Raw genomic sequence first — 131,590 nt, forward strand, 5'->3', positions numbered from 1 at the left:
TGCGGCAAAGTCGGCCTGTACCGATATAGGAGAGGTTAGCAGAGAAACAGCCCCAAAGCATAATGTTTCCACCTCCGGGCTTCATTGTAGGGATGGTGTTCTTAGGATCATAGTCAGCATTTTTTTCCCTCTAAACATGGCGAGTCGAGTTAATGCCAAAGAGCTCAATTTTGGTCTCATCTGACCACAGCACTTTCTTCTAATCCTTCTCTGAATCATTTAGATGTTCATTGGCAAACTTCAGATGGGCCTGTCCATGTGTCTTCCTGAGGAGGGGAACCTTTCGGGTATTCGCACTCTTCTTATAGCCTAGACCATCTTTATGTAGAGCAACATTTCTTTTTTTCAGATCCTCAGAGAGTTCTTTGCCATGAGGTGCCATGTTGTACTTCCAGTGACCAGTATGAGAGAGTGAGAGCGATAACATCAAATTTAACACACCTGCTCCCCATTCACACCTGAGACCTTGTAACACTAATGAGTCACATGACACCGGGGAGGGAAAACAGCCAGTTGGGCCCAATTTGGAGATTTTCACTTAGGTGTGTACTCACTTTTGTTGCCAGCGGTTTAGACATTAATGGCTGTGTGTTGAGTTATTTTGAGGGGACAGCAAATTTACACTGTTATACAAGCTGTACACTCACTACTTTACATTGTAGACAAGTGTCATTTCTTCAGTGTTGTCACATGAAAAGATAGATTTACACACATGTGAGCGAGGGGTGTACTTACTTTTTTGAGATACTGTACATATACAGTATGTGATGACAGGTCCACTTTAATCCCATGAACATTTTGTGTCCCTTTTCCCCATTACAGGAAGTGTGCGGTCTGGGTATTGGGTTGGGGACAAAGTTGTGTGTTATTAATGAGACGGCGGTGGGGCGGTGGAGTGACACCCTGGGATCTCCTGGGAAGGGGTCACAGATGTTCAGGCTCAGTGTGTGTCAGGAGCAGCTGACTGGCCGCAGGCGCAGCACACGCCAAACACAGCACCAACCTGATGAATAATAGACCATGGCGGCTTCTTATTCTGAGGCTGGAAATTTGTGGGATTTCACAGACCGGGCCCAAATTGGGGGAGGGGGGGGATTTAACCTCTTCATCACCATGACTCTGAAGGACCTAGTAATAAAAGGTTACAGGTGATATTACATGGTTACATTGTATAGGAAATGGGGACTGTAGCCCTCTGACATTTATGAAGCTTCTCTGAGTGTTCTCTCACCTTCCTCGTCTCATTGGCTGCACATTTCAGGATAAACACAGAGATCTGGAGCAGAGAAAAGTTCACCAAGAAAAGATGAGGAGAGCTGCGGACGGCCATGACACTTCAGTGAGGAGGGACATGGGGATCCAGCCATAGTCCCTGTACTCACTGAATGATACGGACTACCAGCACCCCCACCTTCTACACAGACTGTACAGAGGGTGCTTCTCCGCTGATAATGGAGTCCAGGGGTCCCCAAACCACAAGAGCCACATTGAATATTTTACTATTAATCATGGGCCAAACAAAATCCCCATATGGGTCCTTCTTACATCATGGTCCCCATTAGAATCCCCCTTACATCAAGGTCCCCATTAGAATCCCCCTTACATCAGGGTCCCCATTAGAATCCCCCTTACATCAGGGTCCCCATTAGAAACCCCCTTACATCAGGGTCCCCATTAGAAACCCCCTTACATCAGGGTCCCCATTAGAATCCCCCCTTACATCAGGGTCCCCATTAGAAACCCCCTTACATCAGGGTCCCCATTAGAATCCCCTCTTACATCAGGGTGCCCATTAGAATCCCCCCTTACATCAGGGTCCCCATTAGAATCCCCCTTACATCAGGGTCCCCATTAGAATCCCCCTTACATCAGGGTCCCCATTAGAATCCCCCTTACATCATGGTCCCCATTAGAATCCCCCTTACATCAGGGTCCCCATTAGAATCCCCCTTACATCAGGGTCCCCATTAGAAACCCCCTTACATCAGGGTCCCCATTAGAAACCCCCTTACATCAGGGTCCCCATTAGAATCCCCCCTTACATCAGGGTCCCCATTAGAAACCCCCTTACATCAGGGTCCCCATTAGAATCCCCTCTTACATCAGGGTGCCCATTAGAATCCCCCCTTACATCAGGGTCCCCATTAGAATCCCCCCTTACATCAGGGTCCCCATTAGAATCCCCCCTTACATCAGGGTCCCCATTAGAATCCCTTCTTAGAGTCTCCCCTTACATCAGGGTCCCCCATCTGAATCCCCCCTTACATCAGGGTCCCCATTAAAATCCCCTCTTACATCAGGGTGCCCATTAGAATCCCCCCTTACATCATGGTCGCCATTAGAATCCCCCCTTACATCAGGGTCCCCATTAAAACCCCCTTACATCAGGGTCCCCATTAGAATCCCCTCTTACATCAGGGTGCCCATTAGAATCCCCCCTTACATCAGGGTCCCCATTAGAATCCCCCCTTACATCAGGGTCCCCATTAGAATCCCTCCTTAGAGTCTCCCCTTACATCAGGGTCCCCCATCTGAATCCCCCCTTACATCAGGGTCCCCATTAAAATCCCCTCTTACATCAGGGTGCCCATTAGAATCCCCCCTTACATCATGGTCGCCATTAGAATCCCCCCTTACATCAGGGTCCCCATTAGAATCCCCCCTTACATCAGGGTCCCCTTTAGAATCCCCCCTTACATCAGGGTCCCCATTAGAATCCCTCCTTAGAGTCTCCCCTTACATCAGGGTCCCCCATCAGAATCCACTCTTACATCAGGATTTCCATTAGAATCCCCCTTACATCAGGGTCCCCATTAGAATCCCCCCTTAGAGTCTCCCCTTACATCAGGGTCCCCATTACAGTCACCCCTTATCAGGGTCTCAATTACAGTCACCCCTTATCAGGGTCCCCAGCAGAGTCTCCCCTTACATTAGGGTGCTCAGAGTCCCCCTTACATCAAAATCTGCATTACTAGTTCCCTCTTACATCAGAGTCTTCCTTAGGAGTCCCCCCCTTACCTCAGGGTCCCCATTAGAGTCCCGCTTACATCAGGGTCCCCATTAGAGTCTCCCATACATCAGAGGCTGCCTTAGGCATCGCCCCTTACATCAGGGTCCCTATTACAGTCACCCCTTATCAGGGTCCCCATCAGTGTCTCCTCTTACATCAGAGGCTGCCTTAAGCGTCTTCCCTTACATCAGGGTCCCCATTACAGTAACCCCTAATCAGGGTCCCCAGCAGAGTCTCCCCTTACATTAGTGTCCCCAGCAGAGTCCAGCTTACATTAGGGTCCCTATCAGAGTCCCCCTTTACATCAAAATCTGCCTTAGTAGCCCCCTCTTACAGCAGAGTCTGCCTTACGAGTCCCCTCTTACGTTGGGGTCACTATTACAGTCACCCCTTATCAGGGTCCCCATAAGAGTCTCCCCTAACATCAGGGTCCCCATTAGAGGACCTCTTACATCAGGGTCCCCATCAGAGTTCCCCCTCCTTCAGGGTCCCAATCAGAGTCTCCCCTTACATCAGAGTCTGCCTTAAGAGTCCCCCCTTACATCAGGGTCCCCATTACAGTAACCCCTAATCAGGGTCCCCAGCAGAGTCTCCCCTTACATCAGGGTCCCCATAAGAGTCTACCTTACATCAGGGTCCCCCTTAAATCAAAATCTGCCTTAGGAGTGCCCCGTCACATCAGGGTCCCCATCAGAGTCATTTTTAGATAAGGGTCCCCATGTGGCCCGCAGGTCGTAGTTTGGGGACCCCTGGTGTAGACCAATAAAATCTCCTCATTAACATTTTTTTAATCTGTAGCTTTCATTGAACTATTCCCTGGTGCCATGAAGGTCCTTGTTCAGGCACTTCCTGTTGTAGGGTGACAACGCTCTGTCCCTGTCTCCCAATTGCACTCTTCTGTTGTCACCCTGTGCCGTTTCAGCACACATTACACAGACACAATCCACTGTTGTCACCATCAGGGAAACCGCCTTGAGAAAAGCAATGCAGCCATCCTATGTGTGCCACAGGAAGTGACTGCAAAGAGGATGCATAAGATGCAGCACTGAGATGTAATAAATTGTGAAAAAAAAAGTATTTCATGAAGAACAAAACAAGTTTGGAACACTTTAAAGGGGAACTTCCAAAAGGGTTAGTGGAATATGCTGTCCAGTTCTGGTCAGCAGTCCTCAGGAGGGATATGCTGGAACTGGAGAGAGTCCAGAGAAGGGCAAAAAAAAATTGGATAAGAGGGGGGGGTTCAGTTATAGGGATGGAGAAGCTCGGTTATGGGGGATGGAGGAGCTCAGTTATGGGGGATGGAGGAGCTCAGTAATGGGAGATGGAGGAGCTCAGTAATGGGAGATGGAGAAGCTCAGTTATGGGGATGGAGGAGCTCAGTTATGGGGGATGGAGGAGCTCAGTTATGGGGGATGGAGGAGCTCAGTAATGGGAGATGGAGGAGCTCAGTTATGGAGGAGCTCGGTTATGGGGGATGGAGGAGCTTGGTTATGGGGAATGGAGGAGCTTGGTTATGGAGGATGGAGGAGCTCAGTTATGGGGGATGGAGGAGCTCAGTTATGGGGGATGGAGGAGCTCAGTTATGGGGGATGGAGGAGCTCCGTTATGGGGGATAGAGGAGCTCAGTTATGGGGGATGGAGGAGCTCAGTTATGGGGGATGGGGGAGCTCAGTTATGGGGGATGGAGGAGCTCAGTAATGGGAGATGGAGGAGCTCAGTTATGGGGGATGGAGGAGCTCAGTAATGAGGGATGGAGGAGCTTGGTTATGGGGGATGGTGGAGTTCAGTTATGGGGGATGGAGGAGCTCAGTTATGAGGGATGGAGGAGCTCAGTTATGGGGGATGGAGGAGCTCAGTTATGGGGGATGGAGGAGCTCAGTTATGAGGGATGGAGGAGCTCAGTAATGAGGGATGGAGGAGCTTGGTTATGGGGGATGGTGGAGCTCAGTAATTGGGGATGGAAGAGCTCAGTTATGGGGGATGGAGGAGCTCAGTAATGGGGGATGGAGAAGCTCAGTAATAGGGAATGAAGAAGCTTAGTCATGGGGGATGGAGGAGCTCAGTTATGGGGGATGGAGGAGCTCAGTTATGGGGGATGGAGGAGCTCAGTAATGGGGGAAAGAGGACCTCAGTTATGGGGAGGAGCTCAGTTATGGGGGGTGGAGGAGCTCAGTAACTGGGGTTGGAGGAGCTTATTAATGGAGATGGAGAAGCTCAGTTATGGGAGATGGAGGAGCTCAGTTATAGGGATGGAGGAGCTCGGTTATGGGGGATGGAGGAGCTCAGTTATGAGGGATGGAGGGGGATGGAGGAGCTCAGTTATGGGGGATGGAGGAGCTCAGTTATGGGGGATGGAGAAGCTCAGTTATGGGGGATGAAGAAGCTCAGTAATGGAGAATGGAGGAGCTCAGTTATAGGGGTTGGAAGAGCTCAGTTATGGGGGATGGAGAAGCTCGGTTATGGGGGATGGAGGAGCTCAGTTATGGGGGATGGAGGAGCTCAGTAATGGGAGATGGAGAAGCTCAGTTATGGGGGATGGAGGAGCTCAGTTATGGGGGATGGAGGAGCTCAGTTATGGGGGATGGAGGAGCTCCGTTATGGGGGATGGAGGAGCTCAGTTATGGGGGATGGAGGAGCTCAGTTATGGGGGATGGGGGAGCTCAGTTATGGGGGATGGAGGAGCTCAGTTATGGGGGATGGAGGAGCTCAGTAATGGGAGATGGAGGAGCTCAGTTATGGGGGATGGAGGAGCTCAGTAATGAGGGATGGAGGAGCTTGGTTATGGGGGATGGTGGAGTTCAGTTATGGGGGATGGAGGAGCTCAGTTATGAGGGATGGAGGAGCTCAGTTATGGGGGATGGAGGAGCTCAGTTATGGGGGATGGAGGAGCTCAGTTATGAGGGATGGAGGAGCTCAGTAATGAGGGATGGAGGAGCTTGGTTATGGGGGATGGTGGAGCTCAGTAATTGGGGATGGAAGAGCTCAGTTATGGGGGATGGAGAAGCTCAGTAATAGGGAATGAAGAAGCTTAGTCATGGGGGATGGAGGAGCTCAGTTATGGGGGATGGAGGAGCTCAGTTATGGGGGATGGAGGAGCTCAGTAATGGGGGAAAGAGGACCTCAGTTATGGGGAGGAGCTCAGTTATGGGGGGTGGAGGAGCTCAGTAACTGGGGTTGGAGGAGCTTATTAATGGAGATGGAGAAGCTCAGTTATGGGAGATGGAGGAGCTCAGTTATAGGGATGGAGGAGCTCGGTTATGGGGGATGGAGGAGCTCAGTTATGAGGGATGGAGGGGGATGGAGGAGCTCAGTTATGGGGGATGGAGGAGCTCAGTTATGGGGGATGGAGGAGCTCAGTTATAGGGGATGGAGAAGCTCAGTTATGGGGGATGAAGAAGCTCAGTAATGGAGAATGGAGGAGCTCAGTTATAGGGGTTGGAAGAGCTCAGTTATGGGGGATGGAGGAGCTCAGTTATGGGGGATGGAGGAGCTCGGTTATGGGGGAACGAGGAGCTCGGTTATGGGGGATGGAGGAGCTTGGTTATGGGGGATGGAGGAGCTCGGTTATGGGGGATGGAGGAGCTCGGTTATGGGAGATGGAGAAGCTCGGTTATGGGGGATGGAGGAGCTCGGTTATGGGGGATGGAGGAGCTTGGTTATGGGGGATGGAGGAGCTCAGTTATGGGGGATGTAGGAGCTCAGTTATGGGGGATGGAGGAGCTCAGTTATGGGGGATGGAGGAGCTCAGTTATGGGGGATGATGGGGGATGGAGAAGCTCAGTTATGGGGGATGGATGAGCTCAGTTATGGAGGAAGGAGGAGCTCAGTTATGGAGGAGCTCAGTTATGGGGGATGGAGGAGCTCAGTTATGGGGGATGGAGGAGCTCAGTAATGGGAGATGGAGAAGCTCAGTTATGAGGGATGGAGGAGCTCAGTTATGGAGGAAGGAGGAGCTCAGTTATGGAGGAGCTCGGTTATGGGGGATGGAGGAGCTTGGTTATGGGGAATGGAGGAGCTTGGTTATGGAGGATGGAGGAGCTCAGTTATGGGGGATGGAGGAGCTCAGTTATGGGGGATGGAGGAGCTCAGTAATGGGAGATGGAGAAGCTCAGTTATGGGGGATGGAGGAGCTCAGTTATGGGGGATGGAGGAGCTCAGTTATGGGGCATGGAGGAGCTCCGTTATGGGGGATGGAGGAGCTCCGTTATGGGGGATGGAGGAGCTCAGTAATGGGAGATGGAGGAGCTCAGTTATGAGGGATGGAGGAGCTCAGTTATGGGGGATGGAGGAGCTCAGTTATGGGGGATGGAGGAGCTCAGTAATGAGGGATGGAGGAGCTTGGTTATGGGGGATGGTGGAGTTCAGTTATGGGGGATGGAGGAGCTCAGTTATGAGGGATGGAGGAGCTCAGTTATGGGGGATGGAGGAGCTCAGTTATGGGGGATGGAGGAGCTCAGTTATGAGGGATGGAGGAGCTCAGTAATGAGGGATGGAGGAGCTCAGTAATGAGGGATGGAGGAGCTTGGTTATGGGGGATGGTGGAGTTCAGTTATGGGGGATGGAGGAGCTCAGTTATGAGGGATGGAGGAGCTCAGTTATGGGGGATGGAGGAGCTCAGTTATGGGGGATGGAGGAGCTCAGTTATGAGGGATGGAGGAGCTCAGTAATGAGGGATGGAGGAGCTTGGTTATGGGGGATGGTGGAGCTCAGTAATTGGGGATGGAAGAGCTCAGTTATGGGGGATGGAGGAGCTCAGTAATGGGGGATGGAGAAGCTCAGTAATAGGGAATGAAGAAGCTTAGTCATGGGGGATGGAGGAGATCAGTTATGGGGGATGGAGGAGCTCAGTTATGGGGGATGGAGGAGCTCAGTAATGGGGGAAAGAGGACCTCAGTTATGGGGAGGAGCTCAGTTATGGGGGGTGGAGGAGCTCAGTAACTGGGGTTGGAGGAGCTTATTAATGGAGATGGAGAAGCTCAGTTATGGGAGATGGAGGAGCTCAGTTATAGGGATGGAGGAGCTCGGTTATGGGGGATGGAGGAGCTCAGTTATGAGGGATGGAGGGGGATGGAGGAGCTCAGTTATGGGGGATGGAGGAGCTCAGTTATGGGGGATGGAGGAGCTCAGTTATAGGGGATGGAGAAGCTCAGTAATGGAGAATGGAGGAGCTCAGTTATAGGGGTTGGAAGAGCTCAGTTATGGGGGATGGAGGAGCTCAGTTATGGGGGATGGAGGAGCTCGGTTATGGGGGAACGAGGAGCTCGGTTATGGGGGATGGAGGAGCTCCGTTATGGGGGATGGAGGAGCTTGGTTATGGGGGATGGAGGAGCTCCGTTATGGGGGATGGAGGAGCTTGGTTATGGGGGATGGAGGAGCTCAGTTATGGGGGATGGAGGAGCTCAGTTATGGGGGATGGAGGAGCTCAGTTATGGGGGATGGAGGAGGTCAGTTATGGGGGATGATGGGGGATGGAGAAGCTCAGTTATGGGGGATGGATGAGCTCAGTTATGGAGGATGGAGGAGCTCAGTTATGGAGGAGCTCGGTTATGGGGGATGGAGGAGCTTGGTTATGGGGAATGGAGGAGCTTGGTTATGGAGGATGGAGGAGCTCAGTTATGGGGGATTGAGGAGCTTGGTTATGGGGGATGGAGGAGCTTGGTTATGGAAAATGGAGGAGCTCAGTTATGGGGGATGGAGGAGCTCGGTTATGGGGGATGGAGGAGCTCAGCTATGGGGAATGGAGGAGCTCAGTTATGGGGAACAACTACAAACATTAAACTTATTCTCCCTGGAGAAGAGACGTTTGAGAGGAGAAATGATAGCAATATACAAATATCTCAATGGTGATTCCAGTATAGGGAGGAAACTGTGTAGTCTCAGGGAGTTTAACAGGACACACAGCCAGTGAAGCTGGAGTAGAAGCGGTTTAACTGAAAACTCTATAAGTGGTTCATTACTGTCACAACGGTGAGGATGCGGAACTCCCTTGCACATTTGGTGGTGTCAATGGGACGCAATCCCAACTTCCCATATCCCTGTGTATTGCGTTCTCTAGGATGCCCACCAGCACTACAGGTAAGAGGGAAAGAAAATGGATTGGGGGTGAAAAGTGAGCAACGCTTTCAGGGCTCCATTTGAAACTGTATAAAGATTGGCTAAAATACTTTTCTGCATCTCCCCGACACATATAAATTCTTTTCTACATTTTACTTGGAATTGCCCCGATCAATGTCTGATACAAGAAGACTGGTAAAGGCAAATGCCATAATAATAAAAAAAAAAATAAACCGCACTGAGGGAAACGCCTTCCCCAATGTCCTTCTATTGGAAACACCTTCCCCAACGTCCTTCTATTGGAAACACCTTCTCCAATGTCCTTCTATTGGAAACATGTTTCCCAATGTCCTTCTATTGGAAACACCTTCCCCAATGTCCTATTGGAAACACCTTCCCCAATGTCCTTCTATTGGAAACACCTTCCCCAATGTCCTTCTATTGGAAACGCCTTCCCCAGTGTCCTATTGGAAACTCCTTCCCCAATGTCCTTCTATTGGAAGCACCTTCTCCAATGTCCCTCTATTGGAAACACCTTCCCCTTTGCAGTCCCACCCTTGCCTCCCTCACCTCCCATGACTCCTGGTACCGAGTCGGTCAGTGAAGGTGAACCCATGCACTTGGGCTTCACGCGTCTCTCTGCGGATGAGAGAGCCCTTAGGAGGAAAGAGAGATTGTGCCTTTATTGTGGTTAGGCAGGTCATTTTTACTTAGAGCCCCCAAACATTATATATATTTTTTTTCAGGCACCCTAGAGAAAAAAATGGCGGTCGTTGCAATACTTTATGTCACACCACATTTGCGCAGCGGTCTTACAATCACAATGTTTTGGGAAAAAATACACTTTTTTTAATTAAAAAATAAAAGACAACAGTAAAGTTAGCCCAACTTTTTTTTATATTGTGAAAGATAATGGTACACCGAGTAAATTGATATGTCACGCTTCAAAATTGCGCCCGCTCGTGGAATGGCGATAAACTTTGACCCTTAAAAATCTCCATAGGTGACGTTTAAAAATTTCTACAGGTTACCAGTTTTGAGTTACAGAGGAGGTCTAGTGCTAGAATTATTGCTCTCATTCTAATGATCACGATGATACCTCACATGTGTGGTTTGAACACGGTTATCATATGCGGGCGAGATTAACATATGTGTTCACTTCTCTGCCCGAGCTTGGCGGGACAGGGAGCTTTATATATATTTTTTTCCTTATTTATTTTACTTTTTATTTTTACACTGTCCTTTTACAAAAATGTTTTTGGGTCACTTTTATTCCTATTACAAGGAATGTAAAAGCATGACAGGACCTCTTAAATGTGAGATCTGGGGGTCAAAAAGACCTCAGAGCTCACATTTACACTTAAATGCATTAAAAAAATTAAAATAAATTAATGTCTTTAAAAAAAAAAAAAATCCCCTTTAAGACTATTGGGCAGAAGTGACGTTTGACGTTGCTTCTGTCATCCAATGTTATGGAGCCGAGTGGGGGGGGGGGCATCTTTCCCTCACTCGGCTCCATGTCTCAGAGGGGTGAGGAACTGACCGGCTCTGCCGCTACCGACGGCTCCGGTAAGCGGCGGAGATGACCGGAGCGCAGCAGGAGGGGGTGGGGGGCCCTCTCCCGCCCTCGATAAAAGTGATCTCGTGGCAAATCCACCGCGGAGACCACTTTTATCAGAAAGAGGACCGTCCGCCGTTTAAGAATATACCGGGGTTATGGCAGCTAACTGCATCTATCTGCTGCCACTACCCCGGTATTCTACATCAAAGTACCGATGTACACCGCCGGCAGGCGGTCCGCAAGTAGTTAAGAGCTGCAATTCCTAAACCCTTCCTCCGATTTTGATGGACATACCCTCAAATTAAACGTGAGAGTGTGACCTTTCAGCCCATATCCATTATATGACTATAGCTTGAAAATGTTTTGGTAAATACTTGAAAAAATCTAAAATTGTGCCTGTGTCCAAATATATATCTGGACCTAACTGTATAAGTGAATATGTTCCATTGGGGTTTACAAGTGTAGAAAAGTTTCCACTTTGTATCCATCTTCTCCTGCAACCTTTACAGAGAACCAGAAGGGATGTGTGAAACAACGGTTGGTGGGGAAAAAAAAAAGGTTTTCCTTTAAGGGGCCGATGCTGCGGTTGAATTGTGTAGCGCGGGATGTTGGCGCCCTAACATGGAAGATTTGTTTTATGCCCCAGAGTTCTGCCAGGAAATGTGTGATCTGCACCAGATGAAGGAACGTCTGATCATTAATATTTCACCAACTGAGAATACTGGAAAAAAGCATTGGGGAGCCGAGGGGGGTGTAGTGCTGCGGTTTGGGGGGGGGGGGGGGTGCAGCGCTCCAGTTTGGCAGGGGGGGTGTGGCGCTCCAGTTTGGGGGGGGGGGGGTGCAGCGCTCCAGTTTGGAGGGGGGTTCAAGATGTTACCACTTCTTCCAGGGTCTAAAAAAATATCAGATCTCACGCTGCTTATAAATTCTTCTTCTGTAACACATTTGTGATTTTTCTCACTCTTAAAAAGGGATACAGACATTTCTCTCAGTTTCGTGAATGTCATAAAAAATTGATACAAATATATATAAAAAAAAAGAGAGAAAGCGTCAGAAGATCTGACATTTATAAAATAAGTCCGGGTGAATTCACACACATACACGCATGATTGCATTGTAATGCGTGTCTTCATGGCGGTGCACATGTGCGACGTGCGTATTTCATGCAGTGGACCTTCCATGCACATTTATGCATCAAAAGTAAACATTAGTAAAGGTCCAGAATACGTCCTACAGCTCTCCCCCCCACCTGATGTAATGGGGGTCTTGGAGAAACCTCTAATACAACTCATGAGTAAGGCTTTGGCTGAAATGCGTTAGGACGTTACTACTATATCCTGCCATGTGGTCAATAAAGATATTGTTGAAATGAATGTTACCAAGTAGTCGGCTTCATTGTATTAGAGCAGGGGTCTCTGAACTTTCTGAACAAAGGGCAAGTTTACTGTCCTTCCGACTTTGGTGGGGCCAGACTGTGACCAGTGGGAGTAGAAAATGTCCTATCACTGGTGTCAGTGGGAAGGACAGTGACCCATCATTGGTGTCAGTGAAAGGAATAGTGCCCCATCATTGGTGTCAGTGGGGAGAACAGTGCCCCATCATTGGTGTCAGTGGGGAGAATAGTGGTCCATCATTGGTGTCAGTGAGATATCAGTGGGAGGAATAGTGCCCCATCATTGATGTCAGTGAGAGGAATAGTGCCCCATCATTGGTGTCAGTGGGAGGAATAGTGCCCCATCATTGGTGTCAGTGGGAGGAATAGTGCCCCATCATTGGTGTCAGTGAGATATCAGTGGGAGGAATAGTGCCCTATCATTGGTGTCAGTGAGATATCAGTGGGAGGAATAGTGCCCCATCATTGGTATCAGTGGGAGGAATAGTGTCCCATCATTGGTATCAGTGGGAGGAATAGTGCCCCATCATTGGTATCAGTGGGAGGAATAGTGCCCCATCATTGGTGTCAGTGAGAGGAATAGTGCCCCATCATTGGTATCAGTGGGAGGAATAGTGCCCCATCATTGGTGTCAGTGAGAGGAATAGTGCCCCATCATTGGTATCAGTGGGAAGAATAGTGTCCCATCATTGGTGTTAGTGGGAGGAATAATGTCCCATCATTGGTGTCAGTGGGAGGAATAAGGTCCCATCATTGGTGTCAGTGGGAGGAATAGTGCCCCACCCATCATTGGAGCACAGGTGTGTCAGGAGGAAGGTCTCTCTGAAGCTGCTCCAGGTGATCCGTGTGAGAGGGGAGTGGTGGGGAAATCTCTCCCAGCCCTCCTGGCCCCTTTCTGGGGAAGCTATGGAGGCCAGCGGGGCCTCTCCTGCTGGAAGTTCGCAGCCATCTCCTGGGCCGTCGGGTGACATGCCTTCCTCTGTACAAAACATGGCTGGTGATCTCTCTGCCCCTGTACAAGACATGGCTTGTTATCTCTCTGCCCCTGGTGAGGATGAAGTTTAGGAGGCCATTCGGGAGCGAGTGGTGGCCAGGATTAAGGTCCTGAATAGGGAGAGAGACAAACTCTACAAACTGAGAGCGGAGCTGAAGCGTTTGCGAAGGCAGCTTGCACAGCCGGAACCGCGGATCGATGGATTTGGAAATCCAACTGGCTAAAGTCCGGGTAGAACATCAGGAGACCATTGTGTCCATGATGGAAGGAAGAGATGGGCCCTTCAAAGAGAAGTTTGGCAATGATCAAAGGTTTGCAAGAATGGCAAAGGTGAAGGTGGAGGAGGAGACCCCCAGTTCAGACCCCCTGCCCCCTCAGGGAGAGGTAAGCAGCCCCATGCCTTCCCAGGACTCAGGAGGCATGCTGAGGGCCATCCAGGCAATGGAGTCTCCTATGCGGGGGGGATCAGCTGGCATTTGGTGATGAGGATATAACTAATGTGCCTGATAATGTCAAGCTCCAAGCAGGGGATAAAACTGTTTTTGTACCATTTAACGCCATGAGTAATACTGAAAGTGTGCCCAGTGACAATCAAGTTGCTAATCCCATGTGCAGCAATGCTGTACCTGCTGATGCTGCAGTGCAGCAAAATTTACATTTAAAAAGTGTCATTTCTGTAGAGGAACTACAAGTCTCAGCCCAACCAATTAACCCTCCTTTAGCTGAGTCCAAAGATGTTTGCCCCACAGCTGCTGAAGACTCTACAGCACAGCTTCAGGAGACAGCTGGTATTGCAGCAGAAACGGTGACTATTCCTGATGGGAGATTGAATGTGTGTGTGACTGATACCAATCGTCTCAGTTCAAGTGTGATGGACAATCGTCCCAGCTCAGTCCAAGCAATTAATAATATACAGACTACTGTGACATCAGTGTGGGGCCTTGGCCCTGATAAGCCTACATTTGCTCAGGTAGTACGCTGTGCTCCTGGTAACTCCACTTCCAAGTGGGTTTTCCCCCTACAAGCTACCACTTTGAGCACCCTGGGATCTGGTCTTGGATCTCTGGCTTCTGCTGGGGGTCCGAGACGATATGTAGTCTTTCCTAAATGGTGCAATCCCTCCAGCACGGCGTGCGGTGGTGGACATGATTTTGGAGATGGCTTTTGGGGCAAACGACCTGTATGCCCTAATACATGTTGCTGGGAGCCGGGAATATACTATTACCTAAATTCAGCCACTAAAAGATCTTTGGTTTTCAAATATCTACAGAGGTGTAATCCACACATTTGTGTCTTCCAAGAAACCTACTTGATTGGTAATAGAATCCTTGGCCTTGAGAGGGCATGGGTGGGAGCTCACTATTACTCTACCTTCTCTAATTATGCTAGAGGGGTAAGCATATTGTTCCATAAATCCCTCCCACACCAAATAATGAATATTCGAACTGACCCTGGGGGTAGGTTTGTGATTATACATGCGGTAGTGTATACTAAGCAAATGGTACCGGTGGGCCTGTATATTCCTCCTCCTGCAACTGTGCAACTTCTATATGACATTATGCAAATTGTTATGGGTTTTAATATGCAGGAGGTCTTTATACCTGGTGATTTTAACATGGTGCCCTCACAGGACATGGATAGACTGCACGCAGGAAACCGCCCTTCCTCAGAATTGCAGAATTGGGCAGATACCTTTGCTCTTACTGATGTATGGCGGCACTTCCACCCCAGGGACAGGGAGTATACATGCCATTCCACCTCCTACCGGGCACTATCCTGTATAGATCTGGCATACGCCTCTACTGGGGCTCTAGGCTGGACAAGAGAGGCAAAACACCTTCCCCCGGGGAATCACGGATCATGCCCCTATCCATATTACCATCTCTCTAGCCAAACCCCCTGGGTTGAAACTGTGGCGTCTGTCCAGGTTCTGGGCAATAGACGATTGGATACAAGAATCCATGATGGAGGCCATCTGTATGACACCAATCCCCTAATGACACCAATTACTACACATGGCAGAGGGTTCTCCGGGATCTTTCCCTACATAATACAGAGCAAACCCAAAAATCTATGCTATACTCTAAACAGAAAATTTTTGAATATGGTAATAAAAATGGAAGACTGTTAGCCTGGTTGGCAAGGGGTCAGATGACATAGTAAGTATTCGGGATGCCCGTGGGCAGCTGGTGTCCTCTTCTGAGGACATCAACAGCAGATTTTATGAATTTTTTAAGGAAGTATACACGTCTAGGACCCACTTTGCTCCATCTGAACTGCAGGACTACCTGGGAACTATTCCCTTTCCCACATTGACAGAGGAGCATAGGACTCAACTTGATGGGGATATTTCCTTGGAGGAGGTCCAAGCGGCAATTGGGAGTCTACAGAGCGGGTGCTGATGGCCTGCCCGCAGAGTTCTACTCCCAGCATACAGATCTCCTCGCGCCTAGATTAACAACCCTCCTCTCTGGGCAAATGTGCTTCTGGAGTCTATGGAGGAGGTTATTATCGTCCTAATCCCTAAGTCCGGTAGAGACTTGCAGGAATGTGCGTCTTACAGGCCCATATCACTGCTCAATGTGGATGCAAAAATTTTGGCAAAGATACTGGCCACCTGATTATCCTCGTTAATATCAACGTTAATACATGTTCACCAGACCAGGTTCATGCCAGGCAAAGGCACAGACATAAACATTAGGCGCCTCTTCCTAAGCTTATCCCTGACTCAAGACAATGGTGGATCTCGGGTTATTGCCTCCCTTGATGCCGAAAAGGCATTTGATTCAGTGGAGTGGGGATACCACTCCACTGAACAATTTGGCTTTGGCCCAAGGTTTATACACTGGGTACAACTGCTCTATAGAGCACCAAAGGCCAGGGTGCGCACTTCTGATTGTATCTCTGAGTCCTTCCTATTGCAGAGGGGTACCCGCCAGGGGTGTCCCCTATCCCCATCTCTATTTGCCCTGGCCTTAGAGCCCCTGGCGATTTTAGTCAGGAAGTTGTTGGAGGTCCGGGGATGCAGATTGGTAATCTGAAGGAAAAGATATCCCTCTATGCGGACGACGCCCTACTGTATCTAAATGAAGCAGGAACATCCCTGTCTGCTGCCCTAGAGATATTTGACAAATTCGGTTCCCTATCAGGTATACGGATCAATTGGACCAAATCAGTCCTGTTCCCTTTAGACACTCAGGCCATAGCTGCGGCTAGGCCCTCATCACTACAATGGGTCACAGAATTTAAATATCTCGGTGTGAGGGTGACCAGAGACACTGCCCAGTACTATGCTCTTAATATTTTCCCCCTTCTCCGCCTCCTGAGGGAGAGATGTCAAGCCTGGTCAGGGCTCCCATTGAACCTCATAGGCCATATAAACATCTTAAAGATGATTATTTTATCAAAGTTCACCTATCTTTTTCGGAACAGCCCGGTGTGGATATCGGCATCTTTTTTCGGGAGGTGGATAGGTGTGTCAATTCCTTTATATGGAATGGATCCATCCCAAGACCGGCAAAAACTACGTTGTGCCTACCGTCCCATCTGGGGGGCTTGGCCCTTCCCAACTTTCGGGTATATTGTTGGGCAGCAATGCTTGTTACAGTGTACTGGTGGTTTGAAGCAAAACGCTCGAACACTGCGGTGTGTGTGTGGAGGTGGCCTGGCTGGGCTCACTGGAAGCACTACAAAATTTGGCCTATAGGGGGGCTAAGGGCGTATGAGGATCTCCCTGCACCAACTAAAGCGGCGATAAAAGTGTGGAATATGGCTCGACGCAGGTTCTTCCGCCCAGAACATTGGTCTCCGGTCCAGCCACTATGGGGTAACCCTAATCTGCCTCACTTTAGGTCAGTGCCAGATCCTCAGGTCTGGGCACGATTTGGTATAAAAACATTAAGAGATATCATGTCTGCAGGCACCTTACTGACCCTACCCCAATTACCTAGGACTTATGACCTCCCTGGCTGGATGTATTTCTGGTATGCACAACTTCGCCACGTGGCTAGGGCCAAGTTTCTCACACCTCCAACTCTTCAGTTAGACCCGGTGGAAGAACTCCGTTTCAGCGATGTCCTGATGAAGCCTCTCTCTGCACTGTATGGTACCCTGCTCCCTATTGATACACAAAAATTGGATAGACTTTGGGAAGTGTGGAGGGCGGATATCCCGACCCTGGAGAGGGAGGACTGGGAAGGTTGCTTGGAAGATGGTCCCAAACTGGTCAGCTCTGCAGGTGATAAGCTCATACAAACTAAATTTTTTGCACAGGGTGTACTTTACCCCAGTGCATATGTCCAGAATATATCCTGACAGAGATCCCCAATGCCCCAGGTGTAGGATACATCCGGGTACATATATGCACATGTTCTGGGCTTGTCCTGCTCTGGTGGCATTTTGGTTCGTGGTATTCGAACAATTAAATGTTAGACTTGAGCTCTCAGTCCCTATGACACCTGAACTTGCGTTACTTGGTATTCATGATGATGAACAAAGATCCCATCATAATAAACTGCTAATCTCATATTTACTTTTCTATGCCAAAAAGGAAATCCTATGTAAATGGACCTCTTTAACCCCCCCCCCCTGCTCTATCCACCTGGGAAGAGAAAATTAATGCTGCCCTACCATTATATAAACTGACATATCAGTCGTGGTTGCCCCTGGAAATTTGATAAAGTTTGGTTGCCATGGACAACTTTTTTAATTACCTGGCTACAGCTGTACATGGCCCCCCCCTCGCTTTCCTCCTCCCCCTTCCCTATCCTCCCCCATCCCCCTATCTGACTCTATCCCTCCCTTTCCCTTTTTATCCCCCCCCTCCTTTCTTATTTAATGGGACCTGATTCCTAAGCACAACTTTCTTGATGCGAACTCACACATATTGATCTAATATGTACTATACTGATTGAAATTGAACATGTGGCATATGTAATAACAAATTATTGTAATGTAGGTCTTCTACTCCACAAAAGTATGTATTTTTATACTGTATTACTGCTCTCAATAAAGCACTCCTGATTGTTAATAAAAAAAAAAATGGTGGAATCTCCACCTCTAAGACAGAAGGAAGGGAGGGGAGAAATATGGTGGACACTGTGGACTCCTTCTGGTGAGTTGGGACGACTGACTGAAAAGATCTTTACCAAATTTTATTGACAATGACAAATAGTTAAAATAAAAAGATAAATTAAGATTAAAATTATATAAAAACTATTTTAAATTGAGGGCTCCCCCAAAGGCTGAACAAGGCCATGAGCGGTACATTGGGGGGCCCTCGTCCACCTTGTTGTTGTCTCTAAAGATTGAACAGAATGTAATCAATGGACACGGTGAAATTAACTGATGTATGGGATTGCGTTAGAGAAGTTGCATTAGTGACATGCGTGGCCTTTGTCTGCTTTCATGGTTATTCGAGGTGAGTCTTCTGTATTAATGATATTCAATAGATTAGCTTAGGAGGACTCTAGGAAGCGGCACCATGTGCCCCATGCCTCGGTGATCCTGCACATGGCACCCAGCTGGATTTTTGGTTTTCTCTGCCTCGTCTCTCCGAATCTCTGCCCCACATCTTCCTCCGTCATGTTTATCTTTATTAAACACGGTGCCAGCTTGTCTGATTTCACACCCCACAGGACTTCAGCTGCCACAGAGCCAAATAATTCCCTTCAGGTGTGTGGGAAACGGAGGACGCGACGAACGGCGGATGAACGCACAAAGCCAGTATTTGGAAAGGCTGCGCCCGTTACAGGCTCTGGTGCCGTGTAGAGGAAGCCAAGGACGGGGGATTCAGAGTAGAGCCGGGCCAATATTAAACACTACCCAATTATGTCTTCATTAGAAATTCCTTAAGTTCATTTTAGAATGCTGTTATAACCGGTGGCGTATCGTTATATGGCGTAGCGTAAGTTGTCAGCACCCGGGGCATGGCAAGTAATTTGAGCCTCCCAACCCGTGAACCTTTAGATATCGGCACCCTGATCACACCCCCAGTTACCCCCATCCCCACACCCCCAGATACCCCCACTCTGATCACACCCCCAGATACCCTTCTCCCCCAGATTCAGATTCCTCCACTCTGATCACATCTCCAGATACCCCAACACATTCCTCCACTATGATCACACCTCCGGACCCCCCCCCCCCCCCTCCGACTCACATTCCTCCACTCTAATCACACCACCAGGTTATCCACCAAATTCCTCCACTCTGATCACACCTCCAGATCCTCAACCATCCCTCCACTCTGATCACACCTCCAGATCCTCACCCATCCCTCCACTCTGATCACACCTCCAGATCCTCCCCCATCCCTCCACTCTGATCTCACCTCCAGATCCTCCCCCATCCTTCCACTCTGATCACACCTCAAAACGCTCACCCATCCCTCCACTCTGATCACATCTCCAGATCCTCACCCATCCCTCCACTCTGATCACACCTCCAGATCCTTCCCCATCTCTCCACTCTGATCACACCTCCAGATCCTCACCCATCCCTCCACTCTGATCACACCTCCAGATCCTCCACCAAATCCCTCCACTCTGATCACACCTCCAGATCCTTCCCCATCTCTCCACTCTGGTCACATCTCCAGATCCTCACCCATCCCTCCACTCTGATCACACCTCCAGATCCTTCCCCATCTCTCCACTCTGATCACACCTCCAGATCCTCACCCATCCCTCCACTCTGATCACACCTCCAGATCCTCCCCCATCCCTCCACTCTGATCTCACCTCCAGATCCTCCCCCATCCTTCCACTCTGATCACACCTCAAAATGCTCACCCATCCCTCCACTCTGATCACATCTCCAGATCCTCACCCATCCCTCCACTCTGATCACACCTCCAGATCCTTCCCCATCTCTCCACTCTGATCACACCTCCAGATCCTCACCCATCCCTCCACTCTGATCACACCTCCAGATCCTCCACCAAATCCCTCCACTCTGATCACACCTCCAGATCCTTCCCCATCTCTCCACTCTGGTCACATCTCCAGATCCTCACCCATCCCTCCACTCTGATCACACCTCCAGATCCTTCCCCATCTCTCCACTCTGATCACACCTCCAGATCCTCAACCATCCCTCCACTCTGATCACACCTCCAGATCCTCCCCCATCCCTCCACTCTGATCTCACCTCCAGATCCTCCCCCATCCTTCCACTCTGATCACACCTCAAAATGCTCACCCATCCCTCCACTCTGATCACATCTCCAGATCCTCACCCATCCCTCCACTCTGATCACACCTCCAGATCCTTCCCCATCTCTCCACTCTGATCACACCTCCAGATCCTCACCCATCCCTCCACTCTGATCACACCTCCAGATCCTCCACCAAATCCCTCCACTCTGATCACACCTCCAGATCCTTCCCCATCTCTCCACTCTGGTCACATCTCCAGATCCTCACCCATCCCTCCACTCTGATCACACCTCCAGATCCTTCCCTCTCCACTCTGATCACACCTCCAGATCCTCACCCATCCTTCCACTCTGATCACACCTCCAGATCCTTCCCCATCTCTCCACTCTGATCACACCTCCAGATCCTCCACCAAATCCCTCCACTCTGATCACACCTCCAGATCCTTCCCCATCTCTCCACTCTGATCACACCTCCAGATCCTCCACCAAATCCCTCCACTCTGATCACACCTCCAGATCCTCACCCATCCCTCCACTCTGATCACACCTCCAGATCCTCGCCCATCCCTCCACTCAGATCAAACCTCCAGATCCCCCCCATCCCTCCACTCTGATCACACCCCTAGATCCTCACCCATCCCTCCACTCTGATCACACCCCCAGAACCTCACCCATCCCTCCACTCTGATCACATCTCCAGATCCTCACCCATCCCTCCACTCTGATCACACCTCCAGATCCTTCCCTCTCCACTCTGATCTCACCTCCAGATCCTCACCCATCCCTCCACTCTGATGACACCTCCAGATCACTTACCAAATCTCTCCACTCTGATCACACCTCTAGATCACTCACCAAATCCCTCCACTCTGATAACACCTCCATATCCTCACCCATCCCTTCACTCTGATCACACCTCTATATCCTCACCCATCCCTCCACTCTGATCACACCTCCAGATCCTCCCCATCCCTCCACTCTGATCACACCTCCAGATCCTCGCCCATCCCTCCACTCTGATCACACCTCCAGATCCTCACCCATCCTTCCACTCTGATCACACCTCCAGATCCTCGCCCATACCTCTACTCTGATCACACCTCCAGATCCTCACCCATCCCTCCACTCTGATCATACCTCCAGATCCTCCCCATCCCTCCACTCTGATCACGCCCCTAGATCTTCACCCATCCCTCCACTCTGATCACACCCTACAGAACCTCACCTATCCCTCCACTCTGATCACACCTCCAGATCCTCGCCCATCCCTCCACTCTGATCACACCTCCAGATCCTCGCCCATCCCTCCACTCTGATCACACCTCCAGATCCTCCCCCATCCCTCCACTCTGATCACACCTCCAGATCCTCACCCATCCCTCCACTCTGATCACACCTCCAGATCCTCACCCATCCCTCCACTCTGATCAAACCTCCAGATCCCCCCCATCCCTCCACTCTGATCACACCCCTAGATCCTCACCCATCCCTCCACTCTGATCACACCCCCAGAACCTCACCCATCCCTCCACTCTGATCACATCTCCAGATCCTCACCCATCCCTCCACTCTGATGACACCTCCAGATCCTCACCCATCCCTCCACTCTGATGACACCTCCAGATCACTTACCAAATCTCTCCACTCTGACCACACCTCTAGATCACTCACCAAATCCCTCCACTCTGATAACACCTCCATATCCTCACCCATCCCTTCACTCTGATCACACCTCTATATCCTCACCCATCCCTCCACTCTGATCACACCTCCAGATCCTCCCCATCCCTCCACTCTGATCACACCTCCAGATCCTCGCCCATCCCTCCACTCTGATCACACCTCCAGATCCTCACCCATCCTTCCACTCTGATCACACCTCCAGATCCTCGCCCATACCTCTACTCTGATCACACCTCCAGATCCTCACCCATCCCTCCACTCTGATCATACCTCCAGATCCTCCCCATCCCTCCACTCTGATCACGCCCCTAGATCTTCACCCATCCCTCCACTCTGATCACACCCTACAGAACCTCACCTATCCCTCCACTCTGATCACACCTCCAGATCCTCGCCCATACCTCTACTCTGATCACATCTCCAGATCCTCACCCATCCCTCCACTCTGATCACACCTCCAGATCCTTCCCCATCTCTCCACTCTGATCACACCTCCAGATCCTCAACCATCCCTCCACTCTGATCACACCTCCAGATCCTCCCCCATCCCTCCACTCTGATCTCACCTCCAGATCCTCCCCCATCCTTCCACTCTGATCACACCTCAAAATGCTCACCCATCCCTCCACTTTGATCACATCTCCAGATCCTCACCCATCCCTCCACTCTGATCACACCTCCAGATCCTTCCCCATCTCTCCACTCTGATCACACCTCCAGATCCTCACCCATCCCTCCACTCTGATCACACCTCCAGATCCTCCACCAAATCCCTCCACTCTGATCACACCTCCAGATCCTTCCCCATCTCTCCACTCTGGTCACATCTCCAGATCCTCACCCATCCCTCCACTCTGATCACACCTCCAGATCCTTCCCTCTCCACTCTGATCACACCTCCAGATCCTCACCCATCCTTCCACTCTGATCACACCTCCAGATCCTTCCCCATCTCTCCACTCTGATCACACCTCCAGATCCTCACCCATCCCTCCACTCTGATCACACCTCCAGATCCTCCACCAAATCCCTCCACTCTGATCACACCTCCAGATCCTTCCCCATCTCTCCACTCTGATCACACCTCCAGATCCTCCACCAAATCCCTCCACTCTGATCACACCTCCAGATCCTCACCCATCCCTCCACTCTGATCACACCTCCAGATCCTCGCCCATCCCTCCACTCAGATCAAACCTCCAGATCCCCCCCATCCCTCCACTCTGATCACACCCCTAGATCCTCACCCATCCCTCCACTCTGATCACACCCCCAGAACCTCACCCATCCCTCCACTCTGATCACATCTCCAGATCCTCACCCATCCCTCCACTCTGATGACACCTCCAGATCCTCACCCATCCCTCCACTCTGATGACACCTCCAGATCACTTACCAAATCTCTCCACTCTGACCACACCTCTAGATCACTCACCAAATCCCTCCACTCTGATAACACCTCCATATCCTCACCCATCCCTTCACTCTGATCACACCTCTATATCCTCACCCATCCCTCCACTCTGATCACACCTCCAGATCCTCCCCATCCCTCCACTCTGATCACACCTCCAGATCCTCGCCCATCCCTCCACTCTGATCACACCTCCAGATCCTCACCCATCCTTCCACTCTGATCACACCTCCAGATCCTCGCCCATACCTCTACTCTGATCACATCTCCAGATCCTCACCCATCCCTCCACTCTGATCATACCTCCAGATCCTCCCCATCCCTCCACTCTGATCACGCCCCTAGATCTTCACCCATCCCTCCACTCTGATCACACCCTACAGAACCTCACCTATCCCTCCACTCTGATCACACCTCCAGATCCTCGCCCATCCCTCCACTCTGATCACACCTCCAGATCCTCGCCCATCCCTCCACTCTGATCACACCTCCAGATCCTCGCCCATCCCTCCACTCTGATCACACCTCCAGATCCTCCCCCATCCCTCCACTCTGATCACACCTCCAGATCCTCACCCATCCCTCCACTCTGATCACACCTCCAGATCCTCACCCATCCCTCCACTCTGATCAAACCTCCAGATCCCCCCCATCCCTCCACTCTGATCACACCCCTAGATCCTCACCCATCCCTCCACTCTGATCACACCCCCAGAACCTCACCCATCCCTCCACTCTGATCACATCTCCAGATCCTCACCCATCCCTCCACTCTGATGACACCTCCAGATCCTCACCCATCCCTCCACTCTGATGACACCTCCAGATCACTTACCAAATCTCTCCACTCTGACCACACCTCTAGATCACTCACCAAATCCCTCCACTCTGATAACACCTCCATATCCTCACCCATCCCTTCACTCTGATCACACCTCTATATCCTCCCCCATCCCTCCACTCTGATCACACCTCCAGATCCTCCCCATCCCTCCACTCTGATCACACCTCCAGATCCTCGCCCATCCCTCCACTCTGATCACACCTCCAGATCCTCACCCATCCTTCCACTCTGATCACACCTCCAGATCCTTGCCCATACCTCTACTCTGATCACACCTCCAGATCCTCACCCATCCCTCCACTCTGATCATACCTCCAGATCCTCCCCATCCCTCCACTCTGATCACGCCCCTAGATCTTCACCCATCCCTCCACTCTGATCACACCCTACAGAACCTCACCTATCCCTCCACTCTGATCACACCTCCAGATCCTCGCCCATACCTCTACTCTGATCACACCTCCAGATCCTCACCCATCCCTTCACTCTGATCACACCTCCAGATCCTCGCCCATACCTCTACTCTGATCACACCTCCAGATCCTCCCCCATCCCTCCACTCTGATCACAACTCCAGATCCTCACCCATCCCTCAACCTTGATCACAACCCCTCCGATACCCCCCTTCCCCATCACATAAAATCCCCCAAAATTGGGATTCGCCCACCCTCCTTTGCATACTTTGATCCGTTCTCCCTGTTTTCTCTGTGACAGCAGCTAAACAGCAGGTAAACGAAATCCTCCACGGTGCCCCCTCTCTTAAACCAAGTGCAGCGTGCAGGTTTTAGTTAGCCTGCTGCCTGGGCTCTCTTATGGAGGGTGTCTCTCTAAATGTTACACCCGGGGCAACTGCACCCATATGCTACACCACAGGCTATAACAACCTAAAACCTAAAAACCAAGCACACACACACCACATCAAACAGAAAATTAGGAGGTTCTGCATTTTTTAGCCACAACTTTGTAAAGTTAGAAAAAAAATGACACCTCCCCATTAAGTTTAATGAAATTCAAAGTCAATCAAGTTCCACTGTGTTGCATACTGTATGGATAAGTTTAACATGTTTCAGGCACTAGGGGCAGACAAACCATTTGATCACAGGCTGTGTGCTGGAGCTCCCTGCCCTGTCACCTTTTTAGCTCTTGGTGTCATGAAAACTTGTCAGAAGTTACTCATACAGATAGCAGAGGAAGGAGGCAGCAGACAGAAATGATACTTAGTGCCCTCGACTGAGACAAGCACACACTATAGAGGGATATGCTTTGTTCAGATTTAATGTCTGAGGTTTACAACCACCAACTGGGAGGGGAAATAAAAGTTGAGTGACAAATTAACAACAATGCTAAACAATTCCCAGCACTCGTGCCTTAAGGCCTCATTCACATGGGGTGTATCAATGAGTACCAGACACCAGGGCCAGGTTGACTTGCATGGGGATGTACAGATGTTCCATGCATCCCTGAGCAGACAGTCGCCCTGGACGCAGCGCCTGCACAGACATGGCTGCTGCTCCCCATATGACATACATGTGGGTGCGTGTACCTGTCTGTGTTTGGGGTCATGCACCCCCATGGATGTCATATTGGGAGCCGCGACTGTGTCCATGCATACGCCGTGTCATCAATGGGACTGTCTGTAATGATATGCATGGAACACCTGTGCGGGTCAACACGGCCCTTGCATGGGATAGGCATTGATATTACTTGTGTGAATGAGGCCCAATACTGTATCCAGATGTTTATTTATGGGAGAGAAGAGTAAAGCTGAGCTTACATCCAATGACTGGGCTGCCAATATTTGGCCATACTCATATAAGGGTAATAGAACTAAACATTGCCCTGGTTAAGCGCCATTGGCAAGCTTCTGGATGATTTGGTGGACAACAGAAAACCTTTTCAGAAATCTCGCTGGCAATTCCCATTTCACCGAAAAAATCATCTCAATGATAATTATTAGGGGAGGGGGCGAAGGAGATTTCCAGCTCCAAATGAAGTCTAAACTAGAATTCTTGGAGGATAAACTCTGTAGGCACCTGGACATGAAGGACCCAGTCGGACCGATCCCAGTTCACACCATCATCAAATCAGCTCCCTGTATGACTTGTGAATTGGTTGATGAAGCCTATTATTATGAGATGAAGCATCTGTATGTAGCACCTCTGTGTACAGTGTAGGAAAATGTCGCTGGGCCCCTTTTTGTGGTCAGAGGAGCCGGAGGCTAATTTGTTTATAGATAGTTGGCGGAGCTCCAAGGGCAGAGCCTCTGTTGCCTCCCTCTGGCTTCTGGCACTGCTGGAGGGTTAGAGAACTTAAAGGGCAGAGAAGCAAAAGACGAGGCCCGGATATTTATGGAGTCTCCTCCAATCCCTGGGTGGGGATGGCACCAGAAGGTGGAGAGACATGCCATAAATATTCTGGAACCTGACCATGTGGGAGTAAAGTCGCTTGGAGAGGACCCCAGTGCTGGGGGGCTCAGCCCCTGGGCAGGCGTAAGGAGCCAGAGGAAGAGAGATTGAGACCAGAAGCAGCCACAGTCTCATACCCTTTCAGCCTCAGCTAGGCTTAGCTGAAGCCATCCTGGGAGCCATTGGGACCTGTCCAGCTGTCCCAATGACTTGACTTGACATGTGCTTCAGGATTCACCAAAGGGACTGAGTGAATAACTTCAAGCATTACACACACCCCAGAGCCTGGTGCAATACCCAGCTAGCTTTCTACCAAGGGACAGCTTAGAGACATCCAAAGCCAGTACAGCTACCCTACACCTCTTGCTTGGGGAATCTAAGGAGCAGCCAAGTGCCCCCGAATTTTCTACAGAGATAGAGCACCTGCATTCAGTGATTTCTCTACCAGTTGAGTTGATCCGTTTATCGCATGGGAGGATAGCCCTGTGATTTTTGGTAGCCAGAGACCGTTTCAAGTCTTCAAGTTGCATTCAAGTTACCGTTCTGGGCATCCCATACCTTCCCATCCCTATCCAAGTTTGTCCCTTAATAAAACAAAACACAGGGGACCGGTTCTTGACATCTGAGCAAGTGTTGGAAAATACCTGTTGCCTGGCTGTGCATGTGAGGGAACATCAAAAAATCCAGCAGCTCCTAATGGAGTAGCTCTTTATGTAAATAAAATGGCTAAAAGAGAACCTGTCTATTTGATAAATCTGATGGTTCCTTTGTAGGTATTTGGTGGAACTACAACTGGAGTGGATTATTTCAGCTCATATTAAGTAGATGTTGATGCCGGGAGTAAATCATTTCCATAGTATGCCACCTGTACAGACATAAAGGCACAGCCTCAATCCCAAGTAACAAATAATTACACCACATGTGTGACCCATTCTCCTGCAAAACAATGCTAGCTCTATATTTCTACACTAAACATACATTTTATAGGGAATAGTTCATCACCTACATCTGTAAATGCATTTCCAGACTTATATAAAATGTTCACCAGAGGAGAGGAGACCCCTCATGGTGTTTCTGTACACTTTAAAAGACTCCCCTTGGGGGATATAGCAAGGAGGTGACACCATAAATCCATGGTAAGAGCCCACCTAGAGCAAACAAAGAATGACCCACTCAGACTTGGGGTTCCAGAACAATGACACACTGATACTTGGGGGTCCCAGAACAATGACACACTGATACTTGGGGGTCCCAGAACAATGACACACTGATACTTGGGGGTCCCAGAACAATGACACCCTGACACTTGGGGGTCCAGAACAATGACACCCTGACACTTGGGGGTCCAGAACAATGACACACTGACACTTGGGGGTCCCAGGACAATGACACACTGACACTTGGGGGTCCAGAACAATGACACACTGACACTTGGGGATCCAGAACAATGACACACTGACACTTGGGGATCCAGAACAATGACACACTGACACTTGGGGGTCCCAGGACAATGACACCCTGACACTTGGGGGTCCCAGGACAATGACACACTGACACTTGGGGGTCCCAGGACAATGACACCCTGACACTTGGGGGTCCCAGGACAATGACACACTGACACTTGGGGGTCCAGAACAATGACACACTGACACTTGGGGGTCCCAGAACAATGACACACTGACACTTGGGGGTCCAGAACAATGACACACTGACACTTGGGGATCCAGAACAATGACACCCTGACACTTGGGGGTCCCAGGACAATGACACCCTGACACTTGGGGATCCAGAACAATGACACCCTGACACTTGGGGGTCCCAGGACAATGACACACTGACACTTGGGGGTCCAGAACAATGACACACTGACACTTGGGGGTCCCAGAACAATGACACACTGACACTTGGGGGTCCAGAACAATGACACACTGACACTTGGGGGTCCAGAACAATGACACACTGACACTTGGGGATCCAGAACAATGACACACTGACACTTGGGGATCCAGAACAATGACACACTGATACTTGGGGATCCAGAACAATGACACACTGACACTTGGGGATCCAGAACAATGACACACTGACACTTGGGGGTCCCAGAACAATGACACACTGACACTTGGGGATCCAGAACAATGACACCCTGACACTTGGAGGCTCAGAACAATGACACCCTGACACTTGGGGATCCAGAACAATGACACCCTGACACTTGGGGATCCAGAACAATGACACACTGACACTTGGGGGATCCAGAACAATGACACATTGACACTTGGAGGTTCAGAACAATGACACCCTGACACTTGGGGATCCAGAACAATGACACCCTGACACTTGGAGGCTCAGAACAATGACACCCTGACACTTGGGGATCCAGAACAATGACACACTGACACTTGGGGGATCCAGAACAATGACACACTGACACTTGGGGGATCCAGAACAATGACACACTGACACTTGGAGGTTCAGAACAATGACACACTGACACTTGGGGATCCAGAACAATGACACACTGACACTTGGAGGCTCAGAACAATGACACCCTGACACTTGGGGATCCAGAACAATGACACCCTGACACTTGGAGGCTCAGAACAATGACACACTGACACTTGGGGATCCAGAACAATGACACCCTGACACTTGGAGGCTCAGAACAATGACACACTGACACTTGGGGATCCAGAACAATGACACTCTGACACTTGGGGGTCCCAGGACAATGACACCCTGACACTTGGGGATCCAGAACAATGACACCCTGACACTTGGGGGTCCCAGGACAATGACACACTGACACTTGGGGGTCCAGAACAATGACACACTGACACTTGGGGGTCCCAGAACAATGACACACTGACACTTGGGGGTCCAGAACAATGACACACTGACACTTGGGGATCCAGAACAATGACACACTGACACTTGGGGATCCAGAACAATGACACACTGATACTTGGGGATCCAGAACAATGACACACTGACACTTGGGGGTCCCAGAACAATGACACACTGACACTTGGGGGTCCAGAACAATGACACACTGACACTTGGGGATCCAGAACAATGACACACTGACACTTGGGGATCCAGAACAATGACACACTGACACTTGGGGGTCCCAGAACAATGACACACTGACACTTGGGGATCCAGAACAATGACACCCTGACACTTGGAGGCTCAGAACAATGACACCCTGACACTTGGGGATCCAGAACAATGACACCCTGACACTTGGGGATCCAGAACAATGACACACTGACACTTGGGGGATCCAGAACAATGACACATTGACACTTGGAGGTTCAGAACAATGACACCCTGACACTTGGGGATCCAGAACAATGACACCCTGACACTTGGAGGCTCAGAACAATGACACCCTGACACTTGGGGATCCAGAACAATGACACACTGACACTTGGGGGATCCAGAACAATGACACACTGACACTTGGGGGATCCAGAACAATGACACACTGACACTTGGAGGTTCAGAACAATGACACCCTGACACTTGGGGATCCAGAACAATGACACCCTGACACTTGGAGGCTCAGAACAATGACACACTGACACTTGGGGATCCAGAACAATGACACCCTGACACTTGGAGGCTCAGAACAATGACACACTGACACTTGGGGATCCAGAACAATGACACACTGACACTTGGAGGTTCAGAACAATGACACATTGACAGTTTGTGGTCCTAGAACATCATGTACTCCATTTCTATTACTGAACAGTATATGATGAGGAATCTGGAGTGAAGAATAATGAAGGGAAATGTCTTTTAGAAGATCTCACACAAAGTGAAGGAGAAATGATTAGAAGAAGGAATAATCGGCAGTGACGGAGCTCCTCGGTGAGCGGACTCTGACTCACTCTAGCTGCGGGGTACACTCCAATGTTGCGGCACATTCTTCAAAACTCCAGAATCTGTCAGATCAACCGACGGCTTGGAGAACTCTGTAAAGACCGAGCAGTAAGAAGACATGACAGTTTGGGGGCTCGGGCCCCTCCATCACTGCATCAGAATCCTTCCCCACCCCCATCAGCTCCACATACTGGGGATGAATACAGTCACTGCTGTATACAAGTCTGTTGGAGGAGCAATGGAAGGAGGTTGTAGCCTCTGATGATGGTGGAGATCACAGGGCTGTGCTCAGGTCGTACCTTCTGGTGGCAAGTCAGAAGGTGAGAGGCTGCCGCAGGGGCTGATCTGTGTCAGACATTTGTAAACACGGCCAAGAGCATACCAAAGTCCCTGACGGGTTTATATAAATTAAAGAGGACCTGTCCACAGACCTGTACACCGATATTTTACAGAATTCAGTCTAATAAAGTGTTAGTACGTAGAAGGCTTTCTTCTCAGGGAATAGGTGCAGGTAACCTCCCGCCCAACCCCTTGTCTCTGCCCCCTATCCACCTCTGAGCACCAGCCCTTGGTTCCCCACCTCCCAGTACCGCCCTATTTAGAGAATACAGTACAAAGTATCATTTTGTGGTGTTAAGTAATTTGTATGGAATTTGTTAAGAAAAGCAGTAAAATAAATACCCTCCAGCATCAATAGACCACCCCCAGCAACAAGAGACCCCCAGGTACAAAATACCCTCCAGCAACAATAGACCACCCCCAGCAACAATAGACCCCCCCAGCTACAAGAGACCACCCCCCCAGCAACAATAGACCCCCCAGCAACAATAGACCACCCCAGCAACAAGAGACCCTCAGCTACAAAATACCCTCCAGCAACAATAGACCACCCCCAGCAACAATAGACCACCCCCAGCAACAATAGACCCCCCCAGCAACAACAGACCCCCCCCAGTGACAAGAGACCCCCCCCAGCAACAAAAGACCCACCAGCAACAAGAGACCCCCCAGCAACAAAAGACCCCTACCCCAGCAACAAAATACCCACCAGCAACAAGAGACACCAATCAGCAACAAAAGACCCCTCCCCCAGCAACAAGAGACCCCACCCCAGCAACAAGAGACCCCCCAGCAACAAGAGACCCCTACCCCAGCAACAAAATACCCCCAGCAACAAGAGACCCCTCCCCCAGCAACAAGAGACCCCACAAGCAACAAGAGACCCCCAGCAACAAGAGACCTCTCCCCAAACAACAGATCCTCCCAGAGACAAATCACCCCCAGCAACAAAGGAGCACACAGCAAAAGATTCCCCAGCAGCAAGCATTAATAAATCCTCCAACACTTCTCAGCAGATGGCAAACACCCCCCCCCCAAAAAAAAAAGAATGAGCATTATGTGCCAGCAACCCCCCCAAAAAAAAAAAACAATATGAGCACTCATCTTCACACCTATCCGCTAAGCATACTTTCCCTTTGCAAGCTAACATTTTTCCCAAACAAAAGTTCCCTCTTCCAGTACAAATTCCGTCCTCCCAGCTCAAATCTCCTCCTTCCCTAAATCCCCCCCTTCCCAAATCTCCTCCCTTCCCAAATCCCCTCTTCCCCAAATCCCCCCTTCCCAAATCTCCTCCCTCCCCAAATCCCCCCCTTCCCAAATCTCCTCCCTCCCCAAATCCCCCCCCTTCCCAAATCTCCTCCCTCCCCAAATCTCCTCCCTCCCCAAATCTCCTCCCTCCCCAAATCCCCCCCTTCCCAAATCTCCTCCCTCCTCAAATCGCCCCTTCCCCAATCCCCCCTTTCCCAAATCTCCTCCCTTCCCAAATCTCCTCCCTCCCCAAATCCCCTCTTCCCTAAACCCCCCCTTCCCAAATCTCCTCCCTCCCCAAATCCCCCCCTTCCCAAATCCCCCTTCCTCAAATCCCCCCTTCCCAAATCTCCTCCCTCCCAAATCCCCCCCTTCCCAAATCTCCTCCCTCCCCAAATCCCCCCTTCCCTAAACCCCCCCTTCCCAAATCTCCTCACTCCCCAAATCCCCCCCCTTCCCAAATCTCCTCCCTTCCCAAACCCCCCCTTCCAAATCTCCTCCCTCCCAAACCCCCCCTTCCAAATCCCCCTTCCTCAAATCCCCCCTTCCCAAATCTCCTCCCTCCCCAAATCCCCCCTTCCCAAATCTCCTCCCTCCCCAAATCCCCCCCTTCCCAAATCCCCCCTTCCCAAATCTCCTCCCTCCCCAAATCCCCCCCTTCCCAAATCTCCTCCCTCCCCAAATCGCCCCTTCCCCAATCCCCCCTTCCCAAATCCCCTCCTTCCCAAATCCCCTCCCTTCCCAAATCTCCTCCCTCCCCAAATCCCCCCTTCCCCAAATCCCCCCCTTCCCAAATCTCCTCCCTCCCCAAATCCCCCCCTTCCCAAATCTCCTCCCTCCCCAAATCCCCCCTTCCCTAAACCCCCCCTTCCCAAATCTCCTCCCTCCCCAAATCCCCCCCCTTCCCAAATCTCCTCCCTTCCCAAACCCCCCCTTCCCAATCTCCTCCCTCCCCAAATCCCCCCCTTCCCAAATGCCCCTTCCTCAAATCCCCCCTTCCCAAATCTCCTCCCTCCACAAATCCCCCCCTTCCCAAACCCCCCCTTCCCAAATCTCCTCCCTCCCCAAATCCCCCCCTTCCCAAATCCCCCCCTTCCCAAATCTCCTCCCTCCCCAAATCCCCCATTCCCAAACCCCCCTTCCCAAATCTCCTCCCTTCCCAAATCCCCCCTTCCCAAATCTCCTCCCTCCCCAAATCCCCCCCTTCCCAATCTCCTCCCTCCCCAAATCCCCCCCTTCCCAAATCTCCTCCCTCCCCAAATCCCCCCCTTCCCAAATCTCCTCCCTCCCCAAATCCCCCCCTTCCCCAAATCCCCCCTTCCCAAATCCCCCCTTCCCAAATCTCCTCCCTTCCCAAATCCCCCCCTTCCCAAATCTCCTCCCTCCCCAAACCCCCCCTTCCCCAAATCCCCCCCCTTCCCAAATCTCCTCCCTCCCTAAATCCCCCCCTTCCCAAATCTCCTCCCTCCCCAAATCCCCCCTTCCCCAAATCCCCCCTTCCCAAATCCCCCCTCCCCAAATCCCCCCCTTCCCAAATCTCCTCCCTCCCCAAATCCCCCCCTTCCCAAATCCCCCCTTCCCAAATCTCCTCCCTCCCCAAATCCCCCCCCTTCCCAAATCTCCTCCCTCCCCAAATCTCCTCCCTCCCCAAATCCCCCCCTTCCCAAATCTCCTCCCTCCTCAAATCGCCCCTTCCCCAATCCCCCCTTTCCCAAATCTCCTCCCTTCCCAAATCTCCTCCCTCCCCAAATCTCCTCTTCCCTAAACCCCCCCTTCCCAAATCTCCTCACTCCCCAAATCCCCCCCTTCCCAAATCTCCTCCCTTCCCAAACCCCCCCTTCCCAAATCTCCTCCCTCCCCAAATCCCCCCCTTCCAAATCCCCCTTCCTCAAATCCCCCCTTCCCAAATCTCCTCCCTCCCCAAATCCCCCCTTCCCAAATCTCCTCCCTCCCCAAATCCCCCCTTCCCTAAACCCCCCTTCCCAAATCTCCTCACTCCCCAAATCCCCCCCCTTCCCAAATCTCCTCCCTTCCCAAACCCCCCTTCCCAAATCTCCTCCCTCCCCAAATCCCCCCCTTCCCAAATCCCCCTTCCTCAAATCCCCCCTTCCCAAATCTCCTCCCTCCCCAAATCCCCCCCTTCCCAAATCTCCTCCCTCCCCAAATCCCCCCCTTCCCAAATCCCCCCCTTCCCAAATCTCCTCCCTCCCCAAATCCCCCCCCTTCCCAAATCTCCTCCCTCCCCAAATCGCCCCTTCCCCAATCCCCCCCTTCCCAAATCCCCCCTTCCCAAATCCCCTCCTTCCCAAATCCCCTCCCTTCCCAAATCTCCTCCCTCCCCAAATCCCCCCTTCCCCAAATCCCCCCCTTCCCAAATCTCCTCCCTCCCCAAATCCCCCCCTTCCCAAATCTCCTCCCTCCCCAAATCCCCCCTTCCCTAAACCCCCCCTTCCCAAATCTCCTCCCTCCCCAAATCCCCCCCTTCCCAAATCTCCTCCCTTCCCAAACCCCCCCTTCCCAAATCTCCTCCCTCCCCAAATCCCCCCTTCCCAAATGCCCCTTCCTCAAATCCCCCCTTCCCAAATCTCCTCCCTCCACAAATCCCCCCCTTCCCAAACCCCCCCTTCCCAAATCTCCTCCCTCCCCAAATCCCCCCCTTCCCAAATCCCCCCCTTCCCAAATCTCCTCCCTCCCCAAATCCCCCCCTTCCCAAATCCCCCCCTTCCCAAATCTCCTCCCTCCCCAAATCCCCCATTCCCAACCCCCCCTTCCCAAATCTCCTCCCTTCCAAATCCCCCCTTCCAAATCTCCTCCCTCCCCAAATCCCCCCCTTCCCAAATCTCCTCCCTCCCCAAATCCCCCCCTTCCCAAATCTCCTCCCTCCCCAAATCCCCCCCTTCCCAAATCTCCTCCCTCCCCAAATCCCCCCCTTCCCCAAATCCCCCCTTCCCAAATCCCCCCCTTCCCAAATCTCCTCCCTTCCCAAATCCCCCCTTCCCAAATCTCCTCCCTCCCCAAACCCCCCCTTCCCCAAATCCCCCCCTTCCCAAATCTCCTCCCTCCCTAAATCCCCCCCTTCCCAAATCTCCTCCCTCCCCAAATCCCCCCCTTCCCAAATCCCCCCCTTCCCAAATCCCCCCTCCCCAAATCCCCCCTTCCCAAATCTCCTCCCTCCCCAAATCCCCCCTTCCCAAATCCCCCCCTTCCAAATCTCCTCCCTCCCCAAATCCCCCCCCTTCCCAAATCTCCTCCCTCCCCAAATCGCCCCTTCCCCAATCCCCCCTTCCCAAATCCCCCCCTTCCCAAATCCCCTCCTTCCCAAATCTCCTCCCTCCCCAAATCCCCCCTTCCCCAAATCCCCCCCTTCCCAAATCTCCTCCCTCCCCAAATCCCCCCCTTCCCAAATCTCCTCCCTCCCCAAATCCCCCCTTCCCTAAACCCCCCCTTCCCAAATCTCCTCCCTCCCCAAATCCCCCCCCCTTCCCAAATCTCCTCCCTTCCCAAACCCCCCCTTCCCAAATCTCCTCCCTCCCCAAATCCCCCCCCTTCCCAAATGCCCCTTCCTCAAATCCCCCCTTCCCAAATCTCCTCCCTCCACAAATCCCCCCCTTCCCAAACCCCCCCTTCCCAAATCTCCTCCCTCCCCAAATCCCCCCTTCCCAAATCCCCCCCTTCCCAAATCTCCTCCCTCCCCAAATCCCCCATTCCCAAACCCCCCTTCCCAAATCTCCTCCCTTCCCAAATCCCCCCTTCCCAAATCTCCTCCCTCCCCAAATCCCCCCTTCCCAAATCTCCTCCCTCCCCAAATCCCCCCCTTCCCAAATCTCCTCCCTCCCCAAATCCCCCCCTTCCCAAATCTCCTCCCTCTCCAAATCCCCCCCTTCCCCAAATCCCCCCTTCCCAAATCCCCCCTTCCCAAATCTCCTCCCTTCCCAAATCCCCCCCTTCCCAAATCTCCTCCCTCCCCAAACCCCCCCTTCCCCAAATCCCCCCCCTTCCCAAATCTCCTCCCTCCCTAAATCCCCCCCTTCCCAAATCTCCTCCCTCCCCAAATCCCCCCTTCCCCAAATCCCCCCCTTCCCAAATCCCCCCTTCCCAAATCCCCCCTTCCCAAATCTCCTCCCTCCCCAAATCCCCCCCTTCCCAAATCTCCTCCTTCTCCAAATCCCCCCTTCCCCAAACCCCCCCTTCCCAAATCTCTTCCCTCCACAATTTCCCCCCTTCCCAAATCTCTTCCCTCTACAAATCCCCCCTTCCTAGTACAAATCCTCTACCACTCAAATTTCCCAGCCCACATATTGTATGTAAACGGTGTTCGCACCACACTTGTGAGGTATCACCACAGACTTCCTCTGTCACTCTAAACTGGTAACCTGTAAAGGCTTTTAAAGCGTTGCTAATAAAGATTTTTAGGTACCGTAGTTTGTCTCCATTCCTCGGGTGTACGGAATTTTAAAGCGTGACATGTTTGGTATCTATTTACTTGGCATAACATCATGTTTTATATTTTAGTAAAAAGTTAGTTATATAGTGTTTGTGTGCAATAAAATTAATTAGAGTGTATCCCCCCCCCCCCCTCCAAAAAAAATTGTGCTTGAAAAAACGCTGCGAAAATCGAGAGACATAAAAATTTGCAACACCCACCATTTTATTCTCTAGGGTGATGGTGAACCTTGGCAGCCCAGATGTTTTGGAACTACATTTCCCATGAGGCTCATACACTCTGCAGTGTAGTTGAGCATCATGGGAAATGTAATTTTCCATCACTGTTTGAGGGTCTCTGCTAAAATATATATACAGTGCCATGAAAAAAGTATTCACACCCCTTGAAATTTCCCACATCTTGTCATGTTACAACAAAAACGTAAATGTATTTTATTGGGATTTTATGTGATAGACCAACACAAAGTGGCTCATAATTGTGAAGTGGAAGGAAAATGATAAATGATACAAATAAGGCTGTGAAAAGTGTGTGTGTGTGTGTGGGGGGGGGGGGGGTATTTGTATTCATCCCCCTTTACTCTGATACCCCTAACTAAAATCTAGATGAACCAATTGCCTTCAGAAGTCACCTAATTAGTAAATAGAGTCCACCTGTGTGTCATTTAATCTCAGTATAAATACAGCTGTTCTGTGAAGCCCTCAGAGGTTTGTTAGAGAACCTTAGTGAACAAACAGCATCATGAAGGCCAAGGAACACACCAGACAGGTCAGGGATAAAGTTGTGGAGACGTATAAAGCAGAGTTAGGTTATAAAAAAATCTCCCAAGCTTTGAACATCTCACGGAGCTCTGTTCAATCCATCATCGGATCAATGGAAAGAGTATGGCACAACTGCCAACCTACCAAGACATGGCCGTCCACCTAAACTGACCGGCCGGGCAAGGAGAGCATTCATCAGAGAAGAGCCAAGAGGTCCATGGTAACTCTGGAGGAGCTGCAGAGATCCACAACTCAGGTGGGAGAATCTGTCCACAGGACAACTATTAGTCGTGTTCTCCACAAATCTGCCCTTTATGGAAGAGTGACAAGAAGAAAGACATTGGTGAAAGAAAGTCATAAGAAGTCCTGTTTGTAGTTTGTGAGAAGCCATGTGGAGGACACAGCAAACATGTGGAAGAAGGTGATCTGGTCAGAGGAGACCAAAATTCAACTTTATGGCCTAAAACAAAATGCTATGTGTGGGGAAAACTAACACTGCACATCACCCTGAACACACCATCCACACCGTGAAACATGGTGGTGGCAGCATCATGTGGTGGGGATGGTTTTCTTCAGCAGGGACAGGGAAGCTGGTCAGAGTTGATGGGAAGATGGATGGAGACAAATACAGGACAATCTTAGAAGAAAACCTGTTAGAGTCTGCAAAAGACTTGAGACTGGGATGGAGGTTCACCTTCCAGCAGGACAACGACCCGAAACATCCAGCCAGAGCTACAATGGAATGGTTTAGATCAAAGCATTTTCATGTGTTAGAATGGCCCAGTCACAGTCCAGACCTAAATCACATTGAGAATCTGTGGGCAAGCAGTCTCCGCTGTAATTCATCTCAAAGGAGGTCTATCGGGTTGAGGTCTGGACTCTGTACAGGCCAGTCAAGTTCCTCCACCCCATTGGCCATTGGCTCCCGCTGCTGTCAATCAAATCCAATGATGAAGGAGACGGGGGGGGGGGTCAATGGATGCAGCAGCAGGACACGGGAGCGCGCCCGCACGGGTGCCCCGAAGGAGAGCGCATCTCCAATGGGGCACTCGAGAAGAGGAGGAGCCAGGAGAGCGCCGCTGAGGGACTTCAGAAGAGGAGGATTGGGACCACTCTGTGCAAAACAAACTGCACAGAGGAGGTAAGTATGACGTGTTTGTTTAAAAAAAAATAAAACTGAACCTTTAGTTATCCTTTAAAACAGTGGTCTCCAAACTGCAGCCCGGGGGCCGGATGCGGCTCTTTGCTTGCTTTTATATGGCCCATGGCCATATTTCACCAACGAAGGGCCCAGTTCCTCCCAAGAACATCGATCATGAGGCACAATTCCTACCAATGACACCAACGATGGGACAAATTTCCTCCCAATGACACCAACAATGAGGCCCAATGTCACCAATGATGGGGCACAATGTCACCAATGATGGGGCACAATTCCTCACAATAACACCAACGATAGGGCCCAATGTCACCAATGATGGGGCTTAGTTCCTCCCAATGACAACAACAATGAGGCCCAAATGACACCAAGGATGTGACACGATTCCTCCCAATGACACCAACGATAGGGCCCAATGTCACCAATGATGGGGCATAGTTCCTCCCAAAGACACTAACAATGAGGCCCAAATGACACCAAAAATGGGGCACGATTCCTCCCAATGACACCAACGATAGGGCCCAATGTCACCAATGATGGGGCATAGTTCCTCCCAATGACAACAACAATGAGGCCCAAATGACACCAAGGATGGGGCACGATTCCTCCCAATGACACCAACAATGAAGCCCAAATGACACCAAGGATGGGGCACGATTCCTCCCAATGACACCAACGATAGGGCCCAATGTCACTAATGATGGGGCATAGTTCCTCCCAATGACACTAACAATGAGGCCCAAATGACACCAAGCATGGGGCACAATTCCTCCCAATGACACCAACGATAGGGCCCAATGTCACCAATGATGGGGCATAGTTCCTCCCAATGACACCAACAAGGAGGCCCAAATGACACCAAGGATGGGGCACGATTCCTCCCAATGACACCAACGATGGGGCCAAATGACACCAAGGATGGGGCACGATTCCTCCCAACGACACCAACGATGGGGCCAAATGACACCAAGGATGGGGCACGATTCCTCCCAACGACACCAACGATGGGGCCAAATGACACCAAGGATGGGGCACAATTCCCCCCCCAATGACACCAACGATGGGGTGCAATTCTTCTCATTGACAACAAAGATGGGGCATGGTTTACTCCAACTGATGCTGGGACATTTTCTACTCCCGATGGCCATAGTCCGGCCCCTCTAAAACCTGAAGGACAGTAAACTGGCCCTTTGCTTAGAAAGTTTGGAGACCCCTGCTTTAAAAAAAGAAGTGATGTGTAGACTGGCTTTGCTCTGATGAAGAAGGTTCGTCCCTGGAAACACTTTAGCTGGTGAGTTTCGGTGTCACTAGGTTTGTGTTGATACATCACCATACGAGGGTTCCCCTGTCACTCAGGTCTGGTCTATAATGCTGTATTAGCCTATGGCTACTGGGAATATGCACTCCTTACTGGTCCTATTCCAGTAAAGTTTGATCTAGTGATGCACTAGGGGTCTTTGCACCCCTTCTTTATTTTTTATATCTTTGCAATCACAGAAAGGTTGAAGGATTGCCCCATCTAGACGACAATCGTCCTGGTCATCAGATGAAGAGATCAGTGTCCTCATATCTTTTCATAAAAACGCTAAACATTAAAGCCCGGCTGCTAAATCTCAGCCATTTCCAGCGGCAGCCGCGGTTGGCAGGACTCAGACATCACGTTTTATTACTGGTACAATTGACAGTGATTGGTGACAAGGCGTTTTCCATGTCGCTCACAATAGCTATTCAGATCTGAGCGGTACGATGAGGTGGGGGGTTGGGGGGGGGGGGAAATCTGCGCCTGAGAGATTGTTTAGATCTTTACTCCTCGGGGGACTCTTTTAAAGAAAAGCGAATTGGGCCTTTCGCCTTCCCTGCGGTAAGCGGAGATGGCAATATTGTCTCTTAATTGATAAGAGGAAAGCGTCACCCCGCAGTGTTTAAATGTCAGCCGGAGGGATTTGTCTTCTGCATCTCGCAGGCACAATGAAGGAGACGTACGGCTTTCTCCGGGAACAATTCTCAGATGAAGGCTGAGCCAAGGCTTCATTAAAAAGACGATGACTTCATGAACGCCGCCAAAAGCCCATCCACAAAAAAGGAACGCCTAAGAAATGCACAAAGACATCGGAAACCTCGTACCGGCCAATCGTGTTTACAAAAATAATAGTCATGGCGTCAATTATGTTCATCAAAACCTTTCATTGATGTCATTCCAACAAATTGTGTGATTCACATTTACGGCAGACATAATCGGTGGGGGGGGGGGGGGGGGGGGGGGGGGGTGGACAGACCAGTGGTTGTCAACTTATGAACTAAAGGAAGCCCCTGACAACACCAAATGTTCAATATACCAGTCGTATTGGGACGCGGGCCTTTACACGCACATGAACTTTAATGACATCCCAGTCTTATAGGGCGTACACACGGTCGGACTTTGTTCGGACATTCCGACAACAAAATCCTAGGATTTTTTCCGAGGGATGTTGGCTCAAACTTGTCTTGCATACACACGGTCACACAAAGTTGTCGGAAAATCCGATCGTTCTAAACGCGGTGACGTAAAACACGTACGTCGGGACTATAAACGGGGCAGTGGCCAATAGCTTTCACCTCTTTATTTATTCTGAGCATGCGTGGCACTTTGTCCGTCGGATTTGTGTACACACAATCGGAATTTCCAACAACGGATTTTGTTGTCGGAAAATTTTATCTCCTGCTCTCCAACTTTGTGTGTCGGAAAATCCGATGGAAAATGTCCGATGGAGCCCACACACGGTCGGAAATTCCGACAACACGCTCCGATCGGACATTTTCCATCGGAAAATCCGACCGTGTGTACGGGGCATTAGTCCGTAGGGTTCAATATTGAGTTGGCCCACCCTTTGCAGCAATAACAGCTTCAACTCTTCTGGGAAGGCCGTCCACAAGGTTTAGGAGGGTGTCTATGGGAATGTTTGACCATTCTTCCAGAAGCGCATTTGTGAGGTCAGGCACTGATGTTGGATGGGAAGGCCTGGCTCGCAGTCTCCGCTCTAATTCATCCCAAAGGTGTTCTATCGGGTTGAGGCCAGTCAAGTTCCTCCACCCCAAACTCGCTCATCCATGTCTTTATGGACCTTGCTTTGTGCACTGGTCCAAATCATTTGGTGGAGGGGGGGATTATGGTGTGGGGGTTGTTTCTCAGGGGTTGGGCTTGGACCCTAATGCCCTGTATACAGGACCGGTTTTGCCGTCGGAATAAACTCTGAAGGTTTTTCCAACGAAGTTCCGACAGAATTCCACTCAAGCAGTCTTGCATACACACGGTCACACCAAAGTCCGTCCGTCCAGAACGAGGTAACATACAACAGGTAAGACGGGACTAGAAAAAGGAAATCAATAGCCAGCAGCCAATAGCTTTCGTCTCGTACATGCTTTGGGGCATGCGTCGTTTTTGGTACGTTTGAACAGCATACAGATGAGCGGGTTTCCCGATAGGGATTACAGTAGTTCCGTCGGAAACATTTAGAACATGTTCTCTATCTAAGTCCGTCTGAATTTTCAATGGAAAAAGTCCGATGGGGCATACACACGGTCGGAATATACGATGAAAAGCTCCCATCAGACTTTTTCTGACATCAGCATACCAAGACATTTTGAGAAATTTCATGCTCCCAACTTTGTGGGAACAGTTTGAGGACGGCCCCTTCTTCTTCCAACATGACTGAGCACCAGTGCACAAAGCAAGGTCCATAAAGACATGGATGAGCGAGTTTGGGGTGGGGGAACTTGACTGGCCTGCACAGAGTCCTGACCCGATAGAACACCTTTGGGATGAATTAGAGCGGAGATTGCAAGCCAGGCCTTCTCGTCCAACATCAGTGCCTGACCTCACAAATGCGCTTCTGAAAGAATGGTCAAACATTCCCATAGACACCCTCCTAAACCTTGTGGACGGCCTTCCCAGAACAGTTGAAGCTGTTATAGCTGCAAAGGGCGGAGCCAACTCAATATTGAACCCTACGGACTAAGACTGGGATGTCATTAAAGTTCATGTGTGTGTAAAGGCAGGCGTCCCAATACTTTTGGTAACATCGTGTATGTCTGGGGGTTCTAATTCTGAAGAAATGATTGCGTGTAAGCAGGGGTTAGTATCCCTTTTGGGGAAATCCCTCCTCTGGGTGGACATGGCGAGTTGTGACTAGCTCATAGATGGGGTGCAGCGTGGTGTGGTAGCAATAATACACTCAGTCCAAGTGCGATGTAAAGAACTTGTATTGAAGTATGCAAGAAGTGTAAAGACAGTTCACAATAAACCTTTTGGGAAGACATCCCAACCGGGAGCACTCACAGGTCCCAACAGCGTGTAGAGAGCAGGTTTCAGCCAAACTGACAGCGTCTGTTAGAAGGGGCAGAATGCAGCCTGGTTGTCTTGTGCCCAAGCGGGAAGATGTCCAGAGAAGCTGGAAACCCTACGCTTTCCCTCCTAGTCAAAAACCTTTCCCTGTCGCTAGATCTGTCCCTAACAGATGGGGAACCTGTCCCTACTCTACCCACTCGCAAAAATGCAAGCCAAGTCTAAAATATGCTCTGCCAGACCCAAGATGGACATCAGAGTCACATGGGCAGCAGCATCCAATCGAATAGCTTCCCCAGTGACCCAGGAAACCACTGATGGGAAGAGACTACCCCTAGTATAGTGGTATGTAAGCTTGTAGCCTCAGGAAGTGAGCCCCCTGGGTTTAGGCCACATTAAGGCTGGGTTGCAGAGCCCATTTCTGGGGACATACTATGAGGAAACTGGAAGAGCTGGGTGGCAATCCTATCTTGAAGGGAAACGTGAACAGTATTGCTGATGTCGGTTGTAAAGAGGCAGACGCGAAGAACCGTACTTTATGTTCCTGCTACAGTAAAATGTTAGAAGGCTGAAGATGTGGACATGCCTTATTTCTGCAGGTGGGCCTCGGGCCAGGAGAACGTGAGTGACCAAAGATAGCGGACATCTCTCCATATTTCAGGTTCCTGTGCAGAAAAATGATGGGAGGGACCCCAGACCAGCACGACCGTAGCTGCTGGCGAATCAGCGGCCCTGCTTACATACAGGGCCATCTTTAATATTGATTGTACCCCTGGCAAACATTTTCTCGAGCCCCCTGAATCCACTTATCAACTATTTGCAGGCAGCGTGGACTCAAGGGGCAGCTGCTTTGGGCCCCACAACAATGACCGGGCCCAGGGCAGCTGCCCCTTTTGCCCCGTGTTAAAGATGGCCCTGCTTACATATATAACAATTTAGAAAAGATCTGATCTGAAAGATATGGAGCGTAAGCTCTTTGGTCCAAGGATTAAAGGTGGCTTTCCTACACCTATGAATAATGCCTCAACCCAGGTTTAGGGAGGTGGAAATCCTTGGTGATAAAACAAGTGACAACCTTCACGAACTGGTGAAATATGGGAAGAGATTCATCTCTGCAGGATCACGTTCACCTTGGCTGAGATAACATGAAAATAAATATATTTATTATTAGAACTTATACTTCCCATAACAAGTACAGCAAAGTATCAATTCAAACTGTTATAGGACAATATGTTGGTTACATAGTTATTTGTTGATTGATTGACCAGGGTGGAGGGGGGTTCCCTGTACTGGTATCAGGTGATTTCTGGTTGGTTGTGGTGGTGACCTCCCATCACTTTCTTTTGGAATAAGCCATCCATTTGTAGCGCTGGTAGATTTTTAATCTACTGCTGATAGGTAAATTTAGTGGGTTATCTGTTCATACATAGTCAGATTTGCCTCTGTTCCAGCTCGGCTGAGTTGTATGTAATTTCACACTGTGCCTGTGGGTGTCGTTACTATGGGCGAGTGTTGGAAAGGCAACGTGTTGAAGCGTATGGGTGCTCCTCTGTCCCGGATATAACTCGGTGGAGGTGGTCCTCCAAGTTGCATTCTGGGAGAGGATATTTATGGGACAGACGCCATGTTTCAGGGTTCTTTTCCGTCCACCTGCTAGCCCTCCTGGCCGACAGATATGCGCTAGGAGTACTACCTCGTGGTCCTCCGATCGGGAGGCTCACGGCGCTGCGGCATGTGGGTGGGCCCAGAGGTTTGTCTGGGGCCTACCACAGCGGCAGAGGAATGGTCCTGAGCTGTCTATCCTATGTGAAGAAGCTGGACAACCGAGAAGATCCCAGGGGAGGACCCGTCATGGAAGGATCATGCAGAGTGCTGGTCTGGAGAGGGGCCTGGTGACTCGGTTGGAGGACGTATCCTGAAGTAATCCTACCGCATAGCACTGCCGGGTTGGCTTAAAGGTCCTGGTGCTGTGTTCGTTGTTCACCAAGAACCAATACATCCTGTGGCAGAGGATTGACGGGTTTTATCTCAATCAAGTCTGTGGCAGAGACTTTTTTTTCGTGCTGCGTACTGGCTGCTAGGTTGGTGAGAGATCCAGACAGGCAAAGATTTCACTATGCAGAGAGAGAGTATATTCAGCTACAAGTTTTAATCCCTAATGCTACATAAAGATCACTAAGAAAAGGTATTTGAGCTTCCCTGCAACTTTCCTTCCACCTCTTTCCTGCTACTTCCTTTAATTTACGTTTAATAAAGCATTGGAAAAGATACTCAAGTGTCCGGTGCCTACAGTGTATATGGTAAACTCAACGGGACCCTAGACCCAGTTCCAGTGAAATGGAGGTAGCGAAGGTGACAGCAACAGCCCGCTTAAACCAGCAGCTCCACCGTAAGTAAGTGCTATATGTGGGGGTGTCGTCCGGGATTTGTTGGCGGTTAACCTCCCGCAGCCCTGAGAAGTATTTCATTGGGAGTTTACGCTGGAATAGATTGCTGGACTTTGTCATTTTTCAGGAGAAGAAGGGGTTAAAGTTGCAGGACTTTATTTCTGACTGCGTAGGCTGTGGGTGAGAGGTGAAAGCCCGGGAGCTACGTGATCAGAAGAACAATTGGGAGAGCCTAGCTACTTGTTACCGCGTGGGACGCGTGTGTGTGTTGGCGCCAGAGAAGAAGAGAGGCCTCGTGATCGTGTTGAGAAGATCAAAGTGCGGCCATGTCTTTTTCGTTGATACAGCCAACTGTGGGACCTAGAATGCTCCCTACGAGTGCCGCTGCGGGTGCTATGCTGACCGGAACCTTGCTGACAGATACCGGTATTCGTCTGAAACCGCAGGGGAGGTTTGTTTTCTATACAGTCGGAGATATTGAAGGGCTGGGCATGCTTTGCCACAAGTGTGAAGGATTGGCTATACATCTCTGTCCATTTGGTCCTTGTTTGCAGTGCGGAGAATATTTTTCGTAGTGGAGCAACCTACTATGTCGCCCCGTGCTTATCGGGCGGACTGGGCTACAGGTATTGCCACAGTAGAAGCTGCTACTTTTGCTTCTGGAGAACGACAGGTCGTGATTTCGTCTGTTGCCACCGAGAGTGTTCCCGAAGGAGATACCGCTGTCACTACTTCATCAGCGGACATTACTTTGATTTCTGCATCCACTACACCTATCCCCGTTGCACCTGTCCAGAGGAAGGTGGGATATGTGAAGGCTTCCCGCGGCCATGGTCGAGGCCTACCCCAGAGACTACCCGAACTGGATCCGGAGAAGTCCACGTCAGGAACAGGTGAGAGATTAGAGGGGAAATATCTGGGACTCCGTGTAAATACTTGCCAGCAGAGGAGTTGAGAGATTCGGAGATAGATTCCATGTCGGATGTCTCCAGTGATGATGACTTATTTGAGACAATGTCACAGGAACTGTTATGGGCTCAGGGCGAAGATGTTGCTTCTGCCTTGACTTTCTCGAAGTGGACAGCCATGGATTCTGGGAAGACATCACCTTGTGTGGAGCCACATCGTACTATCAAGGAGACATTGCCTAAAGTTACTGCTTTGCCTCCGACACCCGTTGGGTCTATGGTGAGTAAATCACCGAACTCTTGTGTGCCTCCTAGTTTGGGGAAAAATAGATCTTTGCCTAAACTTGCACATTTGCAGAGAGTGGTTAACAAACGTGTTGCTATGGAATATGGTCTGGAGTTTCCCTATGTTACTCAGGACATTATGCAAGAATTTGAGGCCAACCGGGAGCTCTGGTACTGTGAAGCTGTTTGGGAATATTTGTGCCTAAGCCTTTCCGGAAAACTGGATGTTCTGTTGCCATGGGCGAACGCTTCAGTGGATGTTTCCTACACTGGAACTATGGTCGGCACATCTATGCTGACAAAGTGGTTATTTGCAGGCCTGGAAAAGATGACATTGTGTACTTTATCACTACAGTAGATAAACTGGGAAAGAAACTGACATTGCCAGATCCCCGGTTTTATTGGTGATTATGAACAAAGAACTTTGGGGTGTATAGTTAGATAGTATTAGTATCTAAAGATCTTCGTGGTCAAGAGATAATGTTTATCCCAATGCTTCTAAATGCAAAGACTCTTTGCAAGCTGGATTTTCTTTATTGAAAGGAGGTGACTTGCCTAAAAACAGGGATGGACTTCTAAAGTTACTTTAGGTTATTTCATTAAGAGATATACCGGAAGAGAGTGTCATTCTTCTTTTGGAATGAGACTTTGCTCCTAAACTGTTTAATTTAGTGTGTGTCTAACTTTGGTTTTTTTTTCAGGAGCAATTGGATCCCTTATCAAGCAGTTAGGCTTTTCAGCTAGATAGATAGTGGAGGTTGTGATAATTGTAATGTGATTTTGTTTGTGGATGTGAACACATTGTTATATAAATGTTAAAACTGTAATATCTCTATACTGTCTTTCCTTCTTCTTTGCCTTTGTCCAAGTTTTTAAGTTCAAATACCTACTCTCAAGCTTGGGAGTTATTTTGACAGATGTTGGGGACAACGTCTATTGTAGTGGGGGGAGTATGCAGCGCTGGTAGATTTTTAATCTACTGCTGATAGGTAAATTTAGTGGGTTATCTGTTCATACATAGTCAGATTTGCCTCTGTTCCAGCTCGGCTGAGTTGTATGTAATTTCACACTGTGCCTGTGGATGTCGTTGTTATTATGGGCCAGTGTTGGAAAGGCAACACGTTGAAGTGTATAAGTGCTCCTCTGTCCCGGGGATAACTCGGTGGAGGTGGTCCTCCGAGTTGCATTCTGGGAGAGGGTATTTATGGGACAGATGCCATGTTTCAGGGTTCTTTTCCGTCCACCTGCTAGCCCTCCTGGCTGACAGGTATGCGCTAGGAGTACTACCTCGTGGTCCTCCGATCGGGAGGCTCACGGCGCTGCGGCGTGTGGGTGGGCCCAGAGGCTTGTCTGGGGCCTACCACAGCGGCAGAGGAATGGTCCTGAGCTGTCTATCCTGTGTGAAGAAGCTGGACAACTGAGAAGATCCCAGGGGAGGACCCGTCATGGAAGGATCATGCAGAGTGCTGGTCTGGAGAGGGGCCTGGTGACTCGGATGGAGGACGTATCCTGAAGTAATCCTACCGCATAGCACTGCCGGGTTGGCTTAAAGGTCCTGATGCTGTGTTCGTTGTTCACCAAGAACCAATACATCCTGTGGCAGAGGATCGTACGGGTTGTATCTCAATCAAGTCTGTGGCAGAGACTTTTGTTCGTGCTGCGTACTGGCTGCTAGGTTGGTGAGAGAGACCTGTCCAGACGGGCAAAGATTCAACTATACAGAAAGAAAGTATATTCAGCTACAAGTTTTAATCCCTAATGCTACATAAAGAACACTAAGAAAAGGTATTTGAGCTTCCCTGCAACTTTCCTTCTATCTCTTTCCTGCCACTTCCTTTAATTTACGTTTAAGAAAGCATTGGAAAAGATACTCAAGTGTCCGGTGCCTACAGTGTATATGGTAAACTCAACGGGACCCTAGACCCGGTTCTGGTGAAATGGAGGTAGCAAAGGTGACGGCAACAGCCCGCTTAAACCAGCAGCTCCACCGTGAGTAAGTGCTACACATTTATGATATCATCGGTCCTCGGCGAGCTCTGCCCAGACTTCAGAGAACTGCTTACTAATGCAAGCTAACAGTTAACCCTTCCACAGCCAGCAATCCATTGCTGAGCAGTCTTCAAAGTAATTAGACAAATTCGCAGCATACCTCTAAATCAGCCCCCCCCCCCCTTTATGGTATCTGTAAATGCCCCTCCCCCCACCCGGGCAAACAAAGAAACAGGATCAGCTTCTCTGTCACCTTACTGAGTGAAAAGGAGGATAATAAAGGGGTGAGGATTTAACTCTTAACAAGAGATGGGAAGTGATGGTGCTGGGCTCATATGTGACATGTATGTGAAGTGATGGTGCTGCTGGGCTCACATGTGACATGTATGTGAAGTGATGGTGCTGCTGGGCTCACATGTGACATGTATGTGAAGTGATGGTGCTGGGCTCACATGTGACATGTATGTGAAGTGATGGTGCTGGGCTTACATGTGACATGTATGGGAAGTGATGGTGCTGGGCTTACATGTGACATGTATGGGAAGTGATGGTGCTGGGCTTACATGTGACATGTAAAGGAAGCGATGGTGCTGGGCTTACATGTGACATGTATGAGAAGTGATAGTGCTGGGTTTATATGTGAGATGTATGTGAAGTGATGCTGCTGGGCTTACATGTGTCATGAGATGTGCAGAGATGGTGCTGGGCTTACATGTGACGTGTATGTGAAGAGAGGTTGCTGGGCTTACATGTGTCATGAGATGTGAAGAGATGGTGCTGGGCTTACATGTGACATGTATGTGAAGTGATGGTGCTGGGCTTACATGTGACATGTATGTGAAGTGATAGTGCTGGGCTTACATGTGACATGTATGTGAAGTGATGGTGCTGGGCTTACATGTGACATGTATGGGAAGTGATGGTGCTGGGCTTACATGTGACATGTATGGGAAGTGATGGTGCTGGGCTTACATGTGACATGTATGTGAAGTGATGGTGCTGGGCTTACATGTGACATGTATGTGAAGTGATGGTGCTGGGCTTACATGTGAGATGTATGTGAAGTGATAGTGCTGGGCTTACATGTGACATGTATGTGAAGTGATGGTGCTGGGCTTACATGTGGCATGTAAGACATGTGTGCAGGCTCTTCACATTGCTCTCTCCTGATACTGGAAGAAAGGGGGCTGTGTTGTTTTCCTCTATGTAGACTTCCCTGGGGGTCTCATCCAGCCAGAACCCCACATGCCTATTTGCATATCTCTTGTCTGATTGGAGCAGAGGGAAGAAGGGGAGTGTCTGAGGTGGAGGGCTTCTACCCCAATGAGTTAACATTAGGAGAGGCTCTGATTAGCAGATACTTTTTTTGTCAGTGATAAGACTCCCTTTGTGTTCCCCATAGAGGAAGGGTAGCTGTTAACCCTTTCCTGAGAGGAGGAGAGGAAGGGGCACCCATGCCCAGCTGCTTTCCTTTGTCTGAGGCTGCTGTGGATGGAAGCATTGTCTGTGGCTGGGCTCCCAGGGGACTCGCAGCGCTCCGCTCCTGTTGCTCAGTCTCGCTCCACCTCCAGCCTGGGCTTCTGGAATATGAGGCACCATGGGCTGGTGTGATCGTGGGGTCCAGATGCTGCTGACCACCGTAGGGGCTTTTGCAGCCTTCAGCCTGATGACCATAGCCATTGGCACCGACTACTGGCTCTACTCCCGGGCTCACATCTGCAACGGGACCAACTTCACCATGGATGACCCCCAGAGCCAACCTAAGAAGACCAAGGGGGACCTCACCCACTCAGGACTCTGGAGGATCTGTTGTATTGAGGGTGAGTGAGGGGCTCTGCCTCTTTGAAATGATATCATTGCAGCTCTCTGAGGGCCCCCTGTTGGCTCTAAGCTGATCTTGACCAGGTGGTACCTCAGTCTTTTTTATTGTGTTTTTGATGTGGTTGCTTAGTAACCAGCATCTGGAGATCCAGCAGCATCCCTGTGATAGATAGCAAGACATTATCAGGATCTTTACACATCTTTGTGTGCCCTGCTGTGAGAATCCTCCCTTCAACCCTGTACTTAGCTATAGAAAGTAATACATCAGTGTGCCTTACATTGTGATAGAGTAAAATGTTTAACTACCCCCTGTATAATAATACTCTGCAGAACTATGGTGGTATCAGTTCTTCAGGTCTGTTCATGGCTCAGAGAAATATTCTGCAATATAATAGGATGTTTTATCCAATATACAATAAGTTTATACAGACTCTGAGAGGGAAAGACTTTCACATGGTAATGGAAATGATGGAAAGGGTTCATTTAGCTTCTATCCTGACAACACAGACGGTGTCACAGTGTGCATGGATGGGAGGGGAAGGAATGTCATGAAATCTTGATGGGAAGCTTGTTTAGGTGAGTTTGGATGGAGGAGCTGTCCAACGGCTCTGGTGCTGAAAAAGCCCAGCTGTTACGGGATGGAGATGCAAATTGACCGTGGTGCTGAAGCTGACCAGCTGTTAGGTGATGGAATTGTCCACTGACTGTGGTGCTGAAGCTGACGAGCTGTTAGGTGATGTAAAAGTCCATTGACTGTGATGCTGAAGTTGACCAGGGATGGAGATGTCCATTGGCTGTGGTGCTGAAGCTGACCAGCTGTTAGGTGATGGAGCTGTTCACTGATTGTTGTGCTGATGCTCCCCAGATATTAGGTGATAGAGATTGCCCATCGGCTCTGGCACTGTTAGGTGATGGAGCTGTCCATCAGGTCTGGTGCTAAAACTGTCCAGTTGTTAGGCAATGGAGCTGTCCACTGACTGCGGTGCTGAAGTTGACCAGCTCTTAGGTGATGGAGATGTCATTGACTGTGGTGCTGAAACAGCCAAGCTGTTAGGTGATGGAGATGTCCATTGGCTGTGGTGCTGAAATGGCCCAGCTGTTAGGTAATGAAGATGTCCATTGGCTGTGGTGGTGAAGCTGACCAGCTGTTAGGTAATGAAGATGTCCATTGACTTTGGTGCTAAAGCTGACCAGCTGTTAGGCAATGGAGCTGTCCACTGACTGTGGTGCTGATGCTGCCCAGATATTAGGTGATAGAGATTGTCCATCAGCTCTGGTGCTGAAGCTGACCAGCAGTAAGGCGATGGAGCTGTCCATCAGGTCTGGTGCTGAACCTGTCAATTTCCTCTGGCGCTGAAGGTGACTGAGCTATCTATCAGTTCTGGTGTTGAAGCTAAATAGCTATGAAGTGATTGAGCTGTCCATTGGGTCTGCTGCTAAAAAACTGTCCAGCTGTTAGGTGATGGAGATGTTCACTGACTGTGGTGCTGAAGCTGACCAGTTCTTAGGTGATGGAGACGTCCATTGACTGTGGTGCTGAAACGGCCCAGCTGATAGGTGATGGAGATGTCCATTGACTGTAGTGCTGAAGCTGGCCAGCTGTTAGGTGACTGAGCCATCTATTGGCTATGGTGTTCAAGCTAAACAGCTGTGAAGTGATGGAGCCATCCATTGGGTTTGGTGCTAAAGCTGCCCAGCTGTTAGGTGATTGTCCATTGGGTCTGATGCCGAAGCGTCCATTGGGTCTGGCGCTGGGCTCATCGTGTCTGATGCTTAAAGTGGTATTAAAGGGGCTGTAAACCCTCAAGGTTTTTCACCTTCATGCATTCTATGCATGAAGGTGAAAAACCTTCTGTAGTGCAGCAGCCCCCCAGAGCCCCCCTTTTACTTAACTGAACCCGATCTTTCCAGCAATGAGAACGAGCTCAGCAGCTCCAGCCGCTGTCTCGGGTCCTCATTGGACAGATTCAAAGCAGCAGGAGCCATTGGCTCCTGCTGCTGTCAATCAAATCCAGTGACAGGTGAGCCGGGGGGTGGGGCCGAGTCCTGCTGTCTGTGTCAATGGACGCAGCAGCAGGACTCGGGAGCGCGCCTGTACGAATGCCCCCATGGAATGCGTCTCTCCGTGGGGGCACTTGATGCGGGGAGGGGCCAGGAGCGCCGGTGGGGGACCCCAGGAAGAGGAGGATCGGGGTCACTCTGTGCAAAACCCTTGCACAGAGGAGGTAAGTATGACATGTTTGTTATTAAAAAAAAAAAAATAAATAAAAAAAAACTTTACAACCCCTTTAAGCTCAAAAACAAAAATGTTATACATTACAGTTTAACAATCATTAGATGTGGCGGCTGCATTCATTTTCTTTTTTTAGGTTCTTTCCCTCTGTTTTCACCTGGTTATCTGGTCAGTAACACACCTCCTCTATTAGAGTGCCCCCACTCTGGATGAAGGAGCACAGGGGGCACCTTTGGAAAGCAGCATTCTTAGTCTGGGGGGAGGGGAGTGTTCAATGGACTAGCAGATTTAAATACACTAACAAATTGAAGCCGCACTCCAGCTCACACTTTATAATCAGATTTTTTTTTTTTTTCTTTTGGGTGTGGTGGTGAAGCTGGCCAGTGGTTGTGGTGCTAATGCTGATCTGCGGTTGTGCTGAATAGAGGGATACAGCAAGAAAGGAAGGCGAGGATTATTGATAGTTACCCCCAATGCTGCCCCCTCTCTCCATCCACCGAGTCGGCGGAAGCCCTATGAACAGGAGTGGGGAGTAGACAGGGAGGAGGCTTGGATGGATTTCTACTTCTTATCCATAGATTTCCCTTTACTTTCCTAATTAGCAGCCAAGCTGTGGCATTAATGATCTCCTCCAGGGCTGATGTTCTGAGCGGCTGAATTGTACTTGTTAGAGAGTTGCAGCTCAGGTTGGACAGCTTGGTGGTCTTGCTGGTGGCACAGTGACTGGAATGAGAAGGTTTTATGTCGGGGACGGATCTAGCCAACCTGATCTGGGGGTGCAGGAAAAAAATCAAGGGGCATGGGGGTCAATGCTGTGTGTGTGTCACTGACAGTCTGTCACACAGTGTGGTAGAGAACCCCCATTCCCTGTTCACCCATCGCACTTCTCTACCACCAGTCACCACCTGGACGTAGACCTGTGCAATTCGTTTCCTTCCGAATTAATATTGAGACACATTTTTCGTAATTCGGAGATTCGGATATATCTGAATACCCAAATTACAATATAAACAAATTTTACCAAAAGAACAGAATAATGTAACGAAATTCGGACTGAAATTCGAATAGAATTTTACATTGAACTCCAGTCGAATTCTAACTACACATATTGCTGAAATCAAATATGATGTTATTAGAGTACCATGTCGAAACAATGCTGCTTTTGTTCATCCAAAGGTGATTTAAAGAGTCATTGTAATCACTTGATGAAGATTTTTCTTTTGTTTGTTTACTTTGCTGCATTCAAATCGAAAACAATATAACATTTTCGTTTTGACCGATTCGAAAATGCATCGATTTGAATGTTTCGAATGGAAAAAAAAAATCGGTCAATTCGTAGAAAATTTGAAAATTTCCGAATACGAATTGAACGAATTCTACCGAATTGAACTTAACGAAATAACTAGATTAACTAATCGAAACTAAACAAATTTTTTTCGTCATGCACATGTACCCTGGAAGTAAAGTCTGACAGGTAGTGCAGAGGGGGGTGCAGGCATGCACAGGGAACAATAGTATGTATTATCAGAGTCCTCTTTATATCAGGTGTGCCTATCAGAGACCCCCCCATATCAGGGTCCCCATCAGGGTCCCACCTTACGTCAGGGTCCCCATCAGAGTTCCCACTTACATCAGGTGTCCCTATCAGAGACAACCCCCCCCCCATATCAGGGTCCCCATCAAAGACTCACCTTATATCAATGTCCCCATCAGAGTTCCTACTTTTATCAGATGTCCCTATCAGAGTTCCCCCCATATCAGTGTGCCCCTCAAAGTCAGCCCTTTACATCAGGTGTCCCTATCAGAGACCCCCCCCCCCCATATCAGGATCCTCATAAAAGACTCACCTTATATCCCCATCAGAGTTCCTACTTTTATTAGATGTACCTATCAGAGTTATCCGCCTATCAGGATCCCCATCAAAGTCCCACCCTTACATCAGGTGTCCCTATCAGAGTCCCACCCCACATCAGGGTCCACATCGCTATGACCCCTTAATTCACAGTTCTCCTCAGAATCCTACCCCACATCAGGGCCCCCATCAGAGCCCCCCCCCCTCTCCTTACATCAAGGTCTCTATGAGAGTCCCTCTTACATCAGGTGTCCCCATCAGAGCCCCCCCCCTTACATCAAGTTCCCTAATGAGAGTCCCCCTTACATCAGGTGGCCCTAATCAGGCTGGCTCATGGATCAGTGGATGTGCTCTCAGAGACCTGGGGGGGGGGCACAACTAAAATCTGGGAGGGGCTCAGCCCACCCCAGCTCCCCCCTAGATCTGGGCCTGTTTTACGTATGGACTGTATATGGTCTGGAGTGGAGATGAAGGCTGTACTTTTATCCTTCACCTGCGGTGAGAGATTGACCTGGATTCTGTAACTTAACGCCCCCCCCCCCCCCCTCATCTGGAACACCACAGATACAATACTGATCAAACCGCAATGTAAAAATTAAATGAATACAATGTAAGAGTCTGAAATCACAACTGTCTGCCATCACACTCCTTCCATCCTCCTCTACTGTAGATTGGGGAACCTAAATATCAATATCGATATGACTGAGGCCCATCATAGCTGGAAGCAGGAAATGTCTGGTGCTACATTGTATCATTCTGCTCATGAGATCATTAATGAAGGTAATAACACCATAGTGAGACACAAACTAGACTCTCTCTCTTCTCTTCTTTATCTCTATCTTTTCTCTTGCTCTTTATCTCTCCTCTTCTTCTACTCCTTTGTTTCTTTTTCCTTCTATTTTTTCATTTTTCCTCTCTTCTCTTTTTCCTCATCTTTTCTTTCTCTAGCTCTCTCTTTTTCTCATTTCTCCCCCCGCCTCTTTTTCTCTTCTCTCTCTCCTCCAGTTTACTCCTCCCTTTCTCTTTCTCTATTACCCCTCCTCTCTCCATGTTCCCCTCTCTATTTCCTTTATCTCTCGTCCCCTTTCTCTTTATTTCTGCTCCCTCTCTTTCTTTTTTTCCTCTCTTACTCTGTTCTTCTCCGGCTCACTTCTCCATTTCTCTAACTTTATTAACACCCCCCCCCCAAAACCCTCTCACTCTCTCTCTCATCTTCTCCATCTCACTCCTCTTCTTTTCTTTCTATTAACCCCCCCCCAAACCCAGTGCCATCTTAAGAGCATTATAGGCCCCCGGGCAATACAGTGCACTGGGGCCCTGTCTACACAATTACGCACGATTGTCCATCAAATGCAGCTTTACTGTGCCCGTGAATGCAGAATCACTTTGCCGACCATTGCAGCCTCACTGTGCCCATCAAATGCAGCCTCACTGTGCCCATGAATGCAGCCTCACTGTGCCCATGAATGCAGCCTCACTGTGCCCACCATTGCAGCCTCACTGTGCCCATCAAATGCAGCCTCACTGTTCCCATAAATGCAGCCTCACTGTGCCAACATTGCAGCCTCACTGTGCCCGTGAATGCAGCCTCACTGTGCCCACCATTGCAGCCTCATTGTGCCCATGAATGCAGCCTCACTGTGCCCACCATTGCAGCCTCATTATGCCCACCATTGCAGCCTCACTGTACCCACCATTGCAGCCTCATTGTGCCCATGAATGCAGCCTCACTGTGCCCACTATTGCAGCCTCACTGTGCCCGTGAATGCAGCCTCACTGTGCCCATGAATGCAGCCTCACTGTGCCCATGAATGCAGCCTCACTGTGCCCATGAATGCAGCCTCACTGTACCCAACATTGCAGCCTCACTGTGCCCATGAATGCAGCCTCACTGTGCCCACCATTGCACCCTCACTGTGCCCACCATTACAGCCTCACTGTGCCCACAATTGCACCCTCACCGTGCCCATGAATGCAGCATCACTATGCCAATTAATACAGACTCACCATCGCTTGGTAACACACACACAGCGGGCATCTCCTCCTGTGTATCACGGAGCTGGCTGGGTCTGTGTTCGGCGGCCGCACTCTAACAAGGTCCCGCCCCCCTAGACCAGCTCGTGTGATAGGCGGAGCACTGATTCAGTCTACTATTACATGAGCCAGTCTAAAGGGGCGGGACCTTGTTACAGCGTGGCCGCCGAACACAGACCCAGCCAGCTCCGTGATACACAGGAGGAGGAGGAGAGAGGGAAAGAGCGGAGCGCTGCAGCCGCAACTCAAAGCGGCCCCAGGGCAGGTGGCCTACCAGGAAATATACTGGTGTCCCGGTAGGCCAGTCTTGCCCTGGCTGGGGTTGCTGGGGCCCCCAGGCAAGTTGGGCCCCCGGGCAACTGCCCAGCGTGCCCATGCGAAAAGACGGCCCTGCCCAAACCCTCTCACTCTCCAGGTTCCTCCTCTCTCATTCCCCCTTTTCTTTCCCCACCATCTTTTCTTACTCTCTATATCCCTCTCTTTCTTACTCCTTTTCTCACTTCTTTCCCCCTCTGCCCCCCACCCCGCCTCTTTCTTCTATTCTCACTCTTTCATCTTCCCCATCTCACTCCAGTTCTCGCTCTATCCACCCCCACCCCCCCCCTCCATGTTCCTCTCTAATTCACTCTTCTCTTTTTCTCCACCATCCTTTCTTTCCTTCTCTATCCCTCTCTTTTTTTCTCTTGTTTCTCACTTCTCTCTTACCCCCTCTGTCCCCCACCTTCTTTGGCTCATTCCTCCATTTCTCTCTAAACCTCCCCCCACTCCCCCACTCTCTCTCCATGTCCCTCTCTCATTCCCTCTTCTCTTTTTTACTGTCTTTTCTTTCCCTGTCTACAATATCTCTTTTTCTGCCCCCCCCCGTTACCCACCCTTCATCTTTCTCCTCTTTTCTCTCTCTGTTCTTCTCTTTCTCTCATCTTCTCCATCTCACTCCTCCCTTTTTCCTTCTATTACCCTCTCCCTCTCTCTCCATGTTCCTCTCTCACTCCCCTTTCTCTTTCCCCACCGTCTCTTCTTTCCATGTCCTTCTCTCACTTTATTACTTTGTTTGTCACTTCTCTTCCCTCCGTCCCCCACCCTGCCTCTTTTTCCTTTTCTCTTTTTCTGTTCTTCTCTCTCATCTTCCCCACCTCACTCCTCCCTTTCTCTCTCTAATACAAACCTCAGACTCACACTCCATGTTCCTCTATCTCCTTTTCTCTCTCTTCCTCTTCTCTTCTCACTCCTCCCTCTCCCTCTTTTTCTTCTCTCTCCTTCTCTCAATTCAAAGCAGAAAAATCTGGAATAATGACTATAACTGAGGTAGTATCAGTATTCATACAATGCCAGGGATATCATCACATTCTCACATTCACACTGCACAGCTCTCTACAATAAGATCAGATTATATAAAGTCTCACTGTGGGAAAAACTGATAGGATTACACAATGACATAATCTGTATGCCCCCCCCCCCATAGGGCAATTTTATTTATTTATTCTGAGTGCTGTATGGGTCAAAAGAGCCAATCATAGAGTTAGTGATGGAAATCTCCCAGCATGCTGGCCAATCCTTGCAACTTATCATGTAATCATGAGAAAAGCAAACAGCTCTTTCCCATTGCCTGCACTGAGTGTTACATTGTACCAGAGTAACACTTTGAAGTCATCATAGTGGCTGGTGCTCTGCGATTTGCCAGTCAGAGGCGGTAACTACCTTCACTGCAGACCGTGCCTGCATTTATAGCAGTGTTCATGGGGGAGATATGAAGTGTCTCATGTTTTAGGGAGTTCAGGAAATGAGAATCAGTGTCTTCTGCTTAGGTTTGGTGTGAAGGTGGCCATACACAGATGGATCTGATAGGCAGATAGGTGCCTGGAGAGTTCTTGGTTCACCCAATGGGCACATTCAGTATCAGCGCATGTTGGACACCCTTTCTTTCCAGGTGGTGGCTAAACTACCCTAAAAAATGGTGGTGGTACTATCAAACATACTATTTCAGCCCCTACTGGCTTCCATAGGAATGACATAGGAAGAGATAGAGATTATGAAGCAGAGAATAGTCTGCTTCAGCCCTCAAGATTTCCCCATCCTGGGCTGCTGCCTGAATGGCCTCCTCACAGCTGAAGATTAGAGTGCTCACAGGTGGTACTATCTGTCTGCAGGATTTCAGATTTCTATTTATTCCTTAACCTATTGATCACCAGTGGTAGCTAATCATAACCAACTGAAATGTTCATCTGGACTAAACACAAAATTTACTATGAAGTGGAAAATGTCTTCTTGTATTTTAAGGAATTGTAATGCGTGTAGTAAACTTGTACCACTACTTTTGAATCTTGAACCTTTTTTTTTTTAAAGAACACTTCAGCATTTAGTGTGTGCTGTAAAGTTAAACGTTTCTTTGATCTCTTTGGGACTCTACACTGGGCTCAGGGTTCCGCTCTCCAGCTTTGCCCATTATGAGGGGTTCTTACCATCCTTACAATGACTTACCGAGTCTGTATACCTGCTATGCCTGTTATGAGGGGTTCCCACCATCCCTGTGCCGAGTTCCCAGGTCTGTACACCCGCTGTGCCCATTATGAGGAGTTCCCACCATTCTTGTTCTGAGTTCCTGGGTCTGTACACCTGCTGTGCCCATTATGAGGGGTTCCCACCATCCCTGTGCCGAGTTCCCCGGTCCGTACACCCGCTATACCCATTATGAGGGGTACCCACCATCCCTGTGCTGGGTTTCCGGGCCTGTACACCTGCTGTGCCCATCTGCGCCCTCCCCATCCTCTTGTACACCTCTATATTAAAAGGGCACTGAAGTAAAAAGTGATCCATGGACTCCACCACTCCTCCACACTCCACTCTCGGGCAGCCCCGATCACTCATGGAAAGAAACTTCAAGTTGCCCTTCACATATAGTTTTCCATGAAAGGCAAGCCAAGCCTGATCCCTAAACTTCATTGGGATTCTCTCCAAATTAATCAATCGCAAACCCACCCCCAAAACCAGGCTTGGGCAATCCCTTAAGGCCAGTGGCTCACAAAAAGCAGACCTCATGATCCGCTTCTCAAGAGGTTTCCTTGGAAGAGATCTGACTTCTCCTGCCGTTACTTGCCACTGCCAAAGCATTTTCAAACACGGGGCAACATAAGCTGGGAGCTGTTCATGCTTGACCCTCAGGCTTTTCACTGGCCCACCATTTTCCCAGTCTCACAGAAAGGGCCTAAACCAGGACTGGAAAATACCAACCCACCCAGGCGGTCTCTCTGCCAACATGTTACCAAGATTATACTTCACAAACATCAGAGAGAAAAAGACTACAGGGTTGACCATCCCTAGACCACCCTCCCACCTAGGAAGGTAATTCCTTTCTGACAAGCTGGAAGAAAAAACTATAGATCCTGGTATAGAGAGAAACTGGCAAAACGCAAACAAAATTGACATACAGAAAAATCAGAATCAGGTAAGTCTTGATCAGATCAACCTTTTCCCTCAAGGAAAGTCGCCAACCTTTCCAGATTACCACCTTGGCATCGGCATTCTTCAGCCTGTTCACCCAATTTGCATGACCATAGTCACCTGAGCCGAATTCAATGCCTAGAACTCTAATTTTTTGTTGGGGCTCCGGAAAGTCATCCGGGAGAACAAAGCTCTCACCTTCCATGCCCATCCAGAAAGCTTCACACTTGTCCTGGTTGACCTTTGAACCTGATGCCTCTGTATACCTCCTTATCACAGACCACCTCCTGCGCCTCCCCAGTTCCTGAGACAAAAACAGAAACATCATCAGCATAGGCCACAACCTTCAAAGGAGGCTCACCAGTGATTCCCAAAGGTACCCCACACAATGGTCCACTCTCTAGCCTTTTAATGAAGGGGTCGATTGCAAACACATATAGCAGAGGACTCAATGAACACCCCTGATGCACACCCGAGCCGACCACAAAGGGCTGCCCGACCCAACTATTAACCAGAGCAAAGCTTTCAGCCCCTTTGTACAAAATCTTGATCCAATCAATGAAACCCCCCTCCAGGCCATATTTGTCAAGAAGGAGCCATAAGTACTCATGATTAACCCGATCAAAGGCCTTAGCCTGATCCAATGTCAGCAAAAATTTACCCTAACCAGCAGCCCTACAATGTTCCAAGGCCTCCCGGACAGCTAACACTGCTGAGAAAGTGCTTCTACCCTGGACCGAACAGTGCTGGTGGTGGGATAACAAACTGTCTGCCACTGGTGATAATCGCCAGAAAAAAATCTTTACCAGTATCTTTCTATCGACATTAAGAAGACTAATGGGGCGCCAATTCCCAGTCATCGAAGGATCTTTACCCTTTGACAGAAGGATCACTGCAGATTGCCTCATGGAGGAAGGGAGAGAACCCTCATACAAACAGCCATTAAAAACCTCCGCAAGGTAGGGAGCCAGGATCGTCTTAAAACATTTATAAAATTCGGCTGTCAAACCATCTGGCCCTGGAGTTTTCTTGATGGCTAGTTTATCAATAGCCTGGATTACCTCATCTGCAGTGATTTCATCTGTCAAATTCATCAAAGGAACATTACTTTCCAGACCTGGTGTAGAGTCCATAAAACCCAACATCCTTGTCCGATCAAGATTCCTTCCTCCCGGGAGATCGGCATTGTATGATTTGACAACCTCCAGGATCCCTGACCTAGACTTCGTCAGAGAGCCCGTACTGTCCTTCAGGCCATTGACTGTCTTAACTGCTACGCTCTGTTTACAGTTCTGGTAAGGGTCAGGCGAATGGTATTTCCCGTAATCCCTCTCCTGAACCAAAGAGGCGTGCTGGTCATATTGATGTCTCCTAAGGAGGAGCTTCACCTCAGAGATCACCCCAGAATCTCCTCCATTCGAAACAAGGCGGTCAAGAATCCTCCGCAAACGCTGGTAGGTGGTTCTTTCTTCCTATGGCCTTGAAAAGCCCATCAGTCCGCTGTTTTACAAGCTCCCACCATTCTGACCAACTGTTGCAAAAGTCTAGGATAGTTACCTGTGCTTGAAAAAAATTCTCAAAGGATTGTCTTACTCTCTCGTCTTCCAGGAGGGCCGAATTCAATCACCAGATACCCCTCCCCCTAGGTGGCATGTCTGGGGCATTCAGAGTCACAGATAGAATACAGTGATCAGAAAACGCCACTGCCCAACACACAGGTGCCAAAAAAGTAGAGTCTCCCTTTAAAAAAAAAACCTATTTATCCTACTCTGACTACTACCTCGCTGAAAAGTGAACCCCGTGCTGTCTGGGCAGCACTTAATGTGCGCATCTACCAGACCTGCTTCCCTAACTATCGCATTGAGAAAAGGGCTGTCATAGCCCAGCTTATCTCTGAAACCTCTCCTGTCTTTAGACCTAGTAATGGTGTTGAAATCACCTCGAAAGATAACCTGCAGAGCCGTAAAAAGAAAAGGTTTAATGTTTGTAAAAAGGAATTTCCTGTCTCATTTCGTCTGGGGACCATAGATGATAATCAAGCGCAGGTCCTGCCACCTCACAGAGACGTCTAAGACCATGCATCTCCCAATCTCTACCTCAATTAACAGCCCCCACGTTACCATACCAGAAAAAAGGACTGCAACCCCGCTGTAAGTCTCGGCCGCAAGAGACCTAAATGAGGCACCACATCTCCACTACTTCTTTGCCAGATGTATATTGGCCAGACTACTCAGATGGGTCTCTTGCAAAAACAAAATGTCAGCATCAAACTCGCTGAGCAAAAATAAGGCCATATGATGAGCACTTACTGATCTTAAGCTGGCAACATTAATGGTTGCCATTTTTAACAGATTGGGAATTGCCATTAGGGTAACTGAGGCAACCATTTCTTAGCCTGACTTCTCCCTCTCCCTGGAGCTTCTTCGCACCCTGGGACTCATCATCCATACAGGATGCCGTAGTCAACAAGTCCTATTCATCGTCATCTTCTGACAGGACCTCAAAACGTATTTGTCAAAGGCAAAACCTTAGGATTAACTGTACCTCTTTTTTTTTTTTCTTTCTTTCGCCCCTCCTCCTTTTATCCTCCAACCACTCCATCCTTGGACAAACCGGAATCAACAGCTTCCCCACTCCTATCCGCCCCCCACTCTCCTTTCCCTTATCTACCACCAGGTCAGCCTCTTAACCATCTTCCCCACTCTTCCGCACCCCACGATCCTCAATAGAAAGCCTGCAGCGTCGAGGGAGGGGGAATGGCTCCGCATTTGCTGCACCTGCCTCAACACCTCTTGCTGTCTTTGTAATTTTGGAAGACATGCTCTGAGCATCCTCCATGTCCAGGCAGAAGAACTCTCTCATGAGCTCAGGCTTGTTGTGCATTGTCTCAGGACACTGACTGTAAGGATGTCCCACCGCATTGCACAGATTGCACCTTATGATGTTACAATCCTTTGCCAAATGTCCTATACCCTGACACAGAGAGCACTTTATCACTGGACAGGAGGATGCAAAATTCCCTTTATCCCCACACTTGTTGCATAGCTTTGGCTGGCCTGGGTAGAAGATGGTCCGCCTGTCCCACCCTGGAAAGGCCAGACCACCCCCCCCGTCCATATTCCCCGGTCATCCAAAATCTTCTTTAGAGGGTTTAGGACGTCTCTATACCTCCTCAACCATACAGATAAATCCCCTTGTGGTATAGACTCATTGCGGACAAGAATTGTCACCATTTTAATGAGTGACTGGCGTGATACAAACTTGGAGATGAGCCCTCTCCAGTCCGGCAGGCCCCTACACACGTGCTCATATTTCTCCTAAAATATGTCCAAAGACACAGAAAAAGAACAAATTATACTTATAGGAACCTGCCAGACTGATCAGGGCGAAGATATCTGAGAGCCTAAACCCCACCTGCAGAATCTTATCCACCACTGTCCTCCTATGCGGAGGAAGTCCTCCACCCTCCCATTTAAGCTGCACAACATTCCTCCTTTTAAACATTGAGGAAGATTAAACATTTCCATGCTCCTTCCCTGCTTACTCCCCCTTCCCAGATCCTGTGGCAGCAACACCAGCATAAGTTTTTCTTACAGACACACCAATTGCAGTCTTGTCCTTAGACACAAGCTGGGATAGCAGTCTTTGGATTAACAGAGGTGAGACCCGCCCTCTCCCTCTGCTCTGAAAAGGCAGCCTCTTTCCTAGGTTCCAGCACAGTCCTGTCCATTGCAAACCCATGGAAAGTTGTAGCACTACAGCTCCCAGCATTTCCTCCACCATTCTCAAGAACAGCTGATGTGTCTGGTCCAGGCAAAGTCACTGTATTGTCCATGGCGCTCCTCTCTGCAGACTCTTCCCCCCGAAGCCGACAGTTACTCTCACCAATTTCACCTGAAGCTTTGTTTTCAGCAGGTAAATCAGATTGAATTGCATGCTGTACATTGTTTATGGGTCTGGGCTGATTGCCTGTAGCACTACAACCCTCAGCAAGCCCATTGTCATTAAAGTTCACACCACCATCCTGCACACACATTGTACCTGCTTGCTGTCCTGTTACCTTTGCAGTGTCATGGCTGACGTTGGGATCAGACTTCCCCTCAGTTGTTGCAGACTTCATGGTGGATCTTGCTCTCTCCGCAGGTCTCTGTTTCACAGGGGGAGGAATCCGCACCCAAAGGGGATTCCTGCTTAGTAATAAACTCCAGCATGAAAGTACCTCCCTTAACCTCCTGCTCAGATGTTCCATTTTGCTGCTGCAGAGGGAGGGGGACAGAGGCCTCCGTCATTGAGGGCTCAGCAGATGCCTGAGGTGTTGAACAGCTGGGCTCATCCTCCGGGCCTACTTTCTCACTCTCTGCTGACTCTGTCGGTACCTGCATCTCCTCTCTGATTGGGTCACTTTCCATGCAGGAAGCGGCTCCTCTTCTCATTTGGCTGAACCGTTCCTTGTTTCTATATTTTTCTTTAAATTTTCTGCTTTTCTCCTTCAGAGAACTCACCAGTTCCTTCTGCTTCCTCACAGCTTGCTCCAAGTCCTTCAACTCAGACCTCAGAGACGATCTCTTCTTACTGTATACTTTGGCGCAAATCATTTTTTCTTCCTAAATTCAGCCATCAAAGCTAACAATTTCTCCTTTTCTTAATCCGTTTCAGCTTATTGTCAATCCTCTGTCTAAAGGCAGAAAGGGACTCCTCTCTCCTTAGGCCAGGCCCAGTATCTTCCACAGGCCTATCTATGGGGCCCCCGGTCTCTGGCCGCACAGGAGCTAAGGAACCAGCAACCTCACACCTCACTGTCAAAGAGCAGAATGGCAGTTTCCCACCATCCCTGTGCTGAGTTCCTGGGTCTGTACACCCGCTGTGCTCATTATGAGAGGTTCCCACCATCCCTGTGCTGAGTTCCCAGGTCTGTACACCCGCTGTGCCCATTATGAGGGGTTCCCTCCATCCCTGTGCTGAGTTCCCGGGTCTGTACACCCGCTGTGCCCATTATGAGGGGTTCCCACCATCCCTGTGCTGAGTTCCCGGTCTGTACACCCGCTGTGCCCATTATGAGGGGTTCCCACCATCCCTGTGCTGAGTTCCCGGGTCTGTACACCCGCTGTGCCCATTATGAGGGGTTCCCACCATCCCTTTGCTGTACATCTCTTTTGCCCATTATGAGGGGTTTCCAAAATGAAAAAAAAAGTGTGGGCTTTAGATAGTCAGCCCTTTTAAGGGTTCACTGTGGGAATGATCTGTTAAATGTTAGGAAGATAAGGTTTTTAGTGTTAGGTGGACTCTCGCAGATTTAAGAGGGGGTAAAAATATATGTAAACCTAATCATTAAATGTCATATTATGGTGATCCTGCCATGGAGGTCCTTAGCCACTTCCTGTTAGGTCTCATTTAGATTTGCAGTTGGGTGGAATTAAAAACACGTGGGTGGGCCAGGTTTTTAGAACCTCCCCAACTAGCCCCCTACCCTAAAGCTGCAGAGGCAGTGGACGCAGTTATTATGCTTTGCGGTAAAAACCATCACTCTTGTCATGTTCAGTGGGCTGTAAGGCCGCCTAAGGCAACCGATTCAAGTGAGTGGGGTTGAGCTGCAAACCCCCCCGCCCACAACTGTGTGTAACACGCGCTCTTGTGGCACATTGGTGCGGCAATTACATGGCTAAAACAGGCAGTGAGAAAGTGTCTTACTGCCTGTCAAATATCTCTAAAAAGCAATCTAAACGTGGATCGCTTTTCAGAAGCAAGGCAGTTTAGGTGCAAAATGTATGCTTAGAGAGTGAAAACGGTCTGTTCTCTGTCTTCCAGTTGTGCTTTTGTGTTGTCACCCTGTCACATGCTCAGACATGGTCCAGTGATGTCACCGCCAGAGAGCTGGCCCAGATCAATGAAGTGCAGCCCACACTATAGCAAGTGCATGTGGACAAGAAGTGGCTGAAAGTGGACGCTGGAGATCAATAGCACTGAGATTAAAAAAAAAAAAGGTGAAAATAATACTTTAAATCAGGCCAATTGTTAATAATTCTGTGCATAGAAGCTAAATGTCGCAGATTTCTCATTTACATCTACTGGCTTGTTTTAGTGTTAGGTCTGGCGGGTTTAGGCGGGGAAGGGGGGGGTAGTTGTTAGGGGGGAGCCGTAAGATTAAGGACACGTTTTAGCTCAGGGACACTTCAGGGAGATTTCCACTTGATTTCAGCGCTGAAAGCCAAATACAGCAAAAACTAACAAGCAGCAATTAATGCAGCTCTGTGTTCATTAAAAGATAATGAAATGTATTTTTTATTGTGTAAGGATCAGAATTGCACTTTGTTTCAGCCTCTTGTATTCTCAGATACAGCAGCACTATGACAGGGGAAGGCTGCACCACCAGGGCCAGGACAAGGGGTGGGCTGGGCACAGCAGTAGGAGGGCCAGGGCCGCTGATGAGGCAGTACAGCCAGCCCTCCTGTACTGGGCCCAGGTCCCACCAGTTCAAAAGGGGGGCCCAGATACCTCCCCAGCAGGAGTGATGGCTGCACTGCCTTATTGCCAACTCTTGTGCCCCCCCCCCCCCCCGCAGCTCTGCCACCTTCTCCTCCTTTCCTCCCAGGGGGATTGGTATCTTGGCCCTCATCCTGCTGTCCAGGCCCCCACACCCTCCTCAGTGCTGCTGGCTTCCCTCCTCTCCTCTTCCACCAGCAGATGTTGAGGGCACACAGGGGGGGTTCAGGATAGAGAGCAGTGGGGGGGGGGGGCATTAAATATGTCTTGTTTACCATCCCCTTCCTTTCATCAATGAACACAGTGAGCGATTGGTGCCGATCACTCACAGTTGTTCATTCATCACTGATTCATAGTAGGTTGTGTTTTTTATGCTTCACTTTGTGAACAGGAAACCTCAGAGCACCTCCTATTCATTCCCTGTCCACGACAATAATGTGAAGGACAGCAAGGAAACCACCATAAGGAGAAAAAAGGTGGGAGAAAAAGCGGAACTTCAGTCATTTTTTTCAACTTTCCATCTATTAAATCTTCTGCGCTTGTTGTTGTTTTAACTTTGGATAGTAAAACATTTTTTTCTGCCAGTAAATCCCTTATACAGCCCACTTCCTGTTTCTTGTCTGGTCATTAGCCTTATAAGCTCTCTCTCACACTCTCGTGAGAGTTTGCCAGGAAGGGGGGGGTGAGCCATAAGAGGGCCAATGAGAGCTGCAGGGCTGCAGAGCTGGAGGTGTGCCTCTGTGTAAATCCAGGAAGTGAACAGGTAGCAGCTTCAGCTGCCCACAGTTAAAATGGCTGCAGCCAGACTCAGTGGAGGGAGATTTCTGCATGATATTTGGCAAGTACAGAATCACAGTATATATAAAATAATATGCAAAGTGGTTGGAGGGAAGCTTCAGAATGGCAAAGATGTTTTTATTACAAATTATGTGAGCAGACTGCAGTTCCTCTTTAAACCAATGGCAAAAGTGTTCAACAAAACAAGAATGTTTTAAAGAAAAGGCCGTAGCCTGGGATACAGAACCCAAGACCAAAGGGCAAGGAGTGCTGGACAAAGTACGTCCTGACAAAGGACCAACCAGAGGGGGCCAACATAGAATACCCACAACGCCGAAGTCCAGGTAAAGGAGATCCATAATATAACTGTCTGAGAGAGAGAGAAAAAAAAAGGAAGGAAAGAAAGAAAGAAAGAAAGAAAGAAAGAAAGAAAGAAAGAAAGAAAGAAAGAAAGAAAGAAAGAAAGAAAGAAAGAAAGAAAGAAAGAAAGAAAGAAAGAAAGAAAGAAAGAAAGAAAGAAAGAAAAGGGAGAAAGGAAGAGAGAAATGAAGAGAGAAAGAGAGGAAAAGAGAGAGAGAAAAAAAAGAAAGAGAGAGGGGGGAGAGAGAGGGGAAGAGAGAGAGAAAAAAGAGAGAGAGAGATAGAGAGCGCGAGAGGGGAAGAGAGAAAAAAAGAGAGAGAGAAGGGAGAGCGAGAGAGAGAGAGGGGAAGAGAGAGAAAAAAAGAGAGAGGGGGGGAAAAAAAAGAGAGAGTGAGGGGGGGGGAGAGAGGAAGATAGAGAGAAAAAAGAAAGAGAGAGAGGATGGAAGAAAGAGAAAAAAAAAAGAAAAAGAAGGAAAGAAAGAGAAAAGAAAGAGAGAAAAGAAAGAAAAGGAAAGGAAAAAAAGAAACTAAAAGAAAGAAAAGAAACAAAAGGAAAGGAAAGGAAAAGAAAAAAAGGAAATAAGGAAAGAAAAAAAAGAAAGAAAGAAAGAAAAGAAAGAAAGAAAGAAAGAAAGAAAGAAAGAAAGAAAGAAAGAAAGAAAGAAAGAAAGAAAGAAAGAAAGAAAGAAAGAAAGAAAGAAAGAAAGAAAGAAAGAAAGAAAGAAAGAAAGAAAGAAAGAAAGAACATTGCCAAGAAAGAAAGAAAGAAAGAAAGAAAGAAAGAAAGAAAGAAAGAAAGGAAGGAAGTACATTGCCTGGTAAGAAAGAAAGGAATACATAGCCTGGTTACACCCTGATGCTCTCCTGATACCCTGTCACCCAGAAAGGATCTCCCTTATTCACTTTGTCAAGACTGCCAGGCTTGAGAAAGGGGATTACTCCGAAATGCATAGCCTTGTTACACCCTGACGCTCTCCTGATACCCTGTCACCCAGAAAGGACCTTCTTTTGTCAAGGGATTCCTCTGAAATCCATTGCAGTTCCCATCCATCCCACAGTCCTATAAGAGGAATAAAGTTCTACACAATGATCACATCTGTCAATCAGTATGCCTATGTATCCAGGATGTATACAGGCAATGCATTTATGAAATACATAGCCTGGTTATGCCCTGACGCTCTCCTGATACCCTGTCACCCAGAAAGGATTTCCCTTTGTCAAGCCTGCCAGGCTTGACAAAGGTGATTCCTTCAAAATGCGTTGCCTGGTTAAGCCCCGATGCTCTCCTACTACCCCATCACCCGCACTAAGGCCAGAACAAGGTCTGCATGCAGCAAGCTTTTGGTAGCAGTATACCGGCTCTCCTTTCCAGCCTTTGCAGCTTTTCGTACTGACACTTGTCACCGATCCCTCCTGAGCCAAGACACAGATATACCGATCGGAATACATGATCATGGAACAGAACTCCTTTACTGCTCCATCCCTAATCATAAGTGTTATGTGATAGCTTATGTCAGCCTTGCCGCCTTGTATTCCAAGCACCAGGTGTTTACCTTTGTATTTTTATGAATTCACAGACTCATCCCCCTCTTGGCTTCTCACCTCAGGATGCTGGAATGTTAGGTGCGATGCTCTGGAATGTTAGGCGTGATGCTGTTTGATTTTACTTCTTATTTCCTGACAAGAGTCGGTATATTTCACTGTTCTTTTTAAATGGGACAATACTAGCTATACTCAAATAGTAGAGAGAAGGTGACACTTCGTATAACAGGAACTGCCAGAATCCAGGACACTGACAATGTTCAATGAGAATCTATTAGGCATTCCATGATGGGAATGCTAGGAAAATAAGGAGCACTGGAGTGGACATAATGGTCAGTGCTGGAGCAGAATCCCAACAGCTTCAGGAAACTGAATACAATCAGCGCCATATTCAGGAAAATTATGTTTGACAACCTTGCCTAGAGTCTAGAAGCTCCTCTTGGAAGAGGCAGGTTTTAGGAGAGTTACAAACCACAAGGAGTACAATGATCCTAATATCAATTAGCTCCAATGTAGAAAAGGGGATGGGAGTATAAAAAAGAAAAGAGGTAGTATGCTCCTAGATACACTCCAGGCAATAAAGGGGGACATAAGTCCTAGGATGTGGGAGCCCAAATAATACTGGAATATGTACACTGGGGTGCAGAGAATCCAGAAAAGGCAAATTAATCTAACACTTGGATACAGAGTCCAAACAAGTAGCTACAGGTTGGAACCTGGGGTTGGCCACTGAAAGAAAGAAACTTCAAGTTCTGAGAGATCAAACAGCTTGAGGGAACAATAACCCACAAAAAGTCGGGGTATACAGTACCTCTAAACAGAAAATGTATGGGTATGACATCTGAATATCATGTGGGACACAGACTTGATGGCCAATAAGATATTACAGCTGTACTAGCTGAAGACTGGGGTGCTTCTTTTTCATTAACAGATCTCTTATTTTGAAGCCTTGTCCGAAGAAAGAGAAATGAGAGGTTTGGGCAACTGTGGATGCTGGATGACCGGAGATACCATCCCTCAACAGTAAGCGAACAAAGGGTTTGTCATGGTCAGGGGTCAGGCTCGGAGACCAATAGCTCTAGCAGTAAAGAGGCTCCCACTAAGCACTAACCAGTATTCACCAGAGCTCCTGATGGTGGGGATGGGTGTTGGTACTAGGTTGCAGTCCTCAGGATCGCCCCACCAGGAGGTGAGCAAGCTAGGATCCAGTAGCAGATATAGAAGGTAGGGATCAAGCAGAAGCGTAGTCAGTAAACAAGCCAAAGGTTGGTAGCAAGTGGTTGGATTGACAAAACTGAGATATCAGCTGGAGAAAGCACAATAATCTGGCAAACAAGAAGTGCAGAGACATGGCTCAAATCAGGAAGTTCATGGGAGGAGCAAAGAGATCAAGGTTGCAGAAAAACAACGTTCAATGCAAGATCGTTCAAGGAATTGTCCAGGGAGCTGTCCAACAGACATTGTCAGACATAGCAGAGGTCGCAGGTTCAGACCTAGATCCTGACAGGGTTATTTAGGTGTACCCTCATCCCATCCATGTAGTTAAAGTGTTGGACAGACATGATTGCCATGCAAGACACTGACCTAGAAGCCTCTAAAAAGGCCATCTGAACTGAAGTGAAGGGCCACAGATAGCTATGGGACTGCCAGCACGGGGCACCTGTTTTACCTACACAACACCTGTGTAGGTAAAATATTGCCCTGCACGGGGCACGGAACAAAGATAAAGGCACTGTCGCTATGAGCGATGAGGTGTCCATTAAGATGAAGAACTGGACAGTCTATAAAAGGTGGAGCCCATTTGTTAAGGAATTCCCCATCAATGCGAAAATGATTCCTCGCACAACCAAAAGGAAGCCATGATTGCAATAAAAGTTCCCAGTCTATAGGAAGGAAGTGTTCAAGAACAGAGGAGACAGAGAAGGTCTTGATGTTAGCACAAGCTCTGAAAGACTCATTAACAGGTACAGCAGGTTTATCCTCTAGATCTGTGGTCTCCAAACTGTGGCCCTTTGCTTGCCTTTATCTGGCCCTTAGGGCACTGTTCCTCTCACTGATATGAGGTACTATTTCTTCCACTGACACCAACAGCGAGGCACCATTCCTCCCACTGACACCAACAGCGAGGCACCATTCCTCCCACTGACACCAACAGCGAGGCACCATTCCTCCCACTGACACCAACAGTAGGGCAAGATTCCTCTCACTGACACCAATGATGGGGTACAATTCCTTCAACTGATACTGAATATGGGCATGTTTCCTTTCACTGACACCAATGTTTGGGCACTATTCCTCCCACTGATACTAATAATGGGGCAAGATTCCTTCCACTGATAGAAAGGGTCAGAAGTCCTCACCACTGACACCAAGGATGAAGCACGATTCCTCCCACTGACACCAACAATGGGTCAAATTCTTCCAACTGATACAAACGATGAGGCCCAATTCCTCCTACTGACACCAATGATGCGGCATGATGTCTCCCACTGACTCCAACATTGAAACCCAATTCCTCCCACTGACTCCAACGATGGGGCATGATTTCTCCCACTGACTCCAACGATGGGGTATGATTTCACCCACAAACTCCAACGATTGGGCATGATTTCACCCACAAATTCCAACGATGGGGCATGATTTCTCCCACTGACTCCAATGATGGGGCTCTATTCCTTCTACTAACACCAATGATGGGGCATGAGTTCTACCACTGACTCCAATGATGAGGCCTAATTTCTCCCAATGGCACCAATGATGGGAAATGATTTCTCCCACTGACACCAATAATGGGGCATGATTAATTTCCCTACTGACTACAGGCACTATGTAATCCACTTACTGCCATTGACCCCCAGGCCCAAGACATTGTTTGCCCCCACTGATGCTGGGGCATTTTCTGCTCCCACCGACCATAGTCCAGCCCCCCTAAAATATGAAGGAGAGTAAACTGGCCCATTGTTTAGAGATTTTGGAGACCCCTGGTCTAGATGCATAGTAGAGAGTACATCATCAATCAGATCAGAAACAGTTTGCATATTCAAATCATAAGGGATTTGACGAAATACGGAGCCGGAGCAGTTTGCAGGGGCCCTGAATCTGAATCAGACTTAATGATCGTGCGCTCAGGATTGATGGAGATAAGTGCCCAGGAGGGTCAGAAGTAGATGTCATGGAGTACGTTTGGGATGTCTGAAAGCAGATTGTTCCACTAAGTGATGAAATGGAAATGAGAAGCCTGTTGGACAGTACAGGTCCGAGGCTCAGCTAATGAGAATGATCCGATAGAAATAGTCCCAGCGGGTGAGCAGGCGATGGGTCCCTGGTTGGATGTACTCTTGATTCTTCGTTCTCTTCTTTTCCCTTTCTGCTGGCCACACTATTCTTTTACCTTCATTGCAAGTAGTATAACGTGGTCAAGATGCCTGTCCCAACTTATGGTTACTTGATGGTTTACCACTAGTAATACATTACTGTATAAGAGAACAATGCGGTCTCATGGCCTCAAAGTGGATGGGCATGAATAGGAAACCTTCTGCCAGTTTAGGTCCAGGGATCAAATTGGGTCTGGAGAAGCTCACTGGAGAGATTCAGGAAGAAGTTGGTGGGAAGGATTCCAGCTGTCCTATGGTGGTGTCAACATCTCTCTCACTACGAACAGCCTGGTGGAAATCGGCCAGAGGCAACCAATGATCCCATGGTAAGCGAGTAGAAGACCCCAATGCTAAAGAATAGTGACTGGAAGGAGTACTACTGACAGTAGGGGGAATAATGCCCCAGGGGCCGGATAAGAGCAAGTAAAGTGCCGCAGTTTGAAGACCACTGCCCTATACTGTTCTTTGAAGCCAGAATAGTGCAGGAAATGCTGTGTGCCTGGCTGTGTGCACTGTGGGGGGGGGGGGGGGGGTAATAGGACCAAAATTCACCAGCGGCTCTATAGGGGGTGCCCTACACACATCTAACAAATGGCTATAAGTTGAATTTTCTATTCGTATAGAATTGTGATTTGGAACACTTGTATGTGTCACCTCATTGGCTGCCATCAGGCGTGGCCCCCCTACTTACACTATTTGCAGGTCCCGGGGCGGCCAGCCACTGTCTCTCGCTACGGGAAAAACCTGATGGGTTTGTTACTCTGTAACGAGCGCCATCATTCACAAGTTGCGGTTTCCAAGTATCTAGCGACACGTTGGCGTGACTGAACGCAACGCCATCCCTAAATGGACTTTCCAGCGATTGTTTCCTTCCTCGTTCAGGAATATCGAATTCCCAGAGGCGTCATCGGCGATAAGACGATTGCAGCCCATTACAGCAAATGAGAGGCACGGCGAAGTTATAGATTCTGATTCCCCACCCGCCTGGAGGGGATGGAATGTAAATTGCATGCAGGTTGGCCCTGATGTACACGGGTTGGAATAATGTCACAGAAATGGCGGCTTCTTCTATGCAGCCATAGAAGCTCTGCATGCAAAAATCCTACTTTTATATTATAGAGACACAACCCGCCATCCGTATATGGAAAGTGCGCAATCCTCAATAAGAGGACCTGCTATACAGAGAGCAGCTACTATTCCATTACATTCAATGTGCACCCCATTATTCTATACAGCCCACCCCCAACACCTGCCAGACCCCCCACCCTGCATATATAAGACGGAGCTCCCCTCCTAGTCTAGTCAGTGACTTTGCCTAGGCTGAGATTACATATTACATCAGTCTCCCCTCCCTCAGTGATCACACTGTGCATTGTAACTTTGTAGGAGGAGGAAGCATTTCCTCAGTCCCCCCCTCCTCCAGTGATCAGACTGTACATTGTAACTTTGTAGAAGGAGGAGGAAGCATTTCCTCAGTCCCCCCCTCCTCCAGTGATCAGACTGTACATTGTAACTTTGTAGAAGGAAGAGGAAGCATTTCCTCAGTCCCCCCTCCCTCAGTGATCAGACTGTAGGGAGCTCAGTGTACCGAGGAAGGGAAAGGACTCGCTAGAGGGTGAGCTCTGTACTTGGTGGGGGGGGGGCTTTATGTATTGGAGGGGTGGAGCAGCTCTGTGTATTGCGGGGCTAGGGGTTAAGGGAAGTTTTGTACTGGGGGAGTGTGAGGAACAGAGAACAGTGTGTGTGGGGGGGGGGGTGAGGGAAAATCTTTTTGGGGGGAGCTAGGGCATGAGGGGAGCTATGCACTTGGTGGGGGGGGGGGAATCTATGTACTAGGGGGTGGGAGGAGTTCTGTACTGGGGGCTAGGGGGTGAGCAGAACTCTGGGGGGGCTTAGGGGTGAGGGGAGCTGTGCACTGGGGGTGTAGGAGGAGGGGGAGCTCTGTGTACTGGGGGGCTAGGGGGTGGGGGGGAACTCTGGGGGGCAAAGGGAACTCTGTACTTGGTGGGAGGAACTGTATGTAGTGGGGGTGGGAGGAAAGAGAAGCTCTGTGTACTGGGGGGCTAGGGGGTGAGGGGAGTTCTGTACTGGGGGAGTGGGAAGAGCTTGGAGCTCTGTGTAGTGGGGGGGGGGGAATTTAGATGGTGAGGGGGGCTCTGTACTGGGGGTGTAGGAGGAGGGAGGCACCTGTACTAAGGGGGGGGTGGGAGGAGGGGGGAGTTCTGTACTGGGGGAGTGGGAAGAGCTGGGAGCTCTGTGTAGTGGGGGAGTTTAGATGGTGAGGGGGGCTCTGTACTGGGGGTGTAGGAGGAGGGGGGCACCTGTACTAAGGGGGGGTGGGAGGAGGGGGGAGTTCTGTACTGGGGGAGTGGGAAGAGCTGGGAGCTCTGTGTAGTGGGGGGGGGGGGGATTTAGATGGTGAGGGGGGCTCTGTACTGGGGGTGTAGGAGGAGGGAGGCACCTGTACTAAGGGGGGGTGGGAGGAGGGGGGAGTTCTGTACTGGGGGAGTGGGAAGAGCTGGGAGCTCTGTGTAGTGGGGGAGTTTAGATGGTGAGGGGGGCTCTGTACTGGGGGTGTAGGAGGAGGGGGGCACCTGTACTAAGGGGGGGGGGGTAGGAGGAGGGGGGAGCTCTGTACTGAGGGAAGGATGGGAGGTGAGCTTTGTAGTAAGGGAAGGGGGAGAGTGGAGAAGGAGCATTGTAGTGGAGCTATTTCCAGTGACAATTTTTTTTTTCTTTTCAGTGACACCACCAACGCAGGGGCACTTTTTTTCAGTGTCACCACTAACCCAGGGACCTTTGCCACATATTTGTGCACCTATTTTAAACTTTTCACTGGCACAATTTCATTGCATACCACAAACAAACATTTAGGGGCTCACCCTTAGTGTTGTTGTCCTCTTCCTTACCCAATGGGAGGGTGTGGTGGGGGTGCACTTTCCTATCTTTGCCCTGGGCACCAGTTGATCTTGTCCCACCACTGGGGGTAGTCACAGTTTTTTAATCAAGGTACCAATATATTAGAGGGATAGGGCACAGGTATATTATAGGGATAGGGCACCAGTATATTAGAGGGATAGGGCACAAGTAAATTAGAGGGATAGGGCACAAGTAAATTAGAGGGATAGGGCACAAGTATATTAGAGGGATAGGGCACAGGTATATTAAAGGGATAGGGCAAAGGTATATTAGAGGGATAGGGCACCGGTTTATTAGAGGGATAGGGCACCAGTATATTAGAGGGATAAGGCACCGGTATATTAGAGGGATAGGGCACAGGTATATTAGAGGGATAGGGCACAGGTATATTATAGGGATAGGGCACCAGTATATTAGAGGGATAGGGCACAAGTAAATTAGAGGGATAGGGCACAAGTATATTAGAGGGATAGGGCACAGGTATATTAGAGGGATAGGGCACAGGTATATTAGAGGGATAGGGCACAGGTGTATTAGAGGGATAGGGCACAGGTGTATTAGAGGGATAGGGCACAGGTATATTAGAGGGATAGGGCACAGGTATATTAGAGGGATAGGGCACAGGTGTATTAGAGGGATAGGGCACAGGTATATTAGAGGGATAAGGCACAGGTGTATTATAGGGATAGGGCACAGGTATATTGGAGGGATAGGGCACAGGTATATAAGAGGGATAGGGCACAGGTATATAAGAAGGATAGGGCACAGGTATATAAGAGGGATAGGGCACAGGTATATTAGAGGGATAGGGCACAGATATATTAGAGGGATAGGGCACAGGTATATTAAAGGGATAGGGCACAGGTATATTAGAGGGATAGGGCACAGGTATATTAGAGGGATAGGGCACAGGTATATTAGAGGGATAGGGCACAGGTATATTAGAGGGATAGGGCACAGGTATATTAAAGGGATAGGGCACAGGTATATTAGAGGGATAGGGACAGGTATATTAGAGGGATAGGGACAGGTATATTAAAGGGATAGGGCACAGGTATATAAGAGGGATAGGGCACAGGTATATTAAAGGGATAGGGCACAGGTATATTAGAGGGATAGGGCACAGGTATATAAGAGGGATAGGGCACAGATATATTAGAGGGATAGGGCACAGGTATATTAAAGGGATAGGGCACAGGTATATTAGAGGGATAGGGCACAGGTATATTAAAGGGATAGGGCACAGATATATTAGAGGGATAGGGCACAGATATATAAGAGGGATAGGGCACAGGTATATTAAAGGGATAGGGCACAGGTATATTAGAGGGATAGGGCACAGGTATATTAGAGGGATAGGGCACAGATATATTAGAGGGATAGGGCACAGGTATATTATAGGGATAGGGCACCAGTATATTAGAGGGATAGGGCACAAGTAAATTAGAGGGATAGGGCACAAGTATATTAGAGGGATAGGGCACAGGTATATTAAAGGGATAGGGCAAAGGTATATTAGAGGGATAGGGCACCGGTTTATTAGAGGGATAGGGCACCAGTATATTAGAGGGATAAGGCACCGGTATATTAGAGGGATAGGGCACAGGTATATTAGAGGGATAGGGCACAGGTATATTATAGGGATAGGGCACCAGTATATTAGAGGGATAGGGCACAAGTAAATTAGAGGGATAGGGCACAAGTATATTAGAGGGATAGGGCACAGGTATATTAGAGGGATAGGGCACAGGTATATTAGAGGGATAGGGCACAGGTGTATTAGAGGGATAGGACACAGGTGTATTAGAGGGATAGGGCACAGGTATATTAGAGGGATAGGGCACAGGTATATTAGAGGGATAGGGCACAGGTGTATTAGAGGGATAGGGCACAGGTATATTGGAGGGATAGGGCACAGGTATATTGGAGGGATAGGGCACAGGTATATTAGAGGGATAGGACACAGGTATATTAGAGGGATAGGGCACAGGTATATTAGAGGGATAGGGCACAGGTATATTAGAGGGATAGGGCACAGATATATTAGAGGGATAGGGCACAGGTATATTATAGGGATAGGGCACCAGTATATTAGAGGGATAGGGCACAAGTAAATTAGAGGGATAGGGCACAAGTATATTAGAGGGATAGGGCACAGGTATATTAAAGGGATAGGGCAAAGGTATATTAGAGGGATAGGGCACCGGTTTATTAGAGGGATAGGGCACCAGTATATTAGAGGGATAAGGCACCGGTATATTAGAGGGATAGGGCACAGGTATATTAGAGGGATAGGGCACAGGTATATTATAGGGATAGGGCACCAGTATATTAGAGGGATAGGGCACAAGTAAATTAGAGGGATAGGGCACAAGTATATTAGAGGGATAGGGCACAGGTATATTAGAGGGATAGGGCACAGGTATATTAGAGGGATAGGGCACAGGTGTATTAGAGGGATAGGACACAGGTGTATTAGAGGGATAGGGCACAGGTATATTAGAGGGATAGGGCACAGGTATATTAGAGGGATAGGGCACAGGTGTATTAGAGGGATAGGGCACAGGTATATTGGAGGGATAGGGCACAGGTATATTGGAGGGATAGGGCACAGGTATATTAGAGGGATAGGACACAGGTATATTAGAGGGATAGGGCACAGGTATATTAGAGGGATAAGGCACAGGTGTATTATAGGGATAGGGCACAGGTATATTGGAGGGATAGGGCACAGGTATATAAGAGGGATAGGGCACAGGTATATAAGAAGGATAGGGCACAGGTATATAAGAGGGATAGGGCACAGGTATATTAGAGGGATAGGGCACAGGTATATTAAAGGGATAGGGCACAGGTATATTAGAGGGATAGGGCACAGGTATATTAGAGGGATAGGGCACAGGTATATTAGAGGGATAGGGCACAGGTATATTAGAGGGATAGGGCACAGGTATATTAGAGGGATAGGGCACAGGTATATTAGAGGGATAGGGCACAGGTATATTAAAGGGATAGGGCACAGGTATATTAGAGGGATAGGGCACAGGTATATTAAAGGGATAGGGCACAGATATATTAGAGGGATAGGGCACAGATATATAAGAGGGATAGGGCACAGGTATATTAAAGGGATAGGGCACAGGTATATTAGAGGGATAGGGCACAGATATATAAGAGGGATAGGGCACAGGTATATTAAAGGGATAGGGCACAGGTATATTAAAGGGATAGGGCACAGGTATATTAGAGGGATAGGGCACAGATATATTAGAGGGATAGGGCACAGGTATATTAGAGGGATAGGGCACAGATATATTAGAGGGATAGGGCACAGGTATATTAAAGGGATAGGGCACAGGTATATTAGAGGGGTAGGGCACAGGTATATTAGAGGGATAGGGCACAGGTATATTAAAGGGATAGGGCACAGGTATATTAGAGGGATAGGGACAGGTATATTAAAGGGATAGGGCACAGGTATATAAGAGGGATAGGGCACAGGTATATTAGAGGGATAGGGCACAGGTATATTAAAGGGATAGGGCACAGGTATATTAGAGGGATAAGGCACAGGTGTATTATAGGGATAGGGCACAGGTATATTGGAGGGATAGGGCACAGGTATATAAGAGGGATAGGGCACAGGTATATAAGAAGGATAGGGCACAGGTATATAAGAGGGATAGGGCACAGGTATATTAGAGGGATAGGGCACAGGTATATTAAAGGGATAGGGCACAGGTATATTAGAGGGATAGGGCACAGGTATATTAGAGGGATAGGGCACAGGTATATTAGAGGGATAGGGCACAGGTATATTAGAGGGATAGGGCACAGATATATTAGAGGGATAGGGCACAGGTATATTAAAGGGATAGGGCACAGGTATATTAGAGGGGTAGGGCACAGGTATATTAGAGGGATAGGGCACAGGTATATTAAAGGGATAGGGCACAGGTATATTAGAGGGATAGGGACAGGTATATTAAAGGGATAGGGAACAGGTATATAAGAGGGATAGGGCACAGATATATTAGAGAGATAGGGCACAGGTATATTAAAGGGATAGGGCACAGGTATATTAGAGGGATAGGGCACAGGTATATTAAAGGGATAGGGCAACCCGGTATATTAGAGGGATAGGGCACAGATATATTAGAGGGATAGGGCACAGGTATATTAGAGGGATAGGGCACAGATATATTAGAGGGATAGGGCACAGGTATATAAGAGGGATAGGGCACAGATATATTAGAGGGATAGGGCACAGGTATATTAAAGGGATAGGGCACAGGTATATTAGAGGGATAGGGCACAGATATATTAGAGAGATAGGGCACAGGTATATTAAAGGGATAGGGCACCGCAGTAAATTGGTTGTTTTTTATGGTGTTGTTGTTTTGATAGATAGTTTGATATCATACCAAGGATAGGACACATGACTGATTTTATGTTGTGTAGAGTTCTCCTTTAAGGCGGGGAACGTGTCAGAAGAAATAAGTGTAAAAGACGGTGGTTTGGGACTCGTAGTGGAGAGACGTGGTGATCGGCACGGAATGAGGGACAAGCGGGGGGCCAGCAGTAACGGCTCCCAGCTTTGCCTCCCCTCACATCATTAGAAGCGTCTTGTTAACACGGCTGTCTCCCGGAGCTGTGCAGTGAAACGTGCGCACATCTGAGCCCCCATCGCTCCGCAGCGTCCGTCTCCTCTCTGAAAACATGTTTCTGTTCGCTAGAAAAATAATCTTTTTTTTTTTTTTTCATGGGCCCAAACCTGTCTTTAGCTCAGCGATTCCCTGAAGTTGAGGGCGCTTTGCGGCGGCGTCCTACTTTTACACAAAACGATAGCAGGTCACACTAGGCGCAACGTTTTGTTTTTTTTTTTTCTTATTTTTTACAAGCACAGAACCACTTTAAAATTCAGTAAGATCTCACTTTTGTGACTGTGCCGACGGCGACTGTCAGAATCTACATAGAAGCGTCATCGCACCAGATTTCTGCTAGTAACTGGGGGGTGGGGTGGGGGGGTGGAGGTCGGCCTTCAGGGGCAAACCGAGGGGACAAGACTACAAGAACACAAGTTTGCAGCTTTATATGTGAACATAAATGGAAGGCGGCTTCATCAGGGAGAAGATATGTACACATTCATATTATTTTCACGTTTTCACAAATGTTTGAACAAATCTTTCTGCAGATGAACCATGAAGCCGTGGACTTTACTGCCAGGAAACCGGGGCTGTAAGATTTGAGTGGTTTCGGAGCACTGGCTCCCGGCACAGGTCATGGTGACTATACTGAATAGGGGGTCACTAGTGTTAGGACTAAGGGGATAGCTTAGTATGGGGTTTTCTTTTTTATCCCAAAAGGAACCCTTAAAATAATGATCAGGTCTAGGGGGACACCTGCTTGAAAAAATTCTATCAAGGGTTGGCAGGAAGATTTCAGCTTACATAGGAGCAGTGGTCTCCAAACTGGGGCCTGTGGGCCGGAGGAAGCTCTTTGCTTCATCCGGCATCATTCCTCCCACTGGAACCAACCGTGAGGCATAACTCCTAACTGACACAGATGGGGCACTGATCCTCCCACTGACACCAAACATGGGGCACTATTCCTCCCACAGACACCAAACATGGGCCACTATTCCTCCCACAGACACCAAACATGGGCCACTATTCCTCCCACAGACACCAAACATGGGGCACTATTCCTTCCACAGACACCAAACCTGGGCCACTATTACTCCCACAGACAACAACCATGGGGCACTATTCCTTTTTATCAATACCAATGACGGGGCACTATTTATTCCACCAATACCAATAATGAGGCACTGTTTCTTCCACCAATGCCAATGATGGGGCACTATTCCTCCCACTGATACCAAAGATGGGGTACTATTCTTCCCACTGATATCAAAGATGGGGCACTATTCCTCCAACTGATACCAATAATGGGGCATTATTCCTCCCACTGATACCAATGATGGGGCACTATTCCTCCCACTGACACCATTGATGGGACACTATCCCTTCCACCAATCCCAATGATGAGGAACTATTCCTTCCATCAATACCAATGATGGGGAACTATGCCTTCTACCAGTACCAATGATGGGAGACTATTCCTCCCACTAATACCAATGACGAGGCACTATTACTTCCACTAATACCAATGATAGAGCTCTATTACTTTTACCAGTACCAATGATGGGGCACTATTTCTTCCACCAATCCCAATGATGAGGAACTATTCCTTCCACCAATACCAATGATGAGGCACTAGGCTTTCTACCAATACCAATGATGAGGAACAATTTTTTTCACCGATTATGGGGCACTATTCCTTCCACTAATAGCAATGATGGAGCTCTATTCCTTCTACCAGTACCAATGATTGGGCACTATTCCTTCCACCAATACCAATGACGAGGAACTATTCCTTCCACCAATACCAATGAAGAGGCACTAGGCTTTCTACCAATACCAATGATGAGGAACTATTCCTTCCACCAATACCAATGAAGAGGCACTAGGCTTTCTACCAATACCAATGATGAGGAACACTTTCTTCCACCAATGATGGAGCTCTATTCCTTCTACCAGTACCAATGATTGGGCACTATTCCTTCCACCAATACCTATGATGAAGCTCTATTTCTTCCACCAATGCCAATGATTGGGCACCATCCCTTCCACCAACACCAATGATAGGGCACTATTCCTTCCACCAATACCAATGACAGGGCACTAATCCACCCACTGATACCAAAGACGGGGCACTATTCTTCCCACTGATACCAAAGATGGGGCACTATTCCTCCCAATGATGGGGCACTTTTCCTTCCACCAATCCCAATGATGAGGAAATATTCCTTCCACCAATACCAATAATGAGGCACTATGCCTTCTACCAATACCAACGATGAGGAACAATTTTTTCTACCAATGATGGGGCACTATTCCTTCCACCAATACCAATGATGGGGCACTGTTCATCTGACACCAAAGATGGGGACCAGATGTCACAAAATCTGGTCCCCTTGGGTAGAATCTGAACACTCTATAACACCTGAATGGTGTGGTAGCTTCTGATCTTGTTATGTATCTGTTTCACCATGTATGTTACAAATGTGTACTGGTATGTATGATTCACAATATGCGGACCCCCCCCCCCCCTTTTTTTTAATTTTTATTAAGTATATCATATGCTCTGTTATGGTTGTTTTCCTATGCGATGGGTCTGTACGTGAAAAATATTGTTTTGGTTTTTTTTCTGTCTTTTTTCATTTATATTGCAAAAAATAAAAAATAAAACCTTACAGAGCTGAAGTGCTTAAAGTGAACCTTTCCCAAATGAGAGATAGGGGGTCTGCCATTGCTAATAATGATACGGTAGTTACCTGGCTGTTATGCCAAGGGTTCTTCAGAGGACAACAACAGAGATCTCACTGTGAGGGTCCCTACAGAGGGGAAAATAATGATTTATTCCCCTGCAGATTGTGTAAGTTTTGCCCACTTACATAGAAATGAAGGGTCTATAATTTTCATCATAGGTGTATTTTAAATGATAGAGACAGAATATCAACCAAAAATCCAGAAAAAAACACACATGATACAAATGTTATAAATTGAGTTGTAGTTCAGTGAGAAAAATAAATATTTGATCCCCAAGCAAAACATGACTTAGTAGTTGGTGGAGAAACCCTTGTTGGGAAGCACAGAGGTCAGACGTGTCTTGTAGGTGGTGATCAGGTTTGCACACATCTCAGGAGGGATTTTGGTCCACTCTTCTTTACAGATCTTCTCTAAATTCTTAAGGTTTTAGCTCCCTCCATACATTTTCTATAGGATTAAGGTCTGGAGACTGGCTAGGCCACTCCATGACCTTAATGTGCTTCTTCTTGAGCCACTCCTTTGTTGACTTGGTGGTATGTTTTGGGTCATTTTCATGCTGGAAGACCCATCAATGACCCATCTTCAGTGTTCTGGCTGAGGGAAGAAGGTTCTCATCCAAGATTTTACAATACATGGCCCCGTCCATTGGCCCCTCATTACGGCAAAGTTGGCCTGTACCTTTAGCAGAGAAGCAGCCCCAAAGAATCATGTTTCCACCTCTGTGCTTGTCTGTAGGGATGGTATTCTTAGGGTCATAGTCAGATTTTTTTTCCCTCCAAACACAGTGAGTCCCCTTCCTCATGAAGGCACATGTACAGTCATGCCAATGAACATCTAAATGATTCAGAGAAGGATTGGGAGAAAGTTCTGTGGTCAGATATGACCAAGATTGAGCTCTTTGGCATTAACTCGACTCGCCATGTTTGAAGGAAGAAAAATGCTGACTATGACCCTAAGAACACCATCCCTACAGTCAAGCACGGAGGGGGAAACATGATTCTTTGGGGCTGTTTCTCTGCTAAAGGTACAGACCAACTTTGCCTCATTGAGGGGCCAATGGACGGGGGCCATGTATTGTCAAATATTGGATGAGAACCTTCTTCCCTCAGCCAGAACACTGAAGATGGGTCATGGATGGGTCTTCCAGTATGACAATGACCCAAAACATACCGCCAAGGCAACAAAGGAGTGGATCAAGAAGAAGCACATTAAGGTCATGGAGTGGCCTAGCCAGTCTCCAGACCTTAATCCTATGTAAAATTTATGGAGGGAGCTGAAACTGGACCAAAGTGGACCAAAATCCCTCCTGAGATGTATGCAAACCTGGTCACCAACTACAAGAAACGTCTGACCTCTGTGCTTGCCAACAAGGGTTTCTCCATCAACTACTAAGTCATGTTTATTGCATGGAGATCAAGTACTTATTTTACTCACTGAACTGCAACTTAATTTATAGCATTTGTTTTATGTGTTTTTTCTAGATTTTTTGGTTGTTATTCTGCTTCTATCATTTAAAATACACCTATGATAAAAAATTATAGACCCTTCATTTCTTTGTAAGTGGGCAAACTTACAAAATCTGCAGGGGATCAGATAATTATTTTCCACACTGTAAGTGCTAAATCAAGCCAAAAGACAACTGCCCGTGTTTGTCCAAAACTGATTCTATAACATTAAACACTCGGTCAGAGAAACCTCCCAGCACTCTGGAAATTTATTGAGAGAACTCAGATTTTTTTCACCTTTTGAAGAGTTGTTTCCAATCATTATTCAGTGTGCCGAAATGCACTGGGTAATGTATAGCCAGGGTGGAGGCTGGCTGGATCACTACAGGGGAGTTATAAAGAGAACCTGCTTCTTTTTTTTTTTAGATCCATGGTGGTACAAAAATCCTATAACGAAAAACCTGTAAGGGTTCAAAAAACGTGCATGTGAACACACACAAAAAAGTGCACTTAAGGGTGTGCTTTTGTCCACCCCCACCGAAGGAGAAGGACTAGTCCCCTGACCCCCGGGGCGCAAGGCTCCTGACGGGGACATAGCTTTAACATGGTCTGCCAAGCCAGAAGGCCTAGCAGACCACTGTTCTTCTAGGACAGCTGAAGCCATCCCTGAATATTAGGTCAGGGGAGCCCTCCCGAAGAGAGCCCCCGCCCAGAGGCATGGGAGGAAGGAACCAAAAGGCCACACATCCTCCCCCTAGACATCAGGGTAAGCCCGAGGACTCACACCCTTCATCCAGTGAAAAAACACACACAAAAGGTGAAAGTGACAAACAGTGAGGAAAAATAAATAAAAATAAAAAAGTGGCCGTGTCAAATTGTGCATTGGCCTAGGCCCTGAGGCCTGGTAGACAAAAATTGCCCCAGGAAAAGGCCAGACTCTAAAAGGCGCTGTACAGAAAAAGCTTTGGTGACTGTGACCGTGAGTTCTTTTCACTCAGTGGGGTCCCACACCCATAGTGTTACTAAAAGCTTCCCTAGGGCAACCACTCCCTGGGAGCACAGACACCGTGGATCATCTGCCTTCCCAGCCCATGGCCAGACAAAGTAGACCGCTCAAACCAAGAGATAATGAACCCTTCCGGCTTTCTCGGTGAGAACCTACTCCTGGCCCCCAATTACGGTCAGGAGCTCAGGTTCCAGTTCCTGCTGATACTAACCTTCCAGGTCCCCATCACACCAGCGGATTTGCATAGCCACCACCCCAACCCTGGTCAGGTCAGGATAGTAGCAAAGGGTCTCCACTGGATCACTGATAAGAACAGATACTACACTTGATCTTAGCCAGAAGGAGAACCGGTTATGTGTGGTAACCTGGCTTTTCAGCTGCCATGCACTGAGTAGGACTTTATTAATGGCTCTGTCTGTAAGCCTTCTCCACCTGTCTACGAAGGCGGCGGAGATCAGACAATGGCGGTGTCAGGGGGATATTCCCAGAGGCATTATGGGATTTTAATTCATGGAAAGACAGTTGTGTTGTCATGGAGGAAGCATGTAGCAGTCAGAAAGGCCTCGGGGAGTAAAGGTGGAGGGGGGGAGGCTTCTATGGAGAGAAAATCCCTTCTTACCAGCCATTTCTGCAAGCCCTGATCCATGTAATTACCCCACTTATCTTCTCTCATCTATCTCAAATCCATCGACCTATCTATCCATCTACTATATGTATGTATCTATTTACAGTCAGGTCCATAAATATTGGGACATCGACACAATTCTAATCTTTTTGGCTCTATACACCACCACAATAGATTTGAAATAAAATGAACAAGATGTGCTTTAACTGCAGACTTTCAGCTTTAATTTGAGGGTATTTACATCCAAATCAGGTGAACGGTGTAGGAATTACAACAGTTTGTATATGTGCCTCCCACTTTTTAAGGGACCAAAAGTAATGGGACAATTGGCTGCTCAGCTGTTCCATGGCCAGGTGTGTGTTATTCCCTAATTATCCCATTTACAAGGAGCAGATAAAAGGTCCAGAGTTTATTTCAAGTGTGCTATTTGCATTTGGAATCTGTTGCTGTCAACTCTCAATATGAGATCCAAAGAGCTGTCACTATCAGTGAAGCAAGCCATCATTAGACTGAAAAAACAAAACAAACCCATCAGAGAGATAGCAAAAACATTTGGTGCGGCCAAATCAACTGTTTGGAACATCCTTAAAAAGAAAGAACGCACCGGTGAGCTCAGCAACACCAAAAGACCCGGAAGACCATGGAAAACAACTGTGGTGGATGACCAAAGAATTCTTTCCCTAGTGAAGAAAACACACTTCACAACAGTTGGCCAGATGAAGAACGTTCTCCAGGAGGTAGGTGTATGTGTGTCAAAGTCAACAATCAAGAGAAGACTTCACCAGAGAGAATACAGAGGGTTCACCACAAGATGTAAACCATTGGTGAGCATCAAAAACAGGAAGGCCAGATTAGAGTTTGCCAAACAACATCTAAAAAAGCCTTCACAGTTCTGGAACAACATCCTATGGACAGATGAGACCAAGATCAACTTGTACCAGAGTGATGGGAAGAGAAGAGTATGGAGAAGGAAAGGAACTGCTCATCATCCAAAGCATACCACCTCATCAGTGAAGCATGGTGGTGGTAGTGTCATGACGTGGGCATGTATGGCTGCCAATGGAACTGGTTCTCTTGTATTTATTGATGATGTGACTGCTGACAAAAGCAGCAGGATGAATTCTGAATGGTTTCGGGCAATATTATCTGCTCATATTCAGCAAAATGCTTCAGAACTCATTGGACGGCGCTTCACAGTGCAGATGGACAATGACCCGAAGCATACAACGAAAGCAAAAAAAGAGTTTTTTAAGGGAAAGAAGTGGAATGTTATGTAATGGCCAAGTCAATCACCGGACCTGAATCCGATTGAGCATGCATTTCACTTGCTGAAGACAAAACTGAAGGGAAAATGCCCCAAGAACAAGCAGGAACTGAAGACAGTTGCAGTAGAGGCCTGGCAGAGCATCACCAGGGATGAAACCCAGCGTCTGGTGATGTCTATGCGTTCCAGACTTCAGACTGTAATTGACTGCAAAGGATTTGCAACCAAGTATTAAAAAGTGAAAGTTTGATGGATGATTGTTAATCTGTCCCATTACTTTTGGTCCCTTAAAAAGTGGGAGGCACATATACAAACTGTTGTAATTCCTACACTGTTCACCTGATTTGGATGTAAATACCTTCAAATTAAAGCTGAAAGTCTGCAGTTAAAGCACATCTTGTTTGTTTTATTTCAAATCCATTGTGGTGGTGTATAGAGCCAAAAAGATTAGAATTGTGTCCATGTCCCAATATTTATGGACCTGACTGTATGTATCCATCTATGTATCTACCTATGTGTCTATGTATCCATCTATGTATTTACCTACGTGTCTATGTATCTACCTACGTGTCTATGTATCGACCTATGTGTCTATGTATCTACCTATGTATCTACCTACGTGTCTATGTATCCATCTATGTATCCACCTATGTATCCATTTATGTATCCAGCTATATATCTACCTATGTGTCTATGTATCCATCTATGTATCTACCTATGTGTCTATGTATCCATCTATGTATCTACCTATGTGTCTATGTATCCATCTATGTATCCACCTATGCATCTATGTATCTACCTATGCATCTATGTATCTATGTGTCTATGTATCCATCTATGTATGCTTGTATCTATTTATGTAACTATGTATATACAACTGTATACAGCCGTGGCCAAAAGTTGTGAGAATGACACAAATATTACTTTTCACAAAGTCTGCTGCCTCAGTGTTTATGGATCTTTGTGTCAGATGTTACTATGGGATACTGAAGTATAATTACAAGCATTCCATAAGTGTCAAAGGCTTTTATTGAAAATGATATGGAGTTTATGCAAAGAGTCAATATTTGCAGAGGTAACCCTTCTTTTCCAAGACCTCTGCAATTCCCCCCAGCATGCAGTCCATCAACTTCTGGGTCACATCCTGACTGTCCCCTCATCCTTGCATAATCAATACTTGGGAGTTTGTCAGAATTTGTGGGTTTTTTTGTTCACCCTCCTCTTGAGGAATGACCACAAGTTCTCAATGGGATTAAGGACAGTTTCCTGGCCATGGACCCAAAATGTCCATATTTTGTTCCCCAAGCCACTTAACTATTAGTCACTTTTGCCCTATGGCAAGACGCTCCATCATGCTGGACAAAGCATTGTTCCTCACCAAACTGTTCTTGGATGGTTTGGAGAAGTTGCTCTTGGAGGATGTTTTTATACCATCCTTTATTCATGGAGGTGTTCTTAGACAAAATTGTAAGTGAGCCCACTCCTTTGGCTGAGAAGCAGCCCCACACATGAATGGTCTCAGGAAGCTTTACTGTTGGGCAGTGGAGTACCAATGGACCAATGTAAGGGGGGGGGTCTGCCCCAGGTGCCACACATTGGCGGGGGTATCAGCCCTGTGCCCCCCGTGAGTGAAGCGGTGACAGCAGGGTGTTGAACTGTGGCAGGGTGCCGGGTGCGGACCTTACCTGGATGACTGATATCCAGGGCCGGCCGCCGGAATCACTCCAGCAGGTGATTGGTTGCTAGGTGGTCCTAGCAACCAATCATTAGCTTGTTAATATGAAAAATTACCTCCAGCAGTTCCCGCCCTCTGTTCAGCGCTGCTGTGTCCCCAGCTCTGCATGTATGCCCCACTAAGGTAGGAAGGGGCAATGTGTAATGTGTGGGGGTCCAGAGCTGGGGGGGGGGCAATGTGTAATGTGCAGGGGTCCAGAGTTGGGGGGCAATGTGTAATGTGCAGAGGTCCGGAGCTGGGGGGGGGGGCAATGGGTAATGTGCAGGGGTCCAGAGTTGGGGGGCAATGTGTAATGTTCAGGGGTCCAGAGTTGGGGGGCTGTGTAATGTTCAGGGGTCCAGAGTTGGTGGGGGCAATGTGTAATGTGCAGGGGTCCAGAGTTGGGGGGCTGTGTAATGTTCAGGGGTCCAGAGTTGGTGGGGGCAATGTGTAATGTGCAGGGGTCCAGAGCTGGGGGGGTGTGTAATGTGCAGGGGTCCAGAGATAGTATGAGGGGGCTGTGTAATGTGCAGGAGTCAAGACCTGTGGGGGGGCTGTGTAACGTAAAGGGGTCCAGAGCTGCAGTGGGCTGTGTAATATAAAGGGGTCTTCTCCTCACTGTGTGTGCCGATGTACTCACACCTACCTGCCACCATTCCTGGACAGGCTCTACACTGGTGGTACCCTGATCCCGCAACTGAATTATCTGTAGGAGACGGTCCTGGCGCTTGCTGGACTTTCTTGGGAGCCCTGAAACCTGTTTTTTATGGGATTAAGTTCATTTTCATGGCAAAGAGGCACTTTGCAATTAATTGCAATCAGTGGTGTTGGGAGGGGGGGCTGACGGGAGCTGGAGCCCCGAGTGTGCCTCCAAAAAGCCCTGGGTCTTGATAGTCCTAAATTCATTATTAGCCTCAAGCCATTTCCACAGACAACAGGGAACGATCTCCAGCTTATCCAGCGCAGCCGAGTGACGTACAAAAACTCCACCTCCGGGACCTGGCTCCTATAATGGACGTCCCACTGGTCCAATTCCGGGACCGCGGGATGTGTGACATCTATCATAGGCGTTGCCGGGTCCAGGAGGAGGCGGGAATGACACTGTGGCCACGCTGGGCACTGGGAGATCCCCACTCACTCTGTGTAAATGGGCGGGCAGTGGAGCGGCTCTCCTATCCTGGTTCCCTCTCACATCTTGGCTCTCTCTCCCTGGTGCATGCCGCCTGCTGTAGAGTGGTTGGAATGAGATGGGCTACACTACACAGATAAGGCTGAGCTGCAGGAGTGTCAAGAGGTCACCTGTCACGGGTGGGGGGGTCAGTGTATGTGTCAGGGGGGTCAATGTAGGTGTCACGGGGTCAATGTATGTGTCAGGGGGATCAATGCAGATGTCTGGTAGGTCAGTTTAGTGGTCAGCATGGATGGGCACTGGTGAACCAGGCAGCAACCAGCAAATGAGCCCCCCCCCCCATCATAAAAACTGAGGCAGCAGACTTTGTGGAAATTTATATTTGTGTCATTCTCAAAACTTTTGCCCACAACTGTACAGTATCTCACAAAAGTAAGTACACCCCTCAGTCACATTTGTGTAAATCTTTTCTTCTATCTTTTTCATGTGACAACACTGAAGAAATGACACTTGTCTACAATGTAAAGTAGTGAGTGTACAGCTTGTATAACAGTGTAAATTTGCTGTCCCCTCAAAATAAGTCAAGATAGAATAAAATATTTACAAAAATATGAGGGGTCTACTCACTTTTGTGAGATACTGTATGAACCAATCTATAAAGCAATCTATCTATGAATCGATTCTATCTGTCTATCCTCTCAAGAAGGTTGAGGCTGCAGCAGAATTCGGAGGAGATACAGATCTTGTTTTCAGTGGAGAGATTGGCAGGTGTCAGTCGGGTGTCAGTTAGGTGTCAATCAGGTGTCAATCGGGTGTCAGTCGGGTGTCAGTCGGGTGTCAGGTCATCGCTTTGCATCTATAAACACTCCTCTGCTCTGTAATGTGTGAGGAGATGGAGGTGCCGGGTCACCGAGTGTCACATATGTGTTACCCAATGAGCTATGGCGGGCAGTTCAGGGAAGACGGTGCAGACGCAGAATATGGGATGAAATGCACACAGCCAGAGATGTCTAAACCTCATCTTTTAGAGTAATGGAAGGAAATCCTTAAGAGGCCATGAGAGCCTCTCCTGTATCACTCATCTCTGCCTAGAAGGTGCATTGAACCCAACAAGCACCGGTCTACCTCTTCATATGAGCACCATTCTGGCCAAATGGTCAATTAGGTGGAGCTCAGACCTGCGCTGCGCAAAAAAAAGCGGCTGCCATGAGTAAACTCAGTGTGAAAATGCTAAGTGCCTGGCTGCCTTTGGCTTCAGTTTTGTTTTTTTGCATGGCTGGCCTGTAGCAAGCATGCAAGGCAGGATTTACTTGCTGTATACAAGACCCTCTGCCAATCACATCTGTCAGATGATGGCTTTTTAATTAATATAATACTAATTTATAAGAATATATAGTCCTATAATTAATATGATGGGGGTGGAGGGCTGGGGGGGCACAAAATGGTGTTAGTGAGTGTGACTGAGAGGGCAGACAAGGATCTCCAGGGGAAAGGGGCCATAGAAAGCCGGAGCGGCGGCGTATAGATGTGGCACCCCATTATTCAAGATGGGGGTATGTGAGCACCTGCCACCGCGGGAAGTGGGTGAACTACTACTTGAGAGATGGTAGCATGAAGGAGATAGGGCTGACACCACTGGAGTCTGATGGGAGTTGTAGTCCCACACTGACAAGACAAGCAGAGGTCATATTGGAGGTGTATCAGCATTCCATAGACCACATGGTCTCAGCCGTGTTTTATTTTTCTTTCTTCAGGTCTGTACAAAGGAAACTGCTTCCGAATTAATCACTTTCCTGAAGACAATGACTACGACCACGACAGCTCCGAGTACCTCCTACGTGAGTACGCACCTTTCTTATCATCACACAGCCAATCAGTGAGCATCTGTGGTGTATGGCGGGACCAGGAACAGGGGATTGTGGGAAGGAGTGCAGAGGGAAAGCCATGATGCTGGCCAGCTTTCTCTCCCTGCACAAATATTCATGGCTGGGGATGATCAATCAATGAATCAATCTATCTAGAAGATTTATATAGCGCAAATTGAGACAATTCAGTTACAATACAATCATCTAAAAATTTATGAAGTTGTTGTAAACCACTGAAATAAAAAAAATGAGCAAAGCATATCCTTCTATAGTGTGTACTTGTCTCAATCCAGAGCACTATGTGGGGTTTCTGTCTGCTGCCTCCTTCCTCTGCTATCTCCATGACTCACTTCTGACAGGTTATAGGGATCCAGGGGATCTAGAAGGGGCGGCCCATCCATTAGGGGAGCACGGGTGCCACCCCCCTATCCATGCATCCAGCCCTCTGATCTACATACAGGGTGCCGGACTGTGGATTCCAGTGGGGGGGGGGGAAACGTGTTTTTTTGAAGCACATGATTAGAGCCAGAGGCTCTAATAGGCTTCAAAAAAGGGTGGGGGTGGGTCCATCCAGCTGTGTGACAATAGTGAATTAATATTTGCTATTTTCACACTAAATCTCCTCCCCGCCAATCAGGAAGCATTTCCCGATTGGCCAAATTGTCAGGCGATCCTATCGCCTAGCTCCTAGGAGGAGGAGAGAGGAGACACATGGCCCTCTGCCCACCACCTAGATAGGGTCCGCTGTGCTGGAGGAGAGGACACCAGAGCCGCTGCCCACAGACCGCCACCTAGCGAGGGCCCGCTGTGCTGGAGGAGAGGACACCAGAGCCGCTGCCCACAGCTCACCGCCTAGATAAGGTCCACTGTGCTGGAGGAGAGAACACCGGGGCCGCTGCCCACAGCCTAATGCCTAGATAGGGTCCGCTGTGCTGGAGGAGAGGACACCAGAGCCGCTGCCCGCAGCTCACCGCCTAGATAAGGTCCGCTGTGCTGGAGGAGAGAACACCGGGGCCGCTGCCTGCCACCCAGATGGGGTCCGCTGTGCTGGAGGAGAGGACACCGGAGCCACAGCCCGCAGCTCACCACCTAGATGAGGTATGTGCCGGACCAACCAGCAGACAGCGAGTGGAGGGGGGGAGGCTTTCCTGCGGGCAGAACACAAGGATTTCTGCTGGCGGCTTTAGCTGCCAGCAGTAATCACATGCAAAAGATCTGACAGACTAGCTGTACTTTAATGTAAAACATTAGTGTAGCACTAAATGGTGAAATTATATGGTGTTTATTTTTTTGGAAATTCACATTATTTTTTGCTTTATTGCTTTATAGTGGACTTTCCTTTTTTATGTATTGGACTTTCCCTTTTTATGTATATTGTGATTATGGTTCAATGCTCCTGATCTGTTTTGTGTTTTAGCACTTTTGCACATGCACTTAGATTGAGTGGCTCATTATCTCTCTTTTATTCACATTTGTGATTTTTATCACTGTGCACTTTTCAGTGCACAGATGTGTTCACTTGAATAATTTCACCATTTAGCGCTACACTAATTTTTTACACATTTATCTGGACTTTGAGTGCTAGCAGCTGTATTCTCTTTTCTGGTTCAGTGCAGTTTTTTTCCCCCCACGTCACATAGCTGTACTTTAGTCGGTCGACTTCAGTACAACCAGCCTGCCCATAGATTGATAAAATCTCGGGTGGTCCTTGCTGAACCAAACGAGATTCGATCCATCTATGGCCAGATTTAGCTGTGCATGTTTCCCTTTGAGAGTGTGTATAGGGAGGAGTGTCCATGCCCATAGATTGATCAAATCTTGGGTGGTCCCTGCTGAACCAGCGGAGATTCGATCCATCTATGGCTGGCTTTAGCTGTGCACGTTTCCCTTTGAGAGTGTGTAGAGGGGGGTGTGTCCATTCCCATCATTCAAGTCTCGGATTACACTCAGCTCTATGCTGTGCAGTATGTGACATCAGATCCCCCACCCCCTGCCTTCTGACGATCAGGAATGCTATTTAAACTGTACACTTTAAATGGCTGTAGAGGAGAGATGGCTGCAGATGAACAGGTACAACTTATGTAGGGGGATTTGTTTGCATCTCTTTGTATCACTTCACTGGGTGAATGGAAGGGTTTACAACCATTTTCAAAGCCCAATCCAGCCAAAATGTTTGTCTATGTTGTTAATGGGTGGGGGAAGAGTTAAGAGGGGCCTCTGTTAGGTTTTCCTAACTGTCTGTGTCCCCACCAGAGAGATTTATTCTCACTTCCTCTCAGGACAAGCGATGGTTAAAAAACTCTACCAAGACACATTTTTCACAGAGTGGGGGAAGGTTAGGTTGCCATGCAGTGGCAGCCGCTCCATTAGAGGCGTAGGGGTGCCGCCCCCCTGTTCCATACGCCCGGCCCCTAATCTTCATGCGGGGCGCCAGAAGCATGGATTCCAATGGGGCTTTTTTTTTTTTTTTTTTGAAGCACGTGATTAGAGACTGAGGCTCTGATTGGCTTCAAAAAAGGGTGGGCTCGGGGCGCAGAGCACTGCGCCCTAAACCCACCCATTTGTGTGACAATAGGGAATTAATATTCGCTATTGTTTTCCTGCTTCTTCTCCTAAGATCTGATTGGCCGTGAGGAGAAGTGACCGTATTGGAGGAGGAGGCGGAGTTGTAGGAGAAGCTGCCTGCTACCTACATGGGGGAGGTGAGGGGCTGGTGGGCGGACGGGCAAGCTACTGGGAGGGGTGGGGGGTTTGACTGCCGGACCAACTGACCGACCAAACGGGGGATGGGGGGTGGCCTGTGGTTTGTTTAAAGCCCCCCCAAAAAAAAATGACGCACCAGCCGCAATGCCATATAAATGATTTTACATTTCCCGGTGACAACCACTGCCAGCATTTTGTTATACAGGTGTCACAGGGACAGGAAGTGTCCTCAAATCACCTGACATAATGGAAGTACGCAGTTTTCCCCCATGCGCAGAGCACCGTTATATAATCCGCACGCCAGTAAAACATAAAACATGAAAACAATCCCCTCCACAACAAAGACTTCCACCGGATTGTCTCTAAGATGTGATAAAAGCCCTTTCACCTTAAACGTTTCATCTTTAATTTGCGCCCCCCCCTCCCCCATTTACAGTCGTCTTACAGCGTGGATTGTCAGGGAGGTGCATGCTTTGATGTCTGAGAAGATTACAGCCATTACCGCTCCGGTTCTTAAATTACAATTCTGGCTCCTGACAGCAAAGATCGCGGTGCGCCGACTGCGCTCGTTAAAGGGGAACACACACATTTCTTCATTAAGAAAACATGTGAATAGTGATTTTTTATTTATTTTTGACAACCTCGGGTATTGAAATTGACATGATATTCAAAATATACGATCTCATATACCATCAGTAGAGTGATCTGTGCAGTGTCTGGGGGGTTTGAGCGTTCTGAAAACACATGGAGGTCTTTTCCTGCCAACATTAATGATTTTTACCGTGCTTCCCCAGACACAGATATGTCACATCCCATCTACATACAAGACCCCTTTCACACTGAAGCACACCTAAAATAGCGATAAAGCGCCGGCCGTTTTTGTGGCGCTTTTCGGCTGCTTGCGGGGCGTTTTTTTTCAGGTCATGTGACCTTAAAAAAAAAAAATCCAAAAACTACCACTTTTGCTGTGCTTTCGAATCACTTTTTAGGCCTCTTTCACGCTTGTGCGACCTGAAAGTCGCGTGATTTTGCCGTGATTTTTTGCCACAATGTTGATGCAACTTTAAGCAATGCCTGTGTAATATTGATGTCTATGGACCTCAAATCGCATCAGTCGCATCAAACTCGAACCAAAGTAGTGCAGAGACAGCTTTGCACAGATATGAACAGTACCCATTGGAAATCATGGGGTACGACTTGTCTTGCAACTTCGCAGTCCCAAGTTGCAGGACAAGTTGCACAAGTGTGAAAGGGGCCTAAGGCGCCGCCCACTCATTTCAATGGGCAGGGGCATTTTTGGAGCGTTTTTTTTACAGCACCCCAAACCCCCCCCCCAAAGATGCTGCTGCAGGACTTTTTCTAATATCCCGCAAACGCACCGTCAAATGAATTGGAGGCAGTTTTCAGTGCTTTTCTGCCCCTATTTCTAGCGCTAAAAACGCTTGAAAACTGCCTCAGGCCGCGTTCACACCTATGCAAATTGGATGAGGGTTTCCCCGCATCCAGTTTGCATTACAGGAGATTGTGACCGGCTCCCTACGGAGCTTTCTATGGAGCCGGTTCACAAATCTCCGTTGCGGCTGCGGAGCGGCTTGCACAGGAACGCTGTGTGTCTTTGGCTCCATTTCAGGGGCAAATTCAGGCAAAAATTCGGCCCCTGATTCATCCCTTAAACGGAGAACAGGGACACAGCGGAGCCCCCTGCTGGGAACCCAGCCTTAGTGTGAGAGGGGTCTTACTGTCATACAAAGAATTCTTCCAGGGGCCCCAGTGATACCATTTAGGATGATAGGAGGAATCTTCAACTGCTGCATAGTTATACACGATGAAAAAAAAAAAGATACAAAGCAACACAAGAACTGTTACTTCTACGCAACAAAGTATTATTGTACAATTGTTATTCATCTCCTGAGAGAGTCTGGAGTCAAATCCAGAGAATGCAGAACCCTGGAATTCTGCAAAGAAAGGAAACTGGAAGCCTCGTTCACACTGGCAAGGATATACTTATAGTGGACATTTCTAAATGCATGCCATTTTTATTTTAAATGGTACAACACACTCTGTGTATTTTTACCTCTTTTTAGATGCAGTCTGGTTTATTGCATTTAGTGAAAATAGAAATCTGTGCATCCGGGGGTAGGTTAGGTACTGTGCCCCCCCTGTGTACAAAGCCAACTCCATAAAAACATGGTGTGATCAGTTGGGTGTGGAGAAACTCGAGTGCCCTGACCTCAACCCTACTGAACATAATTACATAGTTAGCCAGGTTGAAAAAAGACACAAGTCCATAGTTATTTATATATATATATAACACAAACCAATATACACAATCCTTCACCCACAGTTGATCCAGAGGAAGGCGAAAAACCCCAGCAAAGTATGATCCAATTTGCTTATAATCCAAAAATTCCTTCCTGATCCCCCGAGAGGCGATCAGATTTTCCCTGGATCAACTTTACCTAAAAATGTCAGTCCCCAGTTATATTCTGTACATTTAGGAAAGAATCCAGACCTTTTTTTTAAAACAATTTACTGAGCTGGCCAGAACACCCTCTGGAGGGAGTCTATTCCACATTTTCACAGCTCTAATGCCCCGTACACATGGTCGGATTTTCCGATGGAAAATGTGTGATAGGACCTTGTTGTCGGAAATTCCGACCATGTGTGGGCTCCATCACACATTTTCCGACACACAAAGTTTGAGAGCAGGATATAACATTTTCCGACAACAAAATCCGTTGTCAGAAATTCCGATCGTGTGTACACAAATCCGACGCACAAAGTGCCACGCATGCTCTGAATAAATTAAGAGATGAAAGCTATTGACTACTGCCCCGTTTATAGTCCCGACGTACGTGTTTTATGTCACCGCGTTCAGAACGATCGGATTTTCCGACAACTTTGTGTGACCGTGTGTATGCAAGACAAGTTTGAGCCAACATCCCTCGGATTTTGTTGTCAGAATGTCCGAACAAAGTCCGACCGTGTGTACGGGGCATTACTGTGAAGAAACCTTTCCGTATTTGGAAACTAAATCTTTTTTCCTCTAGACGTAAAGAGTGCCCCCTTGTCTTCAGTGATGACCTTAAAGTGAATAACTCAACACCAAGTTCACCATATGGACCCCTTATATATTTGTACATGGTGATCATATCCCCCTTAAAGTGGTTGTAAACCCTGTTATAACCACTTTTACCTACAGGTAAGCCTATAATAAGGCTTACTTGTAGATACTGTGAATTTCTCCCAAACATGCACAGTTTAGGAGATATTCACTGTACCCGCAAGTGCCGACGTCATCTGCACATGCGCACTGAAGAAACGTCTCGCTCATGCTGTTTCTTCAGCTGCTGTGCCGTTACCGGCGGATTCCGCGCGCATGCGCGGGAGTTACGTCATCGCGGCTCTGGCCAATCACAGCGGCAGTGCCCGCGAACCCAGAAAAAACTCTGGGACGATATGTCACAGCGGTGTGCGGTACCCCTGCAACAGCATTGTTATAAGGTATTTCATAATGAGCTAGTATGTGATGCATACTAGCTCATTATGCCTTTGTCTTGCAGGTTTTTCTTTTTTTTCATCTGGGTTTACAACCACTTTAACCTCCTCTTCTCAAGAGGGAATAAATTAATTTCCTCTAATCTTTCCTCATAGCTGAGCTCCTCCATGCCTCTTATCAGTTTGATTGCCCTTCTCTGCACTTTCTCCAGTTCCCTGATATCCTTTTTGAGAACTGAAGCCCAAAACTGAACTGCATATTCCAGATGAGGTCTTACTAATGATTTGTAGAGGGGCAAAATGATATCTCTTTCTCTGGAGTCCATACCTCTCCTAATACAAGAAAGGACTTTGCTTGCTTTGGAAACTGCAGCTTGGCATTGCATGCTATTATTGAGCTTATGATCTTCCAAAACCCCCAGATCCCTCTCCACTATGGATTCCCCCAGTTGTACTCCCCCTAGTATGTATGATGCATATTCTTAGCCCCCAAGTACATAACTTTACATTTATCAACATGAAACCTCATTTGCCACTTTGTTGCCCAACTAGACAGTGCATTGAGGTTGACTTGTAAATTGGAGACAAAGCTTGGTGTCATCTGCAAAGACAGAAATGGTACTTTTAATCCCAGACCCCATATCATTTATAAAGGTATTAAAAAGTAAGGGTTCCAACACTGAACCTTGGGGTACACCACTGATAACCTTAGACCATTCAGAGTAAGAATCATTAACCACTTTGGAATGAATTGGAACACTAATTACAAGTCACATCTTCTGGATATAAACCCAGCACCATAAAGACATGGTTTTGCCAGTTTAATGTTGAGGAACTGGAGTGTCCGGCACAGAGCCGTGACCTCAACTCTACTGGACACCTTTTGAATGAATTGGAACACCACTAACAAGCCTGCCCTATAAAGACATGGTTTGACCATGTCATAGTGTGGAAGAACTTGAGTATCCTGCACAGAGCCCCCAACCCCACTGAACACCTTTGGAATGAATTGGTGCTCCAATTACAAGCCAGCTCCATAAAGACATGGTTTGACCATGTCATGGTGTGGAGGAACTGGAGTGTCCTGCACAGAGCCCTGACCTCAACCCTACCGAACACCTTTTGGCTGAAATGGAACATCAATTGTGATCCAGGTCTTCTCATCCAATATCAATATCTGACCTAACGATGTGCACAGATTTGCCAAAGACATCCTCCAACATCTTGTGTCCTTCCTGAAAGTGTGGAGGCTGTTAAAGATGCAAAAGGGCAGCTCCATAATCTGGGCCATGGGATGTGGGGGAACTTCATATTAATAACCATGGGAGGTGGGGGTAATTCCATATTAATGACCATGGGAGATGGGAACAGCTCCATATTCATAGCCATGGTAGGTGGGAGCAGCTCCATATTAATGGTCATGAGAGGTGGGGGCAACTCCATATTAAGGCACTGAGGGGTGGGGGCAGTTCCATAATAATGGCCATGGGAGGTGGGGGAAGCCCCATACTTGTGGCCATGGGAGGTGGGGGCAGCTCCATATTAATGGCCATAGGAGGTGGGGGCAGCTCCATATTAAATGACAATGGGAGATGGGGTTAGCTCCATATTCATGGCCATGACAGGTGGGGCAAATCTATATTAATGACCATAGAAGGTGGGGGCAACTCCATATTCATGGCCACGGGAGGTGGGGGAAGCTCCATAATAATGGCCATGGGAGGTGGGGCAAGTCCATATTAATGACCATGGGAGGTGAGGGCAACTCCATATTAATGATCATGGGAGGTGGAGGCAGCTTCATAATAATGACCATGAGAGGTGGGGGAAACTCCATATTAATGACAATGGGTGGTAGGGGCAGCTCCATAATAATGGCCATGGGAGGTGGGAGAAACTCAATATTAATGACCATGGGAAGTGGGGGAAACTCCATATTAATGACCATAGGAGGTGGGGCAAGTTCCATATCAATGGCCATGGTTTTTAAATGAACTCTTCTACAAGTTCATATAGATGTGGAGATCATGTTAGCATAGATTATTTGCCTGTAGACCCTGGGGCTCAGAGCTGGTAGCCCATTTATATATGTATTTCAGCTGTGCATTTAGATCTTTGGCAGAGATCCCCTATTTCTCATGTCTATAGGAGAAGCACGAAGAATGGTTTCCGTCCCCTCTAACAGATTGTGTTTTCACAACTGAGACACTCAATTAGGAAGGCAGACAATACAAGCTGAAAACAGCTCAATCTGGGTCTTGGAAATCAATATCTGCAACAAGCTGACGTCTTTCCATGTTTCCGCTTGGTTTGGCGACTTCAAAACTGAAGACGAGAAGTGCGCACTTCTTAAAAATAGGCCAGGCCCTGGGTGTTTTCACTGACTGACAGAACATCTAGGAGGGGTGACCCTATCGCAATTATACACGCAGCAAATCTGTGATAAAATGTCATTTACTGCAGGCGAATATAACATGACGCATCCCAACCGTGAAAATAATTCTTTCCAGCAAAGTAACCCCGGACACGCTTCGCTCCGAATCCACCAAAAGTTCAGTTGTATAAAACTGCCGCTTACAACGATCGTGAAAGGGTCTGTCAAACTTTGCACAACTCTACAGAACGTGAATATCGGTTATCGTATTATTACTTGGGGCTCGTTTACACTTGCTTAGACTTGAACACACATTAAAGCGCCTACCGCTTCAACATGCTGTTTTTATGTGTTTTTGAGGCTTCGTGATGCTTTTTTTGAAGCTTTAACGAAGTTGGCAAGTGCCCAGTGTGTGTTGATTTTCTGTTTTAAAGGGGCCAAGTAGAAACCCAGCTCATTTGTACACCTGTTCAGCAGATCTCCCAGCACATTCGTATATTCGTTCAGCCGATCCCCCAGATTATTAGTACCCTTGTTCCGCAGATCCCCTACTCATTAGTACCCTCGCTCGGGAGATCCCCAGCTTCCTAGTACCCTCATTCAGCAGATCCCAAGGTTCTTAGTACCCTCGCTCAGCAGATCCCCAGATTATTAGTACCCTTGTTCAGCAGATCCCCCACTCTGTAGTAACCCCCAGCTCTGCTGATCCCCCACTCAGTAGTAACCCCCAGCTCTGCTGATCCCCCACTCAGTAGTAACCCCCAGTTCTGCTGATCCCCCACTCAGTAGTAACCACCAGCTCTGCTGATCCCCCACTCAGTAGTAACCCCCAGCTCTGCATGCTCCATTCGGGGGCAGTTTTGTTGGGATTTTGGGTGCAGCATTTGCAGCATTGCATCCTTCACTGCACAAGTGGAGTGTGTGCCATGTGGGGGTGAGGGGCTACATCTCAGGGGGGGTATCAGGGTACATCTTCACCTGTGTGGACAGGAATCCTTGCACCGGATCTGGGTGGTTGCCTGCCTGAACCCAGAAGAGGCAGCCGGGCTCCCAATGACACCAGAGAAGAAGTTGGTGGACCCAGGCTATGGTACTTGGGTGGGTCACAGAAGGACAACACTGGATTTTCTGAACTGCTGAATATGTGAAGCGAGGTAAAGTGGAGGCGGTGGGGCATGGCGTGGAAACCTTCACTTTAGCCCCTTGAATTTAGAAACACTCCTGCTTTTTGGTGCTACTTAGTGGTTTAGTGCTCAGATAACCCCACAACACGGCCACGTCTTTCCTACCAGCTGATGAGCTTTTTTGGACAGAAGACGATGTTCCTCGGTGGCCCGATGTGAGCCTGGAGTCACAGAACTAGACACCGCAAGCTACACCCATCAATCACCCCTTTTCCCAGCCCAGCTTTCATTATACATAAATGTCACCCGACCGTGACACCAGACTCTGAGAGACAAAATGCCACGCTGCTCGGGTCTTACCGGCTCAGAACTGGGAAGAATAATTACCGGAGGTCATTAAATACCAGCAGAAGCCAGTGAAGGGGGCTTGAAAATCTGCTGTGCGTGCTTTAGGGAAATAATATCCTCTGCTTATAATTACTTCTTACCTTCAATAAAACATGCCATCTCAGAAGAATCGTACTCTTCTGATTACATCGTGTTATTAATATAGTAACGCAGCTTGAAGTACTGTGATCAGTTATACACCACCATAAAACAGCGCCCCCTAGAGGATGTAAAGAAAATGGGGCTGCCTAGAGCAATAAGGTCTCTATACTAAGGATTTCCGGAAGGGGGGGGGGGCTGCAACCATGTAGCAAATTGTATATATCATTAATGTTATTATCCCCCAAAAAATAATGTCTAGGAAGCTTACCAGCAGAAGAATAAAGATATATTTCTATTTGCACATAAAAGCTCATCCTGGAAGGGTGTAGATATAAGCAGCTCATTCATACAGGTCACTCTTTATGGAAGGAAAAATACCTTTAAGCTGCAGTTTGTCTCTGAGCGGTGGTCAGCTCTCCAGCAGCCATTCTTGCATCACATTCACACCTGTGCAGGAAAAAAAAAAAAAACAAGAAGATGATGAATATACTTAAAAAAAAAAAAAAAAAAGAGAATAAATTCAAACAATGAAATGTAACTAATTTAATTAAAATTGTATTATCACTTGTTCAAAAACATTTCTCCGATTGAGGTCTGGCGCCGCCCTTGTGTCCCCTCCAGGCACAAGATGGCCTGTCACACAACCTGTGAACACAGGAGCTTAGTCTGTGAAAGCCATATCTAGCGCTAAAACCCCTGAAAACTGCCTCAGTGTGAGAGGGGTCTCTTACACCCCTTTCACACTGAGGCGCTTTACAGGCGCTATAGCACTAAAAAGAGTGCTATAGCTCCTTTCACTCTAATGTGAAAGTCCGAGCGCTCTCACACCAGGGCAGTGCGCTGGCAGGACGCTCAAAAAAAGTCCTGCAAGCAGCATCTTTGTGGTGCTGTAGGAGCGGTGTATACACCGCTTCTACAGCGCCCCTGCCCATTGAAATCAATGGGCAGCACCGCCGAAGCGCCGGCAAAGCGCCGCTGCAGCGGCGCTTTGCCAGCGCTTTTACCCTTTTTCTTTTTTTACCAAATTTGTGTGAAAATTTTTTGTAAAAATTTAATTTTAGTACAGTGTTGCATGACCGTGCAATTGTCATTCAAAAGTGTGACAGCGCTGAGAGCTTAAAATTGGCCTGAGCAGGAAGGGGGTACTGTACAAGTGACTAGTAAGCAAGTGGTTAAAGTGACAGCCGGGAACCAAGCAAGTGTGTGCTGAAGGAAGAGGTTGGAGCGGTATACAGACTGTATATAGGAGACATGTCCCTGAAGTTTGTTCTGAAGTGGGCATCCCATAATACCCCTCATCTCCAAACAAGTATATTACTCTCAATAAAACAAAAGAAACAAAGTCACAGCCAGTTCTCTGACTCGGAGTGACTGTGAAGATTGGGGGTGCCTGGCTGTGCAGGGTGGGGGGATCCCAGTTACTTGCAGCTTCGTAGGGGGTGCACTACAGACATGTACAAGTTTACTAATACTCAACCAACACATCTGCTGGTTCTGGAAGTTTTTATTTCTCCATTAAGGAGATTATCCTCGACTTCCTGTCCCCGTACAAGAAATAGGAAAGGGGAGGGGCTGCTTGTCACCGGGACAGAAAGACACTGACAGCAATAACAACATTTTCTTGATGTAGCACCCTGATGTTTAGGCGGGGTTGCTCTTAAATTTATTTGCCAAGTGATAGTAACCTTGGCTAATTTCTAGGGGGTCAACTGACTTCACCATAATTCTGGAATTGCTGCACTTCTCTCTTCTGTCACTAGGTGGCCGGGTACCTGGCGGCATTAGATAAGACAAGGGCATTGCAAGGACAGATTAGGAGTATATGGGATATCTCAGCCAATGGGCGGGGGTTTTCTTGACTCCCTTGAACTGCTGGGAGAGCCTATTTATTTGGGTGAGGTAATCGGGGTTCTGTGCCACCTGGACGGCTATCTGGGTGGACGTGTGTCGTCTGCCCCGGGCTGCTAGGCCGTAGTTTGGGCCTATCCAGAAGCAGGAGAGCAGTGTAGGGTTGGGATTGCGGATTGCAGTCCAACCAGAAGTGATGGTTATGCCAGCTAGAGAATCTGTCGTGGTCAGAGGTGGAGGGGAAGCTGTTGCCACTAAGGGACCATCCACCTTATTACCGGGGACCACTGTGAGTAGCTGAAGCAAGTACCCAAGGAGTATTCTCACCAACCGGGGACGGTGATGAATCGGGAAACTTCAGCAGGTGCCAAGCCAGGGACCCAAACAGCGGAGGTGACGTTTGCAGAGCAGCCTTGTGTGCCAAGCCAGGGACTGAGCGGGCCAGCGGGGTGACGCTTGAGGAGTATGTGTAAATGCCAAGCTAGGGACCCAGCAGGGATGCCGGGGTGGCGCTTGAGGAAGATACTGAATGAGAAGGTTGGAAGAGCTCAGGAGATCCAGTGGCAGTGGATCAGCAAGTCTAGTGAGAGAGACTGGGAGCTCAGTGGAGTGAAGATTTACAAGTGATTGTAGAGGAAGTAAAGACGTTTGTTACGACTTGTGTTAGGAACGGTTATAATACTGTTGCCATAGGAGACAGCGATCCTACACATGCAGATGTGGTGTCTTGCTGGATGCCTTTTCCTGCATGTCTGTCCTCCTATAGAAGTCTCGGAGTCTGCTAATTAACATGGCAACTACCTAAGGGTGTCCTGGCCCTAACCCTCTCTCCCACAGTTCTGTTCAAGAGACAATAAATCTCTTTGCATTCAAGAAGTGTCTGGCGCCCATGAATCTATCTTCCACCATGCCTCGTAACCCACTCTACATAGAAGGATGTCAGCTGTCCCCAACTCTGGAGGTCACCATTAGGCCTCCGGGGACCCAGGATTTCGCTATATTAAGTTCCATCCCTTACCCACGCTACTAAATATATCTATCAGAGAGAAAGTGATGCAAAAATCCCCCCCAGGCATGCTGATAGGGCTTTACAGCCAGCCCTGCTAGACGGGGGCCTGGGCCCCATCAGTTTAAAAGGGGGCACAGGCATCTGCTGAGCAGGAGGGCTACTGTACTGTCTTATTGCAGACACGATCCTCTTCTGTCTCCCCCTGCAGCACTGGCAGCTTCTCCTCTTCTCCTTCCCTCCGGCAGCACTGCAGGGGGATTGGTTCTGGCACAGGAGTCCCTTCCATCTGCTGTCTGGGCCCCCCCTGTGTGCCACTTTCTCCCACAGCGCTGCTGGCTTCCCTCCTCTCCCGCCAGAAGCTGCTACGGGCACGCAGGGGGATGTCATTTACTGGCCCCTTCCTTTCCTGAATGCACATCACTCCTGTGTCCATTCATCACTGAAGCATAGTAAACTGTGTTTACTATGCTTCCACTTGTGAATGAGCAGGAAGCCTCAGAGTGATTCCTATTCATTCATCTGTGCAGCTGAGGCTGAAGAGAAAGGGACTGATAGATATCAGGGGGGGGCCCTGTTGGGTAGGCTGTGTGGGGCCCTGTCGGGTACGTTGTATGGGGCCCTGTCAGGTAGGCTGTATGGGGCCCTGTCAGGTAGGCTGTATGGGGCCCTGTCGGGTAGGCTGTATGGGGGCTTGTCGGGTAGGCTGTATGGGGCCCTGTCAGGTAGGCTGTATGGGGCCCTGTCGGGTAGGCTGTATGGGGGCTTGTCGGATTGGCTGTGTGGGGCCCTGTCGGGTAGGCTGTGTGGGGCTCTGTCGGGTAGGCTGTGTGGGGCCCTGTGGGGTAGGCTGTGTGGGGCCCTGTCGGGTAGGCTGTGTGGGGCCCTGTCGGGTAGGCTGTGTGGGGCCCTGTCGGGTAGGCTGTAAGGGGCCTGTCGGGCAGGCTGTGTGGGGCCCTGGCGGGTAGGCTGTATGGGGCCCTGTTGGGCAGGCTGTGTGGGGCCCTGTTGGGCAGGCTGTGTGGGGCCCTGTCGGGTAGGCTGTATGGGGCCCTGTTGGGTAGGCTGTATGGGGCCCTGTCGGGTAGGCTGTATGGGGCCCTGTTGGGTAGGCTGTATGAAGCCCTGTCGGGTGGGCTGTGTGGGGCCCTGTCGGGTAGGCTGTATGGGGCCCTGTTGGGTAGGCTGTATGAAGCCCTGTCGGGTGGGCTGTGTGGGGCCCTGTCGGGTAGGCTGTATGCGGCCTGTCGGGCAGGCTGTGTGGGGCCCTGTCGGGTAGGCTGTGTGGGGCCCTTTGATTTCTAACAGCAGCCCTGATCACCCCAATAGGGACACGGATAGTAATAAAAAACCTGACAGAGGCTCTGACCCTCGCCTGGTTTATTCAAAAGCAAAATAATACGTTTTAGTTGGAGTTGGGCTTTCAGGATAAAGATCAATTATTGCAGATTTTTGTATTTCATGAACCAATCAGAATGTTGTTTTTGCCAGCGATGGGGAAATGTTATATCCTTGGAAGGATCTGTAGAAATCTCTCCCCCCCTGTCCCCGGTCACTGATCATTGTATTGTTGTCCCCAGGCATTGTCCGCGCCTCCAGCGTCTTCCCCATCCTCAGCACCATCCTGCTGTTACTGGGCGGCCTGTGTGTTGGCGCCGGGCGGATTTATAATCGAAGGAATAACATCATCCTCAGCGCTGGGATACTCTTCGTGGCAGCCGGTAAGCATCCAATTTTACAAAAAAAAACAACAAAACAGACATTTACTGACAATGAAATGCTCCCACGTCCTCTGTGCAACACATGCAGGTGTGCCTGAAAAATACCGGATTCTGTGCCTAGAGGGCGCCACTGCTGAATCCCCTCTAATTGTTTCCTGGCTGTGTTTCTAATCTGATAAACTGAAAAAAATATGAAAGTGAAAGCTGCCAATCTGCTTCCTGTTAAAACAACAGCAAAAAAAACTAGAGTTATAATGAGGATAATGCCATTAAATAATAGGATAGTAATAATGAAGATTACAGGTCGGTAAAGAGATTATATGACACCAGTGACGGGTTATTTGAAATAAACAACCTTATCTTGAATGAAATCACAAAGATCAGGATACAAAAAAGAAAAAGACAGCAGGCTCCCTAGTGCCTAAGGCATGCTACAATGACATACACTCATTGGCTGAGGGCCAACATTCCTTACAGGAGAAGTGTCGGGTTCTGAAAAGAATAAAACATCTATACTTACCTCCATGCTGCTGCTGGCTCTATGACCCAGAACCGAGCGATGACTTGACTGCTGATCACTCAGTTCTCAGGTTCCGCTCTGAGCAGGGAGCAATGACTAACAGTCTCTGCCCCTCCACAGCTCACTAAAGCGCTGGGCTGAGGAGGGGGTTGATAGCGGCTGGCTCAGGCTCTCAGCGGCACACTGAAAAGGCTGAGGCCAGCTGCCAGCCAGGCGTCTGGGTAGATCCAGACATTATTGTCGGGATCCTTCCAGAGCCTGGAGCAGCTCTGTGATGCCAGCAGACAGCGGGCTATTGCCTGCTGTCAGCTGATTCTGGGTCACAGGAGAGCACAAGCTAAATGCAATCATGTGCCCCACAAGAGAAGTATGACAAAACGCTTTGTACATAATTCTCTCTAAAGGGTACTGTAAAGCGGACCTGAACATAAAAAGTTAAGGCTTTTTCATGTTATAGGGAAAATGTGTGAATATATCCTGAGGAATCTACCTTCTGTCTTGAATACCTCCTGTAAACTAGTGTAGCCATGGCCCTGACCCCTAGGGGCCAGGGACATCCATCTTCACAGTGTGGGTTACTAGCCATAGTGGGTGTGGTGTAGATAGAGTAAGTTGGGCGCCAGACTCTTTGAGAATGCAAAAAGAGATTTCTTAACAGAACTGGGGAGAGAGGGTTAGGGCCTGAACACCCTTAGGCAGATGAAAAATACTTGGCAGACTCCGAGACAAAAATAGGAATAGAAGAACAGCTATACAATTCAAGGGCCTTTGGGCTGGATTGCAGCAAACTGTATCTGTAGACCGCTGTCTCCTATAGCAACTGATCTGGTAACTTCAACTTCAATACAGATCACAGCTCACAGTATCCCGTTGTGGATTGTCTCACTGAGCTCCCAGTCTCTCAGTAGACTCTTCAGATCCCAGCAGGATCCCTTGAGCTCCTTCGCAACTATCCCGCGGTGGCTTCCAAGTGTCACCCACACTGTCCCGCGGGGTCCCTGACTTGGCTCTTCAGCTAACCTGCTGAATCCTCTGCAAACGTCACCCACACTGTTCCGCTGGGTCCCTATCTTAACTCTGCTGAAGCCTTCACAACTTCTTCACTGTCCCCGGCTAGCGAAAAAGGTTGCTCTGGTACTTCTTCAGTCTCCACAGAACCTGCCCTCTGATAACAGGAGAGATTGTCCCTTGCTGGCGACTGTGTCCCCTTTACCCCTGACTCTGGTTCTCGCTTGCCTCTGGTGACAGCGGTCGTCTCTGACGGCAACTGCTTTCCTTCACCTGTGGCGACTACTTGGTTCTCCAGCCAGAAGAACCCCCTGCAACTTGGTTGGGCTCCAATCCTGAAGCCCCAACCCCGCACTGCTTGCTTCCACCCTGGATAGGCCTCAGACCGCCTAGCAGCCAGGTACTTCCCGGATAGGCCTTAGGCTTCTGGCCCAGCAGCCGGGAGCTTTTCAACACACGTCCACCCAGACAGCCATCCAGGTGGCACAGAACCCCGATCACCTGACTCTCCCAAATAAATAGGCTCTCCCAGCAGGCCAAGGGCAAAGAAACCCCTGCCAATTGGCTGAGACAACCCATCCACTCCTAGTTCAGATTTACTAAGCCCTTGTCAATCTAATGCCACAGGTAACAATGCCACCTAGTGACAGAAGAGAGAGGTGCATCAAACCCAGATTTAGGAAAAGGTCAGCGGATCTCCCCAACAATTAGCCAGGATGGTTACTGTCGAGCAAACTAAATTTGTAACCCTGCCTAACACCAGGAGGCTACACTAGCAGAGCACTTCCTGTGCCCAGACACACCTATTCTTTAGCCTCATAGCCTCTGCAGAGTGAGCTCATCTAAGGCACTGCTGCCTCGGATTGCTGGTCTCACGGGCTCTGGAGTGAGATTTGGTGATGTCACTACTATGCTGGTCACTGTTCTCCTTGCTGGAGAGGAAGCTGCACCTCAGGACCTGCAATGCAAGAATCTCCTTGCTTATGCTTCATCCATTCTAAGAATCTCTGGTTTCTCTGCCACTCCTGCTGTTCTTGTGACACGAGGAAGAAAAGCCCTGCTCCTCTACCAAGATGGCTGCCATTATACAGAGACACAAGGATTGATTTACTAAAGGCAAATAGACTGTTCACTTTGCAAGTGCAGGTGCCTTTAGAAAATCAACCCCACAGTGCTGAACAATGTATGGTAAGTCAGTAGCATAGAAGATTGATGGCAGAAAAAAAAAACAAGTGGTCCATCAAGTCCGCCCCTTTTATTTTAAACTTTTTTTATCCGAGTATAGATCTATGTTTGTCCCAAGGGCGGACTGACCATTCGGGCACTTCCCGAGGGCCCGGGCCACTAGGGGGCCCCATCAGGGTTGCCAGCCTCAGTAAAACCAGGGACAGATTGTAAAAATCTGTGTTTTTTTACATCTGTCCCTGAAATATCTGACACCGACATCATTTTGATGTAAAATTCCGAAGGCTATAGCTGCTCCGCCCCTCCACTAACTCCTCAGCCAATGGGAACACAGTGTACACGCCCCCTTCCCCCGTGCGGCTTCTTTGACTACAGAGCAGGATATGCCGACAGCTGGAGGAGAGGAGAGGAGAGGGAGGCGGGGACACAGCCCGCAGTGTAGTAGGGGTTGCAGGCTGATACAAGGTTAGATTACTAATTGGTTGAGATAAATGTAGTTATATCAGTGCTTTCTCTGGTGAGCAGGAGGAGGAGGAGGAAGCTATGTTTCCTCCAGCAGAGCTCCTGTCTCTGAGGATGTTCAATCCTTTTTCTGTGTGAGGAGAAGTACACTAATCCTGGAGGAAGGATGTTCTGAACTTCTCCCCCAATCTCTGCTATACCTCCCTAATGATTACCTGCCCACCACTACACAGGCACATCATCCTCCTCTCCTGTATTACCACCAAATGTGTCTGTGAGCTGCTGGGGCACTACTAGTACCAGCATGCCAGGAGATGGGAGCAGCAGCAGTGTGTTCAATTAGGCTGATTTCTAGATGAAAAGTGCTGGTATGTGTATACTGTGTGTATATGTATATGTTTAATGTGTTTATGTGTGTGTGTGTGTATATGTATACTGTATATATACACTGTGTGTGTGTCTGTGTGTATATACTGTGTATGTATACTGTGTTTATGTATATGTATACTGTATATATACTGTGTGTGTGTGTGTCTATGTGTATATACTGTGTATGTATACTGTGTTTATGTGTGTGTGTATACTGTATATATACTGTGTGTGTGTCTGTGTGTATATACTGTGTATGTATACTGTGTTTATGTGTGCGTGTGTGTGTATATGTATACTGTATATATACTGTGTGTGTGTGTCTGTGTGTATATACTGTGTATGTATACTGTGTGTGTGTCTGTATACTCTGTGTGTGCGTATACTGTATAAACCATGTTTGCCCACTGCCACTCAACAGAAGTCAATCTAACAATCCCATGCCCGTGAAAAATCCACTTGTTGCCATTCGGTGGCAGCTGATTGGTGCATTGCTGAGCTCGGCCTCGGATCAGGCAGCAGGGCAGGTCTGGGTACACACCTGTGCAGTGACATCATGGCACACATCAAACATGGCTTTTATTCACATGCCTCACTGCCCAATCTGTGACCAACCACAGCAGTTCCCTATTCCGCTGGCTCTACGACTCACTTGCGCAATTCAAAGCCTGCAATAAGTGGATTTTTTTTTAAGCCTTTTCCCTGCCAGCTGCCTACCACACCAAGCACTAAGGTGCAAAGGTGTGTGTAAGGGGACACTGATAGAAGGTGACACTCTGGGTGCTCTACCGTAGGGTGCTACTCTGGGGGCTCTGCCGTAGGGTGCCACTCTGGGGGCCCTGCCGTAGGGTGCCACTCTGGGGGCCCTGCCGTAGGGTGCCACTCTGGGGGCCCTGCCGTAGGGTGCCACTCTGGGGGCCCTGCCGTAGGGTGCCACTCTGGGGGCCCTGTCCTGCCAGCGGAGACCCCTGTCCTCTGTCCTGCCAGTGGCGATCCCTGTCCTCTGTCCTGCAAGTGTCGATCCCCGTCCTCTGTCCTGCCAGCGGCGATCCCCGTCCTCTGTCCTGCCAGCGGCGATCCCCGTCCTCTGTCCTGCCAGCGGCGATCCCCGTCCTCTGTCCTGCCAGCGGCGATCCCCGTCCTCTGTCCTGCCAGCGGCGATCCCCGTCCTCTGCCCTGCCAGCGGCGATCCCCGTCCTCTGTCCTGCCAGCGGCGATCCCTGTCCTCTGCCCTGCCAGCGGCGATCCCTGTCCTCTGTCCTGCCAGTGGCGATCCCCGTCCTCTGTCCTTCAAGTGTCGATCCCCGTCCTCTGTCCTGCCAGCGGCCATCCCTGTCCTCTGTCCTGCCAGCGGAGACCCCTGTCCTCTGTCCTGCCAGCGGAGACCCCTGTCCTCTGTCCTGCCAGCGGAGACCCCTGTCCTCTGTCCTGCCAGCGGAGACCCCTGTCCTCTGTCCTGCCAGCGGAGACCTCTGTCCTGCCAGTGGCGATCCCTGTCCTCTGTCCTGCAAGTGTCGATCCCCGTCCTCTGTCCTGCCAGCGGTGATCCCCGTCCTCTGTCCTGCCAGCGGCGATCCCCGTCCTCTGTCCTGCCAGCGGCGATCCCCGTCCTCTGCCCTGCCAGCGGCGATCCCCGTCCTCTGCCCTGCCAGCGGCGATCCCCGTCCTCTGTCCTGCCAGCGGCGACCCCCGTCCTCTGTCCTGCCAGCGGCGACCCCTGTCCTGCCAGCGGCGATCCCCGTCCTCTGTCCTGCCAGCGGCGACCCCCGTCCTCTGTCCTGCCAGCGGAGACCCCCGTCCTCTGTCCTGCCAGCGGAGACCCCCGTCCTCTGTCCTGCCAGCGGAGACCCCCGTCCTCTGTCCTGCCAGCGGAGACCCCCGTCCTCTGTCCTGCCAGCGGAGACCCCCGTCCTCTGTCCTGCCAGCGGAGACCCCCGTCCTCTGTCCTGCCAGCGGAGACCCCCGTCCTCTGTCCTGCCAGCGGAGACCCCCGTCCTCTGTCCTGCCAGCGGCGACCCCCGTCCTCTGTCCTGCCAGCGGCGACCCCTGTCCTCTGTCCTGCCAGCGGCGACCCCTGTCCTCTGTCCTGCCAGCGGCAATCCCTGTCCTCTGTCCTGCCAGCGGCAATCCCTGTCCTCTGTCCTGCCAGCGGCGATCCCTGTCCTCTGTCCTGCCAGCGGCGATCCCTGTCCTCTGTCCTGCCAGCGGCGATCCCTGTCCTCTGTCCTTGTTAGTGGCGATCCCTGTCCTCTGTCCTTGCTAGTGATGATCCCTGTCCTCTGTCCTGACAATGGGGATCCCTGTCCTGCCAGTGGCGATCCCTATCCTCTGTCCTGCCAGCGGCGGTCCCTGTCCTCTGTCCTTGCTAGTGACGATCCCTGTCCTCTGTCCTGCCAATGGGGACCCCTGTCCTGCCAGTGGCGATCCCTGTCCTCTGTCTTTCCAGCGGCGATCCCTGTCCTCTGTCTTGCCAGCGGCGGTCCCTGTCCTCTGTCCTGCCAGCGGCGGTCCCTGTCCTCTGCCCTGCCAGCGGCGGTCCCTGTCCTCTGCCCTGCCAGCGGCGGTCCCTGTCCTCTGCCCTGCCAGCGGCGGTCCCTGTCCTCTGCCCTGCCAGCGGCGGTCCCTGTCCTCTGCCCTGCCAGTGGCGATCCCTGTCCTCTGCCCTGCCAGTGGCGATCCCTGTCCATTGTCCTGCCAGTGGCAATCCCTGTCCTCTGTCCTGCCAATGGTGATCCCCGTCCTCTTCTTCTCCAGTAGTAATCCATGTCCCCTGCATCTCTAGCAGTGATCCCTGTCCTCTGCCCTGCCAGCATTGACCCCTGTCTTTCACCCTGCTGACCCCTATCCTTGGCTCTGCTGACCCCTGTCCTCAGCTCAGCTGACACCAGTCCTCTGCCCTACTGACCTTCTGTACACTGCCCTACCAATTCCTGTAAAATCCCCAGCTGACCTTCTATCCTTTGCCCTGCTGAACCTCTATACACTGTCCTACTGCCCCAACCTCTGCCCTGCTGACCCCTGCAAACTGCCCTAAAAAAAACAATGGCTCTGTGCTCTTTGCCTTACAAACTGTTGACCCTATCCTCTGCCCTGCTGAACCCTGTACACTGCTCTTCTGACCCCCCCAATCCTCTGCCCCCCTGACATTTTTTTTGCACTCTGACATCTGATAGGCTAAATCCTGTTTGGGCACAGCTTATACATTACAAGTCCACTTTAAGATGCCGTAAGTTCTTCTTCCACTTATTGAATGAGGGCTAAGCACATTAGAAGGCCCCAACATCTTTGCTGAGATCATGATGGCAAACACGATGGCTGACATCAATACTGGTAGCTGCTCTTATTTGCGTTGGAATGATATCTTCACAGAAGAGGTTAGTAGTAGTTGGCCATATTTTCTCTACAATACATGTGACTAACTACTACTAACTATACCATCAACTGAATTATTGAGAACCTTCACAAACATATTCATAGAAATGGCCAATACAGAACCTAAACTGGTCTTCCAGATTTTAAATCACGGATGCCATTACCATCTGGGTTTCTCAACGAGAGATAGCTAGGGGTTCCTTAAGCAATGAGCAATTTCTGCCTCTCAGATAGGTTCCCACTGACACCATGCATCTTTTTATCTATCTGTAAGGGGACAATTCTTCCCAATGTCCACCAACATAAGGAGCATTCTTCCCACTCACCACCAATGTAAGGAACATTCTTCCCACTGACCACCAATGTAAGGGACATTCTTCCAAGTTGCCATTGATCACCAATGTAAGGAGCATTCTTCCCACCTATCACCAATGTAAGGAGCATTCTTCCCACTGATCACCAATGTAAGAAGCATTCTTCCCACTGGCAACCAATTTAAGGAACATTCTTCCCACTGACCACCAACATAAGGGACATTCTTCCTACTGACTGTCAATGTAAGGAGCATTCTTCCCACTAACCACCAATATAAGGGACATTCTGCCCACTGACCAACATAAGGGACATTCTTCCCACTGATCAATGTAAGGAACATTCTTCCCCCTGATCACCAATGTAAGGGACATTCTTCTCACTGATCCCCAATGTAAGGAACATTCTTCTCACTGATCCCCAATGTAAGGAACATTCTTCTCACTGATCCCCAATGTAAGGAACATTCTTTCCACTGATCACCAATGTAAGGAACATTCTTCTCAGTGATCACCAATGTAAGGAACATTCTTTCCACTGATTACCAATGTAAGGAACATTCTTCTCAGTGATCACCAATGTAAGGGACATTCTTCTCACTGATCACCAATGTAAGGAACATTCTTCTCACTGATCACCAATGTAAGGAACATTCTTCTCACTGATCACCAATGTAAGGAACATTCTTCTCACTGATCACCAATGTAAGGGACATTCTTCCCACTGATCACCAATGTAAGGAACATTCGTCCCACTGATCACCAATGTAAGGAACATTCTTCCCACTGATCACCAATGTAAGGAACATTCTTCCCACTGATCACCAATGTAAGGAACATTCTTCTCACTGATCACCAATGTAAGGGACATTCTTCCCACTGATCACCAATGTAAGGAGCATTCTTCTCACTGATCACCAATGTAAGGGACATTCTTCTCACTGATCACCAATGTAAGGAGCATTCTTCCCACTGATCACCAATGTAAGGAACATTCTTCTCACTGATCACCAATGTAAGGAACATTCTTCCCACTGATCACCAATGTAAGGAGCATTCTTCTCACTGATCACCAATGTAAGGGACATTCTTCCCACTGATCACCAATGTAAGGAGCATTCTTCTCACTGATCACCAATGTAAGGGACATTCTTCTCACTGATCACCAATGTAAGGAGCATTCTTCCCACTGATCACCAATGTAAGGAACATTCTTCTCACTGATCACCAATGTAAGGAACATTCTTCCCACTGATCACCAATGTAAGGGACATTCTTCTCACTGATCACCAATGTAAGGAACATTCTTCCCACTGACCACCAACATAAGGGACACTCTATCCACTGACCACCAATTTAAGGAACATTCTTCCCACTGACCACCAGATTTAAGGGACATTCTATCCACTGACCACCAATGTGAGCAACATTCTTCCCACTGACCCCCAACGTAAGGGACATTCTTCCCACTGACCATCACACTAATGTACCATGTAGTGTAGTTATGGTATTTTAGCAGGGGTGCCCTGAGACCAGAAAGTTTTTTTTAAGGGTTCCTCTGTGCTATAAAGGTTGAAAAAGGCTGCTATAGATAAAGATGGGTTATTCCTCTCTCATAGCAGGTAATAGCACATTTTTGCCTCTACAGCCAATCACTGTCATTCTTAGGTTTGAAAAGCAAACCACCATTTCATAACTAGCAATAGCATCCATAAAGCTATGCCTTATATACTCTTTGAGTTGTATGAATGTAACAATGTTCTGTACCTCTTATAGGGCTCAGCAACATAATTGGCATCATCGTCTACATCTCCAGCAATGCAGGGGACCCCAGCGACAAGAAAGACGAGGACAAAAAGAACCACTACAACTACGGCTGGTCGTTTTATTTCGGGGCCTTGTCCTTCATCGTGGCCGAGACTATAGGAGTATTGGCTGTAAACATTTACATTGAAAGGAACAAAGAGATCAGGTTTAAGTTGCGGAGGGAATTTCTTAAGACCTCCTCTTCTCCATACGCCAGGATGCCAAGCTACAGGTACCGTAGAAGAAGGTCGAGGTCCAGCTCTCGCTCCACGGAAGCATCTCCTTCTCGGGAGGTGTCCCCCCTTGGAATTAAATATGCCACAACCATTCCGATGGGAGAGATTTCTATGTACACACTTTCTAGGGAACCTTTGAAAATCACCACAGCGGCCAGCTTTAACCCGGACCCAGACGGCAATTTCATGCAAGTCCACAACTGTTTCCAGAAAGAACTGAAGGAAGGCTTTAACATCAATGTGGTTAATCGAAGGACAACTCCGGTTTGATCATGGATTCTTGGTGCGGTGAGGATTTTATATACGAAGGAAAGCTAAAAGTGGACATTCATGGATAAATAACCACAATGGTGCCACTAAACTCTAAAACAGTATTACATGAAAGTGCCATCGAGTAAAGAAGAGTGGGTAGGTCACGCTCAGTTCTTCCCCTACCCAGAAGACAGTTTTAGTGGATATGTGTACTCCTAACCAAATGTTTGTAGACTGTTCATTCTTAATTTCTTCCTGACAAAGTGAAAATCTGTGCACTTTTTGGTTTCCTGTGTCGTGAAGAACACCGGAGATTCCATGTAAGAAGACGTATTGGTGACCAACACTTGGTTTTTTGCTGAACACTGAAACATTTGGTAAAGAAGTAAGGGTGGAATTGCCCTCAACTCCTTTTGCCAGAATAAGCCATGTTCAATTCATTTTGCCAACCCTGTTTTATTGTATTAAAAGCTCCAAAGCAAAACTACCACTATGGCCTCCACTTAACACTAGTGGTTGATAGAATGGAAATAACCATCAAGAGTGGTTGATAGAATGGAAATAACCCTCAAGAGTGGTTGAGAGAATGGAAATAACCATCAAGAGTGCATCGGAGTCGGTACGCTCTGCTTGCTTCACCCATTCTTGTTGGATGATCCTTGGTACATTTACAATGTGATGCACTGGGAAAAGGTTTGCTGTCAACATATTAGCAATCTAGAACCCCAAAATGTTCCCTCCATGATGGAGAGTGTTGATTTGTCTTGGTAGCCCCAAGGCAGACACTGTGGATTTTTTTGTTTAGCTTACTTGATTTCCTCCTCCTCTTCCACAGTCTTGGTAGGAAATGGCACAGACTGGATCGCTGCCTTTTGTATCTATGTGTTGGATTCTGATCTGACTGTTTGGAACTTTGACTGTTACGTGAACAATGTTAAAAAACAAAATATGGGCCAATCTCATGCATAATCTGCAAAATAAAAAATACTAAAACAATCTAAGGCCAAAAACACCAACAACAATGTATTAAAAATAATATTAGAAAAAATTAACAATTAAGTTTGGATTTATTGTATTTCTTTGTTTTACAAAAACAAAGGAAATCCAAGTAACCCAATTGTCATAGATCATATTTTAGGTGAGATTTGCCCCTATTTGGCTCATATTAACTGTGCGCAGGAAAGAAATAAAAACTGAGACAAAATAAACTAGTAAAAAATACAAACAAGGGCAGCTTTTTAATATAAAGAGAGTAAGGGCTCATTTACACTTGCTTCGACTTTAACACACATTAAAGCGCTTACCGCTTTAACATGCTTTTTTTTAATGTGTCTTTGATGCTTCTGTGATGCTTTTTTGAAGCTTTAATGAAGCTTCAGGCAAATGCCCTGTGTGTGTTAATTTTTTATTTGTTTTAAAGGGGCCCAGTAAAATCCCGGCTTGGTACTACCCCCACTCAGCAGATCCCCAGCTCATTAGTACCCTCGTTCAGCAGATCCCCTGCTCAGTAGTACCCTTAGCTCTGCTGATGCCTCACTCAATAGCACCCCCAGCTTTGCTGATCCCCCTGCTCAGTAGTAACCCCCATCTCTGCCGAACCCCACTCAGAAGAAACCCCCAGCTTTGCGGATCCCCCGCTCAGTATTTAGCCCCAGCTCTGCCGATCCCCCACTCAGAAGAAACCCTCAGCTTTACTGATCCCCCACACAGTGGTAACCTCCAGCTCTGCTGATCCCCCACACAGAGGTACCCCCCCAGATTTTCTGAACCCCCTCTCAGTAAAAGCCCACTCTTCTGATCTTCTGGTTTTCTGATCCACCTCTCTCTCTCTAGTCCCCGCTCACCTCCCACTATATCTCTCCCTTGCTGCACACCATGTGCTAGTTTCTCTTGCTCAGGTCCCCCAGCTCTGCTGATCCTCCGCCGCTCAGTCCTCACTCTCCAAGCCCCCTCACCTTCCACTATAGCGTTCCCATGTTGCACACCACATGTGCTGTCTGCTAGTTTCTCCAGTCCGGACCCCACTCACCTCCCTGCTGCTCCACACTGCACTCCAGATGTTATGTCTGCACCAGACACTCCCAGAATATATACACATGAACTGGAAGTGACTGCTGATGACGTCACCTGCTGTGGTCCCCCAGCTCTGCTGATCCTCTGCCACTCAGTCCTCTTTCTCTGGTCCCTGCTCACCTTTGCATTCCCATATTGCACACGACATGCGTCATCTGCTAGTTGCCCTGCTCCAGTCCGGACCCTGCTCACCTTCCTGCTGCTGACATCTGCACCAGACACTCCCAGAACTGCTAAAGACGTCTTTTTCTGGTTCCCTTCTGGTTTCCCAGTGCATCCTGGGACATCGCATACCTGCAATACCTCCAAAACAAAGCTAAGCTAACACTGAATAAAAGCTCCACAAAAGATTCAGGTGCTGTAAACGAGCGTTGTCAGACTTCTATGGAGGCTTTGGGGATGCTTCAAAGCACCAAGAAAGTGACACTTTTTAAGCAAAGCAAACACAACGTGTGACCAGGACTGTAAGCCAACCATTTTAGTTAGTGACAGGGGCTTTGCTTTGCATTCAGAGTGCGCAAAAAAAAAAAAAAAAAACGCGTTCAAGGTCACTTTTTAAAGCAAGTGTAAACAAGCTCTTATAACCTTAACTTAGAAGAAATGGGTAGCCTAAACAAATAAAAGCAAATCCTAAATCAAAATCTTTTGTATCTAACTCCTATTCACGCAATGTTTACCAATTTTGTACTAAGACTTTTTTCAAGACTGTTCTTTTTAAATAACCTTATTACTTCAAAACTGTACCCAGGGTTCTAAGTTTTTATTGTTAGTTGCCTATTGCAACAAGGTCTGCCCTCTACACTATAAAGCATTTGGGTCAAATGAGAATATGAGAACTATACTATATTATGGTTTCTAAGAAAGCTATGGATCTCCATTCATACCAGGTCTGTAGTGTGTCCTCTACAGGTAACTACCAAAACACAGGGTTTCCAATACGTCCTTCCATTATGGTGAGACCTCCACACAGAAGTGTCAAAAACACAAACAGTACCCGTCCCTTGGGTTTCTTGGTTCAAATGTTCAATTGTAGGGTATTAGAACATGTTTGTCAACATTGGGACATCACTGTGCATCCAGGATTTTATTTCTACAGCCATGTCTTTGGAAGTCACCAAACTTTCCTCCATGATGGCTATTACCCAAATTTGCTCAGGAACACCAACGTTCTTGTTCCAAGTCTTTTGTTTTGGTAGTTGCTTGTGTTCCACTGTGAATCTTCGACTGTTAGAATCAGCAAGCCCAACCCTGGTTGTATAAAGACTGTCAACTCCAAATGCCAAATTTTGTTTTTGGTGATGTGAAGAAGTAATGGGCCCCCCCCCCGCAGTGAACACCACCCAACCATTTCCCTCAACAGTCCATTAATCAGTGCAATACTTTTTAACAAGAAACTTAATAAGCTTGACCTATAGAAAACCAGCACCTGACCAGTGGTTTACGAGGCGGCTGGTTTTGTCTTTTTTAGGGCAGCATTCTAGTATTTGAGGAATTAAAGCATATCATAAATGGCTAAAATCCAAAATTTCATGACAAAAAAAAAAAATATACGCAAAAGCCTTTGTAAGATTTTACGCTATTATTCAGCCGCTGTATATATAGAAGTAATTTTCTGAGACGTAAAATTTCGAATGAATATTCTACTTGATAAAGGAGCCTAGATTTTTTTCTCGATCTCATTGCTTTTGTAGAAATTTTACAGTATTTGTATACAATGATACTCTCACATGATGCTTGATGAGATGATATGACCTGATGGTTTAATGTTCGCATTCACTCGGTTTGCACCAGATTATCTGGATACTTGGACTGATTATTGGACAGATATCTGGTAATACATGTGTATCACCAAAGCTCAAAAATCTGGCTGAACATCTGAATGACATGGGCCCCAAAAGAAGAATTGGATAACTGCTTACACAATTATTGTCCATCCTCCTTTCCATCTATACGATATCCAATGGGATGAAAAGGACATTGGATGTCCAAGGGGATGAAAAAGACATTGGATATCCAATGGGATGAAAAGGACATTGGATATCCAAGGGGTTGAAAAAGACATTGGATGTCCAATGGGTTGAAAAGGACATTGGATGTCCAATGGGTTATAAAGGACATTGGATATCCAATGGGATGAAAAGGACATTTGATTTCCAATGGGATGAAAAGGACATTTGATTTCCAAAGGGATGAAAAGGACATTGGATTTCCAAAGGGACGAAAAGAACATTGGATGTCCAAGGGGTTGAAAAAGACATTGGATGTCCAATGGGTTGAAAAGGACATTGGATATCCAATGGGTTGAAAAGGACATTGGATATCCAATGGGTTAAAAAGGACATTGGATATCCAATGGGTTGAAAAGGACATTGGATATCCAATGGAATGAGAAGGACATTGGATATCCAATGGGATGAGAAGGACATTGGATATCCAATGGGATGAGAAGGACATTGGATATCCAATGGGATGAGAAGGACATTGGATATCCAATGAGATGAAAAGGACATTGGATATCCAATGGGATGAATAGGAGATAAAATATCCAGGTTGGATCCCTGCTAGCATGGGGAACTGTTTGTCCTACATCTCTAACTAAGAACAAAGGATCGGAAAAGATTTAGAATTATGTGAAGGAGTGACCCACTAAAAGTAGTCCTCTACATTTTTTTCCTACATACCCTATCATGGGTCATCTCTGAGCTCAGGTACCATAAGAATTTATAAGTTCATTGTCTAGTAAAAAAGTTTAAGATCCCCTTTTTTTTATTCAAATAAATGTAAAGAAATATCCTCTATTACAGAAATAAAATAAAATAGACCTACCAGTTAATGAAATACACGTTGCTGCTTGTTTTCTGCAATTGTTTCTGTAATCTGGTGCCAGAGATGGCGGCTGTGCCAGTTCTTCCCGGCTGTCACCTCTAGACACTGCAGCTCTTCAAAAAAGATCTTTTGGTTGTTTTCCTTTCAGCCACAAAATAATACCATCTCTGCACTCACCTCTTTGCCTGTCTCACCCAACATGAAGAGAAAATTCTGAAAAAAACTGAACCGTTCTACTTTCTCTTTTCCCTCCAAAATTTGGTTAAAAATAAAGAAATAGAGATTATTCCATTTGTAAATTGTTTTTGCAGCTCAGCCATCCTCAACTAGGGTTCTGTGGAACTCAGAGGTTCCTCCAGAGATTGCTAGGGGTGTCTTGAGCAAGCCACCACTTTAACAAGTATTCTTGACACTGACCTCCAATGTAAGGAACATTCTTCTCACTGATCACCAATGTAAGGGACATTCTTCTCACTGATCACCAATGTAAGGAACATTCTTCTCACTGATCACCAATGTAAGGAACATTCTTCTCACTGATCACCAATGTAAGGAACATTCTTCCCACTGATCACCAATGTAAGGAACATTCTTCCCACTGACCACCAAGGTAAGGGTCATTCTTCCCATGGACCACCACTTTGTTTCAGCAGGGGTTTCTGAGATCTGAAAATTATTTCAGGGGTTCCTCTGGGGTAAACTTTGGCTAATTGAATACTGTGAAAATGTCTTCATTTCACCCAATCATATACAAGCATTTACCTGCCTTTTAGGGAAATAACTAAATCAGAATTCTGGGTCACCTCATGCTCTCCATCGGACAGACATTATTTGAAGTTTCTATGTGGAAGTAAGGTATGAGGTTGTCAGAGCGGTGAGATGGTGAGGTATGAGGGGGGGGGGCAGAGATGTGAGCTGGTGAGGTATGAGGGGGAGGGGGCAGAGACGTGAGCTGGGAGGGCCGGTAGTTGCTGTCAGATCTACATCCTTGTTGTACCTTTGTTTCTATACTCATACAGAAGACTGTTGGAGAACGTTGTAGACACCATTCATGGAAATATGGCAATATGTTTACACTCTATTGTACCTGCGATCTCCCAAGGAACTGTGATTTTTCTTTTTTTTTTAAACAAAAATTGTCCAACCTCTGTGTTTGAATGGATGTTGATGTTTTCTGTCAGCCAATCAAATTTGGTCTCTTCTAATTCAGAAAATAAAAAGTGTTCTGCTATCTGGATTTTGTTACTTTTAAAACATCAAGCCTTCTGTATATCATATCTACGCTATCTACAAGGCTTATCAAAAGTGTATTCAGCTACATACACAGATTAAATACTAACTGGATTACTGTTTTACCTGCTGAAAAATATGTATTCTGTTCAGCTAGTCTTATAATTTACACACCAGCCAAGAAGGGGGGGGGGGGGTCATTCCTGGGTCTTCCCTCTGGATCCTGAGAGGGTAGGGGTGTACATGTACTGTGCTGGAGCATTTTCCTGAAAAGTGTTGATTACATATCACTAAAAGAAAGCTCTATCTGTCTCATAAAAAAATGATAAAAATGTAATATGGGTACAGTGTTGTATAACCGCACAATTGTCATTCAAAGTGTGACAGCGCTGAAAGCTAAAAATTGGCCTGTGCAGGAAGGGGCTGAAAGTTCCCGGTATTAAAGGTGACAGGGTCATGGCCGGCCAAAGCTCATTGATGGAGGTGGGGAGGGAAGGCTCATTTATGGAGGTGAGGAGGGAAGGCTCATTGATGGAGGTGAGGAGGGAAGGCTCATTGATGGAGGTGGGGAGGGAAGGATTATTGATGGAGGTGGGGAGAGTAGGCTCATTGATGGAGGTGGGGAGTGAAGGCTCATTGATGGAGGTGGAGAGGGAAGGCTCATTGATGGAGGTGGAGAGGGAAGGCTCATTGACGGAGGTGGGGAGAGGGAAGGCTCATTGACAGAGGTGGGGAGAGGGAAGGCTCATTGACGGAGGTGTGGAGGGAAGGCTCATTGATGGAGGTGGGGAGGGAAGGCTCATTGATGGAGGTGGGGAGGGAAGGCTCATTGATGGAGGTGGGGAGGGAAGGCTCATTGATGGAGGTGGGGGAGGGAAGGCTCATTGATGGAGGTGGGGAGGGAAGGCTCATTGATGGAGGTGGGGGAGGGAAGGCTCATTGATGGAGGTGTGGAGGGAAGGCTCATTGATGGAGGTGGGGAGGGAAGGCTCATTGATGGAGGTGGGGAGGGAAGGCTCATTGATGGAGGTGGGGAGGGAAGGCTCATTGATGGAGGTGGGGGAGGGAAGGCTCATTGATGGAGGTGGGGGAGGGAAAGCTCATTAATGGAGGCGGGGGAGGGAAGGCTCATTGACGGAGGTGGGGAGAGGGAAGGCTCATTGACAGAGGTGGGGAGAGGGAAGGCTCATTGACGGAGGTGGGGAGGGAAGGCTCATTGATGGAGGTGGGGAGGGAAGGCTCATTGACAGAGGTGGGGGGTGAAGGCTCATTGACGGAGGTGGGGGGTGAAGGCTCATTGATGGAGATGGGGAGGGAGGGCTCATTGATGGAGGTGGGGGGTGGGAAGGCTTATTGATTGAGGTGGGGTGGGAAGGCTCATTAATGAAGGTGGGGAGGGAAGGCTCATTGATGGAGGTGGGGGAGGGAAGGCTCATTAATGGAGGCGGGGGAGGGAAGGCTCATTGACGGAGGTGGGGGAGGGAAGTCTCATTGATGAAGGTGGGGAGGGAAGGCTCATTGATGAAGGTGGGGAGGGAAGGCTCATTGATGGAGGTGGGGAGGGAAGGCTTATTGATGGAGGTGGGGAGGGAAGGCTCATTGACAGAGGTGGGGAGAGGGAAGGCTCATTGACAGAGGTGGGGAGAGGGAAGGCTCATTGACGGAGGTGGGGAGGGAAGGCTCATTGACAGAGGTGGGGGGTGAAGGCTCATTGACAGAGGTGGGGGGTGAAGGCTCATTGACGGAGGTGGGGGGTGAAGGCTCATTGATGGAGATGGGGAGGGAGGGCTCATTGATGGAGGTGGGGGGTGGGAAGGCTTATTGATTGAGGTGGGGTGGGAAGGCTCATTAATGAAGGTGGGGAGGGAAGGCTCATTGATGGAGGTGGGGAGGGAAGGCTCATTGATGGAGGTGGGGAGAGAAAGCTCATTGATGGAGGTGGGGAGGGAAGGCTCATTGATGGAGGTGGGGAGGGAAGGCTCATTGATGGAGGTGGGGAGGGCAGGTTCATTGATGGAGGTGGGGGGGCTGATTGATGGAGGTGGGAGAGGGAAGGCTCATTGATGGAGGTGGGGTGGGAAGGCTCATTGATGGAGGTGGGGGGTGGGAAGGCTCATTGATGGAGGTGGGGTGGGAAGGCTCATTGATGGAGGTGGGGAGGTAAAGTTCATTAATGGAGGTGGGGAGAGGGAGGGCTCATTGATGGAGGCGGGGAGAGTGAAGACTCATTGATGAAGGTAGAGAGGGACTACTGGAGCTCACATTGCTGATAAAGTGAATGCTGGATCTGATAGAAAGGTGTCAGAACACACAGCGCATCACAGTTTGTTGTGTATGGGACTGTGTAGCCGCAGACCAGTCAGGGTGTCCATGCTGACCCGTGTCCACAGCCAAAAGCACCTACAATGGGCATTTGAGCACCAGAACTGGACCACAGGGCAATGAAAGAAGGTGGCCTGGTCTGATGAGTTCAAGAATGGTTTGAGGAACACAACAGCGAAGTTGAGGTGTTGACTTGGCCTCCAAATTCTTCAGATCTCAATTCAATCAAGCATCTGTGGGATGTGCTGGGAAAACAAGTCCGATCCTTGGAGGCCCCACCTCACAACTTACAGGACTTAAACGATCTGCTACTGAGGGCTTGGTGTGAGATACCACAGCGTACCTTCAGAGGTCTAGTGGGGTCCATCCCTGGATGGGTTGTGGTGGGTGGTGATAATATTATGATCTGATCGGTGTGTGTTTTTTGTGTTTACTTAGTAGAAAGCTTTTGATGGATATTTTATGATGTTTCATAAATATTCTACAACGATAGAAGAAGAACATTGAGATGAAAGAGGAATAAGTGGAGCGGAGGAGGAATTCAGCCATTGTCCCAATCCTGAGCAGACGGATGTACAGCTTCTTATTGGTGTATTAACCTCAGCGACCGCGCCGTGCATCGTAATGTGGGGGGTAACATTCTGAATTATCCGCCATGCAGCGGAGGCGCACTCTCGTTGGGGGGTGGGGGGGGACACCCGGCCACGGCAAACTATGTTTATAGAAGCCAAATGAGTCCATTTTCTGCCTAAAAATGGGAGCCGTCGGAGGAATCATTATTTCAGCTGCGAGGCAATTCGCTGCGTGTGCGTAACCTCAGAAGAGGTCGCTGCGCTTGCGATGATGCCAGATGCCTTCGCCATCGCTGTGTAAAACAAGAAGCTCACCAATTCCCGAACTGCTGGTTCAGATATATTACTCCATGCCGACGAGGCGCCCCCGGAATAATGATCCCATTACATCAGTCACAGATCCGCTCTTCACAGAGCAATTCACAGGCGACCACGGGAAGGCGATCCGTACCGCGACAGACACTACTCAGTGCATGGAGGGGGGGAGCCGAGGAAAGCAGCCCCCCACCTTCCCTGTGGCTCCAAAGACAGCCAAGGCCTTAATGGCCCAGTGCACAAGGTAGCAGAGTCAGAGGGGGGCACCCCCGAACCCCAAAATTCACAAATTACATTACATACAACAATACATTTTGTCTCCCTCTTCTGCACAATTGTAACCCAACCAGGAAAGGCAACTGTAGGGGGATAGGGGGGCATCCTGCGCAGGAGATGTTCAGAGGAGTCAGATGACTCTCTACTGCTCAGTAGAATTCTCCCATTTCTCTTGTTTCTCCTTATTATAGCCAGAACCCCAGTACAGTCCCTTGTTATAGACAAAACCCCAGAACAGTCCCTTGTTATAGCCAGAACCCCAGTACAGTCCCTTGTTATAGACAAAACCCCAGAACAGTCCCTTGTTATAGCCAAAACCCCAGAACAGTCCCTTGTTATAGCCAAAACCCCAGAACAGTCCCTTGTTATAGCCAGAACCCCAGAACAGTCCTTTGTTATAGACAGAACTCCAGAACAGTCCCTTGTTATAGAAAGAACCCCAGAACAGTCCCTTGTTATAGACAAAACCCCAGAACAGTCCCTTGTTATAGCCAGAACCCCAGAACAGTCCCTTGTTATAGACAGAACCCCAGAACAGTCCCTTGTTATAGAAAGAACCCCAGAACAGTCCCTTGTTATAGACAAAACCCCAGAACAGTCCCTTGTTATAGCCAGAACCCCAGAACAGTCCCTTGTTATAGCCAGAACCCCAGAACAGTCCCTTGTTATAGACAGAACCCCAGAACAGTCCCTTGTTATAGACAGAACCCCAGAACAGTCCCTTGTTATAGACAGAACCCCAGAACAGTCCCTTGTTATAGACAGAACCCCAGAACAGTCCCTTGTTATAGACAGAACCCCAGAACAGTCCCTTGTTATAGCCAGAACCCCAGAACAGTCCCTTGTTATAGCCAGAACCCCAGAACAGTCCCTTGTTATAGACAGAACCCCAGAACAGTCCCTTGTTATAGAAAGAACCCCAGAACAGTCCCTTGTTATAGACAAAACCCCAGAACAGTCCCTTGTTATAGCCAGAACCCCAGAACAGTCCCTTGTTATAGACAGAACCCCAGAACAGTCCCTTGTTATAGCCAGAACCCCAGAACAGTCCCTTGTTATAGACAGAACCCCAGAACAGTCCCTTGTTATAGACAGAACCCCAGAACAGTCCCTTGTTATAGCCAGAACCCCAGAACAGTCCCTTGTTATAGACAAAACCCCAGAGCAGTCCCTTGTTATAGCCAGAACCCCAGAACAGTCCCTTGTTATAGCCAGAACCCCAGAACAGTCCCTTATTATAGCCAGAACCCCAGAACAGTCCCTTGTTATAGCCAGAACCCCAGAACAGTCCCTTGTTATAGACAAAACCCCAGAACAGTCCCTTGTTATAGACAGAACCCCAGAACAGTCCCTTGTTATAGACAAAACCCCAGAACAGTCCCTTGTTATAGACAAAACCCCAGAACAGTCCCTTGTTATAGCCAGAACAGTCCCTTGTTATAGACAGAACAGTCCCTTGTTATAGGCAGAACAGTCCCTTGTTATAGACAGAACAGTCCCTTGTTATAGACAGAACCCAAAGCAGCCCCTTGTTATAGCCAGAACCCCAGAACAGTCCCTTGTTATAGACAAAACCCCAGAACAGTCCCTTGTTATAGCCAGAACCCCAGAACAGTCTCTTGTTATAGACAGAACCCAAAGCAGCCCCTTGTTATAGCCAGAACCCCAGAACAGTCCCTTGTTATAGACAAAACCCCAGAACAGTCCCTTGTTATAGCCAGAACCCCAGAACAGTGCCTTGTTATAGCCAGAACCCAAAGCAGTCCCTTATTATAGTCAGAACAGCCCACAGGGTAGACAACCAGTCCCAGAACAATTCCATTATAGCCAGAATACTAGAACAGGCCACAGGGTACAGATGCAAGCCGAGAGCAGTTCCTTGTTATAGCCAGAACCCCAGAACTGTCCCTTGTTATAACTAGAACAGCCCCCTAGGGTACAAATGCAGTCCCAGAGCAGCCCCCTGTTATAGCCTGAAGACTCAACAGCCCCAAGGGTGCAAACGCATTTCCAAAACAGCTCCTGGTTATAGCTAAAACAACCTCAGGGTACAGATGCAGTCCCTGAACAGCTCACTGTTATAACTAGAACAGACCCAGACTTCCACATTTTGTCATGTTACAACCAAAAAACGTAAATGTATTTTATTGGGATTTTATGTGATAGACCAACACAAAGTGTCACATAATTGTGATGTGGAAGGAAAATGATACAAATAAATATGTGAAAAGTGTGTGTGTGTGTGGGGGGGGGGGCAATTGTATTCAGCTCCCTTTACTCTGATACCCCCACACTTTTCACATATTTATTTGTATCATTTATCATTTTCCTTCCACTTCACAATTATGTGACACTTTGTGTTGGTCTATCACATAAAATCCCTATAGAATACATTTACGTTTTTGGTTGTAACATGACAAAATGTGGGAAATTTCAAGGGGTGTGAATACTTTTTCAGTTGGAGAACAGCCCCCCCATTATAGCCGGAAGAGCCATCGGGGTACAGGTGCAGTGCTGTCACAACCTCATGATAAAGCCCCCTAAGCAGCCCACAGGTGTACCCTAACAGTAGCCCAAAGGTAGAAGCAGAAAGCATTGTGCTTACATTTCCCATCCTCTCATCCATGTGATGTGAGCCATCACTCCATATTATCACGCTGAAGACTCAATAGAGCAGAACATGGCCTAGTTTACACATCTCGCCCCACAGCCCACAGCGAGACTTACCTGGAGGTGAAGCCGCGGGATACCGGCCTCAGACACGAGCAACTGTTATCACAGTGCAGCTTGTAGCAGAGGATGGTGAACACGTATACCCCAAATTATACCCCAAATTATACCCCAGATTAGTGCCACATGATTATTCCCTTCTACTTCCAAATCACACAAACCCTCCTGACTTCACCGCCATCAGTACGAATGATAGCAAAAGACAAAGGAATTTTCATTTGTTATGAGATTCATATTATGGTAGAAATTTCCACACACATTAGTGTTAGTGAGCTGGAAGAAAATCAACAAATAAGTATTGAACCCGTCACCATTTCTCTAGATAAATCTATTGGTAAAGGTGATATTGACATGAAATGTTCCCCACATGTCGGTAACAATCCATCCAATCCATACATACAAAGACACCGAAACAAATCCCTTCAGAAATGAAGTTCTGTGTAAAAAAATGGAAGGACAAGGGGAAAAAGTATTAAACACTTGAAGAAAAGGAGGAGCAAAAAGACACCAGCTGAAATCTATCAGTAATTGGAAAGCAATCCTGCCCCTTGTCAGGGCAAATTAATATCAGCTGGATTCAGTTTCACCTGAAGGCCTATAAAAAGGTGTCTCATTACCGAGATGTCACACAAGAAACATCTCATGATTGGTAAAAGCAAAGAGCTCTCTCAAGACCTTTGCAACCTTATTGTTGCAAAACATACTGACGGCATTGGTTACAGAAGGCTTTCTAAACTTCTGATTGTTCCAGTGAGCACTGTTGGGGCCATAATCCAGACGTAGAAAGAACATAATTTCTCCATAAACCGTCAACGACTAGGTGCTCCTCACAAGATTTCTGACAGAGGAGTGAAAAGAAGTATCTGAAGAGTTCTCCAAGAGCCAAGAACCACTTGTGGAGAGCTTCTGAAAGACCTGGAATTATCAGGTACACAATAAGTAATGCCCTCACCCGCCATGGCCTGTATGACCGCTCACCACGCAACACTCCATTACTGAAGAAAAAGCTTGGTGAAGCTCGGTTAAAGTTTGCTGCACAATAATCAGACAAGGCTGTGAAATGCGGGGAGAATATAGTCTGCTCAGAGGAGACCAAAATGAAACTCTTTGGATGCCATAATACATTCCATGTTTGGAGGTCACATCACCCCAAAAACACCCCCATACCAACAGTGAGGTTTGGAGGTGGGAACATCATGGTGTGGGTGTGGCTATTTTTCAGCATATGGTACGGGCAAACTTCATATCATTGAAAGAAGGATGAAAGGTGATAAAAATCTGCTGCCATCTACCAGGATGAGGAAGATGAAACGAAGGAGGACATCTCAGGAGGACATCTCAGGAGGACAATGATCTCAAACACAAAGCCAAGGAAACGCTCTATTGGTTCCCGCAAACAGTTGATAAGGGGATTTGGTTATCACTCAGGAGATGGGGGCAGAATTGAATGTTGGGGGGTGCTGGTGATTGGTTGGGTGTTGTGTCTCCAGTCCTTGCGGTGATTGGCCAGCTCGGTAAGGCAAACCTTGTCCAGGGGGAGTGCCTGTCAGTCCCTGGCATAGTCACACTGACCCCTCTCTCACCATGTCCGACAAGCTGCAAACCATGGCACCCTAAATCTAAGCAATGTTTATAATCTAGCACCCAAAATCTAAGCAATGTTTATAATCTAGCACCCTAAATCTAAGCAATGTTTATAATCTAGCACCCCAAATCTAAGCAATGATTATAATCTAGTACCCTAAATCTAGGTGACGTTTATAATCTAGCACCCTAAATCTAAGCAATGTTTATAATCTAGCACCCTAAAGCTAGGTGATGTTTATAATCTAGCACCCTAAATCTAAGCAATGTTTATAATCTAGCACCCGAAATCTAAGCAATGTTTATAATCTAGCACCCTAAATCTAAGCAATGTTTATAATCTAGCACCCGAAATCTAAGCAATGTTTATAATCTAGCACCCGAAATCTAAGCAATGTTTATAATCTAGCACCCTAAATCTAAGCAATGTTTATAATCTAGCACCCTAACTCTAGGTGATGTTTATAATCTAGCACCCTAAATCTAGGGATGTGTATAATCTAGAACCCTAAATCTAAGCGCGGTATATAATCTAGCACCCTGACTCTAGGCACAGGGGTTAGGCAGAGAAAAGCCCCCAGAAATTGTATTGAGAATGTTGGGGATGATGACGTGTGAATGAAATGATTAGGCAGAGAAGAGGAATGGCGGAGCCCATTGTGGCCCCCCCCGGTGGAGTAAGTGGAGGTGACAGCTCTGCCTGGCAGTGACAACATGTAATCGTCGCAGTTGTTTTCTCCATCTGATCGGGTGAGTCAGATTTAGACCAGGCGAGCGAGGACTGTGACTCAGACGCTGCGCCTCCTCAGAAACGGACGATCGGATTACGCCAAGGAGGTTCTAGTAACATCCATGGAATGGTTTCTTTTTTTTTTTTTATATAGAGCTTCTCCAGATTCTTTGTGAAAAAAATAGTCCCGTAAATTACAATCATTTTTAATTTAATAGTCATTTATTTTTGTTTGTCATTTCCTTACATTTATAGTTACGTAGAAAAAAAAGACAAGACAAATTGAGCCCTATACTATCAGTTGGTCCAGAACGGTGGTCTCCAAACTGCGGCCCTTTGCTTGCCTGTATGCAGCCCTTGACACCAATGATGGGGCACTATTCCTCCCACTGACACCAATAATGGGGCACTATTCCTCCCACTGAAACCAATGACGGGGCTCAGTCCTTCCACTAATACCAATGATGGGGTACTATTCCTCCCACTGAAACCAATGATGGGGCACTATTCCTCCCACTGATACCAATGATGGGGCACTATTCCTCCCACTGACACCAATGATGGGGCACTATTCCTCCCACTGATACCAATGATGGGGCACTATTCCTCCCATTGAAACCAATGATGGGACACTATTCCTCCCCACTGACACCAATGATGGGGCACTATTCCTCCGCACTAACACCAATGATGGGGCACTATTCCTCCCACTGACACCAATAATGGGGCACTATTCCTCCCACTGAAACCAATGACGGGGCTCAGTCCTTCCACTAATACCAATGATGGGGTACTATTCCTCCCACTGAAACCAATGATGGGGCACTATTCCTCCCACTGATACCAATGATGGGGCACTATTCCTCCCACTGACACCAATGATGGGGCACTATTCCTCCCACTGATACCAATGATGGGGCACTATTCCTCCCATTGAAACCAATGATGGGACACTATTCCTCCCCACTGACACCAATGATGGGGCACTATTCCTCCGCACTGACACCAATGATGGGGCACTATTCCTCCCACTGATACTAATGATGGGGCACTATTCCTCCCACTGACACCAATGATGGGACACTATTCCTCCCCACTGACACCAATGATGGGGCACTATTCCTCCG

At 48.3% G+C, this 131,590-nt stretch overlaps 1 protein-coding gene across 1 annotated transcript; it reads left to right on the forward strand.

The window, feature by feature from the left end:
- The first annotated feature begins 49,568 nt into the window (after window positions 1-49,568).
- CACNG4 (calcium voltage-gated channel auxiliary subunit gamma 4) lies at window positions 49,569-121,622 on the forward strand. The gene is made up of 4 exons (XM_073607143.1): window positions 49,569-50,066; window positions 91,411-91,494; window positions 106,144-106,284; window positions 115,288-121,622. The coding sequence occupies exons 1-4, from the start codon at window positions 49,844-49,846 to the stop codon at window positions 115,821-115,823; spliced, it is 984 nt and encodes a 327-aa protein (XP_073463244.1). The 5' UTR covers window positions 49,569-49,843; the 3' UTR covers window positions 115,824-121,622.
- Window positions 121,623-131,590: the final 9,968 nt, after the last annotated feature.

This window comes from Aquarana catesbeiana, linkage group LG12 (assembly GCF_042186555.1).
Source record: "Aquarana catesbeiana isolate 2022-GZ linkage group LG12, ASM4218655v1, whole genome shotgun sequence".
Lineage (NCBI taxonomy): Eukaryota > Metazoa > Chordata > Amphibia > Anura > Ranidae > Aquarana > Aquarana catesbeiana.

Excerpts from the sequence above, each read along its gene's own strand:
- CACNG4 (XM_073607143.1), top strand. The coding sequence starts at position 49,844 with ATGGGCTGGTGTGATCGTGGGGTCCAGATGCTGCTGACCACCGTAGGG. Across the intron at positions 50,067-91,410 it reads GAGGATCTGTTGTATTGAGG|GTCTGTACAAAGGAAACTGC; the intron begins GTGAGTGAGGGG and ends TTCTTTCTTCAG. Across the intron at positions 106,285-115,287 it reads GATACTCTTCGTGGCAGCCG|GGCTCAGCAACATAATTGGC; the intron begins GTAAGCATCCAA and ends TACCTCTTATAG.